At 43.0% G+C, this 144179-nt stretch overlaps 1 long non-coding RNA gene across 1 annotated transcript; it reads left to right on the top strand.

Annotated features, from left to right (window-relative positions):
* The first annotated feature begins 119399 nt into the window (after positions 1 to 119399).
* Positions 119400 to 120422, top strand: LOC134618119 (uncharacterized). Its single transcript, XR_010091794.1, has 2 exons — positions 119400 to 119581; positions 120258 to 120422. It is a non-coding gene; the product is annotated as an uncharacterized LOC134618119 (long non-coding RNA).
* The last annotated feature ends 23757 nt before the right edge of the window (positions 120423 to 144179 follow it).

Genomic DNA, 144179 nt, shown 5'->3' with positions numbered 1-144179 from the left:
TGTGTTGCTTCTGTAACTGGATACCCAGCAAGGATGCCAGTCCTCTAGCTTGCTTACATCTTAGCACTATTCTGCCACAAGTGCACTGTGTCACCTAATGGCATGAACCTAAAATGGCAGTGTAGTAGTGTGAGTGCAAGTTAATGATGAAATGAATGAAACTAAATTAGAAATTAACAATGTTTGATTTATGTGTCACTTTTTTTTTATCTGTTTTAATCTATTTCTATTGTTTCAAACCTCTACAAATGCAAACACATCATTTTGGGGTTGATGCAGCAGTGTTATAAATCTAATCACTGTACGTAGTATCACTAGGAAGAAGCAGTGGATCACACTTTTGAAAAGTGTATTTAGTTTTGCCATTGAAATGGGTAGAAAGTACACTTTTAGCAGTGCCAACATTAAACTGTGCCTCAGACGATTTAGGAGGAGCTGTAGGTATCAAAACAGTGCAAAAAATGTAGTGCAAAAATGGTTCAACATAAACACAATGAGGTTTGTCCATTCTTTGTAAACTTAACTGAAAACAGCTGAACTGCACCAACTGGAGACCTCAGGTTCAGTGACAACGGGCAAACTTAAAAGTATTTTCAGCCGCACAAAGAGAAATAAAATAAACAAGAAGTATGCTTGCTTTGTTTGTTTGTCTCTGTTTAATTCTGTGTTGTTGTACTTTTTCAACATGTTCAAAATAAAGATTCAATCACTCAATCAATCAAATGGCACATGCACAACACTAATTTTAACTCTCTACGCTAACACATGTGCCAGTAGGACTGAGCTGCAAAGAGTAAGATACCCCTCACAAATGAGTGACTATTTCACACCAGTGTCACGCAAAACACTGACAGGAACTCTATTTTCCTCGCCCACTAAAGAAACAAAACCTTTGGACACAAAAGGCTTTAATTCTTCGTCTATTTTGTCACAGCTACATTTTCTAATTTGTGAGGTTTAGTTTATAGAAGATTTACTGGGGAAGGAGATTTAACCTTCCTGAACTGTTCTTTTCCTTTAAGAATGGGACAGGCAGCAATGAAGTGTCTGTGATCACCACTGCAGTAACACTCTGTTTTCAGTGGCTGCAGTGGTGATACGACAGGAGTTTTTGGGAGACCTGGTGTTTGGGCGACCTGAGCTTGGTGTGTTGCAAACAGGAGATGAAAACACACCTTTGTGTGTCAACATAGGATGTACAGAAGCAGCAAGAGTTGTAACCTTTTGTTCATTTAAGCAGGTTACCACTTTTTCTGGGAGTTGATTTTTGAACTCCGCCAACAACACCAGCTCACGCAAATCATCTAAGGTAGCCTTGGTAACCTGACACCATTTATTAAACAGAATCTTTTTCTCCCTTGCAAACTCCACATAAGTTTGGGTGGCAGTTTTTTCAAATTCCTGAACTTTTGCCTAGAAGTTTCTGGCACAAGCTCATATGCACCCAGGATAGCAGCTTTCACGATGTCATAATCTAAACTGTCCTCAAATGAAAGAGCTATGCATACCTCTTGACCTTTCCTCCCTAATTTGCACTGGAGTAAGAGAGAGCATACGCTCTTTGGCCAGTGTAGTGCACCTGCAATGCGCTCAAACACTTTTCAGATCTACTTGGCCTGCACTTGTCCACTCAAACTCAGATGCTTTAACTGGTACCACACTCCCACTTAAAATCTAAAGGTGACAGGGCTTTCTAGGTTGCCATTCCAAGACTCGGGAGCAGTTTTCCCTCTTTTGTAAAGTTCTCCTCTTCTTTGGAAATCTTGAAATCACACTTGACAACCTAACTATTTTTAAAGGCTTTCAAATCACTTTGAAACCAGGTCTATTCTGTCCTTGTTATCTTGTTTTTTTTATCTTGTTGGATGATATATGCATGTGTATATGTATACATGTATTCATGTCCATGTGACCTTCCATCTTTTTATCAAATTTATTTTAATTCTTTCCTTTATTTACTTTGCCGACTTTGATGCCTTGTAAACGTGCTATATAAATAAAGCTGACTTGAGTTGATAACTTCTCATTTCATAGTCTTCACATGCTTCACATCCTAAGCACACTCTCTGTTGATTCACTCGCAAACTATATTCACAGTATTCACTCACTGTGTCTTTAAGGAATCGCTAGCTTAGCTTAGCTCGTAGCAGCATGGCCTTTTCAAGTGTCCCTCTCCTGCGCCTTGTGTCAGATGTTTTAGTTACTCCTCGGCCTCCTTTAGCAGTAATGATACTTGTAATAAATGTAGCCTTTTTGCAGCTCTGGAGGCCAGGATCACTGAATTGGAGACTCTACTTCGCTCCCTTTAAAAACCCAAAGCTAGACGGCCAGGTGCAGCAGAAAATAGCGTAGGCCCCATTTGCCCTCCCCCGACAGATTGTCCTGAGCAGCTGGGAAAACAGGACGGGTGGTTGATGGTGAGGAGAAGGCATAGTCTTAAACAGAAGCCCCTGGTACACCACCCGCTGAGTAGGGTTGCCAACCGTCCCTTGAAAAACGGAATCGTCCCGTATTTAGAAACAAAAGTACACGTCCCATATTGAGCTGAAAAGGGACGCACTTTGTCCCGTAATACAGTGAGAATCAAAAGTAGTCTATAAATGTTAATGGAATTAACGCTTTGTTTGAAAACATAATTCCCAGCCCCTCTCCTGCTCTGTGACCAATGAGCTGACAGCACACTTACGCACGAGTATGACAATTCATATTACCGCTTATCTCATTGGTCGAGGAAAGGTCGCTTGCGGAGAAGATACCGGAAGACAACAGATGACATCAACAAGAAGCATGGCCAACAGGGAAACAAACGCCGACACTGCGGTGCAAGTCTCGGATGACAGTACACCTTCGACCAGCAATGTTTGTACCCCTCCGAGAAAGAAAAAAAAAGGCTGCAAAAATACAGGGAGGAATGGGAAAAGGAAAACACCTGGCTGGAAAAAGTGCGCGATAACACCTATAAAGCGCACTGTACTGTGTGCCGGCGCACTTTTTCCATAGGCCATGGTGGACTGACTGACCTCAAGCAGCATGTTTCTAGCGGTGGGCACATGAAGAACATGAGGGACATGAAAGCTCGGGGAACCCTTGACCAATTTGTTGTCCACCAGGCCATGGCAGAAGCAGATATGGTATGTAAACATTGTTATTTTTTAAACCCTCTGGTTTAGGCTAATATGGGCATGTGCAATGAATATCAGCGCTATGTGGCCAGAAGTGTGATAATATAATTTATTTTGTGTAATAAACAACTGCAAGGATTGATGATTACAACGAATAGATGAATAGAGGAGTGTATATATACACACATGCAATCTTTTATACACTATTTTACAAACAGTTCATATACTTAATATAAGGATGTATAAATACATAATAAATGAACTATACTTATTGTATTATTTAAATGCTATACAATGTTATAAACATATATAATACATTTTTTTCCATTTATTTACCACTGTAAATGTTCTGTGTGCCACTTAGGACTCAGGTCAACTTCTCATCTCTATTGGCAGGTTAAACATCTCTATGGATGAGCTTTATGAAGAGAGTGTCACTGCAACCAGCCTTCTGGAACACCTCACCAAAGAACATCAGGAGAAGGAAAAGTGGCAGTCCAAGGGAACAGCAGAGAAGTGGATGCAAATTCTTCAGGCAGCTGACCTCCCCAATATCCAGGCTGTTGTGTCCTTTGTACTCAGCATCCCGTCTTCCACTGGGTTTGAGGAGAGGATTTTCTCTCTTATGAAGAATAAGTGGACTGATGTGCGGAACAAATGTTCTACTGAATTAATTAGAAGTGAACTCATTGTCAGTCTAAATTATGATATGTCTTGCTCAGAGTTTTACTCTGCAGTACTGAAAGACAAACAACTCCAAACAGCAGCAAGAGCTCAAAAAACAAAATACAAATGGAAAAACTAGTCTGTTTCCACCTAATGTAGCATTGAGCTTTTGAGTTCACGAGTTTGTTCTTTTTTTACTTCAACTTTCGGCTGCAGTCAAGGCCTTTGAGGCACAAATATTGTGTTTACAGGTGTTTCACTGACTTTCTGTTTCCACTTTTCTAATTGCACTAAATGTGCACTGTTACAAGAATGGTTTTCTTTCTATTGTTTTCCATTAATTTATATAATTTTAAGTTAAGCAGGACAGAGTTCTTTTAAAGAAAGATTTACTTATATTCTCAAAAGTTAAGCATGACAGGCTTCTGTTTAAGAAAGAGACCTGTTTTATTGTGTTAATTTTGTCATTTCGCACAAAAAGTTAAGCAAAACAGTCTTTTGTTTAGGAAAGATACCTATTTTTTTTGTGTTAATGTTGTCATTTTTTGCTAAAAATAAATGGCTAAATGATCATTTGTTTCCCATGTGTTCATATCACAAAGAATATGCATCTACTTAAATCAACTTCAAGTCAAATGGTTAAAAAAATAATTTCACACAAAAATAGAGCTAAAAATTCACCACACTGGGAAGGGTGAAGACAATCGGGTCGCCCGTCCCTGGCCGTGAGGTGTCCCTTATTTATTTTTCTGGGAGTTGGCAACCTTACCGCTGAGGCATGTGAAGCTAGAGACACCAGCAGCCATAGTCAATTGTCTTCCAGAGCAGGCGACACTCAGCCAGCAGTTTTGAATTTCCCTAAGGGTAAACGTAAACTCAGTAACAAAGTACCTAAAGACACTATTTAAGATGGATTTTTTTTGTGTGTAGACACAACACTGGTTCATCCCTTGAGTTAGATGTCCTTTTTCATGTCTGAATGATTCACAGATCAGTGTAAAGTGTAAACCTGTACAAAAAATTCCTCTGCAAACAAGTACCAGACTGAAAATGAGTCCAAAAGGCTTTAGAAAGCCTGGAGAGCTATTGCTCAAGAGCACTTTATACAATTACAAGAAAGTCTGGCTTCTCGGAGTAAATTTTTTAAATATGTATTTTTTTAACTGAGGGCTGGTTTCAGAAGGGGAAACAGAGTGACCCAATGGGGTCATCAACACTGAATTAGTTCTGTATAAAGAACACTGTGGGGAGGTGAAACAGAAATAGTCTGTTTCTCCACTCAAGTCTTATTCTTTTCCTTGAAGACATTTTTCAAATTAAGCATGTTAAACATAGTGCTAAAGCCTTGCAAGCAGGCTATATTGGTTAGCACAGTTAAATGCTGGATATTCCTGCTGCATTAAAATGCAGAAGAACCTAAATCAAGAGTAAGAAAATGGTTTCATCTGATAAAAAATAAACTAAAGATTTATGTTCTAGACTAGGTCCATGATATATTTAGTGTAATCACTGTCCCTATGTGGCAGGTGCAGGTGAATACATGCCTGTCATGCTTTGTTAAATCATCAGATATACCTAGGCCATGTAAATATAAAGAATTAAACTCTTTCTTTGTTTGAATTTGTTTGACCTAGAATGGTCATTATAAAAAAAAATGTGTGTATTTCTACACACGCATAAGCCTATCTTGCTGCCTACACATCTGTGCGGATGCTTAGGGTTTGCAGAATGCTTGAACACTTTTTTACTTCATCCTAATTAATTGGCACTTCAGATCCCTGCTGAACACAAAGCCTCTTCGTCTTAACTTGCACACTAACACGCTGACAGCTACTGTGGTCTCTAAGACAACACAACAAGAAGCAAGAATGCCTTTGAGTGTATGTTGGTGTGAAGTTTGTTTCTCCAGATTTTGTTTTTTAAAAAGCTTTTTAAAAGCTGTGGTTTTTAGGATTGCAGGCTTGCAGAACTTTGATTTGGAATTACAGATTTACAGATATAATCTGCACTTCTACACTGTTGTCTATGTTTCTGTGTTCCCAGCAACAGAGTATTCAACCTTCAACCAGCCTCTGAGATTTTTTTTTCAAATTAACATACTTGTAACTGACTGAGATGAACCCTGTGCTTTCTGAAAAGATTTTGGAGCCACAGAACATATTTCACATTAGAAAAATCACGCGGCATACCACCAAACAAAAAGCATATTGATAAGTTTTCCCTGCGCATCAGGTATAGTGGAATTGGCTCGGTTTGTCCCCAGTATATCTTTTGTGCTTTCTCCTGACCACTGTTCATGCTAGGGCCTTCATCTGGGTCGGAGTCCAGGACCCAGGTCAGACTGACTACTTTTTCTTTTTAAACATTTATCTATTGCTATTATGCACTGCGTCGTCTCACAGCATCACTATTACGTAATTTCTTCTTGATCTTCTTCTGTTTTACTGGCAGCTTGCAACCCATTTAATCAGAGCAGGTAGCTGTACTGTCCTCAAGTGGAAGAGAATGTAATTATTCAGCCCGTTACTCACGCCGATCGCTTAGAGTACTAATCAGGGGGAGCCAGATAACCTTCCACGGCACACTTGATCTTTTCTCATGGCACAGCTATGTGGCGCAGTGGTTTGGAAACACTGGGCTAGGGGATGAGGGGGCTAACAATAGTAAAAGAAGAAGAAAAGAAAAAGGCAACCAGAGTAAATTGTGAAGAAAGTTTTTTCTTTATAAAGAACTCAAGTCAAAGAGATGGCTACACTGCTACATCAGCCAAACAAAAGGATGGCCACAAAATACCCTGAAAAGATTAACATGTGATTAAACAAATCAAAGGCAAAGACCGCTGCTGGAGGACCATGTCTGCCAAAATGAATGAAATTAATTACATAATTAAATAATCAATTAAATGCTTCATTAACTAATGGCAACTTTTAAAACAAGTTATTAAATATTTTAAATATAAATTAAAAAATGTAATAAATAAATCAAAACATAATAAAAACTGTGACAGAACACACACAATACTTAAAAGCAACAATGATTAATAAACCTTGGAAAGCCACGGGTGGAACTAACCTAAAACAGAAAGTAAACACCATGAATGAACTGACAAAGAGTAAGATACAACTAGAAAGCGAAAATTTCAGAAGAAATTTTAAGTGTGCCTATGCCGCTGATAAACAGTGTAGTTTGCCATTCATACAGCTACAGAGAGCAAAACTCAGCAGAGCAGCCATTCTCCACCATGAACTATGGTAAAAACAAACACCGCTCGCACCTCACAGATGACAGCTTACAATTTTGGGTAAAGATGAAGTGACTTTGTACAGCCCCGATTTGCAGACGCTGTGCACATAGTTTCATGAGCAGAAGTCCCATTGTACCACGGCAGACCCGACAATGTTTGCATGAACACGCTTTGAAGCATTACGTTAGGGACCACTTTTCACACATGGTTGGTGTACCCACACAGCCGGCTGTAGCTTTTCAACTCACAGCCCCACACACACCCAAAAAACAGCCGAGAGAGCACAGACTTTACGCCCGGGTGGGTCCACCTCCCCTGCAGCGGCACTGCAGACCACGCCCCGCCACACACATCAATCACGTAAAATAAATATTTATGCACTTTTGCATTCACTTTTTGTTTTTTGTTATTTTTACACAGTGTTCTGAATGATTAACAATGGTCTACAGACAATCTTGTGTATTATTATACAAACTTTGGTTGTAAGATGCCCTACCTGGCCCCCTGGCAAAAGCTTTGCTAGATCCGCCCCTGCACAGTTACCAGCTGTCAGCTAAATAAAAAAGGAGCTTGGTGTTTATTTCTCTCAGAAACAGTTCATAACTTCCCTTCAACTCATTCATGTCACCTAAAAAAAAGGTAAACCTGTTTCTCCATCACCAGTTCAGCTCTGATGATTCGGTAAGGTCATCTCCTGGTTTCCACCAGCCGCTTCTACAGCTGTGGCTCCAGCAAACATCAGCTGATACTAGAAATTAAAATCAAATGAATTCTAACAACAGCTGATCAAGCTTAAACGTGCTGCTGTTGTTTAGCGCGATAAACAAACAAGAGAGAAAAGCCGATCATTGATCAGTTTCATGACTGAAGTTTGAACAGGCGAGAGAATGACAGGGGAGGCTGTCATAAAGTTCAACATCAGTAACTTAGCGCGCACACAGCTGTATAGAAACTCCGTCGTGCTAGGTAGCAGCAGTACGAGTTATTATAACTGATTGTAAAAAGTCAGCACAACGAAAATAAACTACACCTAAACTCGGTTTATATCTGACCCAAATAGAGTGCAGTTCATAACTTCTTACCTGAAATTCAGTTCACCTCACGCTCTGACCGGCAGCCGCCTGCTTCTCCTGCCTTCGGTTTCCCTGATCCACGATCTACCACCGGTTGATCGGCGGTCGCCTCGCCGCCTCGTTCCCTGCATGCTCTGTCTGACACACACCGGTGGATAGCTGCCCTCGGTTGTAGCTCCGCGTCAGCGACCACCAAACAACTCAGTTATTTTTTCCACATCGACCAGCATCTGGACAATCCACCGCCTTTCACTGTTTGTACCGTTACTAAAAAAAAACCCTCATCGGCTCATAAAAACGAAAAATAAGTCCAGCTATGACCCTGAGTCAAAAAGACAGCCAGTTAGCTAGCTAGCTGTCTAGCTCTTTGCAGGCACCGAAACCATCAGAGCTAATATGGGATGTCTTGGTAACACGAGCACATATTTGAAGTTTACATCTGGCCAATCCACCACCTTTCACTGTTTATACCGTTACTAAAATGAATAAATAAATAAATCATTTATTTATTTAAAATAAGTCCAGCTGTGACCACGAGACTTTACGAAGGACCGGGTGTGAAACCAGAGTAAGCCGCTCTCACTGTCATCCAGGCCGGCTGTAGCTTGTTAGCAAAGCCGCGCTAGCCACACTAGCCAGCTAGCCTCAAGCAGAAACGACATCGTCAGAACATTGTCGCTAATATGGGATGTTTTGACAAAATGAGCAGATATTTGAAGTTTACACACCTATATTCTCGCCTGAAAATATCTTAAAAATTTATTTTGTGACCTAGAAACAGTATTAAGAGGAAAATAAAAACTAAGTGATGGCCGCCATTGTTTGACTCGGCAGAGGCGTGCTATGAATTGTGGGATATTGAGTTTTCCACCAAGCATTACCGTAACTTTTGAATGATTTGCGCAACCTTAAAAATTCCAATGGCTCCTGAAAGCAGCGACGCTGTGCGCACCATTGATATTGTCATCATTACGGTAATCCAAATAAGGGTAGACAGGCCGTACTACTCCCGGCATACCACTAGAGAGAGCCAACACACCACAAATGAAGTTTGAAATTTGTATCAGTGGGACCAAAAGATGGAGCCAACACACCACAAATGAAGTCTGTTTCTATGGCGCCAAAAGAAGAATCTTTCTAAATTTGCACTAAAATATTAATATTTAAAAAACTATAAAAGTCATAAACACCAAAAGTGTATACCATACTAGTCCAGCTCCAGCCGCACAAAATGATCTAACATATGTAACCCTATTGTCAAAACTGTTTGGCAGAGAAGCGCGGGAAAATTTTCACTAAAATATTAATATTTAAAAAACTATAATAGTCATAAACACCAAAAGTCATAGCACACCATTCCTAATCCAGCCACACAAAATGAGGTAACATATATGAAGCTTGTCTCAAAACTGCGAGGCGAGATTCGCTGCAAAATTTCAGGCGGAAACTGAAGAATAATAATAATAACTAGAAAGCGAAAATTTCAGAAGAAATTTTAAGTGTGCCTATGCCACTGGTAAACAGTGTAGTTTGCCATTCATACAGCTACAGAGAGCAAAACTCAGCAGAGCAGCCATTCTCCACCATGAACTATGGTAAAAACAAACACAGCTCGCACCTCACAGATGACAGCTTACAATTTTGGGTAAAGATGAAGTGACTTTGTACAGCCCCGATTTGCAGACGCTGTGCACATAGTTTCATGAGCAGAAGTCCCATTGTACCACGGCAGACCCGACAATGTTTGCATGAACACGCTTTGAAGCATTACGTTAGGGACCACTTTTCACACATGGTTGGTGTACCCACACAGCCGGCTGTAGCTTTTCAACTCACAGCCTGACACACACCCAAAAAACAGCCGAGAGAGCACAGACTACGCCAGAGAGGCGTGATTGCAGATGCCGCTCCGGTGGGTCCACCTCCCCTGCAGCGGCACTGCAGACCACGCCCCGCCACACACATCAATCACGTAAAATAAATATTTATGCACTTTTGCATTCACTTTTTGTTTTTTGTTATTTTTACACAGTGTTCTGAATGATTAACAATGGTCTACAGCCAATCTTGTGTATTATTATACAAACTTTGGTTGTAAGATGCCCTACCTGGCCCCCTGGCAAAAGCTTTGCTAGATCCGCCCCTGCACAGTTACCAGCTGTCAGCTAAATAAAAAAGGAGCTTGGTGTTTATTTCTCTCAGAAACAGTTCATAACTTCCCTTCAACTCATTCATGTCACCTAAAAAAAAGGTAAACCTGTTTCTCCATCACCAGTTCAGCTCTGATGATTCGGTAAGGTCATCTCCTGGTTTCCACCAAACTACACCTAAACTCGGTTTATATCTGACCCAAATAGAGTGCAGTTCATAACTTCTTACCTGAAATTCAGTTCACCTCACGCTCTGACCGGCAGCCGCCTGCTTCTCCTGCCTTCGGTTTCCCTGATCCACGATCTACCACCGGTTGATCGGCGGTCGCCTCGCCGCCTCGTTCCCTGCATGCTCTGTCTGACACACACCGGTGGATAGCTGCCCTCGGTTGTAGCTCCGCGTCAGCGACCACCAAACAACTCAGTTATTTTTTCCACATCGACCAGCATCTGGACAATCCACCGCCTTTCACTGTTTGTACCGTTACTAAAAAAAACCCCTCATCGGCTCATAAAAACGAAAAATAAGTCCAGCTATGACCCTGAGTCAAAAAGACAGCCAGTTAGCTAGCTAGCTGTCTAGCTCTTTGCAGGCACCGAAACCATCAGAGCTAATATGGGATGTCTTGGTAACACGAGCACATATTTGAAGTTTACATCTGGCCAATCCACCACCTTTCACTGTTTATACCGTTACTAAAATGAATAAATAAATAAATCATTTATTTATTTAAAATAAGTCCAGCTGTGACCACGAGACTTTACGAAGGACCGGGTGTGAAACCAGAGTAAGCCGCTCTCACTGTCATCCAGGCCGGCTGTAGCTTGTTAGCAAAGCCGCGCTAGCCACACTAGCCAGCTAGCCTCAAGCAGAAACGACATCGTCAGAACATTGTCGCTAATATGGGATGTTTTGACAAAATGAGCAGATATTTGAAGTTTACACACCTATATTCTCGCCTGAAAATATCTTAAAAGTTTATTTTGTGACCTAGAAACAGTATTAAGAGGAAAATAAAAACTAAGTGATGGCCGCCATTGTTTGACTCGGCAGAGGCGTGCTATGAATTGTGGGATATTGAGTTTTCCACCAAGCATTACCGTAACTATTGAATGATTTGCGCAACCTTAAAAATTCCAATGGCTCCTGAAAGCAGCGACGCTGTGCGCACCGTTGATATTGTCATCATTACGGTAATCCAAATAAGGGTAGACAGGCCGTACTACTCCCGGCATACCACTAGAGAGAGCCAACACACCACAAATGAAGTCTGTTTCTATGGCGCCAAAAGAAGAATCTTTCTAAATTTGCACTAAAATATTAATATTTAAAAAACTATAAAAGTCATAAACACCAAAAGTGTATACCATACTAGTCCAGCTCCAGCCGCACAAAATGATCTAACATATGTAACCCTATTGTCAAAACTGTTTGGCAGAGAAGCGCGGGAAAATTTTCACTAAAATATTAATATTTAAAAAACTATAATAGTCATAAACACCAAAAGTCATAGCACACCATTCCTGATCCAGCCGCACAAAATGAGGTAACATATATGAAGCTTGTCTCAAAACTGCGAGGCGAGATTCGCTGCAAAATTTCAGGCGGAAACTGAAGAATAATAATAATAATAATAATAATAATAAATCCGACGAATAGTAATATGTGTGCCTCTTGGCATAGGCACACATAATAATAATAATAATAATAATAATAATAATAATAAATCCGACGAATAGTAATATGTGTGCCTCTTGGCATAGGCACACATAACTAGAAAGCGAAAATTTCAGAAGAAATTTTAAGTGTGCCTATGCCGCTGATAATCAATGTAGTTTGCCATTCATACAGCTACAGAGAGCAAAACTCAGCAGAGCAGCCATTCTCCACCATGAACTATGGTAAAAACAAACACCGCTCGCGCCTCACAGATGACAGCTTACAGTTTTGGGTAAAGATGAAGTGACTTTGTACAGCCCCGATTTGCAGACGCTGTGCACATAGTTTCATGAGCAGAAGTCCCATTGTACCACGGCAGACCCGACAATGTTTGCATGAACACGCTTTGAAGCATTACGTTATGGACCACTTTTCACACATGGTTGGTGTACCCACACAGCCGGCTGTAGCTTTTCAACTCACAGCCTGACACACACCCAAAAAACAGCCGAGAGAGCACAGACTACGCCAGAGAGGCGTGATTGCAGATGCCGCTCAGGTGGGTCCACCTCCCCTGCAGCGGCACTGCAGACCACGCCCCGCCACACACATCAATCACGTAAAATAAATATTTATGCACTTTTGCATTCACTTTTTGTTTTTTGTTATTTTTACACAGTGTTCTGAATGATTAACAATGGTCTACAGCCAATCTTGTGTATTATTATACAAACTTTGGTTGTAAGATGCCCTACCTGGCCCCCTGGCAAAAGCTTTGCTAGATCCGCCCCTGCACAGTTACCAGCTGTCAGCTAAATAAAAAAGGAGCTTGGTGTTTATTTCTCTCAGAAACAGTTCATAACTTCCCTTCAACTCATTCATGTCACCTAAAAAAAAGGTAAACCTGTTTCTCCATCACCAGTTCAGCTCTGATGATTCGGTAAGGTCATGTCCTGGTTTCCACCAGCCGCTTCTACAGCTGTGGCTCCAGCAAACATCAGCTGATACTAGAAATTAAAATCAAATGAATTCTAACAACAGCTGATCAAGCTTAAACGTGCTGCTGTTGTTTAGCGCAATAAACAAACAAGAGAGAAAAGCCGATCATTGATCAGTTTCATGACTGAAGTTTGAACAGGCGAGAGAATGACAGGGGAGGCTGTCATAAAGTTCAACATCAGTAACTTAGCGCGCACACAGCTGTATAGAAACTCCGTCGTGCTAGGTAGCAGCAGTACGAGTTATTATAACTGATTGTAAAAAGTCAGCACAACGAAAATAAACTACACCTAAACTCGGTTTATATCTGACCCAAATAGAGTGCAGTTCATAACTTCTTACCTGAAATTCAGTTCACCTCACGCTCTGACCGGCAGCCGCCTGCTTCTCCTGCCTTCGGTTTCCCTGATCCACGATCTACCACCGGTCGATCGGCGGTCGCCTCGCCGCCTCGTTCCCTGCATGCTCTGTCTGACACACACCGGTGGATAGCTGCCCTCGGTTGTAGCTCCGTGTCAGCGACCACCAAACAACTCAGTTATTTTTTCCACATCGACCAGCATCTGGACAATCCACTGCCTTTCACTGTTTGTACCGTTACTAAAAAAAAACCCCTCATCGGCTCATAAAAACGAAAAATAAGTCCAGCTATGACCCTGAGTCAAAAAGACAGCCAACTCCGGTTAGCTAGCTAGCTGTCTAGCTCTTTGCAGGCACTGAAACCATCAGAGCTAATATGGGATGTCTTGGTAACACGAGCAGATATTTGAAGTTTACATCTGGTCAATCCACCACCTTTCACTGTTTATACCGTTACTAAAATGAATAAATAAATAAATCATCGGTCCATATGAACGAAAAATAAGTCCAGCTGTGACCACGAGACTTTACGAAGGACCGGGTGTGAAACCAGAGTAAGCCGCTCTCACTGTCATCCAGGCCGGCTGTAGCTTGTTAGCAAAGCCGCGCTAGCCACACTAGCCAGCTAGCCTCAAGCAGAAACGACATCGTCAGAACATTGTCGCTAATATGGGATGTTTTGACAAAACGAGCAGATATTTGAAGTTTACACACCTATATTCTCGCCTGAAAATATCTTAAAAGTTTATTTTGTGACCTAGAAACAGTATTAAGAGGAAAATAAAAACTAAGTGATGGCCGCCATTGTTTGACTCGGCAGAGGCGTGCTATGAATTGTGGGATATTGAGTTTTCCACCAAGCATTACCGTAACTTTTGAATGATTTGCGCAACCTTAAAAATTCCAATGGCTCCTGAAAGCAGCGACGCTGTGCGCACCGTTGATATTGTCATCATTACGGTAATCCAAATAAGGGTAGACAGGCCGTACTACTCCCGGCATACCACTAGAGAGAGCCAACACACCACAAATGAAGTTTGAAATTTGTATCAGTGGGACCAAAAGATGGAGCCAACACACCACAAATGAAGTCTGTTTCTATGGCGCCAAAAGAAGAATCTTCCTAAATTTGCGCTAAAATATTAATATTTAAAAAACTATAAAAGTCATAAACACCAAAAGTGTATACCATACTAGTCCAGCTCCAGCCGCACAAAATGATCTAACATATGTAACCCTATTGTCAAAACTGTTTGGCAGAGAAGCGCGGGAAAATTTTCACTAAAATATTAATATTTAAAAAACTATAATAGTCATAAACACCAAAAGTCATAGCACACCATTCCTGATGCAGCCGCACAAAATGAGGTAACATATATGAAGCTTGTCTCAAAACTGCGAGGCGAGATTCGCTGCAAAATTTCAGGCGGAAACTGAATAATAATAATAATAATAATAATAATAATAATAATAAATCCGACGAATAGTAATATGTGTGCCTCTTGGCATAGGCACACATAATAATAATAATAATAATAATAAATCCGACGAATAGTAATATGTGTGCCTCTTGGCATAGGCACACATAATAATAAATCCGACGAATAGTAATATGTGTGCCTCTTGGCATAGGCACACATAATAAGAAAAAATAAATTCAAAAACACAGCGGTGATAAAATGAAGCATTATAACAAAAACTGTGGAAAATAACAAAGACCAGAACAGTCTATGCTTGTTTTATATTTCTGATATTTTCATTTTTGTTTATTAATGTCTAGAAAACAGTAATAAGGGTTTCCTGAATGAGAAGTTTTGTGCAAGCTTTAAGCATGAAGCTGCTTTGTTATTCTTTTTGCACACTGAAAATTTGAGCGCATCATATTGACAATATGCAATTACTAATCCAGGTAAAGAGGATGAGGGAGTTGGCCACTGCTTCCTCACACCTTCCCATCTTCTGTATGTTATGATGTATTGATTTTCTTGACTATGGCCATAGCTTGTTTGACTCATTGTTAGCCTCATCTATTTCATTGATTATCTGTAGTTCCTCCCACTGAAGTCACAGGAAATGGGATTTCATGTGATGCTATTTGTTTCCTGTCTTTATACGAACTCCACATCATTCCATCTGTGTGTCTTGTTTCAACATTCAGTTTTCCATTATGTGATTAAGCTTTCATAATCAAGCATGTAATGAGAATTAAACAGGCAAACAATTAATCCTATTTAGAGATGTTTCTCAGATTTCTGTCTGTGGCTACACTGCGAGCTCAGCATATGCATTGAGTCCCAGAGGTCTTGTGACGTGATGGACAATATGTTTATGATTAGCAGTCAGTATATAAGGTTAATGAAAACATGCTTGGGGTAAATGAAATATGGAAAAATCCATCTTTGACACGTCTAGGCTGATACAGTACAGTGTAAAAGGCTATAGTCAACCCTTGTTTCTTTATATTTTGCTTCAATGGGCCATACTTTCTAATCCCATGAACCCGATTATTTTCAGAGGATATTTTTAAAAAATTGTTATTTAAGCACTTAACACTGACATATTAATCATTCGAGCATAAACAAGGCACCTAAACCAAGCGATGAACCAGATTTGTATCTACATATCACAGACAATTTGGCAATGAGCTACATTTAAAATGTATCTTTACACTGAGGATTTTCGGGAGGAGCCGTGCTGCTCTCTGGCAGGAAGTTTCATGCCCTCCTGTCGTTTAAATGCACTTTAGAGCAGCACGCAGCAACTCTACATATGAGCGGGCGGAGGGAGGTTTGGGGTCTTCACTCACCCCCGTTCTGTTAACCATCAGGGCTGGGGGGCTGGGAGGAAGTGCTGGCCGTCGGATTGGGGTCTGAGATGCGGGGCCTCCCTGCCACTGCAGACAAGGAGGCGGTCTGCTTGCCTCCACCCAATAGAGAAGGCTTACATCTCCTGGGTCTAGGAACGGTTTGCCCCTCTGGGGGCAGGGGTACCCGGACCTGGGATATAGAGTATGTTTGGGGAGTGTGAATGTGTGTACAGTGTCTATTTGTGTCTGTTTCCACGTCGGGTGAGTGCCGAATATTTGTTTGTGTATATGGGGGTGGGAATGCATGTTTGTGTCTGCGTGCGCCTGTTCGTCTGTGTCTGTATTTCAGCTTGGGTCTTAGACTACGCCTCTCTGGGAACATCTCAGGCTCGCCGAGGTATGGAGGCCCATCTCCCCTCTCCACACTCCCTGCCAATGGCTGATGCCCTCAGACGTTGGTGTGTTGATGGTTCTTGGTGTCTGGGTCTGGGTGCTCATGTAAGTACCGGCTCACTCCTGGTGGCCGATTGGCAGGGCCTGGCCCCTTCCAGGGGGTGGGGTGCCCCCAGGTCCTCTCTGGCACAGCTGGCTGCCGGCAGAGCCCGCGGGCACGTCACTGTAACCCCCTCTGGCCTCTGCTCTGTGGCTGCTGGGTGACCCCTCATCTGGGGCTCTCCTCAGCTCTTCCCAGGAGGGTGGCACAGTTGCCCCTTTGGTGGTATTCCTTGTGTCCTCGTATTCTGGGGCCTCTGGATGTCTAGGGCCTGGATCTCCTCCATACCTGCTTCATGCCCTGGGGGACGGGGCTATGGCTCCCCACACTCCCTAGCCAAGCGTGCTGATCCACACAGGTGTACACATGGGTGTTCACAGACACAAACTACACCTTTCTTGGCTGCTACCTCAAAGCACATTGTGCGCTGTTGATCTTGCTTGCTGCGCAATAACATTTAATATTTAGTATCTACTGTTATCTACTGTTAGCTAGTTTATTGTGATGGTGTTGTATTTATTATGTTGCTCTTTTTTGTTTGTTTTCTCATCTGTTTTTTTTTATCTCCATACAGGTGATCCAGGTGTTTTGTTTGTTTTTCTTTTTTTTTCTCTTCTCCCCTCTATTTTTCTTTCTCTCCCTCTCTTTCTTTCATTCTTCCTCCCTGTCCTATCCCCCAGTCATGTCTGTCCCGTCTGTTACAACCAAAAATCAAATCAAATAAATACATAATAATAATAAAGGTCAATCAAATCGACCAATATGGCAAGGCCATGATGATCCACTTGGTAAAGTAAATCCACTTGGCATCTTTCTCGGCCTTCAGACAACAATTCTGATTGCTAAAGATCCAAACGGGACAGGGAAAAAAAAAATGAAAAAAAAAAATAAATAAATAAATAAAATGTACCTTTACATTTAATTAGTAGAATTTACAAAAAATGAAAACAACAACACTGTCACGCACCAATTCTCTGTTTTGCTAGGAAAATTGAAAATAAATACAATGATTTATCACAAAAATATGAAGTAAAAGAGTTTGCACTGAGCTTGTAAGTCAATATCCAGTATTTAAATCAACATTGCAAAGCTCTTATTTGAGGTTGATCATTTTTCATTCTGTTTGCTGTCATTTTTCGTTCTCTTTGCTGCCACATATACAGGGCATGATCACACATGACTTCAATAATGCTGAATACCAAGTTCTGAGGAGGCCAGTACATGACTGATGGCGTTTAAATGTGTATGTGTATGTTTCTTTTTTTAAATCCTAGTATGCTTTTACTGGATTGGCACTGTGTTTGGGAACATTGTCATACTGAAAAAGTTATTGTCCATCAGATGCATTCCAAATGATATTGCATAGAGCAGTGGTTCTCAACCTTTTCACAATGAGTACCACTTCATAAAATATATGGCTCTTGAAGTACCACCCTTATGACCGATATTAAAGTACAGTAGTATAGGCCACATACAGTTTACACAAGACAACTTTATTTATTATATGAATGTTATTTATTTTAACTGTCATAAACAGGATGTGACAAGTGATAATAATAACAACTGTACTGCATTAAAACATTCACAGCAGGTGGGATAGCCAATCTTTAAGTGATGACGTGATGAATCCTGCTTCTGGGTCCAAACTACTCAGCGATTATTAAGGCTGTTGTGTTTTTAACGTGTTTTAATGCTTTGGATCTTGTTCTATTTAATCTGAACAAGCCCCTAAAAAAGTTGGTGATCACTGTCAGCCTCTCTCGGTTTATATCATCGCTATTCATTTTAAAGCTCAGTTTAAAATGCTGTGGTGCTACTCCTCTCGCTCGTGCCTGTCATGGTCCTGAGTCTGTCTACTCAGTGTTTTGTGTTTCTTTATATTATTTCCTGTGCTTGTTTATCCTGTTATCTTTGGTTGAGGTTTGCCATTTGTTAAGGTTTTGTTCTGTGCCTGTCTGCTCCCACTTCTGTGTTCCTCCGTCTGTCTATGGTGTCACTGTGTCCGCTCGTGAGTCTGCCTGTCTAGTTCAGTGTCCTGTCTGGTTCTGTGTCTGTGTTTCCTGTTTTATTCTGAAAGTTCATGTCTCATGTCAGTGTGTTCAGTTTTACCTCTCCCCTGTCTCGTTAGCCTCATTTCTCCCAGCTGTGTCTCCCTCATGTTGCCCATTCCCTGATTACTGGTGTGTGTATTTAAGCCCTGTGTGTTCTCCTGCCTGTTGCCGGTTCGTCTGTGTTGCTCTGCGTCAGTCTGTGTTGCTCTGTGTTCCATGGTTCCTGTTCGTCGTCTGCGTCTCTCTGCCTCTCATCCCTTTTTCGTATGTTCCCAGGTCTGTTATGTTAGTTCTCCCAGTTTAGGTGTCATCAGTTATTTGTCATACTCCACTGCTTGTTGGCCACTACTCCACCCTGTAAATAAACTTCACCAGCATTTTCATCCACTGCTTGCATCTTGGGTCCTCCTTCCTCCAACACCACACGGCTCGCCTCAGCAGCCGTGACAGTGCCTGGGTGATGGTACTGCTCTCGAGCTCATGGAGAGCATGCTGTCCTTGCTAGGAACGGATGATGGTGGATTCTTCTTCACTCATGTCTTCCTCCTACAGTTGCTGGTGCGAGCTGGCCTCGCCAACTCCCCACTGCTGGCCGCAAAGGATTACCGCTCACTTGCAGAAGAAGCAGGTCGATTCTCCTGGCTACCAGGAGCTTGGGCATCCAGGCGATAGTTCCCGACTCACCGATAGCATCTCCCGTGCCCCCACCGATTCTCCCGGGGGCCTCTGACTCATCGATGGTGGCTGGAATCGCGGCACCGCGGATAGGGTCTGTGTTTTTACTATCAGCGTGACAGCGCCGTGCTGCCTTTGCAGGGAAATGAGCCCGCCAGCGTTCCGTAGCGGCTGCGACTGCTGGGGATAAGGAAAGGCTACTCTTTATAGAGGACTCACACTCAGAGAGATGTTTTCTGGTTGACTCCGGCTCCCAGAAGAGCCTCGGGAACTCTTGTGTCATCTTTGCATACCTCCACAATGGTATATTCTTTAATCTTAAAAAAAAAATTGGAGATTTCCCGTGTACCACCAGAGAGAGCCCTGTGTACCACTAGTGGTACGCGTACCACACTTTGAGAAAGACTGGCATAGTGGATCAAAATCTTGAGGTTCTCTTTCTCCTTCTAATTTAGTCATTCTAAGACCACAAGCTAAAATGCAGTCCCAAATTGTGACAGAGCCTTAACTTCGTTTTTCTGATCCCAATACATACTGACAATGATTTGAACTACAAATTTCGACTTTGGTTTCCTAAGATCAGTTGCCACTGATTTTACAGACTAGTTCTTGTGTTATTTGCAAACCTAATGCTTTTCTTCCTGTTTCTTTTACTTAAAAATGGCTTCTTTTCAGCCATGCATCCACTGAGACTGTCATGCCGGGTCGAATAGGCTACAGGTATTTGTTATTGTTTTTTCTCCCCCTCGACCTCGCTCTCTCCTGTCTCCTCCTCACCACCACCTCACTGTGGGCTCTCGCTCTTGGCCAACACACCTGCGGCTCATTATCCTGCCACTCCCATCCACCATTTAAGACAGTGGTTCAGTGCTTCTCATTGCTGGAACGTTAAACTACTCTCGTTAGTGTTGCCCTGCTCTAAAACCTTCTCTCATGTTTTCCTTGTGATATTCCAGGTCCTGATCTCTCGTCTGTCTTGGTATATAGATTCCCTGGTCCTGTCCTTGATTCCTGTCCTTGGATTTTCTGAACATGAGTGTGTATCACAAAAGTGGGGTGATGTGAAGAGCAGCGTGTTGTGTGGCTGAGAGGAGCGTGGGAGCATGCGTCGAATTCTCCTCACCCGACCCTGTCGAGCCCTCGAACCCCTGTCCTTCCCTCACATTCTGTGTATATTCTCTTGATGTTTTGTAAATAAACCTTTTGCACTTTTTCCCCCAAGTCTGCGTTTAAGTCCGTTCAGTCCACTGTGACAGAGACAATTTCTAATTTGGCTTTGACAAACATTAGACGGATCAACTGAAGGACTAGAGGCATCTCTCAGGGCAGGTCATTGCTGGATTTTTTTTCAGTTTCTCAAAGATATGACTTTTAGATACTGTTCACCTAGTTTTTCTCAGCACACACTGAGAAAAACAATCTCAGTGTGTGCAGAGTGAAGCCCCGCCCCCACCTCGGACTCTCAGACCACTTGTCTGTTATGCTAATTCCAGCATACAGACCGCTCGTCAGATGCTGCAAAGCGGTTCTGAGACAGGTGAGAACTTGGCCTGCGGGAGCTCTCTCTGCTCTTCAGGACTGTTTTGAGCTCACTGACTGGGACATGTTCAGGGAGGCTGTAACAAATGGCGACTGCACCAACTTGAAGTAGTAAACAGCATCTGTGCCAGCGACATCAGCAAGTGCATCAATTATGTCACTGACTCCAAGACAATTATAACATGCAACACGCATCGAAGGCAACACCTGCCTGCGATTGTGACGCGTCCCTACCAGATGCGCTGAACAACTTCTATGCACGGTTTGATGCTCAGAATGATGTATTGGTGGGGAAGTACAACACAATCGTGCCTCTGTACCTGATTGGAAACCTGAGCCTGCTGGGCCTGAACACCTCCATCTGCAACTGGATCCTGGACTTTCTGACGGAGAGGCCTCAGACAGTCCGGATCAGCAACAGCATCTCCAACACCACCACACTGAGCACTGGAGCCCCTCAGGGCTGTGTGCTTAGCCCACTGCTGTTCACTCTGCTGACTCACGACTGTGCAGCAATGCACAGTTCGAACCACATCATCAAGTTCACCAATGACATGACTGTGGTGGGTTTCATCAGCAAGAACGACGAGTCAGCATACAGAGAGAAGGTGCAACAGCTAACGGACTGGTGTAGAGTCAATAACCTGTCTCTGAATGTGGACAAAACAAAAGAGATGACTGTTGACTTCAGGAGAGCACGGTCCACTTAACAATGATGGATCCTCAGTGGAGGTCATCAAGAGCACCAAATTTCTTGGTGTCCACCTGGCGGAGAACCTCTCCTGGTCCCTCAACACCAGCTCCATGACTAAGAAGGCACAACAATGTCTCTACTTCCTGCAGAAGCTGAGAAAAGCCCATCTCCCAAAATCCATTCTCACTATGTTCTACAGAGGGACTATCGAGAGCGTCCGGAGCAGCTGCATCACTGTCTGGTATGGTAACTGCACCGTATTGGGTCGTAATAGCCTACAATGGATAGTGAGAGCAGCTGAGAAGATCATTGGAACCTCTCTTCCCTCCATCACAGGCACTTATAGCACACAAAGCATCCACAAAGCCACCAGCATTGTGGAGGACCCCACACACCCCTCACACACACTCTTCACCCTGCTGCCTTCTAGAAAGAGGTACCGGAGCATCCGAGTCCTCACTGCCAGACTGCAGAACAGTTTCTTCCCCCAAACCATTAGACTCCTGAACACTCAGTGACTGGAATGACGCCACACACGCACACCTTCAGATACGTCACTACCAAGCACTTATCTGCAGTATCTCACACACACACGCACACACACACACACACCTACACACACACACACACACACACACACACACACACACACACACACACACACACCTCCAGACACCAAGTTACTTTTTGCACAACACTCAGTATTTTACACATTTCTATTGCACAGTTTGAGTCTCCTGATAATAATCATCAGGAGTTGGTGGGGAGAGTTCTACAACACACACACAAACATACAAACTTGCAGCACAGACGTCAGAAGTAGTTCATCATCTTCTAATCAGTGAGACTCATTTACAACTCAGCCTAAGAACATAACTTCCTTAAGTGCTGAGCTGTATCTAATGCAGAAATGATGGGAGGGCAACAGCGAGCCTCTAAGTGGTCTAAATGAAGATGAGTGAGGAAGTCTTGTGATTGTGGTACTAATGGGAATGCTGCTGTCTTCCCAATCCATGATGGGAGGCCTCTGGAAACATTTAAGGTGCAGGTGTGGTTTAGCACTGTGACTCCAGCTCTCTGCTCCCTTCAGCCCAGCCTCTCTTGAACATTAAAGGATTAAATATCTATAACATTTGATGAGAGGTTTCTGGTTTACAAGCTTGTAAATATTTGGAGCATAGTCATTAAATCACAAAAACTGATCATTAAAACTCTGAATCTGTCTTTTTGATGTATGCCTCAAAGTGCAGAAATGTGTAAATAGGCTCCCACATGGTAAAAGGCTAGTCACAGAAGTAATTTATATTTTATATTGTCTTTATGATGACTGTATTGTTTTCAGATTGTTATAGACAAAAAAAAGGAAAAAAAAAGTTGTTAATGCATTCTTAAATCATTTAGCTTAAATCATGAGTTTTTGGCCAATTTGGCACATGTACTAAAACTCTTTGTGTGACTTTTAATCTTTAGCACAGGTGGATGCATTGAAACGTGTGGTGTTGTAGCATTTTATGTGAGACATGTTAAATCTAAAGCCCCAGTCTTTATTGTCAAGGTGGTTCCTTTTAACCTTGCTAGGTTTTACAAATTCATTACAACACGTTAGGTAACTTATACTGTATGTTAGTAATGCAACTCATAAAAGCTGTGGACTAAAGTTACAACTTTGCCAAAACACTTTAGACCAGTGGTCCCCAACCCGCATGAGTTGAGGCTTGGATGTGACGTTTATGGTTTTCAGGGTTTTTATCGTTTTTTATTGTTATTTTTCATCATTTTTATCATTAAATCAGTTGCCCTGGGTCTTATCCTGTGTGTTATGAATAGATCTTCTTTTTTTTTGGTACCGGTAGTGGTTTTATTTTAAACCAGTGCAGGGCGCAAAAAAAGGTTGGGGACCACTGCATTAGACTTTACACCTGGGGTCTCGAACATGTCGTTCGCTACCAGTAGCTACCATTTTTAGTAGTTTGCCAAACAACTAATGAAGACTACATAAATTTGAAAACTTGAGTAGTGAGATTTAATTAGTCACTCATGAAACTCATATGTACAACCAATAAAATTCAAAGATATCTAATCCTCTTCGACACCGAATGATTATTAGACAATTAGGTGTCAATCACACAGTTGCACTGCTGGCAATCTTGATGAGTCATTGGTGATGTACAATTTAAAGCACCTTGAGGCGACTGCTGTTGTGATTTGGCGCTATATAAATAAAATTGAATTGAAAATTGAATTGAATTGATGTGAGAAGAGCAGTAATTGTGACAGTGGCAAATACTAATAAGAGGTTAAAAATGTACTAGTTGAAGAGGTGGAAACAGAGTTTTGTTTCATAAATGTAAATGGTAAGTGTGTGTGCTTGATCTCCAGTCAGTCAGTAAAAGATGTAACATTGAGCGCCATTTCTTCAAGATCAACAGCAACATGAGAATGTTCCCTCAGGTACCGGTCTAGGAAAAGAGAAGATAGAGGAGCTGAAAACAATGCTTCAAAGACAGCAGTTTCTGTTCACCAGACCTTTTGGAAAAAAACTAGGAATCATTTGAGATAAATACAGAAACTGGGCATTATAGTTGTTTTTACTGCGTTTATCCATCCTGCTAAGGTCAGTGGCAATCTATCCAGGTCATTTTTGGTTCCTTCTAAGATAGACTTGTAATTCTATCGATATACAGACTGAACCAGCTAAAGGTAAATATAATTTCAATTTTGAATGGCAAATATTCATACTTGATTTGTTTTGCTAAATTATTCAATCGAAATAACAAGGATTTTGACAGATTAATCAGAATCAGACTCAGAATACTTTGTTGATCCCTAGGGGAAATTATGTTGGTTACAGTGCTCCAGTACAAACAGTAACAAAGACTAACACTACAAGAAGTAAGAATAGCAGAATATATACAATATATACATACATATAAGTCACTTATTGATAAATATCTAAATAAGAAAGAAGAGCATGTGCAAAAAGGGTGTAGCTATTGCAGTATACAGTGTATTAGACGGATGAGTTGTACAAGGAGATGGCCACAGGCAGGAATGATTTCCTGTGTTGTTCAGTGGTGCTTTTTGGTAATCTCAGTCTCTCGCTGAACGTGCTCCTGTGGCTAGCCAGCATGTCATGGAGTGGGTGGGAGGGATTATCCAACATTGTCTTTATCTTGGACAACATTCGCCTTTCCGACACCACCTCAAGAGAGACCAGCTCCATCCCCGCAACATTGCTGGCCTTGCGGATCAGTTTATTGAGTCTGTTAGCATCAGCAAGCCTCAGTCTGCTCACCCCAGTATGCAACAGCATATAGGATTGCACTGGGCACAACAGACTCATAGAAAATCCTGAGCATTGTCCAACTGATGTTGAAGGACCTCAGTCGCCTCAAAAAATAGAGACGGCTCTGGCTCTCCATGTAAAGTGCTGTGGTGTTTTTAGCCCAGTCAAGTGTATTGTCAATGTATACTCCAAGGTATTTATAGTCATCCACAATGTCAACATTGACATTAACTTTGTAAACTGACATATTACTAAATTGTTGAAACAGATAAAGAGAGAGCAATTGGATTTGATATTATCAAAAGCAGGTAATCTGCATAAATCAAAATTATATCCAGGGGCTTATTTCACCCCTGGATATAGTCTTAATCCTACTGTCTGATCTGATAGCGATTGGCAATGATTCACTCACGATGTCAAGTAGATAAAGAGACACCAGCCCTGCCTTGTACCTCTACGTAGTGGAAAATATTCAGAGATCAAGCCATTTGTTCTGAATGCAGACATAGTTATTGAGTATAAAACTTTAAACCATCTACAAAATTTTGGCCCCAATTCAAAATGTTTTAGGACTGTAAAAGAAAATTTCTGAAAATAATTATTCTTTTATTTGAAAAATGGAAAAATAAAATTATGAGAGAAAAAAGTAACTGAAGTGCAGTGAGCTTTGATTCAATTAAATTTTATTTATACAGCACCAAAACTCTCTTTTAACAGGAAGAAACCTCCAGTAAAACCAATACTATATGAAAGTCTGCTAGATGATGTTAATGCAGCACTACGGATGATGCCTACAGCCACCATTAACGAGACTTGAGTTGAGAGTTGGACAGCACCAGGCCCCAACATGGTTCACGCCTACTGGCTGAAGAAGCTGACTGCACTCCATGAGCGACTGGCAGCACAAATGAACCAGCTGCTAGTTGACGAGAGACACCCGGAATGGCTAACCGAAGGCCGAAAAGTCCTGATCCTTAAGGACCCCCAGAAGGGACCGATCCCGTCCAACTACGGACCAATAACCTGCCAGCACCACGTGGAAGCTCCTGTCAGGCATTTTAGCGGCTAAGATGAACAGGCACATGGGTCAATACATGAGTGGGGCATAGAAAGGGATCGGCAAGAATACCAGAGGCGCAAAACAACAGCTACTGGTAGACCAAGCAGTCAGCCAAGACTGCAAGACTAGGCTCACCAACCTGTGCACTGCCTGGCTTGATTACAAGAAGGCCTATGACTCAATGCCCCACACCTGGATCCTGGAATGCCTAGAACTATACAAGATCAACTTACCCTAAGAGCCTTCATGTACACTAAACAGAAGGAAGGAGGCCGAGGACTGGTGAGTGTCAGCACCACGGTCCAGGATGAGACAACAGACATCCACGAATTCATCAATGAGATGGCCCCAACCGACCACGTGCTCAGTGAATACCTCAGGCAGCAGAAACCCAAGAATGATGAGGAAGAGGAGGCACCATCATGGAAGGACAGGCCCCTGCACAGTATGTACCACCGGCAAGCTCTGAGCACAAGAGCCATAGAGGCTGGGGTCTATTTCACCAGGCAAGACCCCAGGTGCAGGCGATGCCCCTGAGACAATCCCGCACATAACAGCAGGGTGTAAGATGCTAGCAGGCAAGGCATACATGGAACGCCATAACCAAGTGGCCGGCATAGTATACAGAAACATCTGTGCCAAATACGGCCTGGAAGTCCCGAGGTCAAAATCGAAGATACCTCCCTGGGTGGTGGAGAATGACCGAGCTAAGATCCTGTGGGACTTCCAGATACAGACGGACAAAATGGTGGTGGCTAACAAACCGGACATAGTGGTGGTAGACAAACAGAAGAAGACAGCCGTAGTGATAGATTTAGTGGTTCCCAATGACAGCAACATCAGGAAAAAGGAACACGAGAAGCTCGAGAAATACCAAGGACTCAGAGAAGAGCTCGAGAAAATGTGGAGGGTGAAGGTAAGAGTGGTCCCAGTGGTAATCGGAGCACTAGGTGCTGCGACTCCCAAACTAGGCAAGTGGCTCCAGCAGGAACAACATCGGAGATCTCTGTCCAGAAGAGCGCAGTCCTAGGAACAGCTAAGATACTGCGCAGGATCCTCAAGCTCCCAGGCATGTGGTAGAGGACCCGAGCTTGAAGGATAGACCACCCGCAGGGGCGAGTGGGGAATTATTATCTATCTATCTATCTATCTATCTATCTATAGGCTGCCATATCTATCTATCTATCTATCTATCTATCTAGATATATATATATATATATATATATATACATATATATATATATGTATGAAACTTTGATAACTTTGATGATTATTTCCTCTGCAGATGATGACTTAGTTTCTTTACAACAACTCTTTCAAGAATTTTTGACATAAAAGGAAAGCTGGAGATTGGCTTGTGATACATAGCTGATTATTAGAGATTGGTTGATCATATTTAACATTAAAGCATTAATTAATGGCAGGACTTCTTTGAGCAGTCTTGTGGGAATGGGGTCTAAAAGACACGTTGATGGTTTGGAGGAAGTAATTATTGAAGTTAAGAGTTTAGATAAATATAAATGGAACTCAAGTAGCTGTACATAATAAAACGTTTGAGAGATGGTTAATTTTTCGCTCTCGAGGTTAAAATTTTATTTGTTAAGAAATTCTTGAAGTCACTACTAATTAATATTAAAGGAATGGTTGGCTCAACATAGCTATTATTTTTGGTCAGCCTGGCTACAGTGCTGAAGAGGAACCTAGGGTTGTTCTTATTTTGTTTCATTTGTGATGAATAGTAAAATGTTCTGGCTTTGCGGAGAACTATAAAACAGACTGTTTCTGTTATCAAAAAAGTTTGTGTTGTTAATCCTGAATGATTCCTGGTCAGGACATTTATATCCCCATAGAAAGGCTAGTTAAATACACACGAATTTAGAAAATCACATAATTTGAGAGTAAAATCCCAGAATAATTTAAAGTTGAGTTCTCATCTCAGAAGATGTGACGTGAAGTAAGGGGGAGGGACCCCATAATAGCACATACAGAGAAAAACCCGACAATCACATGTCCCACTATGAGCAAGCACTTTGGCGACAGTGGGAAGGAAAAACTCCCTTTTAGCAGGAAGAAACCAGAACCAGGCTCAGGGAGGGGCAGCCATCTGCCGTGACCGGTTGGGGTGAGAGAAGGTAGACAGAATAAAGACATGCTGCGGACGAGAGCCAGAGATTCACTGCAGAGAGGTCTATTAACACATAGTGAGTGAGAAAGGTGACTGAAGAAGAAATACTCAGTTATGCTGCAATAGCCGTAGGCTGCAGGGGGATTCCCATAATGCACTAAGGGAGGATTCAGGGTCACCTCATCCAGCCCTAACCATATGCTTTCCTGTCCCTGTAAGTACTCTTGCTGCAGCATTTTGGATTAACTGAACACTTTTCAGGGAGTTTTTAGGACATGCTGATAATAATGAATTACAGCAGTCCAGCCTAGAAGTAATAAATGCATGAACTAGTTTTTCAGCATCACTCTGAGACCGGATATTTCTAATTTTAGAGATGTTGCGCAAATAGAAGAAAGCAGTCCAACATATTTGTTTAATATGTGCATTGAAGGACATGTCCTGGTCAAAAATGACTCCAAGGTTCCTCACAGTGTTACTGGAGGCCAAGGTAATGCCATCCAGAGTAAGAATCTGGTTAGATACCATATTTCTAAGATTTTCAGGGCCGAATACAATAACCTCAGTTTGATCTGAATTTAGAAGAAGAATATTAGAGGCCATCCAGGTCTTTATGTCTTTTAGACATTCCTGCAGTTTAACGAGTTGGTGTGTGTTATCTGGAATCATGGACAGATAGAGCTGCATAGCAGTGAATATGTATGCTATGTTTTCTGATGATACTGCCTAAGGGAAGCATGTATAATGTAAACAGAATTGGTCCTAGCACCGAACCCTGTGGAACTCCATAATTAACCTCAGTGCAGGGCTCTAGACTAACTTTTTGCCATGGTTGCACTGGTGCACCAGCACAAAAGTTAGGCACACCCAAATTTTTCAACCACATCGCATAACACCGCAGTTTTACATGTGCACTTTTTTGGGGGGACAGCAATTTTGGGGGGAAAATTGCTGTCCATACAGACAATATTCATTTGTAAATGATTAACTAACAATCTTGTGCTTGTGCTGAAAGTGCTTTGGCACTCTTTGGCATTATTGTAGACAATATTAAACTAAACCATCACATCGGCCTCCTCTGACGACCTGTTTGCTGCTGCCTGCAGCTGAAAGGCATTGGGAGAAGGGGACCTTTGGGCAGTACATTTATCACGACATATAATGTGTTTTCTGGATACACTGTGGTTTTTCAGTGTTCAAAGATTGATGGCTCTGTGTCAGAGCACAGGCTATGAATTTCAGATGGATCAGGCCTTAACTTAACAGAAAAGTTATCAATCGTTCTTTTCATCTTTTCTCATTACCCACAGCTACATCCACTTCTGTCGGGCCTAGGCTACTCACTACGACTGGGCATCATCACTGATTTCTATAATCTATTCGATTCCAATTCACAAGGTCCCGATTCGATTTGATTCAACGTTGCCTCAGAGAGTCAGAAATATTATAACTCTGATAATTTATGAGTACTGACACTTGTAAGACTTTATCAGAGATGTGAACATCACAGCAGATGCCTTTGTGTCAAAGTAACTGAGAATAAAACACAGAAAAACATGAAGGAGATTTTCCTGGCCTGGCTTTTTATAGCAGATAACCTTAAAAATATTCTGCAATTTTCCATAATTTTAAAAAGTTTAACTTTCTTCTGTATTGAACAGCAGCAATTAAGCTTTCTTGTCCGAGGTCATTTAAGTAAAAAAAAAGAAAAGAAACATGCAGCAGCTGACAGCGCTATAAACAACGGTAGACTGATGGGTAATAAGCGAATGAATAATGCCGAAAACAGAGATTTGATATGGGAAACTGTTCTTGAAGTACACAGAGAGAGAGCTGTGCATGAAGTGTGATTTTTATCGGGGTTAAAGCAAAACAGCAAAAGTAAGAGGGAATTCATGACGATGTTTATCAAATGTGAAGCGTAGTTTGCTGCTTCTTCTGCTGCTGGCTCGGTGAATTTTGGTTGGAGAGAGACAAAACCTGCAGCTCAGAATCTAGCGCAAAAAAGACGTAAAGACAGCACAGACCCGACGCATCAGAATCAGTGAGCTGTCGGCTTTCAGCCCCGATGGCGTGTCCGTGTTGGGTGAGAAAGCTGAAGAAGACAAAGCTGATTCTGATGCGTCGGGTCCGCGCTCTGTTTACGTCTTTGTGTGGAATCCGTTTAGGATTTAATGAATCGATATCGATATCGATTCAAGCTACTCACCTCTTTCTATCCACCTGCACTTTCAACTGGACCATAGCCAATCAGAGAGGTCCCGCCCCTGACTATCTCTGATTGGTTTAGACCATGATAGGGGCATGGCCCTTTCTCTTTTTTTTTTTTTTTTTTTTTTTTTTTAAAACCTGTCCCGTTTGGTTCTTTTGCCATCAGAATTATTGTCTAAAGGCGAAGAAAGATGCCCAACGGATTTACTTTACCAAATGGACCATCCCAGCCTTGCCGTAATGGTCCATTTGATTTACCTTTTATTGTTTATTTTATTTTCTTTTTTTTCTTTTTTTTTACTTGCTAGATACGGGACAGGGGAAAAGAAAAGGGAGAAAGAAAGAGGGGGGAAAAAACAAAACAAAACAAAAAAAAACAGCGGAGAAGAGGGACGGGGATAAAGGGCAAAAAACAAAAACCAACAAAATAAGCAGACAAAAAATACATATATCGATCACCTGGATCACCTGTTGAGAAAGAAAAAAGAAAACAAGCAGAAGAAAACGAGAGTAATAGAATAAACAACATCACAATGATATATGGGAATATAACACTAAATACTTAATATTAAACATTATTGTGCAGCACGTAAGATCGACAGCGCACAGTGTGCTTTGAGGTAGGAGCCAAAAAGGGTGTAGTTTGTGTGTGTGATCACCTGTGTGTACACCTGTGAGCATGAGCGCGCTTGTATTTAAAAGGTTCCTTAATGTAATGATCTGCTAGAGGGTGTGGGGGGCCACAGTCCCATCCTCCAGGGCATGAAGCAGGTATGGAGGAGATCAAAACTCCAGACATCCAGAGGCCCCCAGAACACAAGAGACCAAGGAAGACCAACAAAGGGGCAGCCGCGCCACTGTCCCAGAAAGAGCTGAGGAGAGTCCCAGATGAGGGATCACTCAGCAGCCGCGGAGCAGAAGCCAGGGGGGGTTGCAGTGACGTGCCCGTGAGCTCCGCCGGCAGCCAGCTGTGCCTGAGTGACCGAGCCCCAGGCCGAGAGGCCGAGGGCACCCCACCCCTGAAGTGGCCCGAGCGAGCCCCAGGTTCCAGGCCCCGATAAGCAGCCACCAAGGAGTGAGCCGGTGTGTACCCGGACGCCCACCCCCGGACACAAAGAACCACCAACGCACCGATGTCTGAGGGCGTCTGCCACCGGCAGGGGAAGTGGTGGGGGGAGATAGGCCTCCAAACCTTGGAGGGCCTGAGATGTCCCCAGAGAGGTGGCGTCTGATACCCAACCTGACATATAGACACAGACATACAGGCACACTCAAATACAAACATCCATTCCCACCCTCATGCTCTCATAGGCAATTATTCCACACTCAACCAACGTGGAGACAGACATAAAGAGACGCTGTACACACAATCACACTCCCCAAGCGTACTCTAAGAACCGGGTCTAGGTACCCTTGCCCCTGGAGGGGGAAACTGCACCCAGACCCAGGTGGTGTTACCCTTTTCCCTGCAGTGGGGAGAAGCAGACTGCCCCGACTCCGCAGCAGCAGGGAGGCCCCACACATCAGACCCCAGTCGGACGGCCAACTCCTCCTCCTAGCCCCCCCGCTCCAGCAGGCCGCAGAGACTGGGGGTGTGAGAAGACTCCAAACCTCCCTCTACCCGCTCATATGTAGTGTTGATGTATATGTGTTCTAAGGTGCAATTAAAACCCAGGAGGGCATGGAGCTACCTGCCGCAGGTAAGCGCATAGCCCCTCCTGATAGCCCTCAATGTCTACGTGTATTTAAAATTGAGAGGTGGGCAACGACGCCAGGGGTGCGGTGTACACCCTGATGGTAATTTGGAGTCCGTGTTGTGAGCCCACCCCCAAGATCCTATATGTATGTGTTATGAGAGTGTGAGTAATGTGAATGTCTAAGTTGTGAGATAAAATTGAGGCAGAGGCAGCCAGAAGGGGACAGAGGGGGGGGATGCCTCCTCTGCACCCTGGTGACACACCCCTACCCCAAGGCCCTGCATGTGTGGGTGATTGTGGTGGAGCGGGAAGAGGGAGGCAGCTGGAGATGGGGAGGGAAGAAAGGGAGGGGCAAGTGACCCCTCCCTGGGGCCAGCTCCCCCGCTGACCCCAGTAGGCACCCCCATGCTCTGCAACCCGCCAGGGAAAGGGGGCCCAGGCCCATCCGGACCAGGGCCCAGTGCAGCAGCGCCGCCCGGCCCCACAGAGCCCGGGACAGCCCACCCGACCCCACTACAGAGAAAACTGCACCCACCCCATCATCCACTCATCTTCCAGACTACACAAGACAATAGACGCCCAGGCTGAGATCTTCCTCCACCTCTCCTATATCTCCCCCTCCTGCAGAGAGAATTCCTGAGGAGAGGAAAGCTCCTGCAAGATGTGACAACCTCCCCCACCAGTTGAAGAGTCCCCCAGGTGGCTCGATGCACCGGCGGCGCCCTGCGCCAGGACTGGGCCCCCATATACCCACCCGTCCACAACCCCAGCAACACACCAACCAGGACCCGAGCCCCCGAGGCCCAGCCAGGGCCCCAGCCCAGAGACGGAGCGCCCCCAGAACCTCACGCCTGTCCCGGACCCACCCAGGGGCAGCCAGGCTACCAGGTCAGTAACACACGTCCGTCAGCACAGACCCTCCCCTAGCCCCGCTGCACGCAGCCACGAGGAAACCGTCACCTAAGAGCCAACAGAGCCCTTAATTGGCCATGACCGCTACCCCGGGTTGAGCCCCCCAAGGAAGATGCTCCTGGGGAACCCCCCGACGCCCTAAGCCTGTCCCTACCCCCACACCAATCACAACAGTGAAGGTGGGACCAAACTATGACCCCCCACCCCCACTAGGTGATGGAGCTGATCAAAGGAGCCCAGAGCAATTGATCTGATGTGGTGGCAGAGGCTGTATCAAGACTAATGTAATCTAATAGATAATTTCTATACTGGTTAGAATTAAGATTATTTTTATTTTTCCAGTTCATGAGGACTGTTTTCTTGGCTATGCATAGGGCAGTGAAAACCATGTGGGCTATATTCTTTTCTGAAGTGACATTATCTAAGCTGCCCAACAAACACACTAAAGGGGAAGTTGTAATGTTACATTTCAGACACTTCGATAAGTCTTCACATATCTCACGCCAAAACTTCTGAACTGGTGGACAGAACCAAAGAGCGTGGATATAATTGTCCGGTGAATTGGTTTGGCAGTGTGAGCAGTTGTTGGTAGACGTAAAGCCCATCTTGAACATCCGATGACCTGTATAGTGCACTCTATGTAGTATTTTGTATTGAATTAATTGAAGACTGGGATTTCTAATTAGATGAAAGGTTTTTAAGCAAATCTGAGACCAAAAGTTTTGGTCTAAGTTAACTGATAAATCCGCTTCCCATTTTGCAATAGGAAGTGATATTGATTCATCTATTTTAGAAAGCATTCTGTATATTTTGGATAGTAATTTGGGGGTTTTAAGAGTAAGAAATTGAACCACACTTGGTGGTGTTTGTAGTTCAACTTGACCCGGTTTAAATTTCTTTTTTACTATGGATTTAATTTGTTGATATTCTAAAAATCTTTTCTTGTTGATCCCATATTGTGTAACTAGTCTGTCAAATGAAATAAATTCTGTTCCTTCTAGTATATGTTCTAAATATTTGATTCCTTTACCACTCCAATCTGAAAAGTTTATCATATTATTGTTTTGTAATATGTCAGGGTTGTTCCAGATAGGTGTACGTTTGCATGGGATTAATGAAGACTCTGTCAACTTCAGAAACTCCCACCATGCTGTCAGAGAGAAGCTAATGTTGACGCTTTTGAAGCATTCATGTCGTTGAATGTTTGAGCTGATAAATGGTAGATCTGAAATCTCTAGATTATTGCAAAGTGCTTGTTCTACATCTAGACAAGGTTCATCTAAGAGGGTATGTTTTAGCCATCCTGAGATAAATTGGAGCCTGTTGGCTAAGAAGTAGTGCTGAAAGTTAGGTAGTTCTAATCCTCCTTTATCCTTGGTCTTTTGTAGTGTTTTTAAGCTTATACGTGGGGGCTTATTTTTCCAAAGGAATTTGGACATATATGAATCTAGAGATCTGAACCAATCTTGTGGCGGTTTAATTGGGATCATTGAGAATAAATAATTTATTTTTGGTAAGACCATCATTTTTATAGCGGCAACCCTTCCCATGAGTGATATGGGTAGACATTTCCACCTAGCCAGATCGCCTTCTACTTTCTTTAAAAGTGGGATATAGTTTAATTTAGTTAGATCTGCAAGCTTGGGAGAAACATTAATACCTAAATATTTTATATTTCCCGATTGCAGTGGAGTAGAAGAGGAATTATGGAAGGAGCAATTAATCGGAAGGACTGTAGATTTTGACCAGTTAATTGAGTAATCTGATATTCTTGCAAAAGAGTTTATCAATTCAATCACCCCAGAGATATTGGTTTGTGAATTTTGGAGAAAGAGTAGCACATCATCCGCATAAAGGCTGATTTTATGTTCCACGTTCTTGCATTTTATGCCCTTAATTACTGAATTCTGTCTAATTGCTGCTGCTAGTGGTTCAATAAAAATTGCAAACAGTGAAGGGGAGAGTGGGCATCCCTGCCTGGTGCCCCTCAGGAGACAGAAGCTGGAGGATGTCTGGTCATTTGTTCTGACACAAGCTGTTGGGGAATTATATAATATTTTTAACCAGCTGATGAAAGAAGATCCAAAACCAAATTTGTGTAAAGTTGCAAATAGAAATTTCCAGTTAACTCTGTCAAACGCTTTTTCTGCATCTAAAGAAAATATTGTAGTTTCAAGGTTTTTACTGTATGAGTAGTCTATCAAATTAAGTAATCTACGTGTATTTGTTGATGAGTGCCTACCTTTTATGAAACCAGTTTGGTCAGGATGAATTAAGAGGGGGGTTATTTTCTCTAGTCTCTTCGAGAGAGCTTTGCAGATTATTTTAAGGTCTACATTTATAAGGGATATTGGACGATAGCTTGAGGGATATACAGGGTCTTTGCCTGGTTTTAGCAGGAGATTAATGTTTGCAGAATTCATATTTGATGGGAGTCTGCCATTTTCTTTGATTTCCAACAGCGTTCTGTAAAAAATTGGGGCTAAAATCGTCCAGAATTCTTTGTAGAATTCTGCAGGAAAGCCGTCTGGACCTGGAGCCTTATTATTGGGCATACTTATCAGGGCTTCCTGGAGTTCACCTGGTGTCAGTGGCGAATCCAATGCCATTGCTTGAGAGTCTAATAATTTTGGGAGAGTTATGTTGTCTAAAAACTGATCAATTTCCTTTTTAGATGGGTTTATTTGTGGTGAATACAACGTTTTATAGAAATCCCTGAAGATGTTGTTTATTTGTTTCGGGTCATATACTGTATTCCCAGATGAGTCTTGAACAGCACATAGAGTTGTTTTTTCTTTATTTATTTTTAGCTGGTTTGCTAGAAATTGACCGGATTTATTACCATGTTCATAATTTTGTAAGCGTAGTCTTTGTACTAAGAATTTTGTTTTTTTATCAATTATCTCATTTAATTCTAGTTTTGTTTTGCGTATTTTGTTCAATGTTTCCTGATCTTGGTCGGACGCATAGGCTTCTTCTAGTGATTTGATGGTTTTTTCTAATTCCTGGATATTTTTGTTTTCTTTTTTCTTTTTATGTGATGAGAAAGAAATTATTTTACCTCTCATCACAGCTTTCCCTGCTTCCCATAGAACAGAAGCTGATGTTCCGGGAGTGTCATTAAAGTCTAAATATGAAGTCCACTCTTTTTTAAAATATTTAATAAAGTCTTCATCTTTAAGCAGTGATGTATTAAATCTCCAGTTTTTACTAGGCGTAGTATTATTCTTGTGCATTAGTGTTAAAGATACAGGAGCATGATCGCTGACAGCTATAGGGTGAATCTCAGTGTCTGAAATGTCCCTCAGCAGTGAGCTGCTGACCAAAAAATAATCCAGACGAGAGTAGGAGTGATGGACATGTGAGAAAAAAGTATATTCCTTACTGGTGGGGTGAAGGGAGCGCCATGCATCACAAAGACCAAGGTCGCTCATATACTGTTTGATTATATTTGTGGACTGCCAATTACGCTGAGTTCCTGCTGTATTGAGCCTATCCATTTCTTCATTTAGTCCAAGGTTGAGGTCGCCTCCAAGAACAAGTGTGCCATCTAAGTGTTCAGAGAGTGCACTGAAAAAACCGTGAAAGAATGAGGGATCATCAACATTTGGACCATATACACTTACAATACATAGCTTTTTATCAAGTATAGATAGTTTAATGATTAAGAATCTGCCCTCTGGATCTATAATTGTATCGAGTACTGTGAAATTAACTTTTTTATGTATTAAAATTGCTACTCCCCTTTGTCTAGAATTATAACAAGCTGAGAACACATTAGGAAACTCAGGTGTTTTAAGTTCATTCGAACCTCTAAGAGGTCTGTGGGTCTCTTGTAAAAGCACAACATCTGCCTGTAGTTTTTTGAGTTGGTTAAATATTTTTAACCTCTTTTCTCTGGAGCCAGCTCCATTTACATTCCATGTAACGAATCTTAGTGCACCCATAGATGTCTGTGTATAACTAGGGGTGTGCGCTGTGTGTGTCGCTTAGACAGGTGGAGAGAATACATCACTTGTTCGTAAATAAAAAGAGGGGGAGAGAGAAAAAATGTGTGGTGAGATGCTCCCTGAGTCTGACTATGTGTGTGCATATTTACTAATATGAGTACGCTTGGTTTAAGTGTGTGTATCCTATACGACTGTGTGCGCTGTCTGATGTAAATGTGCTGCCGTTGAGCGCATGGCTGTGCGTGATCGTGCTGTGCGTATGTGTCCAAATAAAGGATGTTGTTTGTGGATGAGTGTGGAAGCAGGTGATCGAAGCAGTGAAAGAAAGAAAAAAGAAAGAAAGAAACCAAGGACAAGGGTGAGCAGCATAAAAACAAGAGGGGGAAAAAAGAGAACAAAAAACGAGAAGAAAAAAAAAATCCGGAAACATTCCGATCAAACCATTGACGGAGAGTGACGGTGTTAATTCTGCTATGAAATCACACCTAAGATGTGATTTGATACTAGTAAGTTAAACAGATGTTAATGCAAGTTAGTGTGAGTGGGTGGGGAAAGGGTGTAGCGGATTCTTATCTGGTGTGAAGTTAATACAGCCACGGAGTGATGTCGGGGTCGCGGTGGAGCTGTCCGTCCACGTACAGCCGGTCCACAGCGATGACAGCGCGGGAGCCCTTCTGGATAAAGCTGCGTCGGATTGGGAAGAGGACCCTGCGTCGTTCCAGGATCTCTTTGGGGAACTGGTCGTTCACGCTGAAGTCCGTTCCTTTTAATTCCCTGCCGCGGCTTTTCACCTGTTCCTTTTGTTTGTAGTGGCCAAATTTGGCCACAATAGGACGTGGTCTCCCGGCCGCAGCCCGAATGGGGCCGAGGCGATGCACCCTATCAAAGACGATGTTCTTCACCGTGTCCTCGGGCAGCTTCAGGTGGGTTTTGATGAAGCTTTTTACCGTGGTCTCCGCGTCCTCTCCAGCGGCTTCTGGAATACCAGAAAATACCAGATTATCACGCATGCTATTAGCTTGTAGATCTATAACTGTTTCTTTTAATTTTTTTATTTTCTCTATTTAGCTGAGTAACATTGTCTTTGAGACATTTCAACGACTCCCTTAGCGTGGCATTTTCAGCAGCGAGCGTTTCCACCTGCTGCTGGCTGAACTCCAGGGACTCTCGCAAGGATTTAAATTCCCGGTGAAGAATCTCCACCAAGGACAGCCTTGCATCGAAACTGGACAGTCGTTGGTCGATTGACTCCAGTATGTCGACAATATCTTTGCCGGCTGGCGATGTTGTGCCGGGGGAATCTGCCGGGCGAAGTCTTTTCGACTACGGCGTCTCAGGTTTGGCCGGGGAAGCTGCACTCTGAGCCTTCTTCATCACGAGATCCTGGAAGTACTGATCAATGTAATCTTGGAGAGCCTCTAAACTCTCCCCGTTGTTCTCCAGGGTGTTGGAGATGATTTAGACAAGTGTTGTTAGTTATAAGACAATTGATAGGTGTATTTGGTTATACTGAAGCTTAAAGGAATTTATTCAAATCTAAACTACCATTCGCTTTAATTTTCCGTCAAAATCTCCGGCGTCTGACGTCAGTTACAACATGAGTCGCTTACCTTGTCCGTCACTTCCGTCACTTACCTCTCCACTTCTCCATGGGCATGGCCCTTTCTCAATTCTCAAGTACGCGAGTTCGGCGAGTACAGACTTGCCGAGAACGCGAGCACGGACTCGCGATTTGTACAATTGGAACACCAGCGTACTTGATGATGTCACAGGTCCGGAGTTTTTACTGCCGTCCCCTCTTAATTTAACTGTGAGTAATATGTTATGAAGCTTAACTTTAATCACAGCCAAACCGATTTACTCAGGAACAAATAAAACACTGAAATAAACCAAACATTAACATTTAGAAGTTATCTAAGTGACTAATATATCATGTTTAACTTCAGTAGCAAAAACTCTATTAATAAAAATAGTGTACATGTATGCCTTAATAAAAACAAGCAGGTGAGATGTTAGAACGCTTTTTTTTTTAATTTAGTGGACACTCAAAAATTACAATAGACAGCTGCTGGAGGTTGGAAGAGAACTGAACAAATATTTAAATTATAATATGATCATTATGAAGCATCCTTCAGAATCTCCACGTATTAACATGTTGTTTTTGTTCCCGGTGAAAATGTTTTCTCCTGAATTAAAATATATCTCAGCCAAAACGATTTACTCAGGAACAAATAAAACACTGAAATAAACCAAAAATTAACATTTTGAAGTTACCTAAGAGACTTACATATCATGTTTAATCTGAGTAGCGAAAAGACCGCGGGGGGTTGAAAAAAATGTGCCGGGAGTCCGCTGTTCTCGCGGGCTCTAGTGATCCTTGACCTCGCGGTCTGCTATGAGGCTGGTGGGTAACCGACGTGTCCGAAAACGTCAGAGCACGTTTGGAAATATATGATATCTTGAAAAATTGAGCAGATATTTGAAGCTTACACAGCTACATTCTCGCCTGAAAATAACTTAAAAGTTCATTTTGTGACCCAGAAAGAGTAATATTTAAAAGTTTTTAGCCGCGCTCGTCTGCCATTGCCGTGTTTGAGTTTTGGACGAAATGCATTCTGGGATATTTAGCTGTACCAAGTACACACAGGTCACCACCGATGCATGCTCGATAAAACACGCAGAGCGAGAACACGTCCGGGAATTTTTCCCGTTCTCGGCTTGATGCGTACTTTGAATTGGAACAGTACTTGGTCTCCGACTGATGGCGTATCACGAGTACACGAGAACGCAAGTACGCACAAGTACGCATATTGAGACAGGCCCCATGTATGTCTGTTGTTGACCACACGGAGACTTTCAGAGTAGCAGAGTCTCTTTTTTTTTTTTTTACTCGAACAGTTGGTCGCACCGTTGAAAAATTTGGTTGCATTTGCGACCAAATTGGTCGCACTCTAGAGCCCTGCCTCAGTGTGTGAAGAGGACTCTCCATTTACATGAAGAAATTGGAGTCTATTAGATAAACATGATACAAACCACTGCAGCGGAGTACCTGTAATACCTAGAGCGTGCTCTAATTGCTCTAATAGGATTTTATGGTCAACAGTATCGAACGCTACACTGAGGTCTAGCAGGACAAGCACAGAGAGGAGTCCACTGTCAGATCAACAACGGGGCACCTTCATTTAAAACTATATTTCATATTTCTTTTTTTTTTAAATATATATGTAGCAAGGTGAACTAGTACTACGCATAAAAAAGGTTTAAGAAGAGGTGATTGTGTTTTTAACTGTTTGCCTGTCTATCAGAGGTCTGTTTGTAGGGTTGTCATAGTGATGACTAGACCTCGCGTTTTGGGGGTATACTGTCCCTTTAAAGAGCCGCCCTAAGCCAGAGCACGCATGCACTCAGGTTTGCGTCACACACTGCGCACTGTGAGCAGGAGCACTGGAGAGTTAGAGGCTGCAAAAGTTTGCGTGGCTAGCTACACATGAGGTAAATGTGCTTGAAAAGTGTAACATACAGCAAAATATTGTTGGCAGTGTTGTAGGAGACTGTAATTAGCCTGGGAAGCTAAGTTTATTTAGCGATGACTCCATGTTTGTGACAATTTTTGTAGAGTTCTGAACGTGCGACAGGTATATGTTTAATGGTCATGTGCTGTGAGCAGAACTGAAGAGCGGGTTGGTGTGAGTGATGACAGTGTCCTAACAGATTTCAAAGTTGTTAAGTTTACACTGTTATTCATTTTGCACAACGTTGTATGCTTCTGTTTGATTCAGAGGGGAGATCACTTGCTGTATGATTCCTGCACGTGTACTTGTCCTAGCACAGCAGCTGTGTAGAGAAACCAAACTGAGTTCATGATGTTCTCCCTTAAAAATGTATCTCAAAGGAGAAGATATCCCTAGGGTCTGCGAGAGCAGGGGCGGAAGAAGACCCTTTCTGGACGGATTTAATGGCAACTAACCACGGAACGGTACCAACGATGAATAGATCAACCAGCATTGCTAATAATGGACCATTAGTGATGATAGGAAAGAAGCTGCAGAACTGCATTTGTGGCTGATCAAAACTAACAACTGACATGGGCCTTAAAATCCACCAAGTCAGGAAGAAGTGCCTCAGCGAGCTGAGAAAGGGGCCTCGCATTGACACATACTTTTTAAGAACTAAGTCAGATCAGTCAATTGGAGTTCAGAGGCAGGAGAATCCCCACAGTCCTCAGGGCATCAGCACCCCTTTCAAAGTTCATTGTCGTACAGACTCCCCCATAGTCTCCAGATCGGAACTCAGTCAAATCCAGCTACTAGCAGTTCCCAGTCTAGAGCTTAGCCAGCCACACCCAATATTAGATTCTAGCTCAGGGCCCAGCCATTTATTATCAGCCCCTAGCTTGGAGTTTAGCCACCAACACCTAGAAACACACTTGGGTATAGATGTAAGACAATCAACACTACGTTCCAGCCCAGAGCTCACCCAGAAACAGCCAACAGAATCTTCCAACACTGAGTCTAGCCAACCACTACGAGCAAGGGAAAGGAAGATGGAAGGCAGGAAAGATCAGATTCTGTGGCCCAGATCCAGTGAGAAAAGAGAGTGGGAAACCATTGACTCGGAACTGGCTCTTATACTAGATCAACAAAAGGGTCCAGTTGAAAGGAAGCTGGAGAAACTGGGAACCATCATCTAACAGCTATGGGGCCAAGCAAATTGGGGTAAAGAACAAGACTCAGAGACAGCAGAAAGGCCATTTAAACCAGTTAAAGTCCAGGAGACAGCGGGAAATTGATAGATTAGTGAAAGAGAGAAGACAACTGAGGAAACAGTGGAGGAGGGCCTATGAGACAGAAAGGGAGGGACTTACTGCCCTGCAGGAGGAAATAAAGCAACAACTTACTAAGCTGCGAAGAGCAGAACACCTCAGACGACAACGTAAGAAGAACGAACGGACAAGGACCCTCTTCTACAGCAACCCATACAACTTTGTTAAGGGCCTTTTTGTTGAAGAGAAGAGCGGGTGCCTCAAAATGCCCATAAAAGACCTGGAAGATCATCTGAGGAAAACTTACTCTGATGATCAGAGGCATGAGACAGTTACCATTCTGACTGATATGACGCCTATCCAGGTACCTGAACACCAAATGGACATAAGACCACCAACATGGAGTGAAGTAGAGAAGGTAGTGACGCAGGCAAGAGCAGCATCGGCCCCAGGACCTAATGGCATCTCATATAGGCTCTATAAAAACACCCCAGGAGTCCTTAAATACCTGTGGAAGCTGATGAAGGTAGCGTGGCAGAAAGGAGTGATTCCAAAGGCTTGGCGAAGAGCAGAGGTATTCTGATCCCTAAGGAGAAGAACTCCTCATCCATCAGTCAGTTTCGCCAGATCAGCCTGCTGAACGTAGAGGGAAAGATCTTCTTCAGTGTCTTGGCCCAAAGGCTATCTACTTTACTGCAAAGAAACAACTATATTGACACATCAGTGCAGAAGGCCAGCATCCGGGGCTTCTCGGGATGTCTGGAGCATGCCAGCGTCATTTGACATCAGATTCAAACTGCCAAGAAAGAACGAAAAGACCTTCATGTGGTCTTTTTAGACCTTGCCAACGCCTTTGGGTCAGTTCCGCAGTTCTTGTGGGTGGCCTTTATTAATCCCAGTTCTTTCATTCTTCTACTGGACAGAGAAGACGCGACTCAGAGTGGTCAAAGTATTCATAATCATTTTATTCAATCATTACTTTCCGGAAAGGGATGTGCATGGTGCTAAACCTCTGCAGATCTGAAGAGCCATCCTTGAATCTGTTGCATTTATAATTTCAGCGTTCCTCATCTAGCCCCCACTCCTCCTGTTATTTTGGTACAACTTACACGTCATACACAGTTTCGATCAAAACAGCTTCTTTACCTTACTTGACGTGTGTGTATGTGTTGCCTAGTTCCGCTTTTCTGTACATCCTGTTCTTCTGCAGCTCTGCACAAGACTTCCTGTGACCTCTGACACAGTTTATAACTGAAAGGTGTCCTTTAATATACAAGCCTGTTCTTAACATACATAAAATAACATACACACCAAATAAGCGCTAGAAAATATATTTTACCTTAACACCTTCAACTATTTCAGTGTACCAAACCACATCACAGGACTGGTCAAGACCTACTTTCAGGATTTACAGTTTTGTGTGACAGCTGAGAACACCACCACAGCCTGGCAGCACCTGGAAATTGGAGTTATGGCAGGCTGCACAATTTCCCCTCTGGCATTTATCATGGCAATGGAGTTGGTCATGTGGGCATCCCGGTGGGTAGTGGGAGGTGAGAGACTCAAGAGTGGCCTTCGTCTTCCTCCCATTAGGGCCTACATGGATGACCATCATTACAACAACAAAACCATGTACTAGGCGATTGCTACAGAAGCTCCAGGAAAACATAGAATGGGCAAGAATGGAGTTTAAGCCAAGTAAATCTCGCAGCATCTCCATCGTAAAAGGAAAGCTGACAGCCAAGCAATTCTATATCAGTGGAGAACCAATTCCAACAGTTTTAGAGAAGCCCATAAAGAGCCTGGAACGGTGGTATAATGCAGACCTCAATAATACGTGGCAACTAGAACTAAGGCAGAACTTGGCTGATGACCTCAAGCGGATTAACAACACTGCACTCCCAGGGAAGCTGAAGCTCTGGTGCTTCCAGTTTGGGTTATTACCCAGACTACTGTGGCCGTTGACAATTTACGAGGTCTCACTCAATCATGCCAATCGACTAGAGAGGCTAGTGAGCTCCTACGTTAAGAAGTGGCTCGGACTTCCCAGATGCCTCAGCAGCGTTGGACTCTACAGTGACGGGATACTGTCATTGCCTATCCCTAGCCTGGTAGAGGAGTTTAAATGTGCAAAAGTGAGGCTTGAGATGTCACTCACGGGCTCCCGGGACCCCATAGTGAGAGGCACTGCTCCCACCCTAGCAACAGGGAGGAAGTGGACCCCAGCCACATCTGTGCTACAGGCGAAATCCACTCTTCGGCATCGTGACGTTGTGGGTCACGTCCAATAGGGCAGAGGAGGATTTGGTCTTGGCGCACTAACACCTCAGTGGCAACAGGCATCTATAACCGAACGTCGAAAAATGGTGGTGGAGGAGGTGCGTCGACAGGAGGAAACAGCCAGACATGCCAGAGCCGTGGCACTGGCAAAACAGGGTCGCTGGGTGAATTGGGAGAGTGTGGAAAAGAGGAAACTCTCATGGAGTGAAATCTGGGGCATGGAGTCTAATAGACTCGACATACGATGTGCTACCTTCCCCAATAAATCCGCAGCTGTGGTTTGGAAAGGACCCATCCTGCCCCCTGTGTACAGTCCCAGCAACACTCAAGCACATCTTGGTTGGTTGTAGGATACACATGGAGACACAACCGGGTTCTCAGGTGTCTAGCCGAGAAAGTTGAGTGAAGAGAGAAAAGAAATATTCCACTCTTCTCCCTTCTGCTCTTCTTCCCTTTTCTGGGAGGCAGTGGGGAGGTAGAGTGTACAGCCCGATCCGGCGGGGAGGTGTGGGAAGCCAGATCGGGTGGCCCCCTCCCGGCTCTCCTCTCTGCTCTCTCCTATCTTGTCCCTTTTGTCTTACTTCTCTCTGTCACCTTTTCTATCCCTTTGAAGAAGTTAGGCTCCATAAATGCTAAAGAGGTAAGTATTATTTCTCAGCTGCAGTGAATAGATAGAAAATAAACTGTAGGAAACTAAACAGAAGAAAGATGAAGAGAAATAACATTTTTAACATAAACCAGTGACACACTCCAGGGTCTGATCAAACCTGGCAGGGCCTCCTTGGATGAGGGTGTCTAGTGATAACGGCCGAAACACCCGATGAATCCAAGGTCCACTACTGACGATGTGTCCCAAATTTTAAAACGATAAGCTAGATCAGATCTCTAATCCGTAAACCTAACCAAGGAAGGAAAATGGCAGATTAGCCTGGGTAAAAAACACAAAAGTTGAGGCACACAACCAAGTGTGCTGCTGACAAAGTTTCTGGGCTGCCTTTCCTCATAATAGCCATCCCTCAAGAGTCTCTCCATCTAAAGCAATGCATTATCAGGGACTCTAACATCTAGTCCTTCTTACTGAATGTATCAGTTCACAAAAGAAAGTTTTCAGTGCACTTTTTTTGTCAGTGGATCTGTGAATTGTGGGAAGTAATAATGTGTTTATTTGTTTTCTTTTTGTGTATTTGTTTCTTGACAGGTAACTACTGTTGTCTATACTGTTTGAATTTAATGTGTACATATGATAGTTACTGCTGTCTCAGACCCTGAAAGTTTTAGGCTAAGCCAGTGGAATAGTTAAACTTTACCGTTTTCACTCAAAACTGTAGAATTAAAATTGTGCTTCTCTGAGTACAGTCGGAGAATAAAAAACCCACAAAAGAGTATTTCTGTGTCCTGTCTCATTCCCCATGACCGGGCCACATATATATTTGGCACATTTATATATTAGAGCTAATTGTAAATTGTTATATTCAATATGGCATTAATGTCTTTATTGTCTTGGAGCAACTGTGATCACATGATTTTTTCTGGGATTAATAAAGTATTCTGATTCTGATTGATTCTGAATAGAGTAGAAAATAGCTATGTAAGTAGCAGTTTATCTACTGTGTTGGAGTGCAGAAAGGTGAAGTTCACAAGGCAGTTAAAAGAATCAAAAACAGGGAGTACAAAATAATGAAAGTATATCTTTTAATCTGGTCCAGTTAGTTATGTTAGTGTGTTAAAGAGTAGAGGAGGATTTGTTTCCTTTTCTTTTGAAGTTTGTCGGTATCGTTGTCACCTCTGCTTACCTTTGTCGAAAACTCACCACATGCTGCTGCCTTGATGGCTTTCTACTATTTAGATGTCTTTTAGTCTTCTGATTAACAGAAAATTGCTTGGTGAATTTGAGCCATTGGAGTAGCAAGTACCTTTCACTTTTTAAACAGATTTAGATGTCATATTAATTGAAGGGGCCAAAAACCTACAGCCAAAAGAAAAAAAAAACATGTCCACTAAGGCCAGGTGTGTGGTGGGTTTAAAAAAAAGTATAAGAAGAAAAGCAGGAGAAAAATAAAACAAAGAAAAGTTTCTCTTTCTTCATTGCAAGTTTGCCACTTTTATTATGTGGATGTATTTATATGAATTAGAATTAATTATGAACAGCAACTCTTCAAACAGTGATTCCATGAGACAATGCTGTAGGTGTCATTGGTGGGTGTATATGTGCTTAAATAGCTCACAGTTCCCCCACTGTGTACAGAGATCATCTCATTCTACGGCAGCATTCATGCTTCACACAATAGTGAGCAGGATGCCTCTGTCTCCTTCTCTCTTCTGTACTTTGTGAAGGTTACTTACGCCCACATACCGCCTAAACTTAATATCCCTTATAAACAAACTTAATTAGTGGGAAGCAATGTTGACAGGGCTTAACTACGAGCTGTACTGGGGGCAGGGTGTTCAGCTGTTGATAATCACCTTACGACTCATTAACAAAGGGGGAGGGGCTGAGTTATTTTTAGTGTTGTCATGGTAGGCAGTTTGCAAGGAAATGACATTGGATGTGACAAAAGCTTGAGATGTGAATGTGGAGGAAGACGTGCTTTCAGTTCATCGAAGTAACTTAACTGTTGCAGCAGAGATGCTATGCCATGGTAACTGATTCTATTAATATGCTGTGCCCAGTCACCTTAAACTGCTATTGCAAAATGTGTAAAACAAGATCAGTGGACGGAGCATGTTCAGTCTGCGACCTGGATCTAGTTCATGCTCTTAAGTGTTCAAAATTGGGAGTCTAGTATGGAAATGATAGGCAGAGCAAGGGTGCATCTGATTTTTTAGATGTTATTTATTTTATGTCTTGCAGTTAACAGCAAAACTGAAACCGGTCTTAATGCAATTGTTTATACAACATTTTCAGTGCAAAAAAAAAAAAAAAGCGCTGAATTGATCCTAAGAGGCCCATCAGCAGTAGTGAGAAAATCCATCCACTTCTCTCGCCACTTCTGAGAGAGAAGTGGATGGATCTTTGTTTCTTTAGTGGAATATATATTCACATATCACAGGTGCGTGTGATTTGTCGACTGAAGTTCCGGCACACTGTTAAGTAGCACCCCGAGAATGAGATTATCAGCCGCAGGTGTGTGTCATTCACTGTAGGTGTCTGTAGGTCAGAGCGGAAACTCCAGCTGGTCCGCACCAGTTTTAGCTGGGACACATCTAAACAGCTTAAACAGGTAAGATAAATCAAACTGAAACCATGTTGCTCATATACTGGATATGAAATGGACCAATCAAATAAGGAGTGATTTTCTTAGATTCAGTTCGTAAAAGGAATATTCTTGGTTCATAACCAAACTTTCTGACCTGGCCAGTAAGATGGGGCAGAAAGTCTGCCACGGTAAGCCAGGTGTTTGTTCTGTTCCTTTATTCTGAGAAAAGCTGTCTAAGTGGACCTCCACAAGTGATGACATAGGTGAAGGTGATGCTGGACTGAGGGAACAGCCTGTTCTACCTCCACAGCAGGCAGCAGAGGAGGTTGGTACCTGAGTGAGCCTTCAAATGTGTTATAATACTGTCTGCAGGCAGGAATTGGACCCAAATGCAAGCTCACGGAAAACGAAACTTAAACTCAAACTGTAGCTTTATTTACTGAAGAAGGCAAAAGGTGATACAAAACTTATATTGGGAAATACTAACTCACGGAGAGACACAGGGAAAGTCACACAGCTTGAGCGAGGACGCGACACAGAACTGAGGGAGACAGACATAAATACACAGAAGGATAATGAGGGACGTGGGAGCACACGGGGAACACAGATGACACTGATAATCTTAACGAGACAGGGCAGGAGCAAACACAACGTGACATACACTGACAGGAGACTATCAAAGTAAAACAGGAAGTATGCAGAGACGCAGACCGGAGGGGAAGAGAGAACACGGGGAGAGCACAGACATAGTGGGCTGGGGAAAATATGGAATAAAACACAAGGAGGAGAAACGAGGCATGGGAACTCACTGATACATGGAGGGGGGACACAGGGGACAAGGGCACGAGGGGAAATCTAATAAACAACATCTAAACAGAATAACCTAGGGACCCTTAGAATAAACTGTGGACCTAAAACATAATAACATCAAATGACAACAATACAGGAAAACCTAAAATACCGGGTAGAAGTCCCGGGACAATGACAGAATGGGGATAATCCCATTGCAGCTTAGGTCATGGAGGCATACTCCACCCAGGCTAGTTTTAAACTCCACAAAGACTGGTTAGAAGAAGATACAGAGCAGCCTCTAGGGAGATAATTGGTGAATAATGCGTCTGGTTTCATGTTGCGGGAACCAGGCCTGTAGATAATAGTGAGATTGAAACTTGTTTAAAAAAACAAGCCTGAATGCGCACCATGCTGGTGCGCACCATGCTGGTGCGCATTCATGCTTGACCAGTTCACGGTCGCCTACGTCATAATTTCTCTCTGCCGGGGAGAGACAGCGAGAGAAAAAAAAAGCACAGGGAGTGACACGGCTCTGACTCCCTACTCAGAAGCATCCATCTCCACAATGAAAGGTTTTTGGGGGCAGTGTGTGGGGATGCATTCACAACCTTCAGCGGTGTGTAGTGTCTGCGGTGTGCTCAGCGGTGACGCGGGGTTGTCTGATGATGACTCTGGGGAATAGGAGATGTCAGGGCCTTCTCGTGAGGCCCTGACGGATGTTGGACCCGATTAAAGAAAAAGGAGGAAGGTCCAACCCCAGTGAAAAATGAATATCAATACGTGCAAGACCTGAGGGCAAAGCTGCACACGTTGGGTAGGTTATCACTAGAGAATGTGCTCCAAGCTCAGGAACGTCAGTAACGCCTGTAGAACAGAGGGGCTAGACTCAGGCAATATTAACCGGGAGATAAAGTGCTTGTATTACCCCCTTCTTCCACCTCAAAATTACTTGTCAAGTGGCAAGGACCCTTCGCTGTACTTCACTCATTGAGCACTATTTTGAAACGCAGACTAGCGTGATGGTGCATTCACGGCCCTATAGGCTGCCTGAACATAAAAGACAAATAATTCTGAAGGAATTGACTGAAATGCTGAAAATAGGAGTAATAGAAGAGTCGCACAGTGCTTGGTGTAGCCCCATAGTTCTTGTAGTGAAGAAAGATGCATTTATATGGTTCTGTGATTGACTATGACTATCACAAGATGAATGAAGTGTCACAGTTTGATGCTTATCCCATGCCCCAGGTCAACGAGCTCCTGGACCGGTTAGGCACTGCTCGCTTTTTCAAGAAACTGGATTTAACCAAGGGCTACTGGCAGATTCACTTATCTGCAGAGTACAAGGAAAAAATGGCTTTCTCCACTCTGTACGGTTTGTACAAATTTGTCACACTTCCATTTGGTTTGTTCGGAGCCCCAGCCACTTTCCAGTGCCTCATGGACCAGGTGCTGCGGCTGCACGCTGCATATGCTGCTGCCTACTTGGATGATGTTATCATCCATAGTGAAACCTCGGTGGAACATGTGCTGGTGGTGGTGGCGGTCCTGGAGTCCCTGAGGCAGGCGGGCATCACGACCATCCCAAAGAAGTGTGCAGTTGGATGGAGGGAGGTGCAGTATCTGGGTTACCACTTGGAAGGTGGGCAGGTGCGTCCACAGATGGAGAAAATGGCAGTGTGGTGGGGCGTGGTCTGCAGTGCCGTGCAGTGAGGGCAGACGCACCTGCACGGCATAATTAATCACGCCCGCCTAGTTAAAAACACGGGGACTCAGGGGTTTGGGTGTGTTGTGGTGTAACAAATATTGAATAAAATGGCTCAGTCCTATGATCCCTGGACCCGCTGTGTCTCATTCACACCACACTGGTGCCGAAACCCAGGAGGTGGCACGGCGGGTCCGTATCAAAGCCAGGGAAGGGAGGAGCTGGCCCAGAGGGTGGCCGAAATGGTGGCCGCCCAGTGGGAGCAGGCGGCGGAGGTGCGTCGCCAGCAGGAAGAACTGCGGGACCAAACTGAGCACCACCTGGAAAGGATTGGGGAGCTGGCGGCGCTGCTCTGGGCCTGGGCGCCACCCCCACAGGTGTGTCCCGAGGACAGTGAAGCGGTGGAGGAGCCGCGTGAGGCACCTCAGCAGCCAGAGGTGGCAGACGAGGCGCGCGGGTATCTGCGCCTGCCGGAGGAGAGGGAACAGCCGGGTGAAGGGCTGCTCCTGCCGGGAGCGGTGGAGGAGCTGCTCCAACTGGAGGCGGCGGACGAGGCGCGCGAGGGTCTGCGCCGGCTGGAGGAAGAGGAGCCGCGCCAGGGGCTGCTCGAGCCGGGAGCAGCGGCGGTGGTGACGGAGGAGCCGTGCGAGGGGCTGCTCCAGCGCGGAGTGACGGAGGTGCCGCGCAAGGAGCCGGAGGTCCCCATGCCAGGGGAGCCTGCCTGATAGGAGCTGGCGAGCGAGGCGTGTGCCACGCTTGAGATCGCCGTGTTCGCCAGACCGGCCTCACCACCACCAGAGGCCAGTACACGCCGCACGTCTGCCCAGCCGCCTGTGAGCTGGGGCTCACGACTGTGCCGGCCGCACCGGGTGCACCGGCCACGCGGCCGACCTCCGAACCAGCTTCGCCTGCGCCGCTGGATTCCAGCGGCGCAGGCGCAGTCGGCCACCTGAACTCGCACCTCCTTGTCGCTTGGCCGGGGCCTGGGGGCGCCAACTGTCCGGGATGATTCCCTCTCCCACTCGCGGTGGGGGAGTAGGTTCGGCCGGATGGCTCCCCAGCCTCAATCGGGCGATGGGGGTATGTGGTGGGGCGTAGTCTGCGGTGCCGTGCAGGGAGGGCGGACGCACCTGCACGGCATCCTTAATCACGCCCGCCTAGTTAAAGACACGGGGACTCAGGGGTTTGGGTGTGTTGTGGTGTGACAAATATTGAATAAAATGGCTCAAACCTATGATCCCTGGACCCGCCGTTTCTCATTCACACCACAGGCAGCCATCGCATTCTGCCCACGTCCCAAGACCAAAAAAGAGGTGAGGCAGTTCTTGGGGCTGGCTGAGTACTACCGGTTCGTACCTGGCTTCACGAACCTGAACAGCCCCTTGACTGACCTAAGCCCAGATCTGGTCTGATGGACGGCGCAGCGCCAGGCGGTGTTCATGCAGGTCAGGAAAGCTCTCTGTGGGAAACCTCTGCTTTACTTGCCTAAATTCTCCCTCCCTTTAATTCTGCAGACTGACACCTTGAACACAGGGCTGGGGGCCATTTTGTCCCAGCAGGTAAGGGGGGTCGACCACCCTATCGTGTACATCAGTAGGAAACCGTTGGAGTGGGAGGCCAGGTACAGCACAGTAGAAAAAGAGTGCCTGGCCATTCCTTAGGCGGTCGACTATCTTTGGTATTACCTCCTGGGCTGCCTCTTCCCCCTCTGTTTGGATCATGCCCCGCTGCAGTGGCTCCATCGCATGAAGGATGCCAACGCCCAGATCACCCAGTGGTATCTGGCTCTCCAGCCTTTTAAGTTCAAGGTCCATAGGCTGTGGTTGTGGTTGATTTCCTCTCTTGCACATGGGGGGTGGGGTAGGGTAGGCCGGATGGCTTCCCGGCCAAAGTCGGGTGATGGGGGTATGTTGTGGGTATGCTGCCACGCTGCCGTCTGGTCCTGCGGTTGACTCGCCACTTCCTCGTCCACACCTAGCACGGCCGACCTTTCCTCAACATCACCGGCCACTGGCTGGGCGTCATCGCCGTCGTGGCCGGCCTCCGGACCTGCTCTGTCGCCGCCACTGCCTTCCGCGTGGCCGGCCTCCGGACCTGCTCTGTCGCCGCCACTGCCTTCCGCGTGGCCGGCCTCCGGACCTGCTCTGTCGCCGCCACTGCCTTCCGCGTGGCCGTCCTCCGGACCTGTTTCGCCTGTGTTGCCACCGCTGGTTTTCACACGGTCGGCCTACTATACTGCCCTGTTATGGACTCCTGTGTTGCTGTCCTCCATGTCAGCCTCCTGCACTATTTTTGAACTGCTTCCTGAGCTCCAGTTTTTTTGTGATTGTTTTGTTTTCAGACCCGAATCATGACATAAATTCTTTCTCACAATTCTCAGATCTGTCCTTTCTCCCAGGTTAACAGTTTAGGTGTTGTTTTTGATAACACCTAAATTTGATAACAATATCGCTCTGTCTGCATATTTCGACCTATGTAATATTAATCAGCTACACCCACCCCATATAGCTCATAATACCGCTGTGCTTGTACATGCTCTGGTTGCGTCCTATACTGATTATTGTAATTATATCCTTTCTGGCTTACCACAGAAATTTCTCCATAGACTTCCAAAATGCAGTTGTGGTGTCATTGTGTCACTGGCTTCCTGTAAAATACCACATTGATTTCAAGATTCTACTTCTTACTTTGAAGTCTCTCCATAATCGTACACCTCATTCTCTCTCAGATCTTTACATATTGCCACTCCATCTTGTACTCTAAGATGCTCATCCTCTTTTACTCTTATTGTACCACCTGCTCGCCTGACCAGCAGGGGCTTTAGAGCTTTCAGCCAAGTGGCCACTCATCTTTGGAACTCCCTCCCACAACACATTTGCAACACTGATTTTCTCACTTCAACTTTAAAGTCAGTCTTAAAACATAGCGTTTTACCATTGTCTATTTGATTTTCATTTTATGATGTATTGATTTTTAATTCTATGGTGTAAGAAAAATATTGTTAAACACTACTGGAGTCATGCTGTTTAACTTGCAAATTAACCAAAGATTTAAGACAGCCTTTTTTTTTTTTTTATCTACACAAAGTTAAGAACATCATAAAATGTCCCAAAAAGCAACAGAGATCATGATTCAACAATAAGAAAGAAAATGAGCAAAAGTGCATCCATTGGAGAGTTCCAAGGTGAAAACCACTGCTGAACAAACAGAAGACTTAAAAAATCATCCTGATGATCTCCAAAACTTTTGTGACAATATTATATGAATGATGAGACAGCTGAACGTTTTGGGAGGTTTGTATCCCATTACATCTGGCATAAACTAGCACAGCATTTCACAAAAAGAACATCATACAAACAATATGGTAGTAGTTTTTATGATGTTGCTGACCTGAGTGATGTGCTGTGATAGATGGAACTATCAGTTCTGCTTTCTCAAACAATCCTGAAGGAGATGTCTGACCATCAGTTTGTGCCATCAAGCTAAAGCAAACTTGGAGGCAGGAAAAATGTCCAAAACATACCAGCAAGTTCATATCTAAATAGCTCAAAAAAAGAAAAATTCCAAATTCCTTCACAGCTCCACACACAGTAAATGACTCATTGCCAGTTATCACAAGTTCTTAATGGCAGTTGTTGCATCCCAAGGGTGGCACAGCCATTTATTACGTTTAGGGAGCAGTTACTCTTTCACACAGGGCAGATAGGATTGGATACATTTTTTCTCCTAATAATTGAAATTATTTATCATCAAATCATAAAATCTGAAACACTTAAAACACACACACACACACACACACACACACAATCAAAAAGGAGGAAACTACATTTTCATGGCACCATAGCTCACATAGCACACTCAGTACCACTCCTCTTTTTCACTGCCAAGAAAATGTACTCTCTGTCACACACACACATCCACTAACAATCCAGAAAATTATGAATTTGGGAGTAGGATGCTGAAAAGTCTTTGTAATAAACAAAGAATTGGAGAGTAAGGAGATATGCCAGAGAGACATGCAAGCAAATATCTTTGCAAAACCCTCAGCTCCCTCTGCTCGCCCTTATGACCAACTCCCTTTCTCTATTCCCCTAAATCACCTCAAACATACTGCTTCATCTCTCCTTTCTTGTCTCCTTTCTGTATTTAGGTGCCTTTGAATTAGATCTTTAACTCTCTGACTCTACACTTTCACTTATGTCCTTCAGCCCCACCATTCCCTCCCCGTCCCCTTCAAGCCTCAAGCCGATCTTTCACATCTGATATTGTCTTAATTTTTTACTTAATCTTATCTTTCTCTTTTGTGTGTGTGTTTTTCAAAAAAGATATTCCTGTATATATTGCAACAATGGCAGTGTTGCAATAGATTGAAGTACATTTAAAGCAGCAGCATGCATTTTTAATTTATTACATGTTTTCTTCTTCTTTTTTACTTTAACACTATTAACAATAATTGGGTCATTGTAACCTAAGCTTTCACTATACAGTTCTCTCTCTTTTTTTTTTTTTTTGGCTGTCCTGTTAGCCATCAGAATTGTTGTCTGAAGGCCAAGAAAGATGCCAATTGCTTTACCAATTGGATCATCATGGCCTTATTTGATTGACCTTCATTATAATTATGTATTTATTTTATTTTATTTTCGGTTGTTACAGACGGGACAGACATGACTGGGGGATAGGACAGGGAGAAAGAATGAAAGAAAGAGAGGGAGACAAAGAAAAATAGAGGGGAGAAGAGATGGTGAGAAAGGGGGAAGAAAAAAACAAACAAACAAATCACCTGGATCACCTATATGGAGATAAAAAAAAACAAAAGAAAAAATAAACAAGAAAGAGCAACATAATAAATACAACACCATCACAATAAACTAGCTAACAGTAGATAATAGTAGATACTAAATATTACATGTTATTGTGCAGTACGCAAGATCGACAGCGAACAATGTGCTTTGAGGTAGCAGCCAAGAAAGGTGTAGTTTGTGTCTGTGAACACCCGTGTGTACATCTGTGTGCACACCTGTGTGGATCAGCACGCTTGTGTTCAAAATGGTAAATGGTAAATGGCCTGTATTTGTATAGCGCTTTACTAGTCCCTAAGGACCCCGAAGCGCTTTACACATCCAGTCATCCACCCATTCACACACAGGTGATGGCAAGCTACATTGTAGCCACAGCCACCCTGGGGCGCACTGACAGAGGCAAGGCTGCCGGACACTGGCGCCACTGGGCCCTCTGACCACCACCAGTAGGCAACGGGTGAAGTGTCTTGCCCAAGGACACAACGACCGAGACTGTCCAAGCCGGGGCTCGAACCGGCAACCTTCCGAATACAAGGCGAACTCCCAACTCTTGAGCCACGATCAAAAGGTTTCTCCATGTAACGATCTGCTAGGGAGTGTGGGGAGCCATAGCCCCATCCCCCAGGGCATGAAGCAGGTATGGAGGAGATCCAGGCCCTAGACATCCAGAGGCCCCAGAATACGAGAACCCAAGGAGGACCACCAGGGGGGCAACCGTGCCACCCTTCTAGGAAGAGCTGAGGAGAGCCCCAAACGAGAGGGTCACCCAGCAGCCACAGAGCAGAGGCCAGAGGGGGTTGCAGTGACGTGCCCGCGGGCTCTGCCGGCAGCCAGTTGTGCCAGAGAGGACCAGGCCTCTGGCCACTGGGCCTGAGGCCTGAGGGCACCCCACCCCCCGGACGGGGCCCAGCTGGGTCACAGCCACCAGGCCCCGCCAATCGGCCACCAGGAGTGAGCCGGTACATACATGAGCACCCAGCCCCAGACACCAAGAACCACCAACACACCAACGTCTGAGGGCATCAGCCACTGGCAGGGAGTGTGGTGAGGGAAGATGGGCCTCCATACCTCGGCGAGCCTGAGATGTTCCCAGAGAGGTGGAGTCTAAGACCCAAGCTGACATATAGACACAGACGAACAGGTGCACGCAGACACAAACGTGCATTCCCACAAACAAATACTCAGCACTCACCCGACGTGGGGAGAGACACAAATAGACACTGTACACACATTCACACTCCCCAAACATACTCTATATCCCAGGTCCGGGTACCCCTGCCCCCAGAGGGGCAAACCGTACCCAGACCCAGGAGATGTAACCCTTCTCTATTGGGTGGAGGAAAGCAGACCGTCTCGTTATCTGCAGTGGCATGGAGGCCCCGCATCCCAGACCCCAATCCGACGGCCACCACCTCCTCTCAACCCCCCAGCCCTGATGGTTAACAGAACGGGGGTGAATGAAGACCCCAAACCTCCCTCCGCCCGCTCATATGTAGAGTTGCTGCGTGCTGTTCTAAAGTGCATTTAAACCACAGGAGGGCATGGTGCTTCCTGCCAGAGAGCAGCATGGCTCCTCCCAAAAATCCTCAATGTCTATATGCATTTAAAATTTAGGGTAGGGCATCAGCGTCAGAGGTGGGTTTGAATACACAGACCATCCTCTGGACGCTGTATAATGTGCCCACCCCCAAGGCCCTATATGTATGTGTTATGAGTGTATGAGTTATGCGGATGTCTAGGTTGCGGAATACAATTGAGGCACAGGCGGCCAGAAGGGGACAGAGGGGGAGTGCCTCCCCTGCACCCTGGTGACACACCTTCTCCCAGACTACACGGGACAACAGACACCCAGGTTGAGTTATTCTCCACCTCTCCAATATCTCTCCCCCACCTGCAGAGTGTGCTCCTGTAGAGAGGAGACCTCCTGCAAAGATGTAACAGCCTCCCCACCAGTTAGAGAGTCCTCCAGTTGGGCCGATGCACCAGAGGTCCCCCGCTCCGGGGCTGAGCCCCCATGCACCCACCCGCCCACCACCCCGGCGACACAACAACCAGTCCCCAAGGCCCAGCCAGAGCCCCAGCCCGGGGGCGGAGCACCCCCAGACCCCCAAGCCTCCAGGGCTACCAGGCCAGTAACCAACGTCCGCCAGCGCAGACCCTCCCCCATCTCTGTTGTACGCAGCCACAAGGAAAACACCATCTAAGAGCCACCAGAGCCCCAAGCAGGTCATGGCCACAACCCCCGCGTTAGGCCCTCCAGGGAAAACGTCCCTAGGGAATCCCTAGATGCCCTAAAGCCGTACCTACCCCCATATCAACCACAATAGCGAAGGCAGGACCAAACCATGACCCCCCACCCCCACTAGGTGATGAAGCCGATCAAAGGAGCCCAAAGGGATTGATCAAATGTGGTGGCAGAGGCTGTATCAAGACTAATGTGATCTATCCGATGGTTTTTATATTGGTTAGAATTAAGATTATATTTATTTTTCCAGTTAATGAGGACCGTTTTCTTGGCTATGCATGGGGCTGTAAAAACAATGTGGGCTGTGTTTATTTATGTAGTGACCTCATCCAAGTTGCCCAGCAAGCACACTAAAGGGGAGGCTGGAATGTTACATTTCAGACACTTTGATAAGTCTTCACATATCTCGTGCCAAAACTTCTGAACTGGTGGACACAACCAAAGAGCGTGGATATAATTGTCCGGTGTATTTGCTAGACAGTGTGAGCAGTTGTTGGAAGACGTGTAGCGCATCTTGAACATCCTATGACCAGTATAGTGCACTCTATGTAATATTTTGTATTGTATTAATTGCAAACTGGGATTTCTGATCCATTGAAAGGTTTTTAAGCATATCTGAGACCAAAGGTTTTGGTCTAAACTGATCGATAAATCCACTTCCCATTTTGCAATAGGAAGGGATATTGATTCATCTGTTTTAGAAAGTGTTCTGTATATTTTAGACAATAATTTGGGGGTTTTAGATCAAAGAATTGTACCACACTTGGTGGTGTTTCTAATTCAGCTTCAGTGGGATTAAATTTCTCTTTTACTATGGATTTAATTTGTTGATATTCCAAAAATCTTTTCTTGTTGATCCCATTTTGTATAACTAGTCTGTCAAATGAAATAAAGTCTGTTCCTTCCAATATATGTTCCAAGTATTTAATTCCTTTATAACTCCAATCTGGCAAGTTGATCATATTATTGTTTTGTAACATGTCCGGATTGTTCCAGATAGGTGTACGTTGTACGGATTAATGAAGACTCTGTTATTTTTAGAAACTCCCACCATGCTGGTAGAGAAGAGCTGATGTTGATGCTTTTAAAGCATTCATGTCGTTGGATGTTTGAGCTGATTAATGGTAGGTCTGAAATTTCTAGATTATTACATAGTGCCTGTTCTATATCTATCCAGGGTTCATCTAAGAAGGTGTGTTTTAACCATCTAGAGATGAACTGAAGCCTGTTGGCTAAAAAGTAGTGATTAAAGTTAGGCAGATCTAGTCCTCCTTTATCCTTGGTCCTTTGTAATGTTTTTAAGCTGATATGCGGGGGTTTATCTTTCCAAAGGAATTTAGAAATATACGTGTCTAGAGATCTGAACCAATCTTGTGATGGCTTACTTGGGATCACTGAAAATAAATAATTTATTTTTGGCAAGACCATCATTTTTATAGCGGCGACCCTTCCCATGAGTGATATGGGTAGAGATTTCCATCTAGCCAGATTGCCTTCTACTGTCTTTAAAAGTGGGATGTGGTTTAATTTAGTTAATTCTGCAAGCTTTGGAGAGATATTGATACCTAAATATTTAATATTTCCAGATTGCAGTGGTGTAGAAGAGGAATTATGGAAGGAGCAATTAATCGGAAGAACTGTAGATTTTGACCAGTTAATTGAATATTCTGAGACTCTTGAGAAAGAGTTTATCAATGCAATTACCCCAGAGAGATTGGTTTGTGAGTTTTGGAGAAAAAGTAAAACATCATCCACATAAAGGCGGATTTTATGTTCCACTTTCTTACATTTTATGCCCTTAATTGTTGTAGCCTGTCTAATTGCTGCTGCTAGTGGCTCAATAAAAAATGCAAACAGTGAAGGGGAGAGTGGGCATCCCTGCCTGGTGCCACTCAGGAGACAGAAGCTGGAGGATGTTTGGTCATTTGTTCTGACACAAGCTATTGGGGAATTATATAATATTTTTAACCAGCTTATGAAAGAGTTTCCAAAACCAAATTTGTGTAAAGTTGCAAATAGAAATTTCCAGTTTACTCCAGTTAACTCTGTCAAACGCCGCTTAAGGTTTCAATATTTTTACTGCATGAGTAGTCTATCAAATTAAGTAATCTACGTGTGTTTGTTGATGAGTGCCTACCTTTTATGAAACCAGTTTGGTCAGGATGAATTAAGGAGGGGAGTTATTTTCTCTAATCTCGTTGAGAGAGCTTTGGAGATTATTTAAGGACGATAGCTTGAGGGATATACAGGGTCTTTGCCTGGTTTTAGTAAGAGATTAATATTTGCAGAGTTCATATTTGGTGGTAGTCTGCCATTTTCTTTGATTTCCTGCAACATTCTATAGAAATCCCTAAAAATTTTGTTTATTTTTTTAAGGTCATATATTGTATTCCCAGATACATTTTTAACAGCACATATAATTGCTTTTTCTTTATTGATTTTTAACTGGTTTGCTAGAAATTGTCCGGATTTGTTACCGTGTTCAAAATTTTGGAGGCTAAGTCTTTGTACTAAGAATTGAGTCTTTTTATTAAAAATTTCATTTAATTCTAGTTTTGTTTTTCGTTTTTTGTTCAATATATCTTGATCTTGGTGTGACACATAGGCTTTTTCCAGTTCCTTAACATTTTTAATTTCTTCTTTCTTCTTATGTGATGAGAAAAAAATTATTTTACCTCTCATCACAGCTTTCCCTGCTTCCCAGAGGACAGATGCTGATTTTCCAGGAATGTCATTATAGCCTGAATATAGAGTCCATTCTTTTTTAAAGTATTTGATAAACTCTTCATCTTTGAGTAGTGATGTATTAAATCTCCAGTTTTTACTTGGCGTAGTATTATTCTTGTGTATTAGTGTTAGAGATACAGGAGCATGATCGCTGACAGCTATAGGGTGAATCTCAGTGTCTGAAATGTCACTCAGCAGTGAGCTGCTGACCAAAAAATAATCCAGACGAGAGTAGGAGTGATGGACATGTGAAAAGAAAGTATATTCCTTACTGTTGGGGTGAAGGGAGCGCCATGCATCGCAAAGACCAAAGTCGTTCATATACTGTTTGATTATATTTGAATGAGGGATCATCAACATTTGGACCATATACACTTACAATACATAGCTTTTGATTAAGTATAGATAGTTTAACGATTAGGAATCTGCCCTCTGGATCTATAATTGTATCGAATATTGTGAAATTAATATTTTTATGTATTAAAATTGCTACTCCTCTTTGTCTAGAATTATAACAGGCTGAAAACACATTAGGAAACTGAGGTGTTTTAAGTTCATTCAAACCTGTGACAGGCCTGTCAGTCTTTTGTAATAAAACAACGTCTGCCTGTAGGTTTTTAAGTTGGTTAAATATTTTTAACCTTTTTTCTCTGGAGCCAGCTCCATGCACATTCCATGTGACAAACCTTAGTGCGCCCATAGTTGTGTGTGTATGGCGAATGATGTACGCTGTGTGTCTCGCTTAGACGGGTGAGGAAAATGGAAACACATCATTTGTTTGTAAATAAAGAGAAGAAAAATGCGCGGCGAGAAGCTCCATAGGTCTGACTATGCGTGTGCATAATAACTAATATGAGCAAGTGTGCGCATGTCTGAGTGTGTGTGCCCTGTCATTTTTATGTCCTATATCTGTGTGCGCCTCACAGCGCACACAGATATAGGACATAAAAATTAATAAAAACGGAAACATTCAAATTAAGGCATTGACGGAGAGTGACGTCACCGTCCTACTAGTATAATTAGTAATTAATTTAAAAAAAGTTAATACAAGAGAGTGTGAGTGAAGAGAATAGTGTAGCGGATTTTTATCTGGTTTGCGGTCAATACAGCCACGGAGTGGTGCCGGGGTCGCGGTAGAGCTGTCCGTCCACGTAGAGCCGGTCCACGGCGATGACAGCCCGGGAGCCTTTCTGGATAAAGCTACGTCGGACTGGGAACAGGACCTTGCGTCGTTCCAGGATCTCTCTGGGGAACTGATCGTTCACACTGAAATCCATTCCTTTTAATTCCCTGCCGCGACTCTTACCTGCTCCTTCTGCTTGAAGTGGCCGAATTTGGCCACAATAGGCCATGGTCTCCCGCTTTCTGTCTTCGGAGCCCTGATGCGATGCACCCTTTCAAACCCTATGTTTTTCACCGTGTCCTCCGGCAGCTTCAGGTGGGTTTTAATGAAGCTTCTCATGGTCGTTTCCGGGTCCTCTCCAGCAGACTCTGGAATACCAGAAAACATAAGATTATCTCTCATGCTACGGGCTTGTAGATCGATAACGGTCTCTTTTATTTTTTTATTTTCTATGTTTAACTGGGTCACATTATCAGTTAGACATTTGACCCAGTCCCGTAGCGTGGCGTTTTCTGCAGCAAGTGTTTCCACCTGCTGCTGGCTGAACGTCAGGGATTCCTTCAGAGATTTAAATTCCTGGTGTAAGATCTCCACCAGGGACAGCCTCGCATCAAAACTGGACAATCGCTTATCGATTGACTCCAGGATGTCCACAATGGTTTTTTTGGGGTTTTTTTTTTTTTTTTTTTGCCTGTCCCATTTTTTTGCCATCAGAATTATTGTCTAAAGGCGAAGAAAGATGCCCAACGGATTTACTTTACCAAATGGACCATCCCAGCCTTGCCGTAATGGTCTATTTGATTCACCTTTTATTGTTTATTTTATTTTCACTTGCTGAATACGGGACAGACTTGACTGGGGGAAAGAAAGGGGAGAAAGAAAGAGGGAAAGAAAAACAGCTGAGAAGAGGGATGGGGAAAAAGGGCAAAAAACAAAAACCAACAGAATAAGTAGACAAAAAATACATATATCGATCACCTGGATCACCTGTTGAGAAAGACAAAAGAAAACAAGCAGAAGAAAACGAGAGTAATAGAATAAACAACATCACAATGATATATGGGAATATGACAGTAAATACTAAATATTAAACATTATTGTGCAGCACGTAAGATTGACAGCGCACAGTGTGCTTTGAGGTAGGAGCCAAAAAGGGTGTAGTTTGTGTGTGTGATCACCCGTGTGTACACCTGTGAGCATGAACGCGCTTGTTTTTAAAAGGTTCCTTCATGTAATGATCTGCTAGAGGGTGTGGGGGGCCACTACCCCGTCCTCCAGGGCATGAAGCAGGTATGGAGGAGATCAAAACTCCAGACATCCAGAGGCCCCCAGAACACAAGAGACCAAGGAAGACCAACAGAGGGGCAGCCGCGCCACTATCCCAGAAAGAGCTGAGGAGAGTCCCAGATGAGGGGTCACTCAGCAGCCACGGAGCAGAAGCCAGGGGGGATTGCAGTGACGTGCCCGTGAGCTCCGCCGGCAGCCAGCTGTGCCTGAGTGACCGAGCCCCAGGCTGAGAGGCCGAGGGCACCCCATCCCCAAAGTGGCCCGAGCGAGCCCCAGGCTCCAGGCCCCGATAAGCAGCCACCAAGGAGTGAGCCGGTGTGTACCTGGACGCCCATCCCCGGACACAAAGAACCACCAACGCACCGATGTCTGAGGGCGTCCGTCACAGGCAGGGGAAGTGGTGGGGGGAGATAGGCCTCCAAACCTTGGAGGGCCTGAGATGTCCCCAGAGAGGTGGCGTCTGATACCCAACCTGACATATAGACACAGACATACAGGCACACACAGATACAAACATCCATTCCCACCCTCATGCTCTCATAAGCAATTACTCCACACTCAACCAACGTAGAGACAGACATAAAGAGACACTGTACACACAATCACACTCCCCAAGCGTACTCTAAGAACCGGGTCTAGGTACCCTTGCCCCTGGAGTGGGAAACTGCACCCAAGACCCAGGTGGTGTTACCCTTTTCCCTGCGGTGGGGAGAAGCAGACCGCCCCGACTCCGCAGCAGCAGGGAGGCCCCACATTCCGCAGCAGCAGGGAGGCCAACTCCTCCTCCTAGCCCCCCTGCTCCAGCAGGCTGCAGAGACCGGGGGTGTCCACAATGTCTTTGCCGGCAGGCGATGTTGTGCCGGGGAAGTCTGCCGGGCGACATCTTTTAGATGACGGCGTCTCAGCTTTGGCCGGGGAAGACGCGCTCTGGGCCTTCTTCATTACTAGGTCGTGGAAGCACCGGTCGATGAAATCTTGGAGAGTGTCTAAACTCTCCTCGTTGTCCTCCAGGGTGTTGGAGATAGCTGGACAAATGTGGTTAGTTAAATGACAATTGATTAGTGTATTTGGAATACTTGAAGTTTTAAACCTTTTTTAAATTCTATGCTACCATTTGCTTTTTTTCCGCCAAATCTCCGGCGTCTGACGTCACCTACAGCATAATTCGCTTACCTTCTCCCGTCACTTCCGTCACTTACCCCACTTCTCTTTGCCACCAGGTACAAAATCCTGGGAAAAGAAAGGCAACCAAAAACATCACGGATGCCCTTTTTGTCTCTAGCAGCTTTCCCCCAGCCTGGTACTTTTCAAGCACTCCAAGTGTTTGAAAAGACTTCCAATTAAGCTTTGAAAGATCAGTCATGAGGGAACAATCATAAACACTACTGTCAGTCAAGCTTGTCAGAAATCCAGAATCACATTGCACCTTCATTCAAAACAAAAATCAACAAAAAACAAATTAAACATAAAAAAATCACAAAGACAGATCCACATGGTATCCACAACTGCACCTGAAGGTAAAAGAGGGAAATGTGAATTATTAAACATTAGGTCTCTCTCTTCAAAATCCCTGTTAGCACATGGATTAATAATTGATCAACATATTAATTTACTCTGCCTTTCAGAAAACTGGTTACAGCAGGATGATTATATGCTCGTTTAAATTAAACAACAACCCCGAGTCATACTAACTGTCAGAATCCTTGAGGCAAAGGCCAAAGAGGGTATGTCCATTTCAGCTTATTAATCAACCGAAGAGTTTGAATTCATTTGAAAGCGTCAGATTCTTAGAGTTTCAAATGATATTTAAGTGCGTACAGACATATGTGCAGGTCCTTCACAAGCTCTTTCTTTGTGAAGGACTGCTAGAAAAAGTTTAAAATGAGTTTTATCAGTCCTGAATCAATCTCATTAGGTAACGTTAAAATAACTTTTGAAATGTTTTCAGTGTGGGGGAAGGCACTCAGCTAAGTAAAAGTGTAAAAGTCAGTAAAAAGTTGTATATTCAGAAACTTCATGTAAGTATCAGCACCAGAATGTACATGAAAATAAATGTTAGTATTTTTTTCTTCAGTTATTTAAAATGTGCATTTTGGATAATTGTTATGTTGTGTTACATATTATTGCTGTAGATGTTTATAAGCTTGATATATTTGAGGTAAGTTCATCTACAGAGTTACATCATATTTTATAAGGATATTATGGGTTTTTAACATCTCTGCCCAGTTTGACCAATTTAGCAAAATATCAGCCTGTTTAAGGCTCTCACACCTATTCTGTCTGACTTAAATTAGTTATGGCATGATTTTCTTACCCAATAAAGGAATACATAATATATCAGTCTACTCTTTATTTTATCAGAAAGATGCAATTGATCACAGTTTGTGAATTTTCTTTTTAACCATATAAGTAAGCTTTCAGATAAATGTAGAGGTGCTAAAAAAAAGCCTCTTGGATAAGGGGTAAAATGTCTTCACAAAATGCTTTTCAAACTCCTTAGATATGTATCTTTGTTGGTTCGCAGTCATCCAGGTCATGGTAGTCTAAGTAAATTTTCTTAGCTTGATTCTCCAAGTACTCTCCAAACTACGCCCAAGCTTGGGCAAAGTAGCTGAAAAAGTAAACTAGTTTCAGAGGCATACAAAAATCACAATAATACAACAACACTTGTACTCATACACACAACATCCTTTCCAAGTCATAAACCTGTGAATTTCATAAACGCTCCAATCGGGAAGAATTTGGCTGGCGCTGTGCTGTTTCTCGTTAACAGTAAATAGCATCACTGGGTCCTGGTGGTGAAATTACACTATATCATGGCTGAGAGCTCATTAAAAATGGATATGAATGGTTGACTAACAGTAGCTCCCAGGCTGGAAAGTGTCAACAGGCCTGCCGCTTTTCTTCCATGTTGTAAAAAATTCAAACTGATGTGACACAGTGGGCACGTTCGTGCCAGACATGCACAGTGATTTATGCCTCTCATTTTCAGTAGGGGACATTTTAAGTGAAAGCACAGGGAATTTGCCAATTTTACAGTGAGGCACTGCAGAGGAAACAGTTGTATATACTTGGTACGTTGTTGAGAGAAAAAGCAAAGAGGCCAGAAAACAGCATCTGTCAAGAGCAAGCTCACAAATTACCTGTTGGCACTCTCTGATGAACATTCAAGGCCAACTGCCACACAAACAAAGCAGCAAGTACAAAAGACAATTTATGTTATCACTGTCTGAACAGGCTGTGCCTTAATATACAAAGCAATAAAGGATGTGGAGCTGAAGGGAACTGGCAGTCGTCAGGGACGTTAGTAGGATACAAGAAACTATTATCTCCCACCATACAGCAAAGTCGATTTGCTGTTGAAAGCTCTCTGGCAACTGAGTTTGACAAGGAAAAGTAAGGTCCTACCCTTCTGATGACAATGTTGGCTTGGCAGGAGGTCTGTAGCGGAAGTCAAGTCCCTCAAATTAGGAGGTCAGCAATAAAGGAGACCCACTAAACAGGCCAAACAGGTGCCTGCAGCAGAGACCAAGACCATTTTCAGGATTATCAGACCACTGATCAAAAAGGATACAGAGAACTGTTGGAGGCTGACCTACTGCTTCACACTTAAGTAGCACAGACCACCTAAAGACTCTGGAGGCCGGGGTTGCTCAGCGCAGCATGTGGTCTCCTCAAGGTGAAGAGGTTACTGGCTTTTGACCCCAGTTCCACTGCTGAGAACCATGCTTCTGTGTGTGGGAAGCTGGAAGCAGCAACAAGGCTTCATTACTGGGCTGCTGACTGGTGAAAAGCTTAGCCAACCAACCCCCATCACTAGGGAAAATGTAGGGGAATAAAGCAGTTGAGGGTGTTTCTTAATAATTTTGTCCCACAGACAAAATGAATGTCATAAATCTATGTGGAAATCTTTAAGAATATGTAAAACTCTTCCTTCAGCTCATCAAAAACAACAGCAATGTCTGCTGGGTCCATTCTCTGATCATGTCATTTTGTCATGTAATATGTGAATGATGACCCCAGTGAAGTTAATAAACTATAAACAAACCTTTATTCAAGTGGCAGCCAATTAAGAAGACACGTGGGAGAACTTTAAATAGGCTGGTTCTTATATAGGACTTTTCTACTCAGCAGTCAAAGTGCTTTGTACAACATGGTTCATTCACTTATTCACACCCATTCATACAAGCACTTTTTCTTTGCTTAAGTGCTCAAATAGATAAATTGAAGAGCAAAGTGGAGTTAGATCTTACCCAGGGATATTTGACATCTAAAGTGAGGGAGCTAGGGATTGAACCACCAACCTTCCAATTAATAGAGGACCTGCTCTAGCTCCAAAACTAAGAGGACTCCACATCATTTGTCAGAAATTAACATTATCAGTCTATAGAGCGCTGAATTTAAAGACACTACAAAAATCAAAGTGCATACTCTTGCCACATGAGGCCAGAGCCCAGGACCCACTGCACCAGCATCAGATGTCATTGCCGAGCCGGTAGATGTGTGTGTGTCTCTCTTTTACCTGTGAAAACTACAGAGCGCCAATGTTAGACCTGCCAATTCTGGTATATTCATCACTTCTTGGAAGTAGTTTTCCTGTAATGTGACACAGAGATTATAGTTACTGACACTTATTTTTCTCTGTTGATCAACATCATTATCATGCACTCAATTGCTTTGTTCATTTATAGTGCTGAATTCCATTTCTCAAAAAAAAAGAAAAGAAAACAAAGCTCATTTCTTATCAGGGTGTCCCGGTTCAACACCTGACGCAGGCGACGTCCGAGCTGGCTTCATATTTATGCCGCTTGCTCATGTCTGTGGTAGGCTTGGTCTAGCGTGGGGGCCTAGCCTAGGAACCCAGGCAGGAACTTGAACTTACAACTCCCGTTTCAAAGGCGTGTAGTCTTACCACTATAATGCAATGACTGCGCCGTCTACCAGTAGCTGGTGTTTCTCCCCCCTGGTGTTCCTACCAATCCCTTTCTGTGCTCCACTCATGTATTGAACCTGTTTCTCTTAGCCGCTATGATGCCTGACAGAAGTGTCCAAGTGGTACTGAGGTAGGTTATTGGCCAGTAGTTGGATGGGACCGGTCTCTCCTGGGCGTCCTTGGGGATCAGGACTGTCCGGCCTTCAGTTAGCCATTCTAGGTGTGTTTCATTGACTAGCAGCTGGTTCAGTTGTGCTGGCAAACACTCATGGAGTGCAGTCAGCTTCTTCAGCCAGTAGGTCCTTCTCTCATATGCTCTTCCAGTATTGCGGGGGTGGTGGTGGTGTTCTCATATGGTGGTGTTGTTGCCCTGCCACTGCGAGAGGCGGCTGTAGCTCAGGGGTACAGGAGGTCATCTACTGATCGGAAGATTTATGGTTGGATCCCTGGCTGCCCAGCCTGCATACCAAATGTGCTTGGGCAAGATACTAACCCCAAGTTGCTCTCTGATGCAGCTAAAAAGCATAGAACAAATTAAATGTGGCATGTTGTATAAAACCCTTTGAGTGCTCTGGGAGAGTAGAAAAGCACTATATAAGAATCAGTCCATTTATCATACCTTTGATGGTTCTGTGGAGAACAGCTGGTTTATTCTCCTGCCTTCTCTTTCTTGTTTATATCTCTTCAAGCGGCTGCCAAGGCTGCCAGTCTTTGCTTGCCAGATTACAAAGTATGGACAGCTTGGTGCACTTCTTCATCGCACGTTCTGCAGTTAGCTAACTTCCCTCTGTGCTACCTGATTCTTGGCCTCTAGTCTCCTTCTCCATGGAGGATACTGCTCCATATGGTTGTTGAACTTGTAGCCAAGCATTTCATTGATCACTGCTGCCATAGAGTAGATAAGATGGTTAGTCTCGGTAATGGTCACAGTAGGCATTAATCGTAGTGCTGCGTTCACATTATCTACTAGAACTTCTGAGGGTACTTCACGTAATCTTGGTAACCGGCTATGGAGGGTCCAGGTTTCAAGCTTCACCATGTTGCTATCTGTCAGTTCCTCTCAGAACCAACGATCGTTCTTCCATCACACTTGGGGCTTGATACCCAATCTCGGGTGGTGGTGATGATCTCCTCCCATGAACTGTTTGTCCTTTAATATAAAGAATCACTTACAGCAATGATAAAATTACAGTTTTATCATATACAATTACAAAAATGATATTTAAATGACAATATCAATGCTTCTGTATTCTATATTATCTGTCTAGTTTTCTGTTAAACGGTAAACAAAACACACACAAAGCCTTTAATTCATCATCATAACGAATGAAATGAGATGTCTACAAATTACATGCTGTGTAACATTAAATTGCAATTAAGTTTTTGACTGTTTTCTTCTATACCATCAGATGGTATATCTGTTCCTCAAGCTTGAATCCTCAGCGAGAGGATGTGGGCCCAAAGCTGTCTGTGCTTCTTGAGCCAGTGAACCCCAAATGCAAGGGTTCCACCATCCTCCATTTGGCCCCGAGTCTCCTCTGCCAGCTTCAGTCTCCAATCATCATGGCTCATGGCCTCATGGCTAGGCCAACCAAGACAATTTTTTGTCCTTTTTTTTTAAACTCAGTCGCTCCCTGTTTTTGATTTTGGTTTGTTTAGAATGTTTCCTCTTTTATTTTGATAGCCTTTGTCTCGTATGTTTAGCATTCAGTTTTACTTTCCCCAGCCTTGTTTCCCCAATTGTTTCTACCTGCGTGTTCCAACTACTCTTAACGTTTCTACTGTTTGTTTCCTGCATGTCAGCCTGTGAGTTTGTCCTGCTGCTTTATGGACATTGTTTACTGCCTTTTGTTGAAATTCATCTTTACTAAATTCATCTTCACTTGTTTATTTACTCCATCATTTAATAGAATCTGATTTTGGGGGGTCTGAACTTTCCAATATATATGTGGCAAATCAAGATCATTTTTAAACAGTGTTGCTGTATTATCTTAGTAAGCACTCGTAAATAACTACATATAACACATCTTAGAGAATTTTATTATGTTTCATGTATCAGATATATCAGATTTTTAAATCTCCAAATATCAGGATTGGTTTTAAAAGTCCCATATCGGTCAGGCTGTTATCAGTAACTGGTATTAAATTTAGACACACAGCCACTAGGACAACTGTAGACTACTATTCTTGTTACACCACCACCTAATTGGACACCTCCTCTGTAGACACCATTTATCAAATGTTGCATCTCACTGAATCAGCTTTGCAGATATCCCCTGTGCTCTCCCTCTAACAAGTATATACACTCACACATCCATATATACAAAGGTAGCTGGATGAAAAAACACAAAAGAATAAATCAGTGACAGATGTTCTAACACTTTGAGAGGATCCTGCTCTCATTAATCACACCTTATCAGTCACAATCTGAATGTAGAGGGACAGAAAACGGAGTAAGACGGAGGTGGAGTGCTCCTCTGTGCTCACTGTGTGACTCAGAGGTTCAGCACAGTCCCTGACCTCCTGCCACCTAACTGAATTGAATAAAAAATCAGCAGCAACCCAAGGAGACAGTGTTAAATAATACCCAGGCACACGGAGTACATTAAGATGTAGTATAAATAAGGAAAAGTAGAGCATCGGATGGCCTCCGTGTTGCCACCTCATTAACCCTGTCAGAGAAAGAGAAAAACAAGTCTAAAGGGATATGTCAAAGAAAAAATGAAAGCCCACATGAGGTGGTGGCTGGAGGCAACTGAGGAAAAAAACTTGGGATGCAGGTCACATTTCAAAAGTTTTTAAAGCAGGGATTATAAAGTAACAGTTGAATATGGCATCCATTACCTTTGTGCTGAGATTAAGAGCCAAGATGACACTGGGTTCCTAATGCTTTCCCCGGGATGATGCCCAGCTGCTGAATGCATACTAGTAGCAAACACACTCAGCAAAACTGAGAAGAAAGGTGTTTTTCATTAATCAGATTAGTTATTGATAAATACAAGCATCAGCTTAGACACACACAGGTCCCATTGTAGTCAACAGTCATATAACTAGGTCACAATACATGCTACTGATTAATGAAGTAGCGAGTTTTTTTGTTCAGCAAAACAAAAACAACTTCAATTGCAAATGCAAGCATTAGTTTGAGAGCTTCCTTTTTTAACCCCCCCAAAATACAGTTGGTTGTTAATTAATAACAGTGGAGACAAACTCAGGACCTTCTTGCTATAAGGCAACAGTGCTAACCACTGCACCACCTGTCTGATCAAGTCTGGCCGACTATGTCCAGATCTAACTTAACAGAGCACTGAACTGTGACAAAGGACATCATGTACATGATGTTCAAAAACTCTAACCTAACTGGGTATTATCACAATCTCTGCTATATATACAACAATGATTTGCAACCATTTCTGTGACGACCACTGAAACCAACCAGCTGACAGTGATCAGTGAGATGATTGGCAATAAGATGAATGAGACTTCTGATTTCTTTGAACTCTTCTCTTTCCATGGTCCAGTCCAGCATACATGTTAAATGACTAAAAAAACAAACAAACAAACAAGAATTGGATGCATAAGTTTGAATTTATACATTGCTTAAATACGTGGTAGCCTACTAAAGGTTCTCCAATGTCTTTTAACTTGAGAAGGCCAAGGACAATTCATTTTCATTAGTGATCTTGATCGGCGTTAACGAGTAGTTTCTCTTTGCTATTGTGAAAAGGATATGCTTGACAGCACTTGTTGGATTGACCAATACTCAGAAATATAGGAAAGTCCAAAAACTGAGTAAAAAAGGACTGAACAGGACCTTGAAATCAATTATAGCATGTGGTTGAACCAAATATTGGTGGGGTGAATCTATACATGTGTATACATTTGTATATATTTGAAACTGTACATGTACTTTACTTTGAAATAAATTCAAACTTGTTGTTACGGCCCCGGCCATAATCTGAATCCTGGTGGCTGTTTTTTTGTTCTGTGTTCTGTATCTTTAAGAGTCTGCAGGTTCTTTCTGATTGGAGAGCTGGCGACTGCTGGTTGGTCTCCTGATTAAGTGGCTGTCTTGAAAAACCCTCTAGAGCAGTTGTCTCTCTGGCAGCAACTAACAGCAGCAGCAGACCCGTTGTTGGCCTCCAAACCCTCAGGTACTTTTGTGCGTGTGTTTTCCCGAGGATTGTTGAGCTTTGTAAATAGATTACTTTTTATGTGTAAATAGGTGCTGAAGCTGACGGGGTGAAATGCCTTATTATTTTCTGCACTTTCTCTTGTTTATTGAGTTAGGGAATTAAGGGTAGCACCTGTCTTTTGTTTGTTTTTTGTTTCACCTAGGGTTTAGATAGCACCTCCTTTTTCGAATAAGCTTGTTTTGTTTGTTAGTTTGGCCTTTGTTCACCCCAGAGCTGAGCTTTCAGTTTAGACAAGATAAAACCACATTTCACTTGTAAACCAGGGTATGGTTTTGGGGACTAGGGTGGGGTCACTTTCCTTTAAACCTGATGGGTCTGTCTAGCACAGACCCACCTCTGGAACGAGACAATTCTACTACAACATCAAAAAGCATTGGACACCAAGCAGAGCTCTTTGTTTGATCTCGTGCACGAGGGAGAGAACTGTGACGAGCGCCGTTCCTTCCGCTCGTGAACCCCAGTCACTCTCAGCCAGCTTCCCCCTAACACTGCTCTTTATTGTGGTTATATGGCCATGCATAAGTTCATTAACATATGACGTCTTACACAGGCATACATGTGAACAAAGAGTACCGTGTGTGTGTGTGTGTGTGTGTGTGTGTGTGTGTGTGTCAGTCAAGATGTGACCCTGTGAACGACTTCCCAAAGCTGGTGCTAGGAGTCCAGCGGTCCACCTAAATAAATGGCTCTTATACTTAAACAGATACAGAGTAGGTGTCCTCCTATACCATAAATCAGTAAGAGAAGGTACGACCTCTCTCCGACCCTAGTATGTGTGTGTGCCAGAACACTCTGGAAGGCACACAGAGTCTTTGCACACTGCTAAGGATCAGACCTCTATCATTATGCAATCGATTATAAAACTCTAAGAATATATGAGTATATATTTCTAAGCATAAATGACAATCCAACAATATAAACCTAACAAAACCCTTATTTTGCATTCCGGTACCCCTAGATCAGGATGTAACACTTGTGTTGTTTTGGAATTTTGTTTGGCAGTTACCAGCTATTATATCAGTAAAGTTTAACTGTGATAACTGTGGTATGTACTGCATTTTGAAAACTGTTACAAGTTGTCATGTCTCTGTCTCTACATATCGCAAAATAATTCTAAAGTGAAGACAATCCAGCATGCACATACACTAAATTGCTGCCATTCGTTAGCTAAATAGAATTATCTTCATCCAACTTCTCCTGGCTGAAAATTGGTTGGTGATCTCTCCCTACAAAGCTGCCATAGAAGTAATAATAATGTATAATTTATTGAGCGACGTGGGGAAATTCCTCTCTGCATTTAATCCATTCACCCAGTGGGCAGCCATTGGGCGCCCGGGGAGCAGTGTATAGGGATGGTACCTTGCTCAGGGGTACCTCAGGGTAGCTGCTCAGTGGCTTCGAACCCCCGACCTTCCGATCATAGGAGCCACCACTCTACCTACTGAGCTATCCTTGCCCTCAGTATATGCCTGCCGGCATATGTTCCATACTTAACAAGGTAGGTAGCGCACTTCATGCAAGTGTTCTGAGTACTGTGAGTACACTTGTACACTGCACTAAAAATAGCAAGAGTAAATATGGCTGTATATCATTTAGGACACTCTGTAATCTGTAGCAATAATGCACATTTTACGGTTTACAAAGTAAAAGCGTGTCAAAAAGCAAATCCATTCCCACAGGCTTCCAAGGTAAAATATTTAATATCACAATGAAAATGTCATATTTACAGGCCTGCTCAATAACACACACACACACACACACACACACACACACACACACACACACTTGTTTGTTTTTGTTTTTTTAATGATTCACCAATATGGATTCTCTCAGGCTAAAAATTAGTGAGTATCAGTTAATATATTATTAGATTATTTGTGAACTAAGCCTTTAATCATTAGCTGATAACTTACCCCCTGTAGCCTAAATCAGGATGATGACACATGTACCATCGCTGCTCCTTCTTTTATCTATTCTTTAAATCTGACATCAACATATTTTTCCTTCCTTTCAAGATGCAGCAGCCAGATCAATGAAAAGACTCTTAGCCGAGCCACACTTTGAACTTGTGCTATCGAAAGAGCACTTTGAGGCCCAACTAAAAGTGCAAGACATTTTTCTCTATTGTTGGTCTCTGTATACGAATCCTTTGAATTTGTGTGTGTGTGTGTGTGTCTGTGTCTGTGTATGTGACAGAGATGGAGCGAGTAGGTATTTACATTTTTTGGGAGATATACATCCATGATATGTAAATCCAAAATGAAACTGACATGTTATACTAAGGAAAGGGCAGTATTTGACCATCAGTCAGGTCATGAATATAAAGAACAAACAAACAAAAAACGTTTTAGTTTTATCTCGGTCAACCGAACCACTAAGTGGGTGCTAGACATATGACTACACTCAGTAGATACATTTGCTAAATCTTTCCTGCTTTTCCCCTACATTTCTGTGTATCTTGGCAAAAAAAAAATCAGTGATTTTAAATTTAAATTCTGTTTTCTAACCCCTCCCAATTCAAATGCACAACCCTGGGTTTGGTGCCTCCAAACAGCTCACTACAGGCGAACATTTACTGCCATTCATTTGTAGTTAGTGTAGCCTGTTAGTTTGGTTTTTACCTCAGCTGGTGTCCACGTCTATTCACTCTGTCCTTAACAGAATTTGTTTCCCCTGCATCTGGAGCGCACACTGGGCAGGGAGAGCGGATCAAGTTGACTCCACCTCCATTCCAACCAAATAGACCTGGAAGTAGTGATGTTTTACTTTTCTGAAAACATGAAAGATGAGTGTTGTTACATTACCGTTCAGTTTGGGGGTTACAATAGAAAAAGATACATTTATTGTGGTATCAGGTCATGGTATCAGTTTTGATTATTTCAACAAACAGAGGACATTTTGCCAAATAAGAGGCTAATTGGAGATTAAGTATTGGAATCTCAGGAGCAGGACCACGCCTCCAAACACACTCCTTCCGGTTCTCATCTATATAGGTTCCCCCAGTTCTACAAGCTGTTCATTCTCGTTTATGTGCCCCACCCTCCCTCCCCTTTTCAGTTCTTTAACCTCTTCATTTCTATTTCGTACATGGGGATCTGCCAGGCCCAGGAGCCATCACCAGTCCACTTCGAGGTCTTCCCCAAACTGCAGCTCAATTCATGTCCAAGCCATTCGCCTTTACCTACTAAAACGCTGTCAAACCTAAAATGAGGACGTGGGCCCAGCTAGTGAATCATGTCTGTGTAAACTCCATTCATATAAACTTTAATGTTCAATATACCACATTCTCAACAAGTAAATCGCTCCAAGTTTGTTTTCAGACGTCCTAAAAAAATACAATTTTTTCTGATTGTTGCATGTTGCCAAAAGTTATGTCTGCTGAACTCTATTTTATTCTTGTAAAACACAATTCTGTAGTTGAAAGACAAGAATGTGGGATACTGTTTGTTCATGATTTGGACAGAGGGAAAAAATTGCAGCAGGGCCAGCATGATCGATTCAAGACAGGACTCTGAAATGTTAATATTACTTTCAGGTAAAACATTACTTTAAACCTAAATATGGCAGGGGGATAACTCATTTGGCACTTAACTTTGTGTTTATGTTGCATATTTACACCTTAAAGCATCCACACCAGACACACAACTTGTTCATGTTATATTCTCTTCAATAAAGCCAGTGTCTGTTCTAACATCAACTTTTGTATTTCATTCCACACTGCCAGAATCCGTATCCCCCATCTAGTTGACCTATTTATTATTTTAATTTACATATCTTTAAGATTATAATAAGTAACTGCACTTAATCTTTGTCTTTTAAAGTCTTTCTGCCACAGCTTTCCCCTATTTGCGGGAACAGATGCTATCAGGTTGACCTTACCACAATTTGTTCCCCCTGTTTAAATCAAACACATCCTGGACAGGGGGGAACGCTGGTTTGAGCACAGAGTCAAGGAGGCCATTTACGCTAAAAGGGAAAGACCATCTCTGATTCGAGGAGGGGGCCTAAGGGTACATCTGTTACCATCTTACAATGCTGTGATTGCAACCATTCCCCAACTCATGGCCATTGTTCAGTGGTCTATGATCCATGATCAGTGGATGTTGATCAATGGTCATGACAATTTGTATATTAGTGATCAAGGAACTGATCTCACAGCCCATTGTTCATCAGTGGGCTGGTTTCAGTCATTGTGCAAATGTACTGTTTATAAGATTGGGGAAACCTGCAGTCAGCTGAGACTGAATAAGTCACTTGAATGAGTGACGAAACGTTTCTCCCACTGAAAACGCTACATCCAGATGAACAGAATCAACCTTTGGGGACACTCATCTTTCACTTTTTCACAAAGTAAAACATTACTACTTCCAGGTCTAGTTGGTTGGAATGGAGGCAAAGCCAACTGGATCCACTCCCCCTGCCCAGTGTGCGCTCCTGATGCAGGGAAACAAACCGGTTGTGCATGAGTACTTTAGCATGACAGAGACGGTAAACCTTTGTTAAAGGAGTCTGATACAAGTTGATGGATCAGTGAAGCTCACTTTGTGGTTAGCTGTTGTAGCTTGAGCAATGTTAGCTTATAATCAGCTGCTGTTGTCTGGTGATAAGTATAATGTCTGACAATGAATAAGTGTGACAATATTGAGAATAAAAATGCATGTTCATAACTATTTATGTGTATCAGTTCAGGAGAAGAAGCTTGAGGTGAGGGGGAAAAGGATGATATTCTATCCAGATGCTAGTCATATTCCCTCTTGGATTTTCATTTCTTTATAGAGGGCACCCCTTCTCAGATAATGAAATGTGTATGAACCTTCATATCTATAACCTTCACACTACATACTGCCCTGTCAGACTTGGAGAAGAGAGACACGTATGTGAGAATGCTGTTTGTAGACTACAGCTCAGCATCGTTCCCTCGAAGCTGGACAGGAAACTGCAGGATCTAGGACTGAGCAGCTCCCTCTGCAGCTGGATCCTTAACTTCCTGTCTGACAGACGCCAAGTGGTCAGACTGGGCAGCACCACCTCATCCCCCATCACACTGAACACTGGTGCTCCACAGGGGTGTGTACTGAGCCCTCTCCTGTACTCACTCTACACCTATGACTGCACGGCCACTAACAACTCCAACATCATTGTGAAGTTTGCGGACGACATTACAGTGGTGGGTCTTATCACCAACGGTGATGAGACGGCCTACAGGGAGGAGGTCAGCGCCCTGACCCACTGGTGTCAAGACATCATCTCACAACCATCTCACCCTCAACGTCGCAAAGACAAAGGAGTTGATAGTGGACTTCCGGAGGTGCAGAGGAGTACACACCCCCATCACCATCAACGGCGCCGCTGTGGAGAGAGTGAGCAGCTTCCGCTTCCTTGGTGTACATCTGGCTGAGGATCTTACGTGGTCAGGACACACATACATATATACATAAACAAAACAGTGATGAAGGCGCAGCAGCGCCTCTTCTTTCTCAGGAGACTGAAAAGATTCGGCATGAGCCCCCGCATCCTCAGGACCTTCTATCGCTGTGCCATTGAGAGCATCCTCACTGGATACATCACCACCTGGTACGGCAACAGCACCGCTTACAACCGCAAAGCTCTCCAGAGAGTAGTGCGGTGCTCTGAACGGATAATTGGAGGTGAGCTTCCCTCCCTCCAAGACATCTACAGGAAGCGGTGCCTGAGGAAAGCGGGGAGGATCATCAAGGACTCCAGTCACCCCAGCCATAAACTCTTCAGACTACTTCCATCGGGAAGGAGGTTCTGCAGCATCCGGTCCCGTACCAGCAGACTGAGAGACAGCTTTTTCCATCAGGCCATCAGACTGCTGAACAGGTCATAGACACCTCACCCTCACTACTGGAACTTCAACATTATGCACTCCATACTGTACATTAATGCCACTGTTTTGCACATGTCAACTACCAACCTCTGTATATTTTATATATTTTATTTTATTGTTTACTCTATTTAATTTGTAAATATGTATACACACACACAAACACACACACACACACACGTAGAAAAACATATTTAGTATACACATCCAGTAATGCATATACTCTTATATATTGTACATATATTTATTACTCTCAGATTTAGCCATTCTTATATTTTGCTTGTTTACGTTATTGTATTTTTGCACAACTCTGTTGCTTGTGAAGCTCACACACAAGAATTTCACTCTCATGTACTGTACCAGTGTACCTGCACATGTGATGTGACAATAAAAGTGATTTGATTTGATTTGATCTTCCATTTGAAGTTGCAGATATGAAATTAAATTTGTCTCCATAGCACACATGTGTTTAAGTTCTGTTTTGCTCTGCCTTTGGTGTACTGAGGATGCTAAAAGTGTTGCAGACAGCCATGAAAATTATAGGACAGAAAGCTCATCATTGCTCTCAGTCCCTTTATAAATAGTGGTACAAAAAGCCAACTGTTACATTCTGGAAGAAAATACAGTTCCACAATGTAAGTTTTAAAAATTTAAGACTTCATTTTTGCCTTGTTCAGTTAATGCTCTGAGTAGCAGGCTCTAATGTGGAAATCACTGGGTTAGTGTAGGATAACAGTTATGGCTACATTTCATTTTGATCTTGATGTATGCTAAGTGTTACTAAATTGTGATCGATGATCAAACAGTGTGCCAAGCCCAACCTAGAGGTCAAAGGTTGATTTTCATCAAGTAATAACATCAGGGATAAAGTGTGATCATATGTACTATTACATCTTTCTACAGTAAAAGTCCCCATGTTTCTGGGATGTGCTCTTTGGGATGTTCTTTACCCACTCTGTAGTAATACTTAAATAGGCTACTAAAAGAAATATCATCTATATATCTTGCATCATTTTTAGGACATGCAGATGCTGATTAAGCTATATGAAGAGTTTGGTTTTATATTGTTAAGTAGCAATTACTCAGGCTGTGCTACGGAGAAATCCCAACGTCATGTAACAAGTAGTGTAGCAAATTGCTCTCTATAGGAAGTAATGAATAAAGTAATGCATAACACAGTGCACTCCCCTATCACCAGTAATTAATAAATATTAATTGGTTTAAAAATTGTATAAAATTAGCATTCTTACCACTGGCCGCATGTACAGGCTAAAACATTAAAGTTACCTTTAAATTTGAAATAAATATTTGAACTAATAATTTTTGAGGGTTAACATCTGAGAAAGGGAAACAGTCAACACAATGTTAAACCCCTTAAACTGTAAACTTTGAATGTAAAGTCAGTGGATTTAAAATCTGTTGTGATCTTCCTCAGACACAAAACCATACAAATGTATAATTCCCCAAAAACTACGAACTTAACTATACATTGCGTTGGGGAACTTGCTGCTTTTCTTAAGTCTGTACACCACTGCATGCACACTCGTTAGCAGAATAACAACTAGGATTTTTTTCTCCACAGCTCCAGTTAATCTTTTAACTGATGACAGAGCTAATATTAACAAAATGCAGCTAATAAATCGAAAGTTGAAGCTGTCACTTCACTTGTGCAAACTGGATCTCTGTGGTCTGCCTCATCCACAGTAAATAAAAACACAATAGTTTACTGGCATGTTTTCTTTGCTGGCTTTAGTGTGATTGAAATATTTATTTATTTTAAGCAGATACTTTCGTGCTGTATTGCCAGTTGTTACTAAATAGCTGCTTTTACATTATGTTGAGTCCTTGTTAAAGGTAACTCTCATCGGTACTCTGATTTGGTTAAGGAACTGAATCAATGGTTCATCAGAATTTAATCCCTCATCGTACTGTGATGGTCATGGCTTCTGCTCAATGACTTTCGATTTTCCAGTGAAAGAGAAAGTGGTTGTGGGCTTGCTTGTTATGGCTACCATGTAGATACTTGTGGGTCGCTCCTCTTAGTTTAACTGAGGATTCAATTGCAACCTAAGGGTAAATCAGAAGCAATGACAAAATACATCTTCTATGCATTTTAAATCAGAATTAAATCGTACATGATGCAAGCCTTTCGATGCCTTCATGTACATGCTGATGGATGCTCTAACCCATTCCACACTAACACAGGTTTTTGTCTCTGACCCCTGCTGCTGCCTCTTGCTCTTGCCTGCTTTCTACATGAAGCACTGATAATGTGAAAAAAGCCTGTTGCAAAGCTGTTTCTTGCCATATTGTGATGATGTCATTTGTCACTGCACTCCAACTTTCCTCTTTGCCGTACAAGTGTGGTCAAATCAAAATAAAAGGTTAAAAAAATAATAGTGAGCAAGAGCTACAACGTTTGCAGACATGCCTTATATAGCCATAAGGTTTAAATCAGTGAAGGTTTCTCTGCAGGTGCAACTGGATGCAAGCCATTAATTTGTTGACTGAGACTGGGAGGAACTCTGATCAGACACTGAGCAATTAAATTAAATGCCAACACTCAATGTGATGTGTCCAGCCCCTATGTATTGTCAGTGGCACAGCAGGAGTTAAACCTAGTGAACCCATGCTCTGCCTCTCTAAGCCTATAGCTGGGAAACAATGCCCTTATCTGGTTCACTCAACCTGCTTTCCCATTTAGCCCCTCTGCCAGCCACAAATTTGCATGTCAATCATAGCAGCGGATGACATTTAAAAAGCCTGTAAAAAGACTGGTAGAAAATCACAGAAATTAATTGCAAAGCGTATGTGCATGTTTGTGTGAAATGCACACATACATACACTCTCTCTCACATGTACATACACAGTCCTGCTATCTTCCCACGCACACACTGCTCACCAGGAATTGTAATTACTTTACATTTCTTTGTGGAAGGAGGAAATAACCAAAATGGTTGAAGTAAGCGTCTCTGCACATAATTAACACTGCAGCATCACAACTCTTTCGAAACAAAGAATTCTCTCTCCTTTCTTTTGAAATTTTCTTTCTCTTTCTTTTCTACTAAATAAACTTACCAGCAGACTTCTGTCTTTAAGATCAATAGATCATCTAAATACTGGGCTATCGCAATCATCACTTTTAGTGTTTAGTGTTTTCATTCAGTCTTTATTCATTTTCTTTCTCTCTCTCCCTCTCTGAGTGGGTGTGGTGAGTGAGTCGAGGAGTGTGGTGCAGCATGAGTGCATTGTGTCAAACTTTCTCTTTGTTGTGTGGTTATAGTCTTTTTCTGTTGTGTGGAGGGTTACTGGGTGGTGTTGGCAGGGTGGGCTGAGGTTTTCATTGTTTAACTGTTACCTTTGCTGGTCAGCATGGTGGTGGTACAGAATTCTGTTTCGGAGCGGTTGACTGGCCGGCATGCTGTTAAGCTGGTGCTGGCTGTCAGCTGCTCAGTGGAGAAATGCAGTTTGTGTGTGAGTTAGTTGGGCATATGTAAAATCAGCCTCCTGAATGAATAATGCAGTGCTCATCTTTTTAGACAGTGTAGACAAAGTGTATCAGGTTGTTGAGAGTGGTGTAGCGATTAAGGATACACTCATTCCTCTTCTCTCGCTATTAAATCCTGTAAGGAAAGTCACGATCTCCAATGTTCCACCGTTCATCAGAAACAACCTTTTGGAGAAGTTGTCAACTCCTATCTTCCATAAAAATGTTCCCTTTAGGTTGCAAATTTCCACACAAAACATGTAGTATTGTTTAGAAGGCAACTTCTAATGATTCTCAAGGAGAATATGGAGACCTCAAATCTGGCTTTCAAATTTAGGATTGATGAGACTTTGATTACACCACAATGTCACATCCAAAAACATGAAATGTGTCAGCTGTGGGATAGATGGGGAATCTCATTAGTGCATGTCCAGAAAGAGTCAGGGAGGGCTGGGCACCTGGTATAGATGGTACGGTACGGGTGCTGCCGCTTGTGAAGGCAAATTCACTGTTTTTTCCAAAAATAGAAAAATGACACAAGTAGTGAGGACAGAGATATAATGTCTCCAGTGTGTCCTGGGTCTGCCCCCAGCCTCCTCCGAGAGGGACATGCCCTCACCCAGGAGTCATCCTTGTCAGGTGGCTCCTTTCGATGTGGAGGAGCAGCGGCTCTACTCTGAGCCCCTCCCGAATGGCGGAACTTCTCATCATATCTCTAAGGGAGATGCCAGCCACCCTTCGGAGGAAACTCATTTCCATTGCTTGTATCTGTGAGGTCGTTCTTCTGGTCACTTCCCACAGCTGGTGACCACAGGTGAGGGCAGGGACGTATATCAACCAGTAAATTGAGAGCTTCCCTTTTACACTCAGCTCTCTCATTACATGACGGACTGGTACAGCGTCTACATCACTGAAGCCACAGCACCAATCCTTCTTTTGATATCCCACCCCCTTCTCCTGTCACTCGTGAACAAGACTCTGGGGTACTTAAAGTCTTCCACTTGGGGCAGGACCCTGAGTGGGCACTCCGATTTGGATGTGCTGATTCTCATTCCCACCGATTCACACTCACCTGGGAACCATAACATATTGTTCCTCCTGTGTCCGAGGTTTAACTAACCGATGGACTCTCCTTTCCAGCACCCTGGCATAGACTTTACCAGGGAGGCTGAGGAGTGTGATCCCCCTATAGCTGGAACACAACCTCTGGTACCCCTTCTTAAAGATGGGAACTACCACCCCGTCTGCCAATCCAGAGATACCGCCCCAGATCTCCAGGTGACATTCCATGTGCCAGTTCCTAGTCTTGGTAGTTGAGGATCCGTCTGCTAGGGCCTCCGCTTCTGGCCGCCGCCCAACACATATTGCACCCAACCACTACAGCGCATCCTGCGGGTCATGGGCCTACAGGAGGATGGGCCCAGGTGATAATGATAATAAAGGTGACGAATCAAATTAGTGAGCATGGCCAGCTCCTTCTTTTTAACTTCATTTTTGCTGGTCTTCAAATATGAGCAACTTTAAGGTTGGTACCCTTAATGTTAATGAGCCAGGGACATTTTAAAGACATTTTTCCTAGTATAAGGCAGTATGTCCTTAAAATTATTAATAGCAGTCTGTCTTCTGGTGTGGTTCCTGCAAATTTCAAATATGCAGTAGTGCTGCCACTGCTTAAGAAACCTGGCCTTGATCATGAACTATAGGCCTATTTCCAAGCTGCCTTTACTTTCCAAGGTTTTAGAGAAAATTGTCTTTAGTCAACTGAAAGCTTTTCTAGATGATAATGGCATCTTTGAGGTTTTTCAGTCAGGTTTTAAAACCCTTCATAGCACAGAATCTGCACTATTAAGGGTTTTTAATGACATCCTTCTGGCATGTGATTCTGGTAACCATGTTGTTGTCTTGCTTGACCTAACTGCTGCTTTTGACACCGTAGACCACAATATTCTAATTTCTCGATTAAGTGATTTAGTAGGTATTGGTGGCACTGCACTCAATTGGTTTAAGTCTTATTTGTCAGATCGAACTTTCTCTGTCAGCCTTCTCGGTTCCGAATCATCTTCTGCTCCTCTGTCATGCGGCCTCCCACAGGGCTCAATTTTAGGGCCACTGCTGTTTTTACTGTATTTATTGTCTCTGGGTTCCATCCTTAGAAGGCATGGGATCGCATTTCATTGTTATGCCGATGACTGCCAAATTTATTTGCCACTGAAGCAGAAGGGTGGCATCTCGATAAAACCTCTCATGACATGCCTAGAGGACATTAAAGCTTGGTTGGCTCTAAACTTTTTAAATTTTAACGAAAAGAAAACAGAGTTGTTGGTGTTTGGACCCAGTGGTCCCTGTGAGTCCTCCTCTGTAGATTTGGGACCCCTGGAAGTTTATTTTAAACCTGTTGTTACTGATCTTGGTTTTAAGTTGGACAGTGATTTTAAATTGGACAACCAAATCAGAGCAGTGGTGAAGTCCAGTTTTTATCATTTAAGGCGACTGGCAAGAGTAAAACCTTTTCTTTCGAGGCAGCACCTTGAAATAGTGATCCATGCTTTTATTTCTTCCCGCCTGGACTACTGTAATGCACCTTATGTGGGGGTCAGTCAGTCGTTGCTCTCACGTCTGCAGCTGGTTCAAAATGCTGCTGCACGACTCCTTACAGAAACTCGTAAAAGAGAGCATGTAACTCCTGTGCTAGCCTCTCTGCACTGGCTGCCTGTGTCTTTTAGAGTTCATTGTAAAATTCTCATGTTTGTTTTTAAATGCCTTCACAGTCTTGCCCTGCCTTACCTCTATGAGCTTCTTCATCTCCACACACCCTGTTGGTCTCTCCAGTCAGCTGACCAGCTGCTCCTGGAGGTACCGAGATCCAGGAGGAAGCTCAGAGGGGACAGGGCCTTCTCTATCGTGGCTCCAAAATTATGGAATAATTTGCCCTTGCACGTTAGAGAGGCCCCTTCACTGTCCACTTTTAAATCGTGTCTTAAAACCCACTTTTATTCTTTGGCTTTTAACCTCAGTGAGACTTAGTTTTCCATTAAAATGAAATTAGTTATTTAATTAATTATTTTAGTTTTTCTTTCTTTTATTTGGCTTTTATTTATAGCTTATGTAATTTTATTTTATGGTTCCAATGTACAGCACTTTGTGTCAGCTGTGGTTGTTTTAAACTGCTTTATAAATAAAGGTGATTGATTGATTGATTGATTGATTGATTGATTGACCTCTTTACATTGCTTTCAAGCCCCGCTGCAGGTACATCCACCATGGGCTCCGGCGAAACTTCAATACCAATGACACTAACTCAACAGTGTCCATCTGGTCCAAAACTCATTGTCCTCCCCGCAAAACTGACCGGGCTGTTGACCAATGTGCTGGCCCACCTTGTTAGGGCGGCTAAGCCTACTGTCAGACATGGTAATTCCAGCATCAACTTTGGTCTATTAAATATCCGCTCTGGTAAGGGGCATCTCGTCCAGGATCTCCTCTCGGACCGCAAGTTGGATTTTCTTTGCTTGACTGAAACGTGGCAACAATGTAATGGTTTTGTTTCACTTAATAACTCTACTCCATCTGAGTTTGTTTACATCTGTCAACCTTGCAACTCCGGGAGGGACGGTGGCCTTGCAATAATTCACCGCAAGCACTGGAAAGTTCTCCCTGACTCTGCCCCACCCTTCCACTCATGTGAATACATTGCAATAGAGCTCCTTGGATCTATTCCCACCATTATATGTACTGTGTACCGGCCACCTAAGCCCAATAAGCATTTTTTAAATCACTTTGCTGCTCTTCTTACTCATTTCTCGGTACTTTCCCCAAATTTGATAATTGTTGGTGACTTCAATATCCATATGGACAATGATAAAATCCCTCTTTCCAGAGATTTTACTTCTTGTCTGGAAAGATTTGGGCTTCTACAATACATAAACATTTTCTACTCATTCTAAAGGTCATATCTTGGATTTGGTCTGCAGTTCTGGCATTACCCACACTCACTGTAAAGCCCATTTGTTTCCCCAATCTGATCATATGTTTATATCTTTTACTGTAAATACAACAGCCTCCAAAACTTGTACTCCCCGTGACATGACATTTAGGAAAATTAGTAATATTAACCCTGCTGATCTTCCATCTGCCATTTATGACCTTCCATTTATGCACAGCTCCTTGTCCCCTGATGAACTTGTCTCTCACTATGATGTCAACCTCCATAATCTTCTTAACATATTTGCTCCACTTAAACAATGAACTGTCTCATTTTCCCGCTCAGCACCATGGTTTACTCTTAACCTGTGCCATCTCAAAGCTAAAGGACGCCAACTGGAACATCTGTTCAAGAAAACCGGACTTACCATACACAAAGAAATGTATAACGATCATATCTTCTTGTATGTTGTTGGACTGCATTGCTTCAGCCAAATCCGCATACTATTCTGGTTTAATCAGTTCTAGTGAAGGTAACTCCAGGTCTTTCTTTTCGTTGTTTAGTAAAATTACAAAACCTCTGGACTCATTCCCCTCTCATATGGACTCTGCTGGCTTTTGCAACTCTATTATATCTTTTTTCACTCATAAAATCGCTGATATCCACCAAAAACTTAACTCTGTAGGAGCTTCTAACTGTGAAGTAGACTTTCTGTTTTCCTAACTGTCTTCCTCCCAGTCATTTTCAAGTTTTACTCTTCCCTCCATAGCTGATGTATCAAATCTTATTCAAAAATCTAAATCATCCACTTGCCAGCTCGACCCTCTTCCCACTGTGTTAATTAAAGCTAGTCTTCCCTCAATGGCTCCTCTCATAACTAGTATTATCCACTCTTCCCTTAACACTGTAATTATTCCTCCATCCCTGAAAACTAATTTTGTCATTCCAATTCTCAAAAAGCCTGGTGCAGATCCCAATAATTCTGATAATCACTGCCCAATATCAAACCTCCCCTTTATTTCGAAAATCCTTGAGAAAGTTGTTTCCTTCCAGCTTCACTCATACCTCAATGACCAGATTAGCATCCATTGGCATTAGTCACACCCCCTTGCCTAAGACTGCACTCAGTTTATCCAATTTAAATCCCATTCTTCAAGTTTCTTTCCTGTTTCTGCTGGTGTGCCCCAGGGTTCAGTATTAGGGTCTCTTTTATTCATTATCTATATGCTCCCTCTTGGACATATATTCCGAAAATATAATATCAATTTTCATTGTTATGCTGATGACACCCAGCTCTACATTTCCTCCAAACCTAATTCATCCCTTCCACCTATCTCCCTCTGTCTTATGGAGATGAGATCATGGTTCTCCTCCAATTTTCTCAAGCTTAACAGTAATAAAACAGAAGTCTTACTTGTTGGCATAGCCTCTACCTTAACCAAATCTCACAGTTTCTCCATTAATACTGAAAATTCCCCCATACTTTCTTCCCTGCAGGTAAAGAGTTTGGGTGTCATACTTGACAGTACTCTCTCATTTCGGTCTCACATTAATTACATAACCCAGTCTGCATACTTTCACTTACGTAACATTAACTAACTTCGTCCCTTCCTTACTCCCCATGCTGCTGCCATCCTTATCCATACTCTTATTACTTCCCAGATCGATTATTGCAACTCCCTCCTATTTGGTCTCCCCAATAAGTCCCTCCATAAATTTTAACTTCTTCAGAACTCTGCAGCTCAGGTCATAACTCGTACTCCCTTAAGAGACCATATTACCCCAATTCTTCAACAGCTTCACTGGTTGCCCATAGAAACCAGGATAAACTTTAAAATCTTAGTTCTCACGTTTAAGTGTATTCATAACCTTGCCCCTCCTTATCACTGTCATCTGCTTCATATCACCACTTGTTATGCCTCCTCGAGGGCAGGAAGGGGTAACACAACAACTCCAGAAACTCGGTACAAGTGTTATAAACAGAAACAAGTTTAATGGTAGCTTTCTCACAAAAACAATAACCCAAATTCATACAACAAATGTGGAGGAGAAGGGGACAGTCAGGTTGTGCCAAAAAAACCCACCAAAAAAGACCAAACCAAAACTTAGCTGAGCTCTTATCCTAGAAAAACAAAAAAAGGGAAAAAAAAAACCCTAATCTTCAACTCAAAACAAGCCCAAAATTGAAATGTTTTATTTAAGCAACCAGATCATGTTAATAATCACCATATCACACAATATGCATAGAAGCTTAAAAAGGATTTGATCATGAATCACACATTTGAGTTAGTAGGCAGAGAACTTTACTTTTCCTACCACTGTATGTACGTCTCATCTACAACTTTATGCACATTAGTGCTTTTCACAGTGCTCACAAGATCTTGCAAATTTCTAAGACTCTGTTCAACACTGACATATTCTGTTAACTAAAACACATAGGCTTCTTCTGCGCCTCTAACACATCCCAAATCTGTGCTGTAGGTACAAAATGCCCATTCCACAGTCTTTTTGTCAGCTCCTCAAAATATCAGAAAAAGTAATATTTTTCAAGCAGGGAAAGGCATGAATGTTCCATTTTATTAGGGGCCACAATTTTACACCCTATGCAAATATCTAGCCATTGTGTAATTCCATTTAGAACTGTGCTTAGGGTGACTTTTATGAGCTCCAAAACTGCTATTTGCAACATACCATATGTCTTATAGCGGTGCAGAAAAGTGAGTTCCTGGGGCTGCTTCTCAGCAGTCTCTGGAGATTCATGGGACCATTGGCTTTTAGTGTGATTGGTCCAGGTTTTTGTCTATTGGCTCTCAAATTGGTACAGAAGACATGACTTTTTTCTCTGGAGAGTCTTAGACTTAACCCTGATGTTTTTAAAAAAAAAAAAAAATGTTGACCTATTCTTTTCGTCATCATGTATTATACCACTGAATGAATGAGGAATATATAGTTTCAATGGATTCTTTGAATTGTATGTTATTATGAAGTTTGACTCAGCAATAATATAAATGATTTGTATGAGTATGCAGAATAAACTGTCTTATAGATACTTAGCTCTACCAGACATCAAACATTATAACTTCCAAAAAACAGTCATGAACTTATTCAAAATATGAGTAGTAGCATGCTTTTTGTCTGTTTTTTGAAAATTTGAGTGCATAATTCATCTGAGATATCTGAGCTAAATGCATCCGTGAGATGACATGAAATAATCACTTACTGGATGTTGTAGTGAACATTTTGAAGGTTGTGGCTTTTGCTAAACCAAAGTGTGTGAACACAGAAAAGCTTTATTCTTTGAACAAAACAGTTTTCAAGCCTATAGAGAGTAATGTAAAAAAATCAGCAGACATCCAGCCTGAAACTGGTATAAAAAGCAATACTTATGGTTACCTGTTATATGGTGTTCCTGAACAACTTATAAAAAAGTGTTATTTGTATTTGTGCGATGATGGGTATCGTAGGAAACGTCACACACACATACAGTAGGGGACACAAGCATGACATATATACTGACATATATATACAGGTCCTTCTCAAAAAATTAGCATATTGTGATAAAGTTCATTATTTCCTGTAATGTACTGATAAACATTAGACTTTCATATATTTTAGATTCATTACACACAACTGAAGTAGTTCAAGCCTTTCATTGTTTTAATATTGATGATTTTGGCATACATAACTCATGAAAACCCAAAATTCCTATCTCAAAAAATTAGCATATCATAAAAAGGTTCTCTAAACGAGCTATTAACCTAACCATCTGAATCAACGAATTAACTCTAAACACCTGCAAAAGATTCCCGAGGCTTTTAAAAACTCCCAGCCTGGTTCATTATTCAAAACCGCAATCATGCAATCACTGCCAACCTGACTGCTGTCCAGAAGGCCATCATTGACACCCTCAAGCAAGAGGGTAAGACACAGAAAGAAATTTCTGAACGAATAGGCTGTTTCCAGAGTGCTGTATCAAGGCACCTCAGTGGGAAGTCTGTGGGAAGGAAAAAGTGTGGCAGAAATTGCTGCACAACGAGAAGAGGTGACCGGACCCTGAGGAAGATTGTGGAGAAGAACCGATTCCAGACCTTGCGGGACCTGCGGAAGAAGTGGACTGAGTCTGGAGTAGAAACATCCAGAGCCACATTCCCCAGGTCAAGCCACTTTTGAACCAGAAACAGCGGCAGAAGTGCCTGACCTGGGATACAGAGAAGCAGCACTGGACTGTTGCTCAGTGGTCCAAAGTACTTTTTTCGGATGAAAGCAACTTTTGCATGTCATTCGGAAATCAAGGTGCCAGAGTCTGGAGGAAGACTGGGGAGAGGGAAATGCCAAAATGCCTGAAGTCCAGTGTCAAGTACCCACAGTCAGTGATGGTCTGGGGTGCCATGTCAGCTGCCGGTGTTGGTCCACTGTGTTTTATCAAGGGCAGGGTCAATGCAGCTAGCTATCAGGAGATTTTGGAGCACTTCATGCTTCCATCTGCTGAAAAGCTTTATGAAGATGAAGATTTCATTTTTCAGCATGACCTGGCACCTGCTCACAGTGCCAAAACCACTGGTAAATGGTTTACTGACCATGGTATTACTGTGCTCAATTGACCTGCCAACTCTCCTGACCTGAACCCCATAGAGAATCTGTGGGATATTGTGAAGAGAAAGCTGAGAGACGCAAGACCCAATACTCTGGATGAGCTTAAGGCCGCTATCGAAGCATCCTGGGCCTCCATAATACCTCAGCAGTGCCACAGGCCGATTGCCTCCATGCCACGCCGCATTGAAGCAGTCATTTCTGCAAAAGGATTCCCGACCAAGTATTGAGTGCATAACTGAACATAATTATTTGAAGGTTGACTTTTTTTGTATTCAAAACACTTTTCTTTTATTGGTCGGAAAAAATATGCTAATTTTTTGAGATAGGAATTTTGGGTTTTCATGAGTTATGTATGCCAAAATCATCAATATTAAAACAATGAAAGGCTTGAACTACTTCAGTTGTGTGTAATGAATCTAAAATATATGAAAGTCTAATGTTTATCAGTACATTACAGGAAATAATGAACTTTATCACAATATGCTAATTTTTTGAGAAGGACCTGTATATATGTATATATATATATATATATATATATGTATATATATATATATATATATATATATATAGATACATATACATAGGGAGAGAGAGAGAGAGAGAGAAGCAATGAAAACTTGTTAAATAAAAAAATAAATAGAATTGTAGTAGCTTTTGTGTGGTTTTATTTTCTTTCCTAGCGTCTTCCCAGCGCGGGGTCCACTGCATGGCTCTGTCTTCTCCAATTGGATCGGTCTCGGGTCTTGGGTCTTGTGTGTCTCTGGGGCGAGATCCACTGCATACATTGCTTCGGTCTTCCTTGCAGTCGGAGCCCTCCAGGGTCGAGTCAGAGGGCTGTTCTTGACACCGAATTCTCCTCACTGCGCATTATGTGTCCATACCACCGTAGACGCGCTTCCCTCATCTTCTTTTTGATTGGGGCAACTCCGAGTCGTTTTCTGACATCTTCGTTCGTCACTCAATCCAGGCGGGTTAAGCCCACCATCCACCTGAGCATCGTTTTTACCTCCACAGTATTGAGGATCTGCTCTCTTCTTTTGGTGGCTGGCCAGCATTCCGCTGCTATAGGGCCACCAGCCGTTTCACTGTCTTGTAGATCTTAGCTTTGAGGTGTTCGGGCATCCTCTTATCACACAGGATGCTGGTGGATTCATGCCATTACAGCCATGCTGCGTTGATTCATGAGCACACATCTGGGAGGGTCTCACTGTCCGCTGAGATCAGTGAGATCGGGTGGTCTTCTTTAACTCCTGGCCGTCGATCTGGATCGATCCCGGAGTCCGAGGGCCATATTCTAGATGCTCTGTCTTCTTGTTGTTCAGGTCCATTCCACTTTCTTTCCGCCGGTCCTTCCATTCCTGCGACTACTCTTGGAGGGGTGGGTGGTCTGGGTCTCCAAGTACCACATTGTCTGTGTAAAGGAGGGTCCAGAGTATTGGTGATGGTAGGTCGGCCGTCGCTGTGTCCATGCAGAGGATGAACAGCAGGGGTGACATCGCTGAGCCTTGTGGATTTTATATTTACAGTCAAATAAAAGTAATCTCTATTAAGAGGTGTATTTAAATGCCATGTTACATTCTTGATCAGGAGTTTATTTACTTTTTATAGAGGTAGCTCTAAAACAGTTTTAAGCTGTGATTTAAATTGGTGTAATACGCATACTATTGTGTTTTCTCTAATCATAATGTGTTTTAGGTTGAGAGGTATCGGGTAAGATAAGATAAGATAAGAACAACTTTATTTATCCCGAGGGAAATTCTTTTGTCATGTACATGCTCAAAGCAGCAGGAGAGACAGAGGAACAGATGAAATACATATAAGATATATAAGATATACAATATATACAATAAGAATAGTGTACAGTAATATACAGAACAGGGTAACATCTTTTGACTAAATTAAATGTGATAGCACCGGTAGCCCACTGTTGTATATGTATGTGATTCATCTTCAGGAAAAATGTCTTTGTTGCACAGACAAAACTACAGGCCTTCCAGTAATTTCCATCAAGGAAAGTTGCCTTCTATAAGGAAAATGAACAATAAGACACAGTCACCTTCTTTGATTTGGCCTCAGAGCCATAGCTTAATTATAGTGTTAAAGTGTATGGTGGCATTGGCAAAGTAATGTACTTATTTAACACAACTAATGACAGGAAAAGTGATTTAACTTTTTCTATTTTGGTGGGTGTGGCGGGTGTTTTTGGTTTGTTGCATATGCCGAAGACAAGATTGAACACCCACCACCCTCATTAGGCCACGGCTTACATCCTGATCCCTTACTACCTGTTTTCAGTGATACCTTTCTCATGAACTAGCAAAGGTACCTTGTACAGAGGATCATGCACATGTACACGCACGCCCATGCATGAGTTAAAATGTTGGGGAATAAATAGTGCATAATACTTACTACTGATCACAGTGGGGACAAAAGGTGATTGAACATGGCATGGTTGTTGATGCCAGATGGTCTGGTCTGAGTATTTCAAAAACTGTTGATCTACTGGCAAATTTCCCACACATCCATCTGCTGGGTTTACAGAGCACGGTCTGAAAAAAATAAAATATCGGACTGTAAACAAACGGACTGTAGTCATTGGGTTATCATGTTCTAAGTTCCCTGTACATCTTTTTAATATTTGGAAAAATCATAGTCCATTCCTGATTAGTAAAGCTATACTAAGGTCAGTTTCCCAGGTTGATCGTAGCGTGGGGAGCCTTTGTCCGTGTCCTTTTAAAGCACTGAATAATATTTAGATACCTCACAACCTCCCCCAAAGACTTTCCTAACATAAGCCTATTGTTAAAGGAGGTGTGGAGGGAGATCCAAAGAGCTGGAGCAGTAGATGTCGAAGTTGCAAATATTTCAAAAACTGACTCTGTGGCAGCTGAAACTGTGCTTCGTATAGATCTCCAAGAAGATGAATTCCTCTGAGGATTCACAGTCTCCAGAGAAATGGACACTTATCAATGCATTTGTTGAACAGCCTGTTAAATTGATGAAAGTACTTTGTTGGGATCTTCAGCTTGTAGTAGATTGCCTGTAGTAAGGAACTGAATTATGGAGTACAGTTCATTTTAATTATTTAACTATGCCCCAAAGAGAAAGAAATAGGGTGGGACCATCGAGCTATATTTGATCCAAATGTTTGAAAGATATCTGTAGCTGTTTCAATTCTTTCAATTAAAATACATTATAAAATTTTGGAGAGAAAAGTTGAATATTTTAAAAAGTATTAAAGTTAGAAATGAAAACAGAAATAGCGCACTTGTCATATACAGCAAAATAAGGAAATTTGATCTGCATTTGCTGAAGCTGCTCTCAAAAAGGGAAATAAAGTATAATTTTGAGTTTTAGGGCATCAAAATCCAAAGACCTATTGACCAAAATTGTTTTTGCTGCATAGAGTTGAATGGGTTTGCCTCAACAAAAGGTGAATGAACTCAATCATCATGTGATGAAAAATATTTTACTTGAAATGTGAAAAAAACATGACAATTTTAAAAACGTCAACTGAAAGAACAAAATGTAGAAAAGTATGAGCTTGAAACTATCTAAATATTATTTACAAAGATACACTGAAAACATCTTAGGAGCTCAATAATTTTTATTAATTTAAGCAGAAAGATTAATTTAAGCACACGGATGAGACAAAATGTCTTTGATGCAAGTGAAACAGATTATTATGAAAAGGCTACTTTTTTAGTCACATAATGCTGGGCATACACTGTGCGATTTTTGGCCCATTTTGAGCCGATTTTTCAGTCGTGCGACCGTTTTGGTGATCGGTCCGAGTTTCGCCTTCATCGTCTGTCATGCATCGTGTAGTATACATGGGGTAACGAGAAGCGATTAACACCTCACGACCATATGTATAATATAATAGTGTATCAGATGTGGGTGTGAGCGTTTGCTGGTTGTCTCGGTGCCCTGTCCTGAGTTATAAGCTGTCTGCTGAAATTCAATATAGCAGAAACGGTAAAAAAAAAAAAACTAAGAAAAAAAAGAGGTGATGTATTTTCTCCAACATTCTCTCCATCTCCCACTCTCTTTCCCTCACTCATGAAGAAGACCCCAAGATACTTAAATTCCTCCGCTTGGGGCAGTGACTCATCCCTGACGTGGAGTAGGCATGGTGGTAAGCATCGGCAGATCTGAAGAGCCGTCCTTGGATCTGTTACATTTATAATTTCAGCGTTCCTCATCTAGCCCCCACTCCTCCTGTTATTTTGGTACTTCATTTTACACGTCATACACAGTTTCGATCAAAACAACTTCTTTACCTCTGCCCTTACTTGATGTGTGTGTGTTGCTGGTAGAGTGATTACGTTTGCTACCCTCTGCCTAGTTCCGCTTTTCCGTCTGCATCCTGTTCTTAATATACTGCCTCTGCAGCTCTGCACAAGACTTCCTGTTCTGCACAGCTCCAGTCTGGCTGAGCAGTTTGTTTGCGAGTCAAAGCTGGCCTTCCTTTATACAGGCCTTTATTATTAAAATACATAAAACAAAATACACAGAAAATAAGCACTAGAAAATATATTTTTCTGTTGTTGTATGTTTCTCGTTTGGCTCTCAGCGAAGGCGGTTGCGCTTTTCTCCTCTCCTCCTTTCCCCTATCTTCCCTGCTTAGCTGCTTATGTCCTTGTCTTGTCTCGTGTTTTTTTTTCTTCTCACCTCCCTGGAACACTCTCTCACAGTCTGTGTATAAAACCTAAAGAGAACTATGGATTTGATCAACTGGTCTCTGAATGCTATTGACACCCTCTTCTCAACGAGAAGTCTGGGCTCGGGAGAGCCCGAGTGCCCTGGAGGTACTTTACCTGCCGGATACACGATGGACGGGTGGCAGAAATGGAGGATCGTGTGCCTGGCGGGACTGTCGATCGAGGACGCTGAAGATATCTACCTATTCGGAACCATGATAACAGGGTTCTTGCTGATTGGAGCTGGCTTGGCCCTGGCTTATCGGAGAATTAAGAAAGCGGAACCGGCTGTTCAAACCCCCACAAAGCTGACCGCTGAGATTGAATTGACGGGACGAGGTGTGGTTTCTCAGAAAGGGCTCACAGACGGGGACATGGTCAAGACCTTGGAGGCAATTGCGGCTGCAGTGAATACTCAGAATAACATCTCTGAGCGGATATTGGGACACATCAGGGAAGAATCCGCTCAAATCAACACCTATGGGCGGAAGCTGGAATACATCACGGATCAGTTGGACCCAGTATCTGCTCTGTGAGCAAAAGAGTGACAAGACCACGGAATTGAGGGTAAATAACATCATGGAAAAACTCGCAGCTATCCAACGGGAGATGGAGAGGCCAGTGTCGGAATGCTAAAAAAAACAGCTCGAAATTCTCATGAGTTGTTGGAAGAAAATCGCCATCATAATGCGGCTACCCCTTCAGCGCCAGCTGTGGGCTCAAGGCTGGAGCCGATCAAAACACTCCCTGATAACGACTATGTTGAGACTGTTCCTTCCCATTCTATGCAAGGCCACCTGGGTTGGCTGGTAGACTGTTTACTTAGCCTGGCAGGGTGAAGGACACTGTCTCCGCTGAACTATGGACACGCACACACATACACTTACACTGATAAGCACACACTCATCCCCCTCCCTTTCCAAACGCCTTCGACGCTTGTTTCCTGTGGGGGAACACGGCGGGTCTACGTGCCGCGCTGGAAAATAGCGCTGTGCGAGGCGGCTGCTGAGTTCGCTTCAGATTACTCCTCACCCAACACCCAACCCTGTGGCTTGTTATGTCTTCACAATGTTGTGCTGTGGACATTTATGTGCTTTTTTGTGCAGAGGAGATTTTTTGTTTCCTGTTCTCGTGCTGTCCTACCATGGAAGCACAGCATGAGAAGGGGTCTCTTTTTTTCCTCTCGAACTTTCCCATTGTAATGTACATTTTAATGTTTTTTTCTCCAAAGCTACCAATCTCCGACTTGTATCCCCACATAATGTCTGTGTTGTGTATGTAAGGTCGGGGGGGGGGGGTCCCATTTCACTGCAGGGCAACCTGCATGTGACGAATGAAGCTTTGATTGATTGATATTTTTCCTTAACACCACCCTTTTCCAGCTGAGGATCATGACCTCAGATTTGGCTGTGATTATTCTCATTCACGCCACTTCACACGCAGCTGCAAACCTCAGCAGTGCAAGCTACAGGGCACCACCTGATCAAACCAACACAACAACATTATTCGCAAAAGGCTAAGATGACATTCTGAGGCCACCAAAGTAGAAATCGTCCTCTACCTGGCTAAGCTTAGAGATTCTGTCCATAAAAACAGAACTGTTTACCAAGAGTCCAACATGCACTGGGACCGTTGTTGGCATTGTTGGCTCCTGCAACAGTTAAACAGGGATGAATGACCCACACTGTGATGGACCGAGCAGCAAATGAAACTTAGGCACAGGTTGAAGTCCAAAAAAAGGATTTTTTATTTAACCCAAAAACATAATTGGTTAAATCATGCAAAAAGAATCAAAATCTTGGGCCCATATAAGAGCTCAGAATAAGATAACTCTACTCAAAGTTAACAAATCATGCTCTGGATCAGTGCTTTGGCGACAGTGGAAAGGAAAAACTCCCATTTGACAGGACAAAACCTCCAGCAGAACCAGCCTCAGAGAGGGACAGCCATCAGCCATGGCTGGTTGGGGGTGAGAGGAGGAAGAGAAGACAAAGCTTCAATTAGAACGACTTGACTCCCTGGCATAACTCTCAAATACACATCTGAAAGCACAGAAATTGTAAGCTGCAGAGGAAATGGTGTCGCAATAATTTAGAAGATCATCATTTACCCTGGAAAAATAGTTTCTGATTCTCTTAAAAAAACTTAGTAAGTTCAGAACATCTTGCAAAAGAAAATATGAACAACCCTAGGTTTCTTTTCAGCATTGTAGTCAGGCTGACATAAAGTCAGAGCTTTGTTAAGCCGAGCATTCCTCTGACACCATTCCTTCAAAACTGCTCAAAGAAGTTCTAAAATTTATTAATGCTTCAATCTTAAATGTGATCAACCTATTTCTAGTAATCGCCTACACACCACAGGCCTTTAAGCTAGCATTAGATAAACTGTTACTTAAAAAGCCATCACTTGACCCAGCTGTCTTAGCTAATCATAGGCCAATCTTCAACCTTCCTTTCATCATTGAAAGAGTGGTTTTAAATGAATGGCTTATTTTAGGAGTTTCAGTCAGGTTTTGGGACTCATTACATCACAGAAACAGCTTTAGTGAAGGTTACAAATGATCTTCTGACAGTGGAGTCACGTAAATGGGGAGTCCTCTTCACAAACAAAGGTTAATGATGGAATTCCACAGGGATCCATGCTAGGACCAATATTGTTTATATTATACATGCTTTGCGTCGGCAATTTCATTTAAAGGTATAGCATAGATTGGCATTGCTATGCAGATGATACTCAGCTCTATCTGTCCTCTATCTATTCCTACATCTGATAAAATGTAGGAATATCTTAAAGACCTGGATGTCTTCTAATTTCCTGCTTCTAAATCCAGGTAACACTAAGATCATTGTATTTGGCCCATGAGGACTTGGAAACTATCCACACTGCTAATACTATTAAATTGTTTGATGACCATCTTATTACAGAGTTTCAATGGCCTATCCAAAAATCTATCGATTTTCATCAAAAAGAAGATGTGAAACATATGACCCAAAAATAAAGATGAACTGAAGGCCACTATCAAAGCCTATTAGGGAGTTTATAAATGAATACTTTTTTTCAGAAGTTGGAAATATTTGGACATATTTAAATAGTTTCAGATAGTGGTTTTTATCTTCCTGAGCTACAATTTTCCATTTTTGAGATGAGCACTATAAGTGTGTGGGTGCCACATGTCTATGTACATGTTTAATTGATAACCTGATCCCTGAGGTAAGCACTCATAAGATGAATATTCGCTATTAGGGCATTCTCATTAGTGTGTGACCTTCAAGTGAGCTCTCTCTGTATTGATTGCCTCAGCCACGGTTGACACTGGCCTTTCAATGAAGATTGCTCCCCATCACTGCAACAACAACACCACCACCACAGACGTTCGGTTGGAACATTATCGTTTAAAGAGCAGAGCCAGGACAATAATCTGTTCTTGTAGAGGCCAGGTGATGAGCAATCAGAATGAGTGGATAGGATGCTGAGAAAAGAGCAGCACCCTAAAGGCAAAAGATATAAGAAATATTACATTAACTAACTTTATCACGTGTATCAAAAAAAACAAAACAAAACAAAAAAAAAACAAAGTTTGGGAAAGATTTAACTGGAAAATGTTGCCAAATACACTGGAAAAAGGAGATTGGTATTAAATTCACAAGTCGTTTTGAAAGAAGAACGGCCATATAAGAGGAAAAAGCAGAAGAAATTCCATAGCTTAAAGTGGACATGAAGTACTACATGTATAGAGACTAATTTACACTATGGAGCCCTGGTCTCAAAAACCGATGTAAATTTAACACTGTCTGTGAAACTGGATTTAAGAAATAAGTGTTTGAAGTTTTTACAAAATGTTTAGTGTCACGGAAAAGAGGGATCCAGGCACAGTTCTCTTCTACAGCAAAACAGTGCGTTTATTTACAGTGAAACAAAACAGGTAAGTCCAACAATTCACTCCAAAAGTGCAATTTTCAAACAGTGCTCGTCCTTTGCTCCCCGTGTGCTCCGTGTGCTCCGTGCTGAGGCTCCGTGAGTGCTCCCCAACTTGCTTCTCCATCCGACTCTCCTGGAGGAAGAAGAAAATCCACAATTAGCAACTCGCTAGCCGAATACCAAAAGCACACTTCTCGCACAACCTCTACCAGTTAGGAGTAATAATGCCATGTCGACAAAGGGCTGGTCCGGACAGGCCTAATCTGAGAAACATGGAAGACGTTGTACCTTCATAGCAGGTGGCAGGGCCAGCCGGACCGTCACTGGGTTCAGGACCTCCTGGATGGAAAAGGGGCCAAGAGACCGAGGGGCCAGTTTCTTTGACTCAATCCGAAGGGGGATGTGTTTGCTGGAGAGCCACACCTGCTGGCCGACCTGGTAGTCCGGGGCGGAGGTGCGACGGCGATCCGCCAGTGCATTGTTCCGCTCTGCTGTTGTCAGGAGCGCTGCTCGGGTGGCCCGCCAGGCATGACGACAGCGTCTCAGGTGGTGCTGGACAGAGGGAACTGCCAGCTCTCCCTCAGAGATGGAGAGGAGGGGGGGTTGGTACCCCAGCGATGCCTCGAAGGGCGAGAGTCCGGTTGCCAATGAGGTGCTCGCGTTGTGGGCGTACTCCACCCAGGCCAATTGGTCGCTCCAGGTTGATTGGTTAGATGAAGCGACGCATCGCAACATGGCCTCCATCTCTTGGTTTGACCTTTCAATCTGACCATTAGTTTGAGGATGGAACTCGGAGGACAAACCGACCTGAGCTCCCAACTCCAAGCAGAACTCTTTCCAGACCCGCGAGGTGAACTGAGGGCCTCGGTCGGAAACTATGTCCTGGGGTATGCCGTGGAGCCGGAACACGTGCTGCGTCAGTAACTGGGCCATCTCCAGGGCAGAAGGGAGCTTGGGCAGAGCAATGAAGTGGGCGGAATGGTGGTGTTACCTTTTTTTTTTTTTTTTTTTTTTTTTTTTAAACCTGTCCCGTTTGGTTCTTTTGCCATCAGAATTATTGTCTAAAGGCGAAGAAAGATGCCCAACGGATTTACTTTACCAAATGGACCATCCCAGCCTTGCCGTAATGGTCCATTTGATTTACCTTTTATTGTTTATTTTTTTTTCTTTTTTTTCTTTTTTTTACTTGCTAGATACGGGACAGGGGAAAAGAAAAGGGAGAAAGAAAGAGGGGGGAAAAAACAAAACAAAACAAAAAAAAACAGCGGAGAAGAGGGACGGGGATAAAGGGCAAAAAACAAAAACCAACAAAATAAGCAGACAAAAAATACATATATCGATCACCTGGATCACCTGTTGAGAAAGAAAAAAGAAAACAAGCAGAAGAAAACGAGAGTAATAGAATAAACAACATCACAATGATATATGGGAATATAACACTAAATACTTAATATTAAACATTATTGTGCAGCACGTAAGATCGACAGCGCACAGTGTGCTTTGAGGTAGGAGCCAAAAAGGGTGTAGTTTGTGTGTGTGATCACCTGTGTGTACACCTGTGAGCATGAGCGCGCTTGTATTTAAAAGGTTCCTTAATGTAATGATCTGCTAGAGGGTGTGGGGGGCCACAGTCCCATCCTCCAGGGCATGAAGCAGGTATGGAGGAGATCAAAACCCCAGACATCCAGAGGCCCCCAGAACACAAGAGACCAAGGAAGACCAACAGAGGGGCAGCCGCGCCACTGTCCCAGAAAGAGCTGAGGAGAGTCCCAGATGAGGGATCACTCAGCAGCCGCGGAGCAGAAGCCAGGGGGGGTTGCAGTGACGTGCCCGTGAGCTCCGCCGGCAGCCAGCTGTGCCTGAGTGACCGAGCCCCAGGCCGAGAGGCCGAGGGCACCCCACCCCCGAAGTGGCCCGAGCGAGCCCCAGGTTCCAGGCCCCGATAAGCAGCCACCAAGGAGTGAGCCGGTGTGTACCCGGACGCCCACCCCCGGACACAAAGAACCACCAACGCACCGATGTCTGAGGGCGTCTGCCACCGGCAGGGGAAGTGGTGGGGGGAGATAGGCCTCCAAACCTTGGAGGGCCTGAGATGTCCCCAGAGAGGTGGCGTCTGATACCCAACCTGACATATAGACACAGACATACAGGCACACTCAAATACAAACATCCATTCCCACCCTCATGCTCTCATAGGCAATTACTCCACACTCAACCAACGTGGAGACAGACATAAAGAGACGCTGTACACACAATCACACTCCCCAAGCGTACTCTAAGAACCGGGTCTAGGTACCCTTGCCCCTGGAGGGGGAAACTGCACCCAGACCCAGGTGGTGTTACCCTTTTCCCTGCAGTGGGGAGAAGCAGACTGCCCCGACTCCGCAGCAGCAGGGAGGCCCCACACACCAGACCCCAGTCGGACGGCCAACTCCTCCTCCTAGCCCCCCCGCTCCAGCAGGCCGCAGAGACCGGGGGTGTGAGAAGACTCCAAACCTCCCTCTACCCGCTCATATGTAGTGTTGATGTATATGTGTTCTAAGGTGCAATTAAAACCCAGGAGGGCATGGAGCTACCTGCCAGAGAGCAGCAGGTAAGCGCATAGCCCCTCCTGATAGCCCTCAATGTCTACGTGTATTTAAAATTGAGAGGTGGGCAATGACGCCAGGGGTGAGGTGTACACCCTGATGGTAATTTGGAGTCCGTGTTGTGAGCCCACCCCCAAGATCCTATATGTATGTGTTATGAGAGTGTGAGTAATGTGAATGTCTAAGTTGTGAGATAAAATTGAGGCAGAGGCAGCCAGAAGGGGACAGAGGGGGGGGGATGCCTCCTCTGCACCCTGGTGACACACCCCTACCCCAAGGCCCTGCATGTGTGGGTGATTGTGGTGGAGCGGGAAGAGGGAGGCAGCTGGAGATGGGGAGGGAAGAAAGGGAGGGGCAAGTGACCCCTCCCTGGGGCCAGCTCCCCCGCTGACCCCAGTAGGCACCCCCATGCTCTGCAACCCGCCAGGGAAAGGGGGCCCAGGCCCATCCGGACCAGGGCCCAGTGCAGCAGCACCGCCCGGCCCCACAGAGCCCGGGACAGCCCACCCGACCCCACTACAGAGAAAACTGCACCCACCCCATCATCCACTCATCTTCCAGACTACACAAGACAATAGACGCCCAGGCTGAGGTCTTCCTCCACCTCTCCTATATCTCCCCCTCCTGCAGAGAGAATTCCTGAGGAGAGGAAAGCTCCTGCAAGATGTGACAACCTCCCCCACCAGTTGAAGAGTCCCCCAGGTGGCTCGATGCACTGGCGGCGCCCTGCGCCAGGACTGGGCCCCCATATACCCACCCGCCCACAACCCCAGCAACACACCAACCAGGACCCGAGCCCCCGAGGCCCGGCCAGGGCCCCAGCCCAGAGACGGAGCGCCCCCAGAACCTCACGCCCGTCCCGGACCCACCCAGGGGCAGCCAGGCTACCAGGTCAGTAACCCACGTCCGTCAGCACAGACCCTCCCCTAGCCCCGCTGCACGCAGCCACGAGGAAACCGTCACCTAAGAGCCAACAGAGCCCTTAATTGGCCATGACCGCTACCCCGGGTTGAGCCCCCCAAGGAAGATGCTCCTGGGGAACCCCCCGACGCCCTAAGCCTGTCCCTACCCCCACACCAATCACAACAGTGAAGGCGGGACCAAACTATGACCCCCCACCCCCACTAGGTGATGGAGCTGATCAAAGGAGCCCAGAGCAATTGATCTGATGTGGTGGCAGAGGCTGTATCAAGACTAATGTAATCTAATAGATAATTTCTATACTGGTTAGAATTAAGATTATTTTTATTTTTCCAGTTCATGAGGACTGTTTTCTTGGCTATGCATAGGGCAGTGAAATCCATGTGGGCTATATTCTTTTCTGAAGTGACATTATCTAAGCTGCCCAACAAACACAGCTTAGATAATGGTGGTGTTACCTGAAGCGGGAGGCAAGCCGGTGACGAAGTCCAGGGCGATGTGCGACCACGGGCGTTTAGGAGTGGGCAACAGTCGCAGGAGACCAGAAGCAGGTGAGTTAGAGGTCTTGTTCTGTGCGCACACTGGGTAAGCCGCAACATAGTTCTGGACATCGAGAATGAGAGAGGGCCACCAAAACAAACGTTGAAGGAAGGAAATGGTAAGATTTTTACCTGGGTGGCACGAAAACTTGGCGGTGTGCGCCCAGTGAATGACCTGACTGGGTGCCGCGGCCGGAACATACAGTTTTTCCCTCGGGCCAGTGCGGGGTCAGGTTCCTGTCGCTGGGCGTCCCTGACCACCTTTTCGATTTCCCACGTTAGCACGCCCACAATGCAGGTGGGGGGCAGGACAGGTTTCTCCTTTTCGTCCTCGTCAGTCTCCGGTGCGAATTGGCGTGACAACGTGTTGGGCTTAGTCTTTCTTGACCCGGGCCTGTAAGTAATGGAAAAGTGAAAACGTGTGAAAAACAAGGCCCACCTGGCTTGTCGGGGTTGAGGCGCTTGGCTGCCTGGATATACGCCAGATTTTTATGGTCCGTCCACACCACGAAAGGCTGCTCACTGCCCTCCAGCCAATGCCGCCATTCCTGGAGAGCCAACTTGATGGCGAGCAATTCCCGATCGCCCACATCATAATTTCTTTCAGCCTGAGACAGCCTACGGGAGAAAAAAGCACAGGGATGTAGCTTGCCTTCGATCTGTTGGGAGAGAACTGCCCCCACGCCCGAGTCGGACGTGTCCACCTCCACGATGAAGGGCCAGATGAGGTCCGCCTGGACAAGGACCGGAGCCGAGGAGAACAGGTGCTTGAGCCGATCGAACGCTTGCTGGGCTGCGAGGGACCACAGGAAAGACAACTTAGGAGAAGTGAGGTTGGTTAGAGGAAGGGTTACCTTGCTGAAATCCCTGATGAAGTGCCAGTAGAAATTGGCGAAACCCAAGAATCTCTGCAGCTGCAGATGTAATATTATCTACAGCTACTTTTAGTACCATTGATGTTAAGTTAGACTCTTTTTCTCCAATTGATCTTTCTGAGTTAACTTCAATAATTAATTCCTCCAAATCATCAACGTGTCTTTTAGACCCCATTCCTACAACACTGCTTAAAGAAGTCCTGCCATTAATTAATTCTTCAATCTTAAATATAATCAACCTATCTCTAATAATTGGCTATGTACCACAGGCCTTCAAGGTGGCTGTAGTTAAACCCTTACTTAAAAAGCAATCTCTAGACCCAGCTGTCTTAGCTAATTATAGGCCAATCTCCAACCTTCCTTTCATATCAAAAATCCTTGAAAGAGTAGTTGTCAAACAGCTAACAGATCATCTGCAGAGGAATGGCTTATTTGAAGAGTTTCAGTCAGGTTTCAGAGCTCATCACAGCACAGAAACAGCTTTAGTGAAGGTTACAAATGATCTTCTTATGGCCTCTGACAGTGGACTCATCTCTGTGCTTGTCCTGCTAGACCTCAGTGCAGCGTTCGATATTGTTGATCATAATATCCTATTAGAGCGATTGGAACATGCTGTAGGTATTACAGGTACTGCACTGCAGTGGTTTGTATCATATCTATCTAATAGACTCCAATTTGTTCAAGTAAATGAAGAGTCCTCTTCACACACTAAGGTCTATTATGGTGTTCCTCAGGGTTCAGTGCTAGGACCAATTCTATTTACATTATACATGCTTCCCCTAGGCAGCATCATTAGAAGACATAGCATAAATTTTCACTGCTATGCAGATGATATGCAGCTCTATCTATCCATGAAGCCAGGTAACACACACCAATTAGTTAAACTGCAGGAATGTCTTAAAGACATAAAGACCTGGATGGCCGCTAACTTTCTGCTTCTTAATTCAGATAAAACTGAGGTTATTGTACTCGGCCCTGAAAATCTTAGAAATATGGAATCTAACCAGATTCTTACTCTGGATGGCATTACCTTGGCCTCCAGTAATGCTGTGAGGAACCTTGGAGTCATTTTTGACCAGGACATGTCCTTCAAGGCACATATTAAACAAATATGTAAGACTGCTTTCTTCCATTTGCGCAACATCTCTAAAATTAGAAATATCCTGTCTCAGAGTGATGCTGAAAAACTAGTTCATGCCTTCATTACTTCCAGGCTGGACTACTGTAATTCTTTATTATCAGGATGTCCTAAAAACTCGCTGAAAACTCTTCAGCTAATCCAAAATGCTGCAGCAAGAGTACTGACAGGGACTAGGAAGAGAGAGCATATTTCTCCTGTTTTGGCTTCCCTTCATTGGCTTCCTGTTAAATCCAGAATTGAATTCAAAATCCTGCTCCTCACTTACAAGGTCTTAAATAATCAGGCCCCATCTTATCTTAATGACCTTGTAGTACCATATCACCCTATTAGAGCACTTCGCTCTCGCACTGCAGGCCTACTTGTTGTCCCTAGGGTATTTAAAAGTAGAATGGGAGGGAGAGCCTTCAGTTTTCAGGCCCCTCTTCTGTGGAACAAGCTTCCAGTTTGGATTCGGGAGACAGACACTATCTCTACTTTCAAGATTAGGCTTAAAACTTTCCTTTTTGCTAAAGCATATAGTTAGGGCTGGACCAGGTGACCCTGAATCTTCCCTTAGTTATGCTGCAATAGACGTAGGCTGCCGGGGATTCCCATGATGCATCGAGTTTTTCCTTTCCAGTCACCTTCTCACTCACTATGTGTTAATAGACCTCTCTGCATCGAATCATATCTGTTATTAATCTCTGTCTCTCTTCCACAGCATGTCTTTATCCTGTTTTCCTTCTCTCACCCCAACCGGTCGCAGCAGATGGCCGCCCCTCCCTGAGCCTGGTTCTGCCGGAGGTTTCTTCCTGTTAAAAGGGAGTTTTTCCTTCCCACTGTCGCCAAAGTGCTTGCTCATAGGGGGTCATATGATATGATTGTTGGGTTTTTCTCTGTATGTATTATTGTAGGGTCTACTGTACAATATAAAGCGCCTTGAGGCGACTTTTGTTGTGATTTGGCGCTATATAAATAAAATTGAATTGAATTGAATTGAAGCTCCCTGCGGGTTTTGGGAATCAGCCATTCCACTACGGCTTTTACTTTGGCCAGGTCTGCTCTCAAACACCCCTGTTCCACAATGAATCCCAGAAAAGAAACCATTTGCACATGGAACTCACACTTTTCCGCCTTAACAAAAAGGCGATTCTCCAACAGGCGACACAGAACCAGACGTACATGGTTGATGTGCTCGGTCTGGGTCCTGGAAAAGATCAAAATGTCATCCAGACACACGAAAACAAAATGGTTAATAAAGTCTCTGAGCACATCATTGATCAGGGCCTGGAAGACAGCAGGGGCGTTAGTGAGACCGAAAGGCATTACTAAGTATTAGAAGTGCCCGAAGTGGGTGTTGAAAGCCGTCTTCCACTCGTCACCCTTTCGGATGCGTACCAGGTGATAGGCGTTCCGGAGATCCAGTTTGGTGAAGATGACCACCCCCTGTAACAGTTCGAATGCCCAGGCAAGCAGAGGGAGGGGATATTTATTTTTAATTGTTATCTTGTTCAACCCTCGAAAGTCAATACAGGGGTGCAGGGTCTTATCCTTTTTTTCCACAAAGAAGAATCCTGCTGCTAAGGGTGAGGTTGATGGACGAATAATACCTGCGGCCAGAGACTCCGCTATGTAGCCTCAGAGGGAGAGAGAGAGAGAAGTGAACAGACCCACACACCCAAATAAAAACAAGCAAGGTTGTCCGGGGAGGACTGTCCGACCGTGACATTTAGAGCCATCCAGTACAGAACATCACACCACTGAGTTGGTTGGTTGTGGCTAATATGCTTATATTAGTTTATGTTTGCTAAGAACATACAACTCGGAGGAAAACCAGGACACTAAAATCAAAAGCAGTTTAAGGGGGTTTCTTCTGTACTGGGCGTAACAAAACCACTTTAAAATTTAACCTGATCTATCATTGCTGGTGTACGTCTGTCATAATGCCTCTGCTTATAATCACTTAAGGTGGGCATGAGACACTACAAGTACAAAGGCTAATTTACTCTATGGAGCCCTACTCTAAAAAGGCATGATCGATTTAACACTGTCTATAAAGCTGGTAGAATTTTGTCAGTAATGTAAAAATACATACTCTGTGTGTAATTTCCATTTTTATCCAACTGTCTCTAGACTCAGGCCTACACTCCCATAATGCATTGAATGTTTCATGTTTACCCCGATTTAAGGCCATGTGTCTTGTCTAGACTAGTCAGAGAGCTAAGGCTTTCAATTCCTAAGGCTAAGGCCTTCAATATTTATAGTTTTTTTCATTTATGGAAGATGGAGGCCACTGTCATGTCAGGTGGCAGAGCAGGTCACCTGCCAATCCCCCGTCTGCTCTAGTCTGCATGCCAAGTATCCTTGGGCAAGATACTAAACCCATGTTGCTCTCTGATACATCCATCTGAGTATGAATGTGTGTGAATATTAGATAGAAAGCACTTATGTAGAAAGAGCATAGTTGAAAGAGGGAAGTGTAAAGGGCTTTAAGTGCTCAGATAGAGTAGAAAAACACTATATAAGAACGCCATAACCAAGTGGCCGGCACAGTATACAGGTATATCTGTGCAGAGTATGGCCTGGAAATCCCGAGGTCAAAACTCCCTAGGGTGGTCGAGAATAACTGAGCTAAGATCCTGTGGAAGAAGAAGCACTCAGTGCTGTTACCCCCAAGGTAGGCAAGTGGTTCCAGCAGATTCCAGGAACAACATCTGAGATCCCTGTACAGAAGGGCACAGTCCTAGGGGTGAGAGGGGAATTTTTTAAATTTATATATTTGTTTTTGTTTGTTTGGTGTTTTTTTTGGTTGGTGCTGAAAAATTAATCCATGGAAAAATAAAACATAAATTCTGGCTTAAGCTACCATATGTCCACAGTTGGTTTCAGCAGATTATTGGTGTTTTAATCCTTTTTCTTTTCTTTTGTGGACATCAGCTCTGTAAGTTACAAACAGAAATGTTGGCTAAAAACTGCAACTGATTTTACAGGCAGTCAGTGAGTGAAAAATACTGTGAGGTCATTTTCAATGCTCTGTAATTCATCTTCAGTTAAAACTGTGTTTAATCCACCCTTATTGAATGGTTATTGAAGTGCAAGCTTTTTCAGTTTGGTGTTGCTGCCCTTACAGATGTGGAGAGAGACACAAGACATGCTGCTGTTTGTACATATTTAATAATCAGCTCTAGACAACAGCTGAAGGAAAGTCTAGTCTGTTGCTCTTACAGTTTAATACTCATACAACTTAAAGATTAAATTTTCAGCTAAACAGTCATCTTAACATTAGAACAGCCAAAGTCAGTTTGTTGTATTAGATTGTTTTATTAAAGGATGAAAATGTACAAACATTAAAAAACTATTCTCACCTCTTATCTCCCAGGGGTCTCTTCTGTATTAAAGTTTCCAGACACTAATAGGCTTAGAAGCCACTAGCTGTGGATTAAGGCATAAAGAGAGGTGAGCCACCTCACTGTGTTCTCTTCTTGTTTCCCTTTTAGATGAAAAGAGGCACAGACTTAATCTGTCGCTTCGTAGGAAGGAGACATGGCTGGCTGTTCATTTGAAGAGGGTGACATGCAGTGATCTAGTTCCTCTTTCCAGGTCTGTCTAATTACTGGCTTGATCACTGGCCTGACCTTTCACATTCACACTGGATGGAAGAAAGTGCCAACACCTTGATGGAGCTGGATAATAAGAACAGGAGGATCAGAAGGGTGGCGGAGACACACAGCATGAGGAAAAAAAGACAGAAAAAGGGCGGGTCTGCAAAACAATTTGGTAATTGTACCTTTTTATCCCTCAACAAAGTAATGAAATGACCCATATCTCTGACCTTCCTTTTTTTCTATTGTTCTTCAATGTCCTTCAATTAATTTTTATCCCCCGATGGGCCTACAGCTTTATTTTATACTTTATTGGAGCGTTACAAAAATTGCCTAGAAATATTATTGTTACCATCAGTTTCATGCTGATTATCGATATCAGAGTTCTCTGGAAAGGTGAGATTTGCAGGTTCTGATTTTAGAGTTATGCAGAGCAACTTTCTGAAACAACCTGCAGTTAAAAAGTGCCTTGGAGTTAATGTTATGCATAAATGCATGGTTAGTTAGATTCATAATTCACAGTGCAGCCCTACAATGAAATGAATGATAGTCAGCCCTAACCTGATCGTTATTCATTGCATCAATCACAAGTTAGAACATGTAGTTCATGATGCTGTTGAATCTGTTACAGAGACCATTCTTGCAGGGAGCACGTGGTAGTTTCGTTTTATGGTGAAATTAAGTTTTTTCCACTTCTGGATTATGGCCGCGTTAGTGCTCACTGGAACCTTCAGTAGTTGAGGAATTTTTCTAACCCTACCCATCATGAGATGTTTCTTGCATGACACCTTGTGTGACACATCACTTTATAGGCAGTCAGCTAGGACTGAACCAGCTAATATTAATTTGCACTGAGGGATTGGATTACTTCCTAATTACTGATAGATATCAGGGTGTGGGCAGTCTGCAAAGGTTCAAAAATGCACTCCAGTGCGACTTATTAGTTTCAATTTTAAAATACCTTTATTAATAGTAATTTAACAAGGAGAAGTTAATAATGTGGTAATTACTAAGTTATTACCATGAAATTACCAAAATAATAACTACTTAATATCCAAGTAATATCATGGTGGCAAAAGTGGTTGTTGGGGAATATTACCCTGATATTTATGAAATAGGATAATAAGATCCCCAAAACGGGGGGTAATAATATGAAAATACAGCTTGTAATAGAAAGAAAGAAAGAAAATTGATAGAAAGAAACAAGAATGTAATAATCTGGTAATTTCTAAGTTATTATCACTCAATTACCTCTGGAGGTTTCTGTGTAATAAGCAGGAAATACAGCTGCAAAATGGAGAACTGTCTGTTTCTATTTAATAACCTATTAAAGCAAACTTAGAAAGTGTGTGATTATTACCTGGAAATACCTGTGGTAGTTTCTGTGTAAAAAGCATAAATAGAAACAGCGTGCCAATAGCTGGTTGTCAGTAAGTGGCAGACTGCTGCCTACTGGGCGTCTGTCTTGATCCAGGGATAAAATCGAATGTGCAAAGAAGAAGTGGGGCACCAACTGCTAACTTTAGCCACCATTTGTCTCCTTTTTGGCTTGCCTCGTAGATCCATGCTTGCATAAACCGATGTATCATATACAGTATATTTGGAACAACAGTGGAGACCAATTTCAAGCCAATAGCACAAGTCCCCATCAAGTGTGGGATCTTCCAAGGAGATGCTCTGTCCCCACTGCTGTTCTGCATAGACCTGAACCCTCTCAGTGAGATCATTAACAAGACTGGCTTCAGAAACTGACTGACAGAATGGACCAATCATCAGCCACCTCCTGTACATGGATGACATCAAGCTGTATGCCAAGAGTGAACGAGACATCGAATCACTGATCCACACCACCAGGATATACAGCAATGACACTGGAATGTCGTTCGAACTGGAGAAGTGTAGTTGGATGATAACGAAGAAAGGGAAGGTAGTCAGAACTGAGGGAATCGAAGTACCAGAAGGTAACATTGCAGATATGTCTTATGTAGTAGTTGCAACTACCTGGGGATCCCACAGGCAAATGGGAACCATGAGGAGTCCACTGGGAAAACTGCAACCACCAAGTACCTGCAGAGGGTCAGGCAAGTCCTGAGGAGTCAGCTGAATGGTAAGAACAAGATCCGGGCTATCAACACCTACACCCAGCCCGTGATCAGGTACCCTGCTGGGATAATAAGCAGGCCAAAGGAGGAGATAGAAGCCACTGACATCAAGACAAGGAAGCTCCTTACCATGCATGGAGGGTTTCACCCCAAGTCCAGCACCCTGAGGCTGTACGCTAAGCGGAAGGAAGGAGGCCGGGGACTGGTGAGTGTCAGCACCATGGTCCACGATGAGACAACGAACAGCCACGAATACATCACTAAGATGGCCCCAACCGACTGCATGTTCAGTGAATAGCTCAGGCAGCAGAAACCCAAGAAAGTGGTGGAAGAGGAGGAACCATCATGGAAGGACAGGTCCCTGCACAGTATGTACCACCGGCAGATAGAGGAGGCGGCTGACATCGAGAAATCCTACCAGTGGCTGGACAAAGGTGGACTGAAAGACAGCACAGAGGCGCTAATCATGGCAGCACAGGAACAAGCTCTGAGCACAAGATCCATAGAGGCTGGGGTCCATCACACCAGGCAAGACCCCAGGTGAAGGCTGTGTAAAGATGCTCCTGAGACAATCCAGCACATAACAGCAGGGTATGTTATAATGTTATTATATGTGTTATTAAACCTAATTACTAACATTTTGCATGAGTGTTAACGGCGTGTTGGTGTGCTGGTGATCCTCCTCAACTGGCTGGTACTTTTTGAAGGCCTTGAGAAAACCTGAGTCATTGTCCATGACAGTTGATGGTATTTTGCAGAATATGTCGTAGCATGAGTGAATGTTGTCCAACTCAACAGCAATATTGTCATGAGTATAACAACCTCTGCATGCCAGTGCTGCTTCCCCGTGTTTCATGGTGTGTGGATTTATCCAGTGTACCATTACACAAGATAGCTTTTATTACGTTCAGTCCAGATGTCTGCTGTCGTAGAGACATAGTCTAACTCCTCAAATGTCTTTCTGAGCTCGAAATTAATTTTAGCATAATTAGTGTCTATGTATTTGGAAATAGTCTTTCTGCATGGCAGGCCTACCCCTCCTCTTGCTCGTATCTTGGCAATAAGAGACTTGAAAGAATCTGACTCGTGTGTTGATAATGGCAGCATGTTCCAGTTACTGAAAATTTTTAATGCCATTATTCTCATCACAGCCGATATCACTCTCAGGGACCTTCCTTTCTTAATGTGTTCAATGCTTTTTTCCCCCGTGCCATATCTCATTATTACACATAATTTATGGACATCTTTAGTTTAATTTCTTTGCATGTGTGGATTGGATGGGTTGTTACCGACACCTGGTGGGAATTCTCATGTCAGAAGCACCTGTTTTAGGAACTGCATTAAGTGTGGTGAGAATGACATTTCAGCTTCAAGAATTGTACCAAAGCGATTGACAAAAACTGTTAAGTCTATGAAAGACATTGAATGGCAAAATCACTTTCAGAAATATATTGACTCTCAAAGCCTTGAGCTGAGTGATTTTGTTGTTGCTATCTTGGTGTTTTGAGTTCTGACATGGAAAGCAAGGGGTCAACCTGAGGAGAAATTGTGTTTTTATTGGTGAAAGATGTGACATGTAGGTGGGCTATGTGGGCTATATGAAACTCTTAGAAAATATTAATTGACTCTTCCCTCCCAGTATGATGTAAATAGTTCTGTATGTGAGGGTCAGTGATAATCTTCTGAAGTCAGTGGAACTGTAAACATGACTTTATTTGTTCTGCTTTGTTAAGAGGTTACACTTTCACAAACAAGTGCTGTTGCTCTTCTGAAACTTTTTTTTGAAAGATCATTTCAAGGTCCTCCTTGTTGTCCAGGATGAATCTGTTTAGTTACCCTGTTAGTGTTTGTCAAGTCTTCCGTCGTGGTGATGAAAAGACTTTGTCTCTGTGGGTCAAAGACTTTGAATAAAATGCACACACGCCCATTACATGCAGCCACACATAACATGTGCGCTGCATTTGACATTTTCATTTAATTAGCAGTTACCATGCAACTAAACCTGGCTCCCAACCACTCTGGCAGGAAACAGTAGCCTGATCATAAGCTTCATTGTGAGTCACACATGAAACACTTACATTATTTTCATTCAACGTAGTGATCACAAATAAAAGTCATCAGATGATAAAACAAATAGAGCACGGTGTGTATTATGGCATCCAAAGAGTTATGGTCTCATCTGACCACACCGCATTCTCCCAGTAAATCACGAGCCTGTTTAAGTAAACTGTAAATGTGCTGTCTTTGCCTTTTTCTGGTTTTATTAGATCGATGCAGTGAAAAATGACAGGAAAGTGGAGGCAGGGTTAAAAAAGGTTGTCCCCGCCCCGTTCCCCAAAGCCAGACCCGATAGCTAATATGCTGTTAAAGGTACGTGAAAGCATTAACTCCAAAATAATAGCTGGTCAAAATAATAAACAAAAAAAGCTGTTCCAAAAAAGTGCTACCTGCATGAAACAAAACCAAAGACAAGCACTACTTCTAACTCCCAATTTTAATAAACAAGAGAAACTGTATGAAAAATTATCACCCTTTCTGCTTCAGTGCCTATTTACAAGTGGACAAGAGTATTTACAACACTGTATACAAAACCTAATGGTTCTCAGAAGATGCACACAAAACTGAGTGTTTGGATGCTGAGGACAGGTCTGCTCCTGCTGCCAGGAGAACAACTGCTAGAGACAGGGTTTTTAAAATTGCCAGTTGGTAGTGGGCACCAATCAGCAGCTGCCAGGTCAACGCCAGCCCAAGACAGCTCCCCAATCAGAAGGAGGCCCTGCAGAGAAAATTAAAGACACAATCCAGACACATTGATCCAAAATGTGGCCATGGACTTAACACGTGCGCATACAGGCCATGGCGGTTGAGTTCATTACTTATTCTTTTCTTTGAAACAGTTGTAGGACTGCTTTCTAATTACTGATAGATTTCAGCTGCTCTCATGACTTCCCATGCCTTTTTGCACCTTTTTTTGACGTGTTCCATACTTTATCACTGTGTCATTTTCAGTATTACACATTACATAATTTATGGACATCTATGATTTGATTTCTTTGAATGTGTGGATAGGATGCATTTTTACTGATATCTGGTGAAAATTTCATGTCAGTAGCTCCTTTAGAAAAAATATTTATTTAGAAATACTTGGTGAAAATATTGCAGATTTGTTAGCTGCTTATCATTTTCCTTTCAAGCACATTCCAAAGATGCTCTGCTTGACTCAGATCAGGTGACTGTGGGTGCAATTGGAGTACAGCATTTTTCCAATCATCTTTTGTCCAATTTTGGTCCAAAATGTAGCCTCAGTTTCCTGTTCTTAGCTGACAGTGTAGTTTTATGTTGCTCTAGCCCACCTCTGCTATGTTAGATGTTGTGTGTGTTCATGGATGATTTTCTAAATAACTTTTTTGTGGTTGATTGAGTTTCTTTTTCCTTCTTATTCCGGCGCCCCCCGTGTGCGGCAGCCTGTTACAGCAGCTCTGCTCATTCTGAGTTTCTTTCTTTCTCATCTTTTTTCTTCTCATAATTTTTATAACTTTTTTTTTTTTTTTTTTTTGATTGTTACTGATACTTTATACCATCAACATATACATGACTGAATTTATATATAAAAATACAGACCTAAATTAGAAGCAGCTGGTAATGCAACAAAACACAGTAGTCCTGGTTACATATATACAGTGAAATGAAATTCTCATGTGAAGTCTCTGCCGTTGACCTCTTTTAGCTTCTTGTTTTTATGAATTATATTAATCATGGATCCAGACTGACAAAAATGAACATTCTGTTATAGATAGACTACAAACTCAAAGGCAGTCTGCCACAGTCCTGGTAGATCAGCTGATAGCAGCTGATATCATTGCAAACACACATCAAGTGACCGCTTAGCTTATACCCTTCTGTGCAAATCTTTTTTTTTTTTTTTTTTTTTTTTTTTTAAATATTTTACTTACAAAGACAAAGAGAAAAAAAAAAGTCCTGGATCACCTGTTGAGAGAAAAAGAAGAGAAAACAAGCAAAAAAAAAAACAAAGCAACATACTAAACACAACACCATCATGTTAATCTAGCTAAGTGTAAACAGCAATAAATACTAAATATTGAATGTTGTTGTGCAGCACAGACAGCGCACAATGTGCTTTGAAGTAGCAGCTAAGAAAGGTGTAGTTTATGTCTACTAACAGTGAACACCCATGTGCACACCCGTGTGGATCAGCGCGCTTGTATACAGAAGGTTTCCCCATGTAACGGTCTGCTAGAGGGTGTGGAGGGCCATAGCCCCGTCCCCCAGGGCATGAAGCAGGCATGGAGGAGATCCAGGCTCCAGACATCCAGGGACCCCAGAGTGCGAGAGCCCAAGGAGTACCACCGGAGGGGCATCATAATAATTTTTATAACTAACGTATTAGTAATTAGACTCTGCAGCCATGTTCTACCGTTTTGTGTTAGTCCTGATCGTTTTTCTTAGTTTTTTTCTACTTTTTTCACCCGTGCCTGGGGACCCAGAGCAGGGATCCTTGTTTACAGTAGGGATCAGCTGTTAGCGCTGCTTCCTGCAGCGGTACTGCCGGTGGACAGACTCGACATTCCCAGCGAGCTGAGGAAGAAAAGACGGGGGTGTCGTGCCGGGAAGGAGCGCAGTCGCCCAAGAAGGAGACGTTATCGACCATCTCTTCCCTCTGTAATTATTGGAAACGTAAGATCTTTGCCCAATAAGATGGATGAGCTCACGTCGCTAATCTGGTCACAGAGGGAGTACCGGCAATGTAGCATCATGATGCTAACGGAGTCGTGGCTAACACCCCTAACTCCGGACACGAGCGTGACACTACCGGGATTCCAGCTGCTGTGAGCGGACAGGACGAGAGAGAGCGGTAAGAGGAAAGGAGGGGGACTGGCAGTGTTTGTGAATGACAGATGGTGCAACCCTGGGCACATCACTGTGAAAGAACAACTCTGCAGCAGAGACATTGAGCTGTTAGCTGTTAGCATGCGTCCGTACTACCTGCCCCGGGAATTCTCGCATGTTATTGCGATAACAGCGTATGTCCCCCCCCTCTGCCAACGCGGATGCAGCCTGTGACACTCTCCACTCTATGGTCAGCAGACTGCAAAGGCAATCTCCGAGAGCCCTCCTCATAATATCAGGGGACTTTAATCATGCCTCACTGGACTCCACACTGCCCACCTTCACCCAGTATGTGACATGCCCAACCAGAGACAATAGAACACTGGACTTACTGTATGCCAATGCTGAAGAGGCATACAGTTCATCACCTCTCCCTCCCCTGGGCGGATCTGACCACAACCTGGTGCACCTTGTCCCTGTGTATGAGCCCTTAGTACGCAGGGAGCCACCAGCCACCCGCACAGTACAGAGATGGTCGGAGGAGAGCGAGGAGGCTCTTAAGGATTGTTTCGAGTCGACTGTGTGGGAGGTGATCTGTGACGACCACGGAGAGGACATCGACAGCCTTACTACATGCATTACTGACTATATTAATTTCTGTGTGGATAACACCGTACCTACCAGGACTGTACGGTGTTTCTCCAACAACAAACCTTGGATTACCCCAGAAATTAAAGCTGTCCTCAAGCAGAAGAGGAGGGCCTTCAAATCCAAAGACAAAGAGGAGCTGAAAAGGGTGCAGAGAGAGCTGAGGGGACTGATAAGGAATGGGAAGGACAGCTACAGGCAGAAGAACCAGCTTCAGCAAAACAACGTTGGTGAAGTCTGGAGAGGCCTCAGAACCATCTTGGGCCACAAACATCAGAACTCTCTGCCTGGGAGGGATGTGAGGTGGGCAAATGAACTGAATCATTTCTTCAACAGATTTGATTCAGCCATGAGGCAGTCTTCAACATCGGCTGCAGACTCGCCCACCCCCACTGCTGCTGTTCCACCTCTGACACCTCAGATACTTCACACCTCCTCTACTCACCCTGCTCACTCCTCCCCACCCCCAACAACTGCATCCAATACACACTCAACACAAGGCTCCAGCCTGTCTCTCTCAACCACCCAGGTTAGGAGGGAACTGAGGAGGATTAAAGCCAAGAAGGCAGCGGGCCCAGATGGCATCAGCTCAAGGGTCGTCAGGTCCTGCGCGGACCAACTGTGTGGGGTGATGGAGCACCTCTTCAACCTGAGCCTGAGGCTGGGGAGAGTCCCACAGCTCTGGAAAACCTCCTGTGTTGTACCAGTGCCAAAGACTCCACGTCCCAAGGACCTCAACAGCTACAGGCCGGTGGCTCTGACATCCCACCTGATGAAGACCCTGGAGCGGCTGGTCCTGGCTCAGCTTCAGCACCTAGTGGGCTCATCACTGGACCCACTTCAGTTTGCCTACCAGCCTGGCATTGGAGCGGATGGTGCCGTCATTCACCTCCTACATCGTTCCCTCTCTCACCTGGAGACCGCTGGAAGCACTGTGAGAATCAGGTTCTTTGATTTCTCCAGTGCCTTCAACACCATTCTTCCCACGGTCCTGAAGGACAAGCTGGAGAACTCAGGAGTGGACCATCACCTCACTACCTGGATTTTGGACTACCTCACCGACCGACCACAGTATGTGAGAACTCAGGGCTGTGTGTCGGACAGGGTCATCTGCAGTACGGGGGCCCCACAGGGAACGGTTCAGGCTTCGTTCCTCTTCACCATCTACACTGCAGACTTCTCCCACAACTCCACCCAGTGCTTCCTGCAGAAGTTCTCTGATGACTCTACAATAGTCGGCCTCATCACTGATGGGGACGACAAGGAGTACAGAGGACTGACTCAGGACTTTGTGGACTGGTGCCAGCTGAACTACCTCCACATCAACACCAGTAAAACCAAGGAGCTGGTGATAGACTTCCGCAGGCACAAACATCCTCCACTGCAACCAATGAACATCCAAGGTATGGACACTGAGGCTGTGGACAGCTACAGGTACCTTGGTGTTCATCTGAACAACAAACTGGACTGGACTCATAATTCAGACGCCCTCTACAGGAAAGGGCAGAGCAGACTGTACCTGCTCAGGTCTTTTGGAGTGGAGGGCCCACTACTGAAGACCTTCTATGACTCTGTGGTGGCCTCAACCATCTTTTACGGTGTGGTCTGCTGGGGTGGCAACATCTCTGCTGGGGACAGGAAGAGACTGAACAGGCTGATTGGCTGTGCCTTTCAGGGAGCTCTGTTTAGTTTTAGCAGTGGTAAGCCTACGCTGCAAGGACCTGCAAGGAGGAGAGGAGGATGGCTGCAAAAAGGAAGAACTTGGATATAAGAAAGTATTTTTCAAAGAAACCTGTAAGTTACTTAAAGTCATGTTCACTCATAAAATGTGTCCGTCATAATAACGTTACAGGCTATGCTAGGCTTTGGCCCACGTCAGTCTAAAATTGTATGTAACCATGAATAATGTGTTTTGGAAACTAACTGCACAACGTGCAGCACTATTAGTTATCTCAGTCTCAGAGTAACATTTCTAATTTTGATTGAAACTGTCAGAGAAAACGGCGCCCCGAGCAAGCCAGGATATTAGTTTACAGAGGCTGTTAAAATTATATGTCTAACAATAAAATGTTGGTGACACAATAATTTCATCCTAATGGTACTGACATATTCATAGGGTTAATTTTTAATTTTAATTTTTTTTTTCAATTTTTGAGACAAAATATCATGAGGTAGTCATGATTTTGCAAATATTCCACCTTGTAGTGCAGTTTGCACAAATTGTTTTAAAAATGCACTCACCCTACAAACATTACTGATGCGTCAAGATCTGCACAAATTAACAGAAACACTGAAGCAGCTACACATTTTATTCTTATTGTCATGTATGTCCTATTTGTCAGGTGACAGAAGAACCAACACAAAGCTCAGAGAGTAATGGTGACACAAGATCACAGGTGAAATTGGATGATGGCTTGGTGGTTCATTACTGTATTTGAAGCACACCCATCTTGAGGAGTTTGCCCCCTCACATATACTAATGTGCCACAAACAGGACTTTAATATCACCAACCATTCCCATTTTATTACGGTGTATCCATATAAATGGCCCACCCTGTATAAGAGATGTTGGTGTACTATAACTGAAGTAATGTTGTTAAGTCCTTAAAGTCATGTTCTTTTATTGTCATGACTGTATTTGAAGCTATTTTTATTTTTGTATGATACCTGATTTATGTGGAATATGGCTGAAGTAAACTAAAGTCTAAAATTCTTAGTCAGTCATTTGTTTAATAATAATTTAACATTATATAATTCACATATAAAACTATGAATTGTAATTTTAAATGGTTTAAAAGCATGTAGAATAGCATATGTAGGCAAGTATATTTCTCCTTTTATCAAGAAGCAAAGACAAAAAGGAAGGAAAAAAACAAGAAACAGGGCAGGGTTCGGTGGTTGAATCATCCGTCCCCACCAATGCCAAAACCAAATCTACGCCCTTGAGTCAGGGTGTAACCAAGCATAAATACCGAAAGGTAAATAGCTCACCTTACTATGCCAATAGTAACTCTAAATATATCCAGACTCCAGTTCTGCTCCAATAGCCAGATAAGTGATTGATTCTCTTTTCTGTTTCTCTGTCTCCTACAGTCTCCTCCAATCTCTCCTGCTCACAGTACAGTACCGTACAGTTAACGCAATAATGAAGGCATGAGTCATTTTTCCTAAAAGATGTTATACTTTACATTGTGAATGCACTGGAAATCTATGGCTCTTCCATCCATTTAGGCAATAAACAGAACTACAGAATAAAGAGAAGACTAGTTCAAAGAAATTCTGCTTGCACTGTAGCAATGAAGCTTTACTGACCACACCGATTTCTTTGCTTTAAGGATACAGAATATAGAAATATTTTCAGCAGGGAAATAAAAGATGAACAAATCCACAACTCTTATTAAATTGAAATAAAGTTAATGCCCCAATGCTGCAAAGAATTATCCTTGCCTGAGAATCTGAGTCAACATTTCCCTCTAATATGGTAGTTATATCGAATATCACATGAAGCACTCTCAATTGAAATCTTCCTTATGTGGACAATAATGACTTTCCTCCTTAAATCCAATTTAAGAGCCTCTAATGGCTCCGTAATGTTTCCCACATGGCAAATTAACAGCTTTGCATGAGGCTGTGGCACAGAAAAGAGACACTTTTACTCACTTTTTAAACTCAGCGATTTGCCTTTTCTCCACAGGAAAAAAAGAAAAACACATGAGGGAGGCTAACATATCTAAGAAAAAAAACATGTGCAATTATTATTAATATCACTCCACACTCTAGGGTTTATGACACATTGCTTAAATATTAGCTTTTACAGGCAATAATGTGTGCTATAGTGCATTAACGTCATGGAGGCAAAAAGTCTTGATCGGAAAGACAGACAGGCCCCCTATGTGTTTTTGATGTGTTTTTTATTCTCTTTTCAACAGTACGTAATATTACAATCATATGTGACTCTTCTCTGGAGCACTTTCATCTTTATGGCAAGTGAAATGACTGATCATATCAGTTCATACTGATTTCTATCACACTCAATAACAGAGGGAAGCAGTAAGTCCAGCATTACTGTGTTATCAGGTTTCACACCCATTCTGTCCTTTCATTTCTGCAAGGCATCACTCTGTACTGCTCAGGAGGTGGACTTTTAATGCTAAAAACACCAGAGAAGGTGAAAGGTTGCCTTGTAGCAACAGTTTTGCTAAACATTGCAATATCTACAGTGCTTGGAAGGTTATTTTTAAAATGTATTCCACTACAGATTACAGAATACATGCCCCAAGATGTATTTGTAACGTATTACGTTACGTTACTCAATGAGAGTAATGGATTTTGAATACTTTGGATTACTTAATATATTATCATGCTTTTTACAACTACATGAATGTACTATTGCTATGTTTTTTATTACTATTACTTAAGGATACTCGCCATACCAATACCAACTAGATGTTTAAATCTTAATATAAATGAGTAACGGTAGGGTGGACATTAGGTAAGGCTGCACTTTTTGCAGCGATCTCGTATAGAAAACTATTCCGCGCGTATATAAAACAGGTCCGCGGCTCCGAACCGTAGTGAAGGGACCTCTGGCTAATATGTTGGGTTCCGTGTCGAGCTCGTAGTCGAAAACTTTGCTAGCGAGAGACAGAGAGAGGTGTTGAAAGGCTGCTCCAACGGAACTTATTGTTTCGGAGGAAAACACGAACACAGCGTACAGTCGAGTCTTAATAGCTTACTTATAACTGGGCTCATCAGGCACTCTTTTTGGCTGCAGTGGTTATTATTATATTTACATGCTTCCAGCTCCCGTTTCTGGTCGGTGAAAACTCGTTCTTTTCCACTCTCCTTTTTCTCCCTCCCTCGCACTCACAGACACATAATGGGTATGGCAGTCCATTCTCCCTGCAGCACGGAATACAGTGTGTCCATCCTGCCCCGGGGCCTCCTCCCAGTGGGAGGTGGAACACCTCCCAGAAAGAACAAGAACGCGGATACAAGCGGCGGAAATGGGCTTCCTCCAAAAGGTGGCTGATATCTCCTTTAGAGATAGGGTGAGAAGGATAAGATTTGAGACACAAATAGTTGAAATTTAGTTCTTTACTCCCTAGAGTTGATGTATTCAACCATTTAAACAGTTCACATGATATGGCCGAAGAGGCCATGTGTGTGTGGACTCAAGTGCAGACACAGACGAAGGCAAAACTGACGTGGATACAGTGTTTTATTTACACTGACTTATTTGATAACAACAAACAGTAATTTTGAAGAAATTCAGAAAGCTATGAACTATGAACTGTGAGCTAGAAAATTATGAACTATGAGACAAAACTTTGTAACGTGAAACCTAAACTGTGAGCTATGGCTAGTGTCATAATCGGACTGTCCTCCCCGGACAACCTGCCTGTTATATGTGTTTCTCTCCCTTTTTCTCCCTGCTCGTCTGTGCGTTTGTTTATGGAAGTTCGTGCTTTCCGGAAAAGGATCGGCCAGGCGGCCTCCAACCCAGAAGCAACTCTGTGTTGAAGCTGGATCACTTGCACTTAATTTTTCTGCCAGCTACCTCTAAGCTTCCTTCAGCTTGGGTAGAAGTATTTAACGGTGTGGTCCGGCGACAGTCAGCGCTGGATTATTACTCTAAGCCGGTAGTGTCAATGAGCTCTGTGTTGCAGTAAGGTTGTCGGCTAGGAAGCCTACTCACCTGTCGTGTGTTGTTTTCACCTTTTCTAGGAGTCTCGGATGAAGTGGACAGTTGGGGAGCACGAACACAGTCACTGGATATCACGGATGGAGTCGCAGCAGGAATTGGGAGAAAAGCACTGTTTGGACTTTGCACTTTGCTTATTCTGTGGATTATTGGGCACTGTAAATAAACGCACTGTTTTGCAATGAGAAGAGTTTCGCATTCTGTGTTCTCTCATTCAGGAAACCGTGACAGAATAATCCAGCCAGCCATGGACTCAGCTGACTCTACCCAGCGTGAGCTCTCGCTCCAAGCTGAGAGACTGGAGCACCACAAGAAGATGCTGAGGCATGTTGCAAAGGAACAGGCTACTCGGATACAGGTTGTTTCAGACCTTAACCTGTTAAGCCCCACTCCCCCGCTTCCGGGGGTAAAAGGGAGGAGATCACATTTAATTGGTTATAACACAGGGTCAGAAATATAAGTACCAACATGTGTGGTATCCACAGAAACCTCAGAATCTCAGCTAAAATCTCATATAAACCATTTCTACAACCACCAAACACAATGAAAACAAGCCATGATTAAAAGAACAGTTACGTAAATGCGCACAAGTTCGCTAAACAAACAAAACCGAACCAAAAACTCTTCAGAGTTCATGTAACCGGCTAAAGAAAGGCTAGTTATCTTCCAGAGCTATGACTGATTCCAAACACCAAGTTTTACCATGGTCTGACTAAAATTCACTGAAAGAGCCGCATAAGAAGACCACAAAAACACATACCGGCGCAAATGTGAAAAGACAGAAATTGGCTTACTGTCTCGATTTCCTCTTTTATTTTTGCTGGTAGCCGGTAGCCTCATGATTATCAGCAGTTACCATGGCTAACTAGCTGCATCAGAGCCATCAACAACCTCCATTTTAGACCTACCTACAGACACATGACTGGACAGGTGCCACATGCAGTAAATTTGGTCCCACCTGGGGTTTGGCCTTGTAACATCTGATTGGTTGAATTAACGTGAATGTGTCTGTGAAGGTTCTCAGTCATCCAGGTCATCGTAGTCTAAGGAGCTTGGAAAGAAAAGTGTCTGGACTTCTGTAAGTTGCTTGAAGACGTTTCACTTCTCACCTCTCCTCTTTGAGATCCCTTCCCAGATGCCTTAATGCCCACTCACATCCTGGGCCATCTGACCTCAGGAAATCACATGATAGGGTGGGGTCAGGTTTCACAATGAGCTCACCCGAAACCCTGGCTGATTGAGACCCACACCCTTTTTCACACCTTGGCTCATGTGATTAGGTAGAGCAGAGCTTCCCAAAGAGCCATTGCAGGGGGGCATGGTATGAAAAGGGAAAAAACAAACAAACGCTTGGACACTGCTAGCACGGGGCGCCCACACAAACGCAAAGCAGGAGATGAAGCATGGCTGAATATGTTTCCAAACCAACTTCATTCTAAGCCAAAGACTAGAAAATATGATGAAGTATATCTTCCCTTTGGCTTCACCTGCACAGGTGCCAAGGTAGGTCTCCCCTGCAGAATTGGTTTTCCCTTCGTCGGGAGCATGCGCTGGGCTGTCCAAATCACGGACAAACAGTGTCCCACATTCTTGATTTTTAGTTCACAAACACTTCTCATAATGACTAACTACTCCTGACATTTTGGAGATGTTAGCTCTTTATACAGTAAAGTTACAGCGGGATACAAATAATATCAGGCTGATCCTGCCACGATTTGTTCCCCCGGTTCAAATCCCGGACTAACAGTATCCCACAGTTGTTTATGTTTTTGAACCCATTTTTGCACAGAGAGGCATTTTTTGAAAAAATGTATTGATAGCAATGTTGAATATTATTACACAGGAAAAAAACAACTACACGTAAAATAATTACACCGTGACGCCTCTGCCTTTCTAAATGGAGGGACAGTAACTGCGTGTGTATATGTAAGCATGTAAAACCTGCAGATAGTCAGATTAACAGTATTTTGTCTCTACCTGCCATTCTGCAATTCATCCCATGTAAACAATAACGTGGCGCACAGTGTGACGTGAAAAAAGGCACATACCTTTGACGTTGCATGACAAACTCTGTATTCCTCGTCCACACGTAAACGCAAAAAAGGAGTTTTAAAAAATCTCCATTTTCGGTGATTCGAAACGCCGTTTATGTGTGGACGAAACAGCTGCGTTTTCAAAAATACCCGTGTAGGTGTGGACGCAGCGTAAAAGAGTTAGTAGTTTATTTTAATACTACCTGTAATTTATTGCAGTTTACTTGCATTCGCTTAATTGTTTACTAAAAGTTTGAGGTGTGAAATAAACCGCAATGGAGCAAAATATGGGTGTGTGTGGTTGGAGGATGTGTTTGTGGGTGGGGAACATTTTTCTTGTAAAACAAAGGGGGGCCTAGCAAAAAAAGTTTGGGAACCACTGAGGTAGAGGATCATCAGGGGGTCCTTTGTCCCTCTTGGGGGGACACTCCCACAGAGCTTTAATCTGGGACTCTCCACCATTTGACCCTAGAACTGAAGAAGCTTCTCGGATGAGAGGTGAAACGTCTTCAAGCAGCTTAAAGAGGTCCAGACGCTTTTCATTCCAAGCTCCTTACACTGACGTGAACGTGTCATCGTTACTGTGATCCTATTGGCTCAAACAATTAAGAAGAGGTGTCAATAATGTAAATTGGCCAAAAGAAACCAAAGTTACAGCCCCTCAGATTTTAAAGGGCCAGAGGCCAATTAAACGCTTCATGCGCACGGCAGAAAAGGCCCATTGCCATGTAAATGTGTGGTTAATTCTTAAAAAAAAAAAAAAAAAAAAAAAAAAAAAAAAAAAAATATATATATATATATATATATATATATATATAAGTATGTTTAGGCCTGTTAATAAATTAAATCCTTTTTGCTCTTTAATACCTAAAAAATTTCAACTGACATGGTGTTCCGTGTGTGCCAAAATTGGACATTTTTGTACAACGTCTAGATACTCATGTATTGACAGTGCTGTAATTTTTCACTGTTTCACTTTAGAAACATAAATCTTTCCACAAATGATATATGTTGGTTACTGAATTTCTGGAATGAAATGTGTAAAAGGGGGGTCCAGGTCAGCCTGTCTCAGTAACTTTGACACAGTAATATCTGCTGCAATATTTACACCTCTGATGAAATTTCACAAGGGTTAGCTTTATGATGTCAATATTGTATACACAGAGTTTGTAATTGCAGAGAAATACTCAATTAATTTTGGGCATTTCATTTTTGAACAGGAAGCTCAAAAAATCCTTTGTGGCTTAACAGGTATGTTGGTTTCTACACAAGAAGCTACTGCAGGGTCATAGCAGTCCTCTCCCTCTTTAGACTCGGCTGCAGCCTGTCCACTTCCTCCCTCCCCTGCTCCGCCACTTTCTACACCTCTCAGGCGTGGAAAGTGTTTTGCATGGACCTGGGGGTCCAGGTCAGCCTGTCTCGCGGTTTTCACCCACAGAATAACAGACAGACAGACCAGACGAACCAAAATAAGGAGGCCATGCTACGGTGTGTGGTCTCATCCAACCAGTCTACTTGGAGTGAACAGCTGGCATGGGTCGAGTACGCCCATAACTCCAGCACGTCGGCGGCGACCCAAGTCTCGTCCTTCAAGACTTCTCTGGGGTACCAACCTCCTCTCCTCTCTATTACGGAGGGGGAGTCGGCTGTCCCCTCAGTCCAACACCACATGAGGCGCTGTTGACGGATCTGGCGGGCAACTAGGGTGGGCCTCCTGAGGATGAGCAAACATAACAAAAGACTGGCGGACTGCCGCCACGCTCTGACCCCGGCCTATCGGGTGGGCTAGTGGATATGGCTCTCCTCCAGGAATTCCCCTACGGACAGAATCGAAGAAGCTGGCTCCTCGGTTCCCTGGGACCTTTTTCTGTTCAAGCTATTCTGAACCCAGTGACTGTTCAGTTGGCCCTTCCTCGCAACGTGAAGGTACATAATGTGTTTCATGTGTCCCAAATTAGGCCAGTCCAGACCAGCCCTGCACTCAACCGGACTAAGGACCAAGCCATCAGAGCTGAAACACTGGTCCTTAACACAAAAAAGAAAGGAAAACCTGTTGAATGTGCTCCATCCTGAAATTATTTCTGTAGTACTATGGGCAAGTCTAATTGGTTGGAGTCCTCATCGTCTGTCAAAACCTTCTGTTATGGTGTTTCATAAAGAACAAGAATCTAATAAAGCTTTTGTACAGTACTCTGTATAATGACCTTCATCATATTCCCCGACAACATTCATGCTTTCTTTGCATTCATTTTAAATGTGTCAGTCTGTGAAATCTGCATATCATGCCTTATTTGGCTGAAGCTATAGATTACTGCTATTATTTTATGTCAAATAATAACAATAATAAAAAAAAATAAATAAATAAAAAAAAATAATAATAATAATAATAACATTCATAGTTTATCAATTTAGCTTTTACCTGGCACACCAAAGCTGTCTTCACAATAATTAACCATTCCAGTGATGCTACATGACAACTCAGGCTGAGGCATTAATGGATATGTAGGTTAATGAAGACCAGCATATTGGATACCACTAACAGCCCAATATAACATGATGAATTGGGTGAATTGTGAAGGCAAGCCAATTAGATATTCATGCTCAGACAAAATGGATGTTCTGCCTTGTAATGAAAATGAGGGAAAAAAACCGGTCTGTGTGTGTGTCTGTGTGTAAACAGCTGTTTCAGAGGTGGGGGATGCCCGGAGTGTACAGAGTGAGACAGGATGAAGAGGAGCGGGATGAAAAAAGGGGGTGCCAGCTGTTAGATGTGTGAAAGTACTGAGTGAATAAGATATTAAGTGAAAGAAAAAAAAGACCTCTGTCCATTGAGTGAATGACAAAAAATGGAAGGAAGTAAAACAGTAAATTGGGAAAGAAGGGAAAAGTGTGAATAAAAGATAAGACAATGAAATTAAGTAAAAAGATGAAGTGCGCTTGGTTGCTGTGCTAAGTCTAATCAGCTCTCGAACTCTAAAATCTAACTAATTACTCTAATAATGTTGTCCCATTACAACCATTTATTAGGCTAACATAACATTGAGCTGGGATACAGGTAGACAGGTGACTTTGCTAGAAAGTGCTTTTTTACCTCACCCTACACGTTTCGATTTTACAAAATGTCAATGTGTAAATGCATCTTCAAATAATTTCGATACACTTTCAACTGTAAAGCTCAACACTACAGAAAAATTACTTATATATATTTTATATAAATACATTTTCTTAAACACTGCTCCATCCAGGCTAAACCTCAGGCACTTGGGACCCAGTCAGATCCATGAAATACATAATGAACTTTTGGTATTAACTGATACCCCAGGTACTGCACACTTCATTGGGCTGAGCAGCCCATCCTGCCTCAGAGACTATAGCACCATTGCCACCTGCTGCATATGCTCCACCTAGGTGTTACTGTGAATCATGATCACATCGATGGGTGCACAGAAAGGGGCCGTAATTCTCTGTTCATGAGGCACTGGAAGGTGGCTGGGGCACCAAACAAGGCAAGTGTGACAAATGAGTACAGCTCATATGGAGTGGAGAAAATTGTTTTTCAGAATAGTATAGAATAGCCACTTTATTGTCACTCAGAACATATATCAGGTATTGGGGGAATGTCAGCAAATTGCTGTTGCAACTCTGCAATATCTGCTCTCTGGGCCAGTGAGAGATGGTCATCACTGAGGAACAGGGTGGGACAGACTCCCTCCATGCCTTTTAGATTGAGGTTGAGGTGGTAAACCTGTGCTGCTCCTCCTCTGGATGTTCGCATGACCTCATTGTCGACATCTCCCAGTCTCCATGAAGGGTCCTTGCCAGTTGATGGATAATTAGAGGTAAAAGAAGGAAGCTGTTATAGAGCTTGCTCTCAGAAAAAATTAATTTAATGTTATGGAACTGAGTCTCTGACCTTCCTCCTAGTTTTCCTTAAGGGGGTCCAGAACCCTGCAGGGTTTCCTGCTGAAAGGAACAACATCCTGCAGAGGCCTGGGTTACCTCTCATAATGCAAACAACAGAGGATTCAACCACTGGACCCATTTGTGTTCATCATCACTAATGAACTGTCACCAATTTCACCTGCTCTGTCAGTATCCTGTTGCTGGACATTACGTGCTGCTCTTCGTTATGAAATGCACTATTTTCGGATATTGTGTTGTGTAATCTAGTAACACTAACACAAAACAACATCAGCATGCATCCCATATAACCAGCCATGGGGTTATAATGCCATTATACACACGATACCCCCTGTCCCTAATCAATGAAAGGTATGGGTACTTCTGTGCCACGTAAGGGTGAACGAGCAGACCATCAACTCTAATCACATGGTCAAGGCATGGGAAAGCCTATTCCAGCATGACTAATTGATGGTTCAGGGTCACCTGATCAAGCCCTAACCCTAAGTTTTGTCAAAAAGGAAAGGCCAATGTTAAAACTTGACACAGGGTTTGTAACATATCCAAAATGGAAGCTGGTTCCACAGAAGAGGGGCCTGATTGCAGAAGGCTATGACTCCCATTCTTTGTTCCAAAATCTCTAGAAACTACAGGTAAGCCTACTGCAATTGAAGGCTTTTCAGGGAGCTTTCACAGTGACCTGATAATAATGAGTAGCAATAGCTCACCCTAGAAGTAAGGAATATATGAGCTGTTTTTTCAGGATCACTAACTTAACTGATAATTAAGTGTGAGCCGCTCCATACAAGAAAGTATTTTGGGAGTTTGCTGGTCTTAACTCTTTAGGTGTTTGTTAACATGTTCTCAGTCTTTCCAGTTGTGGACATCCTAAATCATTCACCCCAAGGTCAGGCCATGCAATAACCATGGATGGATGGATGGCCATGGATTAGCCTTCAGTTAATCCAAAATGCTGCAGCAAGAGTCCTGACAGGGACTAGAAAGAGAGAGCAGATTTCTCCTGTATTGGCTTCCCTTCATTGGCTTCCTGTTAAATCCAGAATTCAAAATCCTGCTCCTCACTTACAAGGTCTTAAATAATCAGGCCCCATCTTATCTTAATGACCTTGTAGTACCATATCACCCTGTTAGAGCACTTCGCTCTCACACTGCAGGCTTACTTGTTGTTCCTAGAGTATTTAAAAGTAGAATGGGAGGCAGAGCCTTCAGTTTTCAGGCCCCTCTTCTATGGAACCAGCTTCCAGTTTGGATTCAGGAGACAGACACTATCTCTACTTTCAAGATTAGGCTTCAAACTTTCCTTTTTGCTAAAGCATATAGTTAGGGCTGGACCAGGTGACCCTGAATCTTCCCTTAGTTATGCTGCAATAGACGTAGGCTGCCGGGAGATTCCCATGATGCATTGAGTTTTTCCTTTCCAGTCACCTTTCTCACTCACTATGTGTTAATAGACCTCTCTGCATTGAATCACACTTGTTATTAATCTCTGTCTCTCTTCCACAGCATGTCTTTATCCTGTCTTCTTTCTCTCACCCCAACTGATCGCAGCAGATGGCCCCGCCCCTCCCTGAGCCTGGTTCTGCCGGAGGTTTCTTCCTGTTAAAAGGGAGTTTTTCCTTCCCACTGTCGCCAAAGTGCTTGCTCATAGGGGGTCATATGATTGTTGGGTTTTTCTCTGTATGTATTATTGTAGGGTCTACTGTACAATATAAAGTGCCTTGAGGTGACTGTTGTTGTGATTTGGCGCCATATAAATGAAATTGAATCGAATTGAACAGAAGAAGTCACTTGGATGAGTGATGAAATATTTCTCCCACTGAAAATGCTACGTCCAGATGAACAGAATCAACTTTATGTGATTTCTGAAGTAGTAAAATCCTACAGAAAGCATAGAGGTAGGTGCTTCTGATAGATGTTTCTTCCTGTTAAAATGGAGTTCCCAGTTTCACCAAAGTGCTTACTCATAAGGGGGATCATTATCGTAGGGTATTTACCTTACAATATACAGCGCCTTGAGGCAATCATTGTTGTGATTTGTCGCTATATAAATAAAATTGAATTGCACTGAATTAAACAAACATCTGAGAGAGAGCAAGAATCAAAATGTTTCAGTCTGTCTCACCAATGCATAGCCCCCAGCTTCCAATATCAGTATGGAGGAGAGGAAAGCACTCACGTAACATAGTAAGAACAACAACATCATCATCATTATTCTGGCAGATCAGGAGAGGTGCACAGTGTTTCTAAAACTGAGCCTCTGAAACAAGATCCAGGTAGAAGTTAGGAAGAGGGTGATAGATTGTCTGAAACAATTATAAAAGGACAACGCTATTGACAGACAATTGGCCTCATAGTTTCTGCTTTGGTCCTCAACCTGTTGGTGAGCAGCTCTAAACACCATATTCAGAACACTTTAGAGTTTGGTGAGAAGGTGAGAAATATCTTTATGGAGGCAGATGAAACAATGTTCACATATGATGTTACATCTCTCTTTACTTGTGTTCCACTTACTGAAGCGGTGGAGATTGTTCGTGAGAGATTACAGGATGACCCCATCCTTCACAAATGGACCGCTCGCAGTGCTCACCAAGTGTGTTTGCTCTTGGAACTGTGTCTTCCTTTCATGTTTCACATACAAGAGCTAGTATTACAGGAAACATGGGTGTACCATTGGTTCCCCAGTTTCACCCATTTTGGACAATTCATAAAGAGGGACCAATATATAATGTTCATTTCCAGTTTATATCTTTATTCTTGACTCTGCTGGTCTAGGTGTATATCATTCACTTTTCAAAATAATCATTATTTATCATATCCTCAGTCCTCTGTCTGAGGCAAACTGTTTTAACTCCTCTCACTTTAAAGTGGACATGGAACAGTTATGTCCACTTTGGAGCTGTGGTGGCAGATTTCTTTTCTCATGTATTAATCACATATTTAATCATATCACATTAGTTATAGTAGTCAAAGGAGTTTGCAAAGAAAAGCGTCTGGACTTCTTAAAGTTGCTTGAAGACGTTTCACCTCTCATCCGAGAAGCTTCTTCAGTTCTAAGGTCAAATGGCCGAGAGTCCCAGATTTAAACCCAGTGGGAGTATCCCCCCAAAGAGGGACAAAGGTCCTCTAATCACATGAGCCAAGGTGTGAAAGCGGGTGTGGGACCTAATCAGCCAGGGTTTCGGGTGTGCTCATTGTGAAACCTGGCCCCACCTTGTCGTGTGAATTCCTGAGGTCAGATGGCCCAGGATGTGAGTGGGCATTAAGGCGTCTGGGGAGGGAACTCAAAACTGGATTATAGATGGCAGACAGTTGGTGTCGTAAACCACCGCCTCTGTTCAAAGATGGTCGCTCACAGTGGACATAGATGGCCTCTTTCACTCCTCTTTCAAACCATCTGTCCTCTCTGTCCAAAATGTGAACATTGGCATCCTCGAAAGAATGACCTTTATCCTTAAGATGCAGATGCACTGCTGAGTCTTGTCCTGTGGCTGATTAGGTCCCACACCCGCTTTCACACCTTGGCTCATGTGATTAGAGGACCACCAGGGGGTCCTTTGTCCCTCTTTGGGGGGATACTCCCACTGGGTTTAAATCTGGGACTCTCGGCCATGTGACCTTAGAACTGAAGAAGCTTCTCGGATGAGAGGTGAAACGTCTTCAAGCAACTTTAAGAAGTCCAGACGCTTTTCTTTGCAAACTCCTTTGACTACGATGACCTGGATGACTGAGAACCTTCACAGACATTAGTTATAGTAATATCACTTTCTCACTTTACTATAGTAGGAGCACTCCTGTCACCAGTTTGCATGCATGTGGAATGTTAACACAGTGAGGCCATGGGAGGTAATGGGAGACGTTAAACAGATAGTGGGACTCCTTCTCCTTATCAGGGATGTAAATCCTTCGGTGACGGTCAAGCAGAAAACAAGGTCATAATTCTCTCTGTGAGGGAGGAGGTATAGCCCCCCGTGAGAGGAGCCAACATGTAAGAGTTTGTGGATGTTCTTTGTCTGTGTCTCTGTATATAAGATGTAAGGGCGGTGGCCACAATTCAGAGGTGATCCTGGTGTTCCACTGGGATGCTCTCTCCACATTGCAGTGTGTTTACTGAACCCACTTCAAATCAAGCTCACTGGGTGTGTTGAAGGTTATTGTTAGATTTTCCACAACAGAGCCTTGTTCTCAAAAACTCTGTCTGTGAAGCTGGATTTAAGAAATAAGTGCTTAAGGTTAAAGTTTTTAAAATATGTTTAGCACCATCTTGTGCCAGTAAAGAATGTAATATTATTGGGTGAGACATGAGCTTAATTTAGCTAACTAGTAACAGAACCAAGAACTAAGGGGAAAACAAGGGGACTTAATACTAAAAATTATTTTAAGGGGATCACTTTTGTACTGCCTTTGCCTGTAACAATGAGTATTATATTAAGAACAGAGGATATACTGTCCATTTTCACTCTAAGTGATTCCTTGTTGTTTGGCTAGCTGCACTCAAATGGGAAAATCCACCTGTTAGCAGTTCAGTTTTGTAAAGCACTTTATGAATGAGGACAATGTGAAGAAGAGCCTGTTTGAGTCAGGTGACAGGTGGTTCACCTGACCGACAAGCTGGAGTCAGAAATGGATTTTTCCTCATGTGGCCGGTTGCAGCACAATATACAATTTTACAATAGAAGGCCTAGACAATTAAAAAATGCCTGTACGATAACTTTGGCAACCCAGGTTTAATTTTTTTTAAACACTTTATATTACTAACTTAAAACAATCATACAGGCTAGCTCAAGACAGCATACTGATTTCGAAATTGTAGGTGTCAGCCCCCTAGTGGCCCCAGAGATGTTACTGCAGGTATGACAGTTGCTGTACTTTTGTTTCAACTCATACATTTGTATTTAGGTTAGTAATATTTATTTATGAAGTGGGTTTTATTTTCCATGGCAAAAGAAAGCTTAATAAGCAAATCAATATAAAGAATGCCCACAATGAGTGTGAGTCATCATTGTGGGCCATTGGAGATTTTCATAGATCGCAATTTGGTCCACAGCATTCTTAAGTTTGGAAATCACTGGACATTCAACAAAATAAGGGCTAACTGGATTTGATTAGGTATGGTCTTTTTGCACTTTTTTTTGGTATTTTATCTTATCTGGGCTCAGCACATTTATATTTACAGTACTGGCAGTTGACTGATATATAATTGAGAGTTTTCACATCCCAATAACCTGTGGCACCTAAGCACATCAGAATCATGGACTCCGATCTGCAAACAAAACACGCATTCCTCCAAAGTCGCATACCCACATATGAGATTCTGTCTATTGCCTACCTTCCACTGAGATATCACCTAAAAATATAGAGGATTTCTATGCCTATTTTCCACCAAAACAGCAGACAACAGCAGAGGAAGAAAGCAGTGCAATAACCTTTACCTTCAGCTGTCAGAAACAAAGCTCCGGTGGATTTCTGCTGAACGGCAATCACATTGCTTTTTATCCTTCTCTCTCCTCTCCCTTACACACACATGCACACACACACACACGCTCGCTGCTCTCAAGGTAACATGAAAGGCCCTGGCAGATACAGAGACATTTTAGGGCCCTCATCTATCTCCCATGGCCAGGAGCTCTAGCGCTTAGCAAATGTCAACAGAAAATAATGCACACACAAAGGCAATCTTATTTGTTCAAGAATTGCTCTAGGTCACCGCAATTGAACCAGGCAACGAAGAGGGAGAAGATCCACCAATACTACATTACAAAGACCCTCAGCTTTGTTTTTCCACTCTTTTCTCTCTAGTCCTGGTAATTCCCTTCTTCATTTATTTTCTCTCACCCTGCTTTTATTTCTGTTCACCTCTGCTTCTGTGAAGGAAAGGACATTTTTTTCTGGTGTTTTCCAGCAAAAGCTTATCTGGTCAGAATTCTGCTCCCCCTCCTCTTCGCTCTGCCATCTACTTCCATTTTTCCCTGAAATTATCAGTCCCATTTTGAATGTTTTGATGAGTGTATTCCTCTATATTATGTATCACGACAGCACGGCAGGTAGCTAATCAACTAACACATTCTCTCTATTATTGCTGCAGCAGATGAGCTTGGAATAGAAAAAAACGTCTGAATTCAATAAAGAGCACACCTCCGAGGGGCTTTCATTTGAATGATTGCTTCTCTGCATTGCTTTGTCTCCTGATCTCATTGTGTTTATTTGTCCTGATCTGAGCATTCACACCATCTCTCTATGTTTCCTTTGTGTTGTTTTCCTTCATCACTTCATGATCACGCTTGAAAAAATAACACCTTGTAATAATGATATTCCACTAAATGTTAAAGCCCTAACCCAATAAGCTATGGGTTTAACGAACAGGTGGTCAATGGTACCACCACTCATTATGCATTGACAGCTGTTTCTTTGAATTTTACCCTCTAGTGCAGATTTGATAAGTGAGATTTATTTTAACTCAGTTCCAGTGTCACTGATTCAGTTTTGTGATGCAAAAAGAAAGGCGGCAAAGCTAGAAATGAAGTATTTCCTTGTGAGATAGGACAAAGTGGAGTGCTGGATTTAGTCGTAATGATTTTTTTTCTTTTTACCAAGCTCTTTCTTATTGTTAAATTATGAACTCTGACCTTCAATGAAGCAAGTGACGCCTACAGTTCTTCAGGTGTTGTTCTGGGTTCTCTTGTGACCTCGTGGATGAGTCTGTCAATGCACATTTGGAGTAGCTGGCTACTCCTGGGAAGGTTCACCACTTTTCCAAATTGTCAGGGGTCCACGGCTGCAGACCTTGTGAGATTTGAGGTGAGGAACCAAACAAAGATTAACAAGACTTGAAGCAGGATATTAAAAAAAGGCTAGCCAATTTATTGGCTGATAAAACATAACAGAAACAAAAGGCAGAAGGAAACTAAGATGAAACTAACTAGAACTAAACTGGGAGAACAAAAACACTAAAAGCTACAGACAAAGAACATAAAACCTTAAAGATGGAAAAAAAAACCTGAACATGAGAACCTGGAACTTGACACGAGATGAACAGACAACCTGACAAACGGAAAAAAGATCCAATATATAGAGAAGAGAATGACGAGGGAAGTGGAAACACATAGGGAACACAGCAGGAACAAATCAAGACGAAACAGGGGGAAGCAAAACTGAATACGGCATGAAACATGGGAAAAGACGAGGGAGATGAAACACAAGGACCTGCTTAAATACCTGGACAGCAAGTCAGCAAGAGACACACACATACACGGGAAGCAAGACACCCATGGACGAAGACACAAAGGTAACCCAATAGATGAGAGAAAATGAACCAGAAATTACAAATAATCTCTGAAACTTAAAAGGACTAAACTCAATACTGACTAAGAAAACTTGAACTTAAAAACTGAACTGGCCAGTAAAATTGAGGCTTCCAAAAAAATGCTGTTAATGACAGTTATTTCAAGATTTGACAAGGGGACCTATTACTTTTTCAAAAAGGGCCAGGTAGGTTCTTTTTCTTAATAGTTGAAATAATGACTTAAAAACTGCATTTTGTGTTCATTCTGATTGTCTTTATCTAATTTTTACAGCACTGTATATAAAACATTAAACATGTAGTATCTAAGAAAAAACAGACAAATGGTATCTTCATGGTTCAGTGTGAAATTCTTATTCAAAAAGAACACAAAAACTGAAAGATCGCAAAATAAGCCTACTGATAAAGAATGGCAGTCATGGAGTACTTCAGCAAAAATGGCAAAGTGAAGTAAATGCAGAAAAAAGTGGAGCTGAGGTGGGAGATAAAGAAACAGGGACTAAAGCAGGAGCTGCCAACTCAGATGAGTGGGGGTTGTTCAGCACAAGACCCTTTAAGAACTCTTACCTGTCATCTTAATTGCTTTAACTGTCAAAGTTACAGACCAATTAGATGTGGGTCTTTATCGTCTGGTCCCAGAAAAGAGACAGTAAGGAGAGGCATTTAATACTGAAATCATCCATTCAAATATTTAAAATCAGACATGGTGACAATGAAGGTAATTATTAGAAATAACAGCACTTGGGAATGAAACAAATCATTAGAATTGTCGATTGTGGAGTGGGAATTGGGTGTGAAGGGAAAAAAGGTTTGTCACTGAAAGTCAAAAGAGCGAAGGTGAAAACTGTTCAGACTGAGAATATTCATTTTTTTAGCATCATATATATATATGATGTATATATGATATATGATATATATGCTGGTTCTGTTTTATTTGATTTCACATTTGAGATATTATTTCAAACTCACTTTTCAATCAGTTATTATAACAAAGACTCCCAGATGGGACTCCTGTAAGTTCATACAGCTGCAGAAAGTTATGATCAGATACATCATGTAGTCATGCATTTATGGAAAAAAAACAACAAATGTAACATGTTGGCCTATTCTGAGTAATTAATGATACGCATATTATTTTACTTGTTTTGCTTTTTAATTTGAATATCCATAGCAACAGGCAACTAAAATATGTTCAGTTTCTCTGCTGATCTAAAGAAAAAACTGAGAAACAAAGTCATCGACAACAATTGAGTTTAGTTTGTAACATTCACTCTTTGTTTATAATGAAGACTGTGTCACAAACAGCAACACAGACTTCTAGTACAAAGCATAGTTTAAAAAGGTTGAGATATATCATGAATTTATCCTAAAAGTTGGTAAATTCATGAAACCAAACAGAAGTTATATTAACAGATGAGTAAACCAGCAACTACTTCTTTTGTCATTACGATGCCTAGCCTGTAGCTAAACTTGTATCAAAGTGACAAGGGCTTACAATGAAAAACTAGCAATACAACTTTGCATTATTGATTGATGTTCCGCTGTGTCAGCAATCCAGGTAACATTAGTTGACTAGTGTCAGTCTTGCAGGTTTTTATTTTTGTGGAGCTCATTCCAATCACTGAACGCCAGTTATGGTCAACATCCTGTTTGGTCTTTGCATGTGATATATGACATCTGTACTGAGAGCCAGCTTGTTATATTTGTTAGATATAGTGCTCTATGGAATTGCACACTGTTCATATTGTCCCTATTAGCCTAGTCAGAGTACCATCAAAATGATTTTAAATCGTCATCGTAAGGTAAAATATCTGAACAGGGTCACTATAGGAGCGGTAAGAGCGGGGAAAACACGCCAGGATCTTCAAAGGTAGTGTAATATGCCTGTGTTTAAAAAAATCTAAACATATAGAAGGTTGCATGACACCATGGTATGCAAAGTCCTGTTTGGAAACATTTTTGCCATCACCATTTCAAAGTTTGGAAATCAAATGTAAATCACAAGCCCTAAAGCATACGCTGCAGTACTGCCTATTTTATGAATCACAGTCCCAAGTAAATATAATGTTACAAAAATTAAGATTAGGAAAGTGTTTACTGAGGTCACAAATCAAAAGGGTAGGAAAGCCATTTTCTTAAAGACTGTATAATTTGATTTGTTTTTGATACCAGAGAAGTTGCAACAAGCTAGTCATTAGAAAGAAAGCAAATTTAAGGGATTCCACAATGGCTTCACTTAGCTCCATGTGGTAACATTCAGCAGTATTCCAAAAAACATGCTAAAGAATAATTAAGTAATAAATTAACTCTGATTAACCATTTTTGGAAACCTGAGGTGAGCCACACCCAGGCCAGATTACGTCATCTTCTTCCGCTTATCCAGGACCGGGTTGCAGAGGCAGCTTCCTAAGCAGAGAAGCCCAGGCCTCCCTCTCCCCGGCAACCTCCTCCAGCTTGTCTGGTGTTCCCAGGGCAGCTGAGAGATATAATCTCTTTCAGTGCGTCCTGGGTCTCCTCCCCGGGGGAGCAAAAACTATGTCCAGGTGGTTAGTCATCACCAGTTTGTCCGTTTGTATCTGGAAGTCCCACGGGATCTTAGCATGGTTATTCTTGGTTCAACCCTAGTCTCCCATTTTGACCTCTGGTGTTCTAGGCCATATTTGGCACAGACGTTTCCGTATGTAATATATGACCTCCCTTTTAGCATCTTGCACCCTGTTGTTATGGACTTGATTGTCTCAGAGGCATCTTTACACAGCCTGCACCTGGGGTCTTGACTGGCGTGGTAGACCCCACCCTCTATGGATCTTGTGCTTAGAGCTTCTTCTGGTGGTGCTATTAATAGTGCCTCTGTGCTGTCTTTCAGTCCTTATTATCCCAGCAAGTTACCTGATCACTGGCACTATGTAGGTGTTGATAGCCCAGATCTTGTTCTTCCCATTTAAGATGAACAACCACCATTCATAGAGAAGGAGATCAGAGACCAAGATGGCAGCACAAATAAAACCAGCTGCTAATGGATGAGACACATTCAGAATAACCGAAGGCTGGACAGTACTGATTCCCGAAGATCCCCAGATGGGACTGGTAGCATCCAACCATCAGCCAATGAGCTGCCTCATTACCACATGGAAGCTCCTGTCAGGCATCGGGCAGCTAAGATGAACAGGCACATGGTTCAATATATGAGTTGGGGACAGAAAGGAATTGGCAAGAAACAAGGTGAGCAAAACACCAACTATTGTTAGATAAAACAGTTAGTTGAGTCTGAAGGACCAGACTGACCAACATGTTTACAACCTTGGATTGACTACAAGAAAGCCTATGACTCAATTCTTCAGACATGGATGCTTGAAATGCCTAGAACTGTACAAGATCAATAAGAAACTGAGAGCTGAGAAGTAATAAATGCATGAACTAGTTTTTCAGTGTCACTCTGAGTAAGGATGTTTGTAATTTTAGAGATATTAGACAAATGAAAAAAAGCTTCTTCTTCTTCCTCCTAGCGTTATTCCCGCTCTGCGGAGTCCGCTTTTCTGCAAAGCCGCCTCCATTTGGCACAGTCAAGGGCGTCGTTCAGGTTGGCGCCGATCTTCTTCACGTCGTCTTTAATTCGGTCGATCCATCGCCTTTTTCGTCTGCCCCTTGGTCACCGGCCTTGGGGACTGAGTCGCAGAGCTGTTCTTGCCACCAAGTTTTCGTCACTTCTGACCACGTGCCCATACCATCGCAGTCATGCTCCTCACAAATGGAAGAAAGCAGTCCTACATATTTGTTTGTTTACTATGTGCACTGAAGGACATATCCTGGTCAAAAATGACTCCATATTTTCTCACTGTGTTACTAGAAGCCAAGGTAATGCAATCAAGAATAAGCATCTGGTTAGAAACCATATTTCTAAGATTTGTAGGCCCAGTACAATAACCTCAGTTTTATGAGAATTTAGAACCAGAAAATTAGAGGTCATACAGGTTTTTAAGACATTTCTGCAGTTTAAGTTCCTGCAGTTCCTGTATCCTTGGGGCGTAACAAATTGGTGTGTATTGTCTAGCTTCATGGACAAATGAAGTCTGGTGTTAACTGCATTTTAAGTATGCTATAACTTCTGATGATACTGCCTAAGCATATATAATGTAAACAGAATTAGTCCAACGTAATGCCATCCAGAGTAAGAATCTGCTTAGATACCATATTTCTAAGATTTTCAGGGCGGAGTACAATAACCTCAGTTTGATCTGAATTAAGAAGCAGAAAGTTAGCGGCCATCCAGGTCTTTATGTCTTTAAGACATTCCTGCAGTTTAACTAATTGGTGTGTGTTATCTGGCTTCATCGACAGATAGAGCTGGGTGTCATCTGCATAGCAGTGAAAATGTATGCTATGCCTTCTGATGATGCTGCCTAAGGGAAGCATGTATAATGTAAACAGAACTGGTCCTACCACTGAACCCTGTGGAACTCCATAATTAACCTCAGTGTGTGAACAGGACTCTCCATTTACATGCACAAATTGGAGTCTATTAGATAGATATGATACAAACCACTGCAGTGCAGTACCTGTAACACCTACAGTGTGCTCTAATCGCTCTAATAGGATATTATGGTCAACAGTATCGAACGCTGCACTAAGGTCTAGCAGGACAAGCACAGAGATGAGTTCACTGTCAGAGGCCATAAGAAGATCATTTGTAACATTCACAAAAGCTGTTTCTGTGCTGTGATGAGCTCTGAAACCTGACTGAAACTCTTCAAATAAGCCATTCCTCTGCAGACGATCAGTTAGCTGTTTGACAACTACTCGGAATTTTTAAATAATGAGGAAAGGAAACAATAAGTACCATACGTAAGTACCATACCATCCCTTAGTTACACTGTAATAGGGCTATTACAGTGTAACTATTGCAGTGTAACTATTACAGGACAGCTTGGGGTTTCCCATCACGAGTGTTTTTTCTTCACTCACTTTGCGTTTACACACCTCTCTGCATTTCAGAATTGGTTATTATTTTTCTTTGACTCTCTTTACAGTGTGTCTTTGTCCTGTCTTCTTCCCCTCACCCGTAACCAGTTTTGGCAGATGGCTGCCCCTCCTGGTTCTGCCGGCGGTTTCTTTCTGTTAAAAGGGAATTTTTCCTTTTCACCTACTCCTAAAAAGGTTTTATGATTGTTGGGGTTTTCTCTGTATTATTGTTGTGTCTTTACCTTTATCTTGAATTTAAGCACAAGTGCACTTGAGTTATGTAACAGGGCAGTGAGCCAAAACAAACCAGCAAGTTCACCTCCAAATGGCTAAAAAAAAATAATAAAACCCAACCCAAATTGAGTTATTTTGTCATTTTGATTTCTTATGATGTATTGTGGATAATGTTCAGTTCTAGTGTTAGTTAGGGTTAAGTCTAGTTAATATTGTCATTCATGCTGTCTGTTTTATGTGTCATTTTCCTGTGTCCTGTGTAAGTTTGTTGTGTCCTCTTTGTATAACTTTTAGTTATGTCCGTTCCTCGTCCCCCTGATCTGTTCCCATGTTCCTCTGATTGTGTTCCTTTCCATTCCTCCAGTCTGTCATGTATTGCATGTCCTGTTGTCAAGCTTGTGTTGTCAAGTCTACCTTTCTCCATGTTTCCTGTTTTATTCTGAAAGTCTTGTGATTCCATGTTCAGTGTGTTTAGTTTTGCTTCCCCTGTGGTGTCATGTTCATTTTCAGCTGTGTTCCCCATGTGTCTCCACTCCTCTTGTCTCCTCTCTGTGTATTTTGTGTGTGAGTTTTCTGTTTTTGGTTGTCTGTTATTTTCATGCCGTGTTTCCAAGGTGTCACATTTCAAAGTTTCCATGCATCCATGCCAGGTTTCATGTTTAGGGTTGTTTCATGTTTAGTTTTCCCAGTTTAGGTTACGGCAAAATGCCCGCGTAACGAAATCCGCTGGCTCTGATTGGCTGAGCCCAGAATGCCTACAATGCCCACAATGCCTTCCGAATCATGTGACAACCCCCTTGCCGTTCGTACTTGCGTTTCGCTGTTCCACTTGAACGATGTATTGTTGTTGCAGTTAGCAATTAGCCTATAGCCTATCGTTCACTCAAAAGGCGCAATGGGTGCTTCGACTTATGAAAATTTTCAACTTACGAAAGACCCACGGGAACGAATTAATTTTGTAAGTCGGGGTTCCACTGTATATTCTTTCTTCCCCACTTGCCCCTGCGGGTGGTCTATCCTTCCTATCTTAGCTGTTCCTAGGACTGTGATCCTCTGGACAGAGATCTCCAATGTTGTTCCTGGGATCTGCTGGAGCCACTCGCCTAGTTTGGGAGTCACCGCACTGAGTGCTCCGATGACCACCGGGACCACAGTTACCTTCACCCTCCACATTTTCTCGAGCTCTTCTATGAGCCGTTGGTATGTGTGGAGCTTCTCGTGTTCCGTCTTCCTGATGTTGCTGTCATTGGGAACCGCTACATCTTTCACTACAGCCGTCTTCTTCTGTTTGTCTACCACCACTATGTCCGGTTGGTTAGCCACCACCATTCTGTCCATCTGTATCTGGAAGTCCCACGGGATCTTAGCTCGGTCATTCTCCACCACCCTTGGGGGCGTCTCCCATTTTGACCTCGGGACTTTCAGGTTATATTCGGCACAGATGTTCCTGTACACTATGCCGGCCACTTGGTTATGGCGTTCCATGTATGCCGTGCCTGCTAGCACCTTGCACCCTGCTGTTATGTGCTGGATCGTCTCTGGGGCATCTTTACACAGCCTGCACCTGGGGTCTTGCCTGGTGTGATAGACCCCAGCCTCTATGGATCTTGTACTCAGAGCTTGTTCTTGTGCTGCCATGATTAGTGCCTCCGTGCTGTCTTTCAGTCCAGCTTTGTCCAGCCACTAGTAGGATTTCTGGATATCAGCCACATCCGCTTTCTGCCGTTGGTACATACCATGCCTGTCTTTCCATGATGGTGCCTCCTCTTCCTCTTCATTTTTGGGTTTCTGCTGCCTGAGGTATTCACTGAGCACGCTGTCAGTTGGGGCCATCTTCGTGATGTATTCGTTGATGTTCATTGTCTCATCGTGGACCATGGTGCTGACACTCACCAGTCCGCAGCCTCCTTCCTTCCGCTTAGTGTACAGTCTCAGGGTGCTGGACTTGCATGGAACCCTCCATGCATGGTCAGGAGCTTCCTTGTCTTGATGTCAGTGGCTTCTATCTCCTCCTTTGGCCAGCTTATTATCCCAGCAGGTTACCTGATCACGGGCTGGGTGTAGGTGTTGATAGCCCGGATCTTGTTCTTACCATTCAGCTGATTTCTCAGGACTTGCCTGACCCTCTGCAGGTACTTGGTGGTTGCAGCTTTCCTAGCGACCTCTTCATGGTTCCCATTTGCTTGTGGGATCCCCAGGTAATTGTAGCTATCATCTATGTCTGCAATGTTGCATTCTGGTAGTTCGATCCCCTCAGTTCTGACTACCTTCCCTCTCTTTGTTATCATCCGACTACATTTCTACTGTATATCCTGGTGGATCAGTGAATCTGTCATGGCTGGGGCAGCAGTTGTGTGGTGTTGTGATGAAGGGCCCAAAATGCAGGCACTTGCTGTGATGCGAGGGAGCTTTATTGCAGAAGGTGAAAATAACAAAAGCAAGGGCAGAACCTAAACATGAACCTAACCTGGTGAAACTAATAACAAACAAAACCTGAAACCCTAACTCACGGAATAACGTGCAGGGAAAAACACAAGGTTACACAGGGGATGAAGAGCGGAGAATGGAGAGCAGAGAGACGCGGAGGTTTACCAAATTACACAGACGGAGCGACGACGAGCAGAGGCAAACACACACTATAAATAAACACCAGGTAATGAGGAAATGACACGCAGGGGTGGACACAGCTAAAACTAACGGGCATAATGAGACACAGACCTTCAAAGTAAAACAGGAAATTCACAGACTGTTTTACACACACAAACTCAGAGACATGAACAGAACACCGGGAGAGGACACAGGTAGGGATAACAGAAACACTAAACACAAGAACCAAAACCCAAGAAGCTAAGAAAACAAGAATTATTTCAAGAAAACAAGAAAGAACCCAAAACATAAGACAATACTAATATTAAACACAAAACACTAACGACCCAGGACCATGACAGAATCGATCTCTCGTTCACTCTTGGCATACAGCTTGATGTCATCCATGTACAGGAGGTGGCTGACAACCGCTCCATTCCATAGTCGGTATCCGTAGCCAGTCTTGTCAATGATTTCACTGAGGGGGTTCAGGCCTATGCAGAACAGCAGTGGGGACAGAGCATCTCCTTGGTAGATCCCGCACTTGATGGTGACTTGTGCTATGGGCTTGAAGTTGGCCTCTAGTGTTGTACGCCACATCCCCATTGAGTTCCTGATGAAGGCTCTTAGGGTCCTGTTGATCTTGTATAGTTCTAGGCATTCCAGGATCCAGGTGTGGAGCATTCAGTCATAGGCCTCTTACCACTACGCTATATCCAGCTGCTCATAAATATATATATATGTAATATATATATATGTACTGGGGGCGAGGTGTCTATTTTATTTATTTATTTTTAAGTAACAGAGGAGAGGAACAGTGTAGATGTTCTCTTTCTCTCCACCTCAACTCCTTAACACCAGCATCACCTCATATGATACTCTCAACCTCTGATGTTGAGCACATCCTCCTTTGTTCCCTCTTTATAATCATCTGCATAGGTTAATTTGAACAAAATTCAACCATTATAATAATTTAGTCACAACATTTACTTATACATATACTACATATACATTTGTATGCAGTACTTTAGTCACACATGGACATATATGCTCTTCATCATGTATTATTAAGTTTAGATGTTCTTTTACTTCACGAGGATTTAATCAGCTCAATCACATATGAATATCCAGAATCTCTAGGATTTCAACCTGATCTGGTTTGAACAGGTGTATTTTTTCTTGTCATGACTCTGTCAATTACAATATATTCAATAGATTATTTTTGAAATCATACATGTTAGAGTCAAGGATTCTCGCAACTCTCTGTCTTTTACAAAATCACACACACACACACACACACACACACACACACACACACACACACACACACCATTGTGCTGTTCTCCCAAACACAGAGAAAGCCAAGGACGCATCCTAGTCATAACAATTCCCCTGGAATGTGGGCAGACTTCAAGATTGTTTTTGTCACTCAAACTACATTTTCTTTTTCATCATACTTATTTGGTTTATTCCTAATTATACTTTATTAACATTAAGCATGATTCACCATTAGCAAAGTCACATATAGATAAACTCTGTTTGGCACTTTGTATCATTTTTCCCATAAAAAAAGCTGTGCTTTTTTTCCACTTACGAGGAAAGATGGGATGGGGGATCTGAATCTCTTTGACAATTCACAAACAGTGCATACACAGAAATCTATGCATATGAATGTTTCATGCACCAATTTAAAATCCATCAATACTTTCTTACCTTTATTTGTTCATACAGTATGAAGAAATTTAAAACGGACATAGACTGAACATATATTAGTGAATGGGGCCCTTTACTGTGCAGATTCCATCCTTGGTTAGCACTGATGTACTGTGAAGGCAATTGTCATGGTCCTGGGTCTTTCAACCCAGTGTTTTGTGTTTCATTTTGGTATCACCTTGTGTTTTGTGTTAATTCTGATTTTTTATTAGTTCTTAGGGTTTGGTTCTGGTGTTTAGAGTTGTATTATCTCTGCCCTGCTTTCTCCGTATCATCTCCGTGTATCTTCCGGTGTCCTTATGTTTTCAGGTTTGTTTATTAGTTTTTCCCAGTTTAGGTTTATGTTTAGTTCAGCCCTCTCTTTTGTTATGTATTGTGCACTGTAAATAAACTCACCCACATCACCGCCGCAGTCTGCTACTTGGATCCTCCTTCTCATCACCACATGAGTGCTGCCCCAGCCGTGACAGCAACATGATATCCTCTGGCTTGCAGGCAAAACTGAGAGGAACTTTTTCCTCCAATAGTCTTTACAAATCAATAGTGTAGTGCTCTACTTTATTAGTACTTTAATACATATGCATGTGTATTGTTTTCAAAGTAGATTATTAACTCTCAGAGCATTTTTCTATATTTCTAGAGCAGTTTCAGTAAACAAGTTCAGAAACAACCCCATATTTTCTTTTTTTTTTTTTTTTTTTTTTTTTTTCTTTTTTTTTAACCTGTCCCGTTTGGTTCTTTTGCCATCAGAATTATTGTCTAAAGGCGAAGAAAGATGCCCAACGGATTTACTTTACCAAATGGACCATCCCAGCCTTGCCGTAATGGTCCATTTGATTCAACTTTTTATTGTTTATTTTATTTTCACTTGCTGAATACGGGACAGACTTGACTGGAGGAGAGAATGTGGAGAAAGAAAGAGGGAAAGAAAAAAAACCTGAGAAGAGGGACGGGGAAAAAGGGCAAAAAACAAAAACCAACAGAATAAGCAGACAAAAAATACATATATCGATCACCTGGATCACCTGTTGAGAAAGAAAAAAGAAAGCAAGCAGAAGAAAACGAGAGTAATAAACAAGATCACAATGATATATGAGAATATGACAGTAAATACTAAATATTAAACATTATTGTGCAGCACGTGAGATCGACAGCGCACAGTGTGCTTTGAGGTAGGAGCCAAAAAGGGTGTAATTTGTGTG

Source organism: Pelmatolapia mariae, linkage group LG20 (assembly GCF_036321145.2).
Source record: "Pelmatolapia mariae isolate MD_Pm_ZW linkage group LG20, Pm_UMD_F_2, whole genome shotgun sequence".
NCBI classification, from domain to species: Eukaryota; Metazoa; Chordata; class Actinopteri; order Cichliformes; family Cichlidae; genus Pelmatolapia; species Pelmatolapia mariae.
This window is presented reverse-complemented; position numbering and strand designations above follow the sequence as displayed.